The sequence below is a fragment of the Panthera onca genome, chromosome C1 (genome assembly GCF_046562875.1).
Source record: "Panthera onca isolate mPanOnc1 chromosome C1, mPanOnc1 haplotype 2, whole genome shotgun sequence".
Lineage (NCBI taxonomy): Eukaryota > Metazoa > Chordata > Mammalia > Carnivora > Felidae > Panthera > Panthera onca.
Window position 1 is genome coordinate 174,023,186 of NC_138346.1, and position 144,179 is coordinate 174,167,364.

Consider the following 144,179-nt stretch of genomic DNA (forward strand, 5'->3'; position numbering starts at 1 on the left):
TGTTGCATGAAACTACAGATCTCTTTCATCAATGCAAAGATTAAAGGAAGTAATTGATAAAGTGCCTGGAACAATATGAGCACTTAGAGTTCAGGGTATCTTAAATTAGTTCCTCTCCTATAGACCTTATCCACTTCACGTGACAGAAAACCGAGGTCCAAAGAGCTTGGGTAGCTCTGAATCACACATCCTCGGTGTGCTAAAGCCAGGGTTGAGAACTTTTGTCTTTGGCCTCCTAGCCCAGGCTGTTCTCCTAGGCACCAAGTGGGTTGAGACACCTTTCTTCTTTACTTGTGTTAAGGAAGAACCCCTCACACGTACGTTTTGAAACTCAGCTTGCATCTGCTGAGGGCAGGAGTATCTAGAACTAGCTATATTCCGGGGTTTAGTCTCTACCTCCAGGAGTTCCCCTCAGAATTCCTCTTCACTGCTGTGTGCACAGGCCTGGGACTGCCCTTGGAAGGAATGTGAGGAGCAGGTGTGGCTCGCCAAACAGGTCACGGCTTGTGTTGTGAGCCCCGTGGGAGGCTCATCTGGCTTCCTTGTTTCGGTCCCGGGACTTTCTCCACTCCTGTTATTTCCTTAATTGGAGCGATTTGAAAAATCATAGCCTTTTCCCGTGCTCACGTATTTTTGGCTTCACTGTTTTCCAAATAGAATCACCACACGTCAGAGCTGGAAAAAGGATCATTGAATCCGCGACTCCATTTTGCTGATGGAGACATAGAGGCCCAGAGAGGAGAATGGGTTTTCCCAAGTCAGGCACATAGTCGCAGCATTACCCTAGAGCGCCAATACTCGGATTTCTATCTTGTCTAGTGTTTGCTCTGCTTGTCTCCCTAGTTAGTCTCCTGTTTGTTGTTTTCTGGATCATTTCTGTTCTTAAATTGTCGTGTTGTTCTTTAGCTTTTTGGTATCACTTAAATGGGAGAGATACTTTGGTTAGGTGTAAAATGTATGGGATTTGAAGTTACGTGGTCTTTTAGACTCCCATTTTTTCTTGTGTATTTTTTTAAGTTATTTATTTATTTTAGAGAGAGAGAACACATGAAAGGAGCAGAAAGAGGGGGAGAGAGAGAGAGAATCCCAAGCAGGCTCTGCTCTTGAAGCCACAAATCGTGAAATCCTGATCTGAGCCGAAGTTGGATGCTTAACTGACTGAGCCAGCCAGGCGCCTTTGTGAAATAGGTAGAGTCTTATCTAATATGCTTGATTTTATAGATTAGATAGAAGAGGGGCGCCTGGCTGGCTCAGTTGGTGGAGCATTCGACTCTTGACCTCAGGGTCATGAGTTGAAGCTCCACGTTGGGGATAGGTTTACTTAAAAAAAAAAAAAAAAGATTAGAGGACGCCTGGGTAACTCGGTTGAGCACTGACTTCGGCTCAGGTCATGATCTTGCGGTCTGTGAGTTCAAGCCCCGCATCAGGCTCTGTGCTGACAGCTCAGAGCCTGGAGCCTGCTTCGGATTCTATGTCTCTCTCTCTCTCTCTCTCTCTCTCTGCCCCTCCCCCGCTTGCACTCTGTCTCTTGTCTCTCTCTCAAAAATAAATAAACATTAAAAAAATTTAAAGATTAGATAGAAGACATGAAAAATTGAGTATGTATTTGTAAATGATCACTCTTGTTAGAATGACAGCAAGGCCCCCAAGAACCTGGGGAAAAAATAACTAGAAATGGTTAAGCTCTCTCCAACAATGTGAATAGCACTTCCATTGTACTTTCTTAAGGGGATGTCTCTGTCCCTGGACTTCCACTATTAGGGAGCTAGAGCAACCTTGGAAGTCACCTATTTACAAAGGCAGAGCCATGGCCACCTGGTTGGTATATCGGATAAAAGGGCTAGTATCCAAAATCTATAAAGTCACCAAACTCCACACCCGAAAAACAATCCAGTGAAGAAATGGGCAGAAGACATGAATAGACACTTTTATAAAGAAGATATCCAGATGGCCAACAGGCACATGAAAAGATGCTCAATGTCACTCCTCACCAGGGAAATACAGATCAAAACCACACTGAGATACCACCTCACGCTGGTCAGAGTGGCTAAAATGAACAAATCAGGAGACTATAGATGCTGGAAAAGATGTGGAGAAACGGGAACCCTCTTGCACTGCTGGTGGGAATGCAGACTGGTGCAACTGCTCTGGAAAGATGTGGAAGTTCCTCAAAAAATTAAAAATAGATCTACCCTATGACCCAGCAATAGCACTGCTAGGAATTTACCCAAGGGATAAAGGAGTGCTGAGGCATAGGGGCACTTGTACCCCGATGTTCAACATTAGCCAAATTATGGAAAGGGCCTACATGTCCATCAACTGACGAATGGATAAAGAAGATGTGGTTTATACATACAATGGAATACTACTTGGCAATGAGAAAGAATGAAATCTGGCCTTTTGTAGCAACGTGGATGGAACTGGAGAGTGTTATGCTAACTGAAATAAGTCAGGCAGAGAAAGACAGATACCATTTGTTTTCACTCATATGTGGATCCTGAGAAACTTAACAGAAGACCGGGGGGGAGGGGAAAGGGGGAAAAAAGTTACAGAGAGGGAAGGAGGCAAACCATAAGAGACTCTTAAAAACTGAGAACAAACTGAGGGTTGATGGGGGTGGGAGGGAGGGGAAAGTGGGTGATGGGCAGTGAGGAGGACACCTGTTGGGTGCCAATTTGACAATAAATTATATACAAAAAAAAAAAAAGCTGCCCTTGCCAAGTGGCCCACCTGTATTATGATATGAGAAAGAAATAAATGTCTTGCTTTTGAAATTATATTATAGGTCTCTATAATAGTCTTTTATTTTACTTTAACATACTCTTTCGCTAGTTTGAGTGGCTGTATTATTATTCGTGTAACTGATGAAAAAATTAAGACACTGAAGGTGAAATTACTTGCCTGTGGTCATAGATCTAGTAAGTGGCACATCTGGGATTAGAACCGGGCAGATTGGCCCTCAAATCCAGTGTGCTGTACTGCCTCCCAATTTGTAAATTTGCAAGCCAGAGCCTATTAGTTTTTGCTAATTTCCTGTGTTGACACACATTCATTATCTGCTAATTCTCCAGGTCAGAAGTCCTATATAAATCTCAGTAGGCTAAAAATTAAGCTGCCTGTAGGGCTGTGGTCCTTTCTGGGGATGCCAGGGGAAATTTTATCTTCCGTTTATTCAGGTTGTTGGCAGAATTCATTTCCTTTTCTGTTGTAGATCCCAGATCTCTGCTTTCTTACTGGCAGTGTAAAGTAAGGGCTTTCCCCAGTCTGTAGTGGCAATCCACTTTCCCTGGCTCATAGTCCCATCCTTCCTCTTTGCAGCAAGCAATGGCAAGCTGAATTCTCACACTACATCCCTCTGATCATTCTTCCACCATGTCTCATCTCTTTCTGGCCGCTTCTGGGCAAGGTTCCCCATTCACGGGGACTTGTGATTAGACTGGGTCTACCCACATAATGCGAGATTAGATTATCCCATTCTCTAGGTCTCTAACCTTAATCACATCTGCAAAGTCCTTTTTGCCATGTAATGTAACATATTCACAAGTTTGGGGGATTAGGAGTGGGCATCTTTGGTGATGGGGGGCATTATTCTGTCTACCACATAGAAGATGGCCCCCAAATCCATGTGCATAACCAATATACTATCTTGCCTCTGTGGAATCGTAAGGCAGGGTGCATTTTTGTGTTTAGTTACAGAAGAGCTGTTTCTCCCATGGCCCTCTCCTCCATCCTTTTTTGAACAAATCCTTTCCAAGGGGAAAAAGGGATTCTGGGGGAGTTATTTCTATAACCCACACTGGGTTGTCCAGGGTGCCTGGCAACTAATAAGCTCTCGGGAAAGTGTGTCAAATTGAACTGATACCTATGGCTGCCATTTATTAAGCACATAGGACATGGCAAACACTGCCCTACGGTGTTTTCATCCTGATGCTCTCATTTATTTCTCAATAACCCCGTGAACATGAAGTATGTTTTGCTGTTCCTGTTTTACTGATGAGGAAACTAAAGCAAAAAAAAAAAAAAAAAAAAAGACTTTCCAGCAATGACATCGCTGGTAAGGAGTACAGCTAGAGTTCAAATCCAGGGCTCCCCTCCTTAGAGTCTGTGTTTTACCACTACACCCTACCCTATGACACTGCAGGGTAGAGACCCACACTCCATGCCAAGTAGTGAAGACGCTTAGTCCCAGGGACTTAGATAGAATCCCTCCAAGGACGTTTGGGAACAGAATTGATTTCTTTTACAACCAATAGAGAACCCTGGTGGACATCTTCCAGCTGTAATTTCCCTCCTGAAACCATTCTGTCTTTGCTAAATACCACTAGACGTTTCTTGATTGCTTTTTTTTATGACAGTCTTCAGGAAGGAATTGTCGGGAGGGTGGGAGGGGGAGGGGGCTGGGCCCATTCACTTCTAGGGTACACTGAAGGCAGGAGAGCTGCCTCCCCAGGTACCACACAGCCATATGTCCTCGATTTAGGGGGAAACTCACATCCACGCTGTGCAAGGAGGCCAAACCGAGGTGGGTGAGAAGGGAAAGAGAAAAGATACACAGTGATGGTTTGAACACATTAACAGCAGGCAGCTTACCAATGCATGGCATCATATCTCCTTGGAAAAGACAGAGACACCAATCCCTTGGCTGGTTCATGCTAACCCTCAGAAGGCTTGTGCACTCAGGGCTCCCACACTGCATGTGACTCAGTCTCCTTAGTACTACCCACTACTCTCAAATCCCTTGTTAGCTGATGCTCTTTGAGGGAATGTTGATGGGAAGCACATTATTATATGCCATCGAACCACAATGTGATATAGGAGGTATCAACTAGGTCAGCAGGTTTATACTTTATGTCTTGGTTTTCTCTTTTCAGCTAGGTGATCTTAAATGTGGTAGTTCACCTCCCTGAACCTCACATTGGCATCATCAAATGGGTGTGATAATATCTACCGATTCTACCTCACAGAGCTCTTGTCTTCTGATCTTGCCTAAATAAGCTTGACGGAATGGCCAGTTTGCCTGGTTCTGGGTATACCTGCAGTGTAGACACCCTGAGTGACTGTAGGTGGTTATCCTGAAGCAGTCCCAAGTTGGACAACCTGTGTCTTTAAGGATGCTGAGGGTAGATCACTCGTTCATTCCTTCAAGTATTTTTTGTCTTATTTTAAGTCAGATATTGTGCTAATAGGGGGAATATATCATGAATTGAAAGATTTGGTTTCTCTGGTGTTCATTTGTCAGTTGTTTTTTTTTTATCCAACTTACCTGGCATCCCCACAACCTTCTCAAATGGGGGAAGCACCTCATTTTGTGAATCTTAGTGGGAGGCCCGGTGACCCTGTTCCCTGGCTGGTGGGATACGGCATGTGACCAGGCACAGCCATTGAACCTTCCTGCCTTGGACACTGACCTAAAGGACATGAAGGTACATCAGGCCACCTGCTCAATTACTCCCAGCAATGTGTACAGCTGTTCCATGGCTGCCATGTACCACTGGTAGCAGCATCAGTGGGGCGTTTCCATCAGACTGTCTCATTGCTTGACCTTGGCCATGTTCCTACTGTCCAGCAAACCTTAGTTGCTTACCATTTTCTGAATCTGGTTCTCCAGTCTTCCCATTGACTCTGTGAACTTACTCATATCCTCCCAATATTTTTTTTTTCATTAAATTTAGCTAGAATCAGTTTCTTAGCACCTGGCCGGTTAGCTCAGTTGGGTAGAGCATGTTGCTATTAGAATGTCTCTGTTGCTTACAACCAACAATCTGACTGGTAGAGTTCTTGCCCTTGTGGAACTTAAAGGCAAGAGGCAAAGATATTAACTCTACAATCACATAAGTAAGGGCACAACTTAAAAATGAGGTAAGTGTTGTAAAGAAAATGAGCATGTATAGAATTCTGACCTAGTCTTAGCAAGAGTCACATTCTTAAGGAATTGACATTTAATCTGAGATGCAAGGTACAGTAGATGCTATTTGTGAGTGAAGAGAAGCATTTTGGTAGGAAAGAACAGCATGTGCAAGGGTCCTGGGGCACAGGGAGTGTGGTTTAGCACAGGGAGTACCTGAGAGTAGTACGGCATGGCTAGAATATAGATAACAAGGGGAAGGTGGTACTACATGAGGCCGGAGATGTAGGCTGAGGACAGACTATGGAAGGCCTTTCAAGCTTATTAAATATTTTCACCTTTGTGCAAATTAGCAAAGGGCATGCCCTCTGTGCACACATAAAATGGCATCCTTTCTAGTTGAACTAAACCCTGCCATGCAAGGACTGGCATATGGGCTGGTGAGAACGTTTGCATGGAGAAAAAGGGGTCCCCTCCTCCCTAATGACACAACTTCACCCCAGACAAGAGCATAGGGAAATTGTTGAAAAAAATATTTTTCAGGGGATGACATAATCATATTGTGTTCTAAAAAGATCACTGGCTGGAGTACGGAGAACAGACAAAAGGAGAGAGTAGAGGAAAGGAAACAACAGAAGACGAGAAAAAAAGAATCTCAGAGAGATAAAGATAGTTTGGCCTGAGAGCAGGTGTATAGGATGGTGGGAGTGATGGAGAAAAGTGGGTGTTTTGGAGGGATGCTTAGGATACAGAATCAGTAGGACTTGGGAATGGATTCAAATATAGGGGTGGTAAGGAGGAGAGAGGTGTCAAGAATGGTTCCCAGGTTTCTGTCCTTTGTGACTGGTTGGTGGTACCATTTGTTCCCTGTGGCAGAGGACACAGTGAGAACATCTTTGGTGGGAGTGAATTGGTGAGGATCGTTTTCAGACATACTGGGTTCAGCCAGGCGTTGGATATAGATGTCTGGTGTTTTATGGGCTGGAGCTGGGAATTCTGGAAGCACCGGCATATGGGTTTTGAAAGGCACTGGTAGTAGTACTTAAAACCACAAACACGGATGCCGTTGCCTAGAGAAAGGTAAAAGACTGAAAAGGGAAAAGAACTAGCACTGTGCCTCCAAAGACCCCAGCTCTTCAGAGGCAGAAAGAAGAGAATGAGTTGTAGAAGGAAACGAGGAAGGGTCAAAACTAGAAATGGAGACAGAAGGACAAGCCCAGGTTGGCACCAGGAGACAAGGCCATGTCAGAGGTTGGGGGCCACTGACCCGTGGAGGAGGAGGGTGTTGGTAGCAGCAGAGCCCCAGACCGAGAGACTTGAGTGTCTGCCATTTGTGATTATCGTCCATCCACTGCCTGCTGTTTAGGGGCAACCATCTGAGAACAGGGTGGGAGGGCTGGAGTAGGCAGTTCAAGTGACCAATCTGTGAGAGTCCTGTAGGAAGGCAGGTGGCTGAGACGTCTGGGTGCAACTTCTGGCAAAGCTACTTGTCAGTGGGTGAGCTTGGATCTGGGTACTTACACTCCTCATGCCTCAGTTTCCTCACTTGTAAAATGGGGACACTAGTATACCTACCTCCTCAAAGGGTTGGTGAGATAAGTAAATACGCTAGTGCATGTGAGTACTTAAGCTAGTGCCTGCCACACTGTGAGCTCTCATAAATGTTAGCTAATGTTAATAGTTACTTTAAACTTGAATACACAGTGTCCAATGCAAGTTCATGAAAGAGCTGTTTCTTTTTATTTATTCACCTCTGCATTTTCAAATTCTAACACGGTTCCTGGAACATAGCAGGTGCTCAGTACTTAATGCTCAATAATTAATATTGATTAAATGGCTGGATAGATGAGGTACGTATAGATGTTCCCCCAAATGGCTAGTTCTGGCCTTCGACATCAGGGATTAACCATTCAAGGAGGTAAATTTCATATGCTTCTTCCCATATGTCACCACTCAAAATAATATTCAGTCGCAAAAGGAAGAGAAAGAAAGCCACTTAGAACTCCATGAAGGTTTTGTTAGTGAAAAGCAATACGGAATGCATTTGAATAATTGATGAGTGGAACAAATACAAAATAATAAGCAAGGAAAATACAGCACAAAATAATATGCAAAAAGTTAATAGCTTTACTATATAAAGAACTGAGACAAATTGATTAGAAAAACAATGATCTAATCAAGGCCTTAGCTAGGTACCTTTGTGCAAATTAAAAAGGGCTCCCCTCTCTGGGCAGATAAATTAGAAAAAGACACCCCATGTAGTTGGACCCAGTCTTGTAGCGCAGGCTTGCCAAGTACACAAGTAGGCAGGAGCCTTTGTAAGAAGGAAAAAGTGTCCCTCAGTTGAGGGTGCACAGATAGGTAGATGATTGAAGTCAGACTTGATTTTAGCCACTGCACCCTGTTTGTCTTGGTGCAGTTCATACACAGAACAACCTTATGAGATGGTCCTGACTTCAGTAGGAAATGGGCAACGGTCCCGAACAGACAATTCCGGAAGAAGAACTAGAAATGATAATAACCATCTTTTTTTGTTTGTTTGTTTCTTGAGTTTTATATATTTACGTAATCTCTACACCCAACGTGGGGATTTGAACCCAAGACCCTGAGATCAAGAGTCACATGCTCCTCCGACTAAGCCAGCCAGGTGCCCCGATAATAAACATCTTTTAAAAATATATCTAACATCACCAGTAATTACCGCACTTCAAAGCAAAGTGGGATAGAAATTCTTCTCTGTGAAATTGATACAACGGGTCTTATTCAGTGCTGGTGAGGGACGTGTTCATTGTATAACCTTTCTGGAAAACAAGCTGGTAATATCCACCAAGGACCTTAAAAGTGTTTATTTTCTTTGATTTCCTAATTCCATGTCAAGGAATTTATGTTGGGGAGATAAATAGTGATGCACACAAAGGTTCACAGATAAGATCTGTCTCCTACAGCAGAAAACTTATAATAACAAAACGCTGAAAGGAGCCCAAATATCCAACAGCAGGGGGATTGTCATACAGGTCCACAACTCCTCAAGAGAATGTTGCCCAATTCAGAATCTTGGGTTTTTAGGAGAACTTGGTACATGTTATCTAGCCCCCTCAGTAGGGTTTGCGGCAGCATCCTCAACAGAGACAGGTTTCTGCCATGAAACTTATTTATAGTCACACTAATTGGTATAAATAGACCGTAAATAGCCGTAGGCCACTTCAGGTCAGCTTTACTGCCACCTGAGCTGGCACCAAACGTTCAAAACAGCATTTGGTTTTCAGAGCAATTTGGATTTGAAGATAAGGAATTGTGGATCTGTACAAATTATAGTATAACCCTTGAGGACTTTCTAATATGGAGCCGGGGAAGAGTAACAAAATTATATAATGATCCCACTCTGTTTTATTTAATTAAAAAAAATTTTTTTTAATGTGTATTTATTTTTGAGAGAAAGAGAGGGAAACACAGAATCCGAAGCAGGCTCCAGGCTCTGACAGCACAGAGCCCAGTGCGGGGCTGGAACCCACAAACCATGGGATCATGACCTGATCCAAAGTCAGACACTCAAGTCACTGAACCACCCAGGTGCCCCCCACTCCATTTTAAAAAACAAAAATGGAATTTGTTACTTTATATGCACAATTTGCTGTTTTACATCAAAGCTGACCATAACTGCTTTCCTTTTCGTTTTTTCCTTCTTTTTTTTTTTTTTTTTTTTTTAATTTTTATCAGGGTCGGGATCAATCTTTGCTCACTCAGTTTTCTTTGAACAGCCGCTGAGGCAGAAGAAAGGGAAGTCCTCCCTGGCCCCAGGCCTTTAGTGGAAGCCAAGAATGGGCCTTTGGATATGCAAAGGAAGGGCCCTTGCTTGGGGGAGGAGCAAAATAACCTAAATTGCTTTGCATCCAGAAGCGAGAAGGAATTTTTTGGCAGTGGGTGGACGCTGGGGCGGGGGGAGGAGGGTATGGGGGTGGGGGCAGAGAAAGGATCCCTTGGCCAGGGGTTGGAGCCTCTATTAGTTTCCTGGAGCTGCCAGGATTAAGCACAACAAATTTGGTGGCTTCAAATAACAGAAAACAATTATTTCTCATAGCTTTGGAGGCTTGAAGTTCAGAGTCAAGGTGTCAGCAGGGTGGTGTTCTCTCTGAAGGCTCTAGGAAAGCATTCTCTAGCTTGCTGTGGTTGTCAGCAGTCCTCGGTATTCCCTGGCCTGTGGCACCAAAATTGCAACCTCGGCCTCCTTCCCGAGGGGGTCCTTCCCCAATCTCCCTCTTCTTGTAAAACACCAGTCATTGGATTAGGACCCACGCTAATCTAGTGAAACTTCATCTTGACTTGATTACATCTGCAAAGACCCTTTTTCCTAATAAGGTCACGTTCACAGGTTCTAGGTGGACATGATTTTGAGGGGTGGGGGGGGGGGGGGATACTATTTAACCCAGCACATAACCCCTAGTGTGTGACTTGACTGAGAAAAGGGAATTCTAATATTCCATTTTTTGAAAAGGCTATTTCTGCTGAATGAATGAATGATGCATATGGACCTGTGATGTGAATTTCCTCCTTGCCTTTACTGCCAAATTTTCAGTACAAATTGGCCGTGAAAGTGTGCTGTATGGGCAGTGTCATTTGTGTGGAAATCAAGAAGGAAAAGGCATTTCTTTGTTTCTGTGGGATAAAGGACCATGAGAAGTGAAATCAGGAACCCCAGAGGAGCGTAAGGTAAGAGCAGGAGCTTCCTTGGGGGTAAGAGCCAGGATCTGAGCTGGTGTCTGGTTATGGATGCACACAGAAATAAAATGCAAATATTCATTGATGGGGATAATAGAGCTTTCTGTTGTCTCCAGCTATGCTTTTATGTATTTCCTAACTTTTCCACAATGATTATAACTGGTTTTAATAATCAAGGAAAAAATGCAGAAATTATTTAAACGAAGGGCAGTTTGTGGTGCTATATTATTTAGACTTTAATTCAGATCTTCAGAAAATGCTTAAAGAATTGACAAACTGGGTTCTTCCATTATTTCGTCTAATCAGACCACTAAATACTATTAAAGCAATAATTTTTATCCTTCATGAGTATAATTATCCTCTTCTAATTACTCTCTTTGATCAGCCTGGGGAGTTTAAAAATGTATTATTATTATTTCATTAAGAAATCCTAAGTAAAAGCAATTACTAGCTTATATACTAAAAATTAATCAGGACATATTAAACAACTGTCTAGTAGCCACACAGAAATAGTTAGGCTTGGTCATTGTTTATTTTACTATACTTTTCAGAAAACAAATGAATATTCTAAGTTGTGAGTGACTAGACATTAGCCACTGACTATATTTCATGACTGTGTTGCATTAGTGATTTGGGGACAGGAGGATCAATACAAAGGCAATTGCAATAATGTGGGATGATTGTTATGAGAAAGGAGGACGGGGCTATGACAACATCCATTAGGGAAAACTGATGGAATCTGGGGTGGAGGTGGGTATCAGTTTAGGGAAGATCTGCTTGAGGAAGTTCTACTTGAACTGAGACCTGGGGATAAATAGGGATTTGTCAGGTATGAGAACAAAGGGAGGGAAAATGGATCGAGGGAGACAGCAGATGTGCAACACTGGAGTGTATCAGCAAGGACTGTTCCAGTTGCAAGTGTTAACAACTCAAACTAGTGTAAGCAAAAGAAATTTGTTGACTCGTAACTGGAAAGTGAGAAGGGGAGATGTTAGCTTCAGGTATGGCTGGATCCAAGGGCTCAACTAATGTCAGGTTTCTATTTCTCTCTTCATATCTTTATTCTGCTTTTGGGTTGGCTTTGTTTTTTAGGCCAGCTTTGTCCACATCATGGGCAAGATGGCCACCAATAGTTCCAGTCCTATATTCTCCTAATTTAAGGGCCCCAAAGGAAAGTTATCTCCTTTAACTTTCCTTTGGAAATAGAAGTGTTGTAGTTGTTAATTAAGCTGAGGATATTTATTTATAAATAAAGAGAGCATGTGAGTGGGGAAGTGGGGCAGAGGAAGAGAGAGAACCTTTTTTTTTTTATTTTTTTTTTAATGTTTATTATTGAGAGACAGAGAGACACAGAGCACGAGCAGAAGAGGGGCAGAGATAGAGGGAGACACAGAATCCAAAGCAGGCTCCAGGCTCCAGGCTCTAAGCTGTCAGCACAGAGCCCGACGCGGGGCTCGAACTCACAAACTGCAAGATCATGACCTGAGCCGAAGTCAGTTGCTTAACCAACTGAGCAACCGAGGCACCCCGGAAGAGATCTCACGCCCCTGAGATCATTACCTGAGCTAAAATCAAGAGTTGGATGCTTAACCAACTGAGCTACCCAGGCGCCTCTAAGCTGAAGATCTTCTGGACTTAGGGTGGGCCCCCAATTTAATGACCGGTGGGTGTCCTTATAAAAAGAGAGGACGCACAGAAACACAGAGCAGATCATGACATGGAGACAGGGGCAGAGATTGGAGTCATGGATCTACAAGCCAAGGAGCTCACTTGTATGGAAGCATGTTAGTGATTTTGTTCTGGGATTTAGAGTGGGCCAACCTGGGTCTCAGAGCCACCACTTATAGTCTTAGTAGGAATGACATGAGCACAAAATGCTCCTGGTGCACAGAAAAGTGGGACAAGTCACCAGGCCTGGTGCAGATGCATACAAGACTTGCCAGAGTGGGCGACTACTGCCCTGTGTTTTGAAGAATAAATTAGCCAGGTGACAGTAGAAAAGGCATTTGTAGCAGATGCTACTGGTGCCCACTCATACCTACTGGCATGTTGGTGCCTGGCCCATATTTCTGCACATGCTGGTTCAGCTTGCAGCTGTCAGCGTCTGAATCCCCTTGCTGGAGGCTTTTTCTGAGCTTCCAGGAGCACATGAAGGAGGCTGGAAGTGCTAGAGAATTAATCATCCCCAGGACAGCCCTCAACCAATGAGTAGCTGGAGTTAGTGGATAAATAGACCAGCAACTTCATTCCTCTGTTTGGAAACTCTGAGGTGTGTGTTACACGGTCTTCCCACATTCATCAGAGGGACTCTTTCCATCTGCCCCCAGTTGTAACTCGTTTGTTAATGCATCATTTATTGGCTTCCTTTCCTTCCCTGTCTCACTTCTCTGCTCCCCAACTGGTGCTGCCTGGGATCACTTCCCAAATGAATGATTGCATCTGATTCCTTGTCTCAGGGTGTCCTTCTGAAGGAACACCAAATTAGTCTTCCACACAGAAAACATGGCATGTGCAAGAGCCTGGGAACGTAAGTGTGGAAATCTCATGACACATTTAAGTGATTGTCCAAATTATTTGAGAATCTGCTGTCCTGGTCTTTTGGCCTACTGTGTGGACTCACCTGGGGCTTAGAAGTAAGTGGGTACCATGTTGCAATGACTCCTGTTTTATTTTGAGAGTTGTTGGAGTTTAGAATAGCAGGGGATTGTTAGTTTTCCCTGGACTCTCCAGACAAACACAGTGCCAGGCACGCAGTGTGCATTCCGTAAGTGATTTTGAATTAGTGAACTTGTTTATTTTATTGAAATTAGTGTATTAAAAAATTCCAGTGCCTACTGTATAATGCATGTTCAGTAAACGTTTGTTGAACAGAATCTAAGGACATCGGGAAGTCAGACTTTCTTTGAACAGGCGTTGCGCCACCTAGTGGTGAGTTTGAGGAGGAGGGGGGGTACTTTGCAGGCACTGGTCTTGTGCTCTAGAATTTCCGGGACTTTGATTTTAGTAAGGGTTCAAGGTTGTAAGCTGAGATATTTGTAACAGCAAAATGACAGGGACAGCTTAAATGTCGAGGGACAGCGGGGTGATAAATTAAATGATGCAATATCATTTCCATAGAACACCATGCAGTGATTAAAATGGATTAAGGTGATCTATATACATTGGTCAGAACTTTTTCCAAGACCTGTTGTTCAAGTGATAAACTGGAAGGCACAGAGAATACATATAATATGATGTCATCATGTTAAAAAAAACCCAACAACACGAAAATTCATTCTGTATCTTTGGTTGTTCAAGAGGTGGGCTCAGCAACAGATTGGGTGGGGTGACAAGATGGTTTTTAAGTCCCTTCCAGTTCGGAGATTTTATAATCCTAAGGAGTCAAAGTTTATAGTTCCTTTAAAAAATATACTGCTTTGACCCATATAAGAAGACTATAAAACTTTATGGAGGGACATAAAAGAAGACCTGGGTAAATGGAGACACATGTCAAGTTTCCTGGATTGATAGAGTCAACCTTGCAAAAGAATAAAATTCCTCAAAATTAATCTAAGTTTGTTTATTTATTAGAAAAATTTTTAACGTTTATTCATATTTTGAGAGACAGAGCGTAAGTGGGGGAGGGGGAGAGAGAGAGGGAGACACAGAACCTGAAGCAGGCTCCAGGCTCTGAGCTGTCAGCAGAGCCCGACGCGGGGCTTGAACTCACGAACCTTGAGATCATGACCTGAGCGAAGTCAGATGCTCAACCCACTGAGCCACCCAGGTGCCCCTTAATTAATCTAAGTTTAAAAACAGCAATAACAGAATTAAAGTCCCAGTGCATTTTTTTTGGTAGGGAGGACTTGAAAAGTTATTCCAAAAGTCCATCCTGAAGGTCAAATGTATTAGGAAGAGCCAGAAAATATTTGAAAATAAAATCTGTACTGTAAAATTAGAACCACGCACTACTGCCAGAACAGACAGACAAAGGAACAAAAGAGAAAAGCCCAGAAGCAGAGGATTTAGTATATACCAAAAGTGACGCTTCAAGTCAGTCAGGACAAGATGGGTTATTCAGTAAACTGTTGGGACAGCAGTTACCTTGGTGATCCTCCCATGGGCACAGCACCTGCATGTGTCTTTTGTAAAAGCTCCACTGGCCTGATAATTCAGAAAATATTGTAGGTTATATTCTTCTGTCTGATCTTGTACTGAAATGAATTCCTGATGAAGATTTAAGAGAGAACAAACTCAAATACCAGAAGAAAATATTGGTAAACATATAATCTTGGGTTTGAGACAGACGGTAAATAAATCTCAAAGGCAGAAACCACCATGAGAAGACAGAGAGATTTGTTTATACCAAAAATTTTTTAAAGTACATATATCCGCATACACGAATTAACAAAGTTGAAAGACAGATGCCAAGCAGGGGAAATGTTTATTACGCAAACGGCAGACAATTCTTAACTATGTAAAGCACTTTTGTAAGACCATAAGATAATAAGGAATATTTTATAGACAAATGGGTTGAGGGCATGGACAGGAGATTTGCCAAAGAAGAAATCCAAAAAGCATATAAGCATGGAAAAATGTTTACATGGTTAAGAATCAAAGGACTGCACATTAAAAGGACAGCGAGAAACCTTTCATTCTATCCAAGTTTTAAATACTTAAAGTAATTTTAATCTTGACTTCCAAGGGAGTGGCATATCCGAATGTTAACAGTGATTAATTATCTTTGGGTAGTGGGTTAAGGGTACTTTTCTCTTTTTTGTTTCATTTTTCTTGGTATTAATAGTTTTCTTTTGGGGCGCCTGGTTGGTTCAGTTGCTGAAGTGTCCGACTTCGGCTCAGGTCATGATCTCCTGGTTTGTGGGTTCAAGCCCCATGTCAGGCTCTGTGCTGACAGCTCAGAGCCTGGAGCCTGCTTCGGAATCTGTGTCTCCCTCTCTCTGCCCCTACCCCACTTGTGCTCTGGCTCTCTCTCAAAAATATTTAAAAAATGGTTTACTTTTGCAATAAAGGAGTAATAGTTTGTGCTGACTCTTAGAAAAGTGCTCAACTGGAATCTCTGGAAGACTCATCCCAGGGTAGCGAGCAAGGTTGTGTCCAAGCTGTGGCCTTGGAGTTGTTGACCCACATTGTATCATCTAGGCTTCAGCTTCAGGACCTGGGTCCAGGTGGCTGCTGGTTAGACAAGAGGAATGAGGTGAAGGCAGGAAGACCACTCAATGAGCTAGAGCATCACAATTCAGGTGGCAATAACATACCACTGTTTTCAGTGTGGTGTGACCACTGTTTTCAAGCCAAAAAAAAAAAAAAAAAAGGAAAAGAAATTAAAGACATGTCTATTCATGTTCTGTGGGAAGAAAGGCTGGGCTGAGAGAAGAAGAAAGTAAAGTCAGTCAAGCCCATGGATGAAGAAAATGCTGAGCTACTTTTTGTTGGAGTAGAACAGGCAGTTGTCTATATTGCTGCAGTTGTCTATGTTGGGTGACTTCAGACCCAGAACCAGTCATTTCCAACATCTGGAACAGTCATTCCTGGCACATGTTCAAGAAAAATGAAAGGCCACTTCAGTCAAGGAACCACCTGTCCATTACAGCCTACCAAACCTGTGACCCTTCTCAAGTCCTGTGGCCATCTTGTGTGGCTCTCAACATGAACTGAGATCAGTAGAGTTGTGCTATCTGTTGAGCTTCTTTCTGTCTACACCCGGTTCTAACACAAGCCAAGCCTCACAATTCTTCAGAGTTACTCAGTATTCAGCTTCTGGTACTTCCTCTGGGAGGTATAAATGAAAGTCTTTCTGTATCCAAGCAGCTTCCACTTCTGGAGAAAATCCGAGTTACCTTGGGTTGGGTTCCCTGGAAACAGACTCTGAGTCTCTGTGTTCAGGGTTTTTGGGGTGCAGTGGAGGGGTCCTCAGGGACAACACCTATAAGTGAATAAGGGATAGAGGCCTGGGCAGAGGGAGAAGTGGTTCTTCTTACCAATCCTAGGGAGAGCTCTGGAGCTGGGGTGGCCTTATGGGGTTGTCTCAATTGAGGCACAGGGGCCAGGCCTTTATATCTCCTAAATTAATCAGTCACTGCGGCCGCTTGGGTGTCTCAGTCGGTTAACATCCAACTCGTGATTTCGGCTCAGGTCATGATCCCATCCAGGGTGGGATCACACTGGGCTCCACACTGAGTATGGAGCCTGCTTGAGATTCTCTCTCTCTCTCTCTCTCTCTCTCTCTCTCTCTCTCTCTCTCTCACACACACACACACACACACACTCAAATAGGAAAGGAAAAATAAAAAAAATAAAAATAAAAAACATCAGCCACTGAATGCATGCTGTTTCCTGGGGAGAAGGCATATTCTTTGATGAGGCCGGTTATATCAACCTCAGTCAAGGGAAGTCTCCAGGGAGGAAGGCAGCTGAATTGCCCTAGCAGACTGTAGGGGAAAAAAAGAGGTCCTGAGGGAAGTGAGCTTGCTCGAAGGATTTATTGTGTGGAATCAAAAGGTCAGACAGAGGGTTATGCTCCACAGGAGGTCCAAAGGACAGGCCATACTCAATGGCAATGGGAAATGCACTAGTGAGAGAAATACCAGCATCACTAAGAAGTTCAGAGGGGGCTAGGGTAATCTCTAGGGTAATGATAGCATCCTGAAGCGATAGAAGCTAGGTGGTGACTTTAACCACCAGAAGCCTGGAGGCTGTAATTACTATAATAGCTGGCAAGTTAAGAGGGGCTGCATGGGTACTTGGCCCTCAGGTGCTGTGAAGGTATTTAATAGTACAAGGTGTCCATAGGGGAAAAATAGATGGGCAGCTTATAGGGTGCTGCTTGATATCTATAACCAGAAGAAGGCAAGAATGGCAGAAGAGGGGTCTGAGGGTGGTTGCCTTAATTAAAAAGTCATACTTCCTGTACAGTTCTCAGATCTGAGTCAATCTTCAGACCTGGACCACAGAATCCATTGACTGAGAAGAACCCATTCCCTAAGAAGAAGAACCCTGCAACACAGAAACAGATATTACTGCAATGATTACTCTGTGGCCTATGGCCATTTTCACAGCCAACTATATGTTAGGGAAAGAGAAGTACCCAGAAATTTTGCAGAGTCCAGAGGATCTTGTTGCCCAGAAACTCAAAGTGTTATCATGGCCTCTTTTTAAGAGTGGGGACTTATGGGGGTCAGGTAATGAGCACAGGTATGTATAATATCCAGTTTACAATGAGTCCGTGGGAGCATGGACCTATCCACTAGTCTTTCCTCAGTCCCTGAGTGCATAATTGGGAGTATATATTGAGAGCAAGCTCCACATTAGGTCTTTGGCCTTGAGTTCTCATGGTGAGGAAAACCAGGTGAAAGCCACTAAAACTGTCCCTTCCTTATCGAGTTGAGATAATAAATAAGAACCAATATTTCATCCAAGGGGCTAGGATGATGATGGTAGAGATTAATGCCACCATTAAAGACCTAATAGATACAGAGTAGTTGTCCCTGTCATGTCTCCATTTAATTTGCCAGTCTGGCCACTTCAGAAACCAGGAGAATGGTTTATAGACAACTGAAGATGTAATCATGTAGTAGACTTGATTATAGTCATTGTGCCATCTCTGCGATCTGTCATAACACAGTCCAAAAGGATCGGGACCACCTGGACATCCCAGAGAACCTATCTGTTCTATTGATAACAGCCTGCTAATAATATAACCCTATCTGTTCTGTTGATAACAGCATGCTAATCAGGCATGCTGAGCAAGAGATAGCTAGTACATTGGAGACCTTGGAAAGATACACGCACTTCACATAAACCCATGAAGATTCAGAGACCTGTCACTTGAGTTGTTAGGGAACCAGTGGTCAGGGATCTGCCAGGATAGTTCCTTCAAAGTAAAAGGCAAATTATAAAACACAAATAAGCAAGGTGAAAGAAAACATTGCTTATAATCCCGTAAAAGCGACATGTAAAATTGTTCATAGTGTTTATATCTTTTAAGATGTTTTTCATTGTGCAGAGAATATAAATATCACAAACTAATACAGAATCATATCACTATCTGATACCATGTTTATTTGCTTGTTTGCTTGCTTATTGCCTAGATCTCCTCATTGTGATGCAAGCTCCATGAAAGATGCACTTGGTGCTGGATAAATATTTTTTGGTGGCATAAATGAGACATACCATACCCATTGTTTTGTAGCCAGCTCTTTTCAGTTAACTTCTGGGTGCTTCAAGTTATACTTCATTTTTCTTAAACTGTGCCATTCCAGAAAGTCAGGTGAAAGCAAAATCTCACACTCCAAAGACTGCTTCTAGCACTGCAACTTTAAAACCACGAAACCTTAGTCTTTGGGCTCCAGAAACCCTCTAGAATCTCTTTTCTTTTGGCCAGCACTGCCTTAGAATCTTCAGCGGTCACAGCCTTGCCTGGATCATTCTTTAGAGGAGCCAAATCAGGTTCCAAGGACGTGAGTGAAGAAGAGTACCAGGCAAACAGCACAGCCCGCAGCCACGTCCCTCCTCTAGCCACACGGGGGCGTGAGAGCGTCACGGTCCGCTCCCGGTCGGCGGCCCTCGGGAAGGAAGATTATGGGCGGGTGTGTCGACTGCCCGCTGTGGGCGGAGCAAAAGGCGTCAAGGACCGGGCAGAGGGCAGGAAGTAAGGAGGCGGGGCTTCTGGATGGGGTACGCGCTTGCGCAAAGGGCCGGTCTGAAGAGTCGTCTTCGCTTTCGCCACTCCTAGGGTCTGTCCTGTGGGGACGTCTTTGTCCCCCTTTTACGAGTTGGGCCGGACCCAGGGGTGGGGGCAGAGTGCGAGAACTTCGAGGGGCGCCGGGGTGAGGGGCGGAGCCCTGTGAGCACGGGGAAGGGAGTGGGGTGGCGAGGCCTGGGGGGAAGGGACGGAGGGGCGCCGGGTGTGTGTGGGAGAGGGTTGGGGAGAGCCGGGGGACAGGGGTTAGTGGAAAAGGGGTACGGGAGAGTTGTGTCTCATCCCTCCCCTCCCCCCGCTCCCGGCGTGAAGTGCAGGGACCCCAGGGTGCTACTCTGCCGGCCGGGAAGTTGCTAGTTAGCAGGTGGATGTGGTTTCCGAGAAGATACCTCCCTCTCCCCTCATCCTTTCTCTTTAGCAGCTCTTTTTTTAAAGTAGTATTTCTTATTAACACGGACGGCACGGTGTGCCTCACTGCGACACCTTCACCCGTGCAAAACCGCTTCCAACCGCCTACAGCAACTTGAGAGGCAGTCCCTCTCTTTCCTCCTCACTCTTAAAGTAGACAACATAAGTTTTCCTACCTAAACCCTGCAATGAAGAACCCAACATTTCCCGTGTAACCAGTGCAAAGGCGTTTTGATACTTTCTTCATAAACTTGTTTACAAAAAGAGCTTTTTATACTCTTTAAATAATGTCACTTGCCTGTGTAAAGCTGAGCAACAGTTTTATTGTGCCATGCAGTCCTCAATGAGCAATTTTAGTCCGGGGCGACGAAAAGACCTCATTTGGAATTCAGGGATTGATCCACCGTAGGGACCCCAACCAGTACCGTGTATCCCTCGCTGAAATGCAGTGGGTTTATATCCATCATCTCAGCCGTGGTGACGGGGTGCACGCAGTCTGACATTTGGAAGCTTAAGAACCAAGGCTGTTGCCTTCCAATTTTTTTTTTTTTTTTAAGTCTTCCATCATGTGTGTACTTTGCTTGAATGATTATTTTAAAGTACATGTCCTATTTTTGCCAACCTGACGGCTGTTTCCATAGAAACTAGAGAAGAAATAGTCATTTTCAGCAGAGTTGTTAAAACTGTCTTCCAGGCTTCAGCTGTGAGTGCCAGTGAGTGCTGTACTTGCTCATTCTGAGATGGTACTTAAAGAATTAAGGATGTGAAATGGTCTTAGAGGCTAACCATCCAAATTGCTTAATTTTCTCACATCATTACGTTAGTAATCCTTGAAGTTTGCCAGCTATGTTTGCTGACCTGCTCTCGTTCTTTGAAGAGGATAGGCCAGCCCTGAATCTTTCTTAGGCTCTGTGTAGTCTAGCGTTGGCTCTGTGAAATGTATAAATAGGTTTCTTCCCCCAATTTTTTTTTTTTTTTTTTTTTAACCATTTCTCAGGGATAAGCCAGGGATTGCAAAATATCAGGCTCCATTTCTGTTCTAAATGACAGTTTATTGTCAGTGATGTCAATGATAATGTTTTTACTTATGTTCATGTAATGTTTGGGGCTTTTGCTTGTACCTCCTGTGTCAGAATTTTTTTTTTTTTTTGTAATTTCACATAAGTCATGAGAGATGAGCAAGACTTTGCTTGCTATAATCGCAGAGCTAAGCTGTGCAATTGATGCGCATAGATATTAGAGATGAGAGGTTTTCTGAGGGGTGTAAGTAAATTAGTGGGTCTGGAGCTTAGGAATGGGTGAAGGACAGCCGGGGAAGGTGGCTGGAGAAATGGTAGGAGGTGGCATTATGAGAGGCCTGGTCTTTCATATGCAGGAGTTTATTGAAGCCCACGGAAACCATTGGGAATTACAAAAATAGTTGTTAGTTTTGGGGCTTACAAAATAATACACCTTGTAAAAATTTGAACAGCACAGAAATACATGAGATGAAAATCCTTTACAATGACTCAAAATAACCACTATGAATAGTTTGCTATGTATTGCTTTAGATTTATTTGTATTTGTGTATGTTAGCATATTGCAGCATTACTGTTGCTGCAAATTGGGCAGAGATTTTTGTCTCTTTTTTTGTGGTTATCTCCAGCATCCAGAATGGTATGATACGGTATGTAGGACGCGCTCATTAAATATTTAATGAATGAATGACATCATTTAGATGGAAAACTGAATGGGGTCTTGTGTATGTTGGTTTGGTCAAGGTGGTTAATAAGCTTTGTTTTTTTTTTGTTTTTTTTTTTTTAAGTTGGTTGCCAGCATTTTAAAACTGCTAACTTCCACATAAAGTTTGAATTGCTTGCTTTTCTTGAAAGCATTGAACTGTTTGGTAACACTAAGTTCAAATTCCATTACACTTGTTGCATCTTCTTTAGATAGGCATGAATCTGCATTTATGTCAGGATGGCTTTGCCTGGACTCTACAGACTAGCACTGTGGCTAATACAATAGCCACTAGTCACCTATGGCCATTTTGTTTTAGATGAACTAAAATGAACTAAAGGGGTGTCTGGGTGCCTCAGTTCGGTCGAGCATCTGGTTTCAGCTTAGGTCATGATCTCATGGTTCATAGGTTTGAGCCCTGCTTTGGGTTCCTTGTTGTCAACGCAGAGCGTACTTGGGATTCTCTCTCTCTCACTCCCTCTGCCCCGTCCCTGCTCAGGCATGAGCGCGCGCTCTCTCTCTTACAATAAATAAATGAACACTAAAAAATTCTTTTGCTCAGTCACACCAGCCACATTTCAAGTGCTCAGTAGCCATAGGTAGAAGTTAGCACATTGGACAATGAAGACACATTTCTATGACTGCAGAAGTTTCTGTTGTGCAGTGCTGGTTTACACATCTGAGTTTGCCATTCCTGATATACAGAATTTTGGCAAGTAGTATTATTATTTTTAAGATTTGTATATCTTTGTCATTATACAAATCTCCATTTTTAAAAAAAAATGGTTGCCTTATATTTAGCAATGTAAGGCTTATGTGAGTTGTGGGAGTAGGATTCTGTTGTCTGATTTGTAGTTTAGATAGCTTTACTTCTTGTTTTGGGGGGGACGAACTGGAGGGGTAGGAGTTGGTGGTAAAATGGGCAGAGAGATTGGAGGTTATATAGTCATCCACAGCCTAAGGCCACAGAGCCCAGGAAGGGCTAGATTGAGACATTAAGGAGGCAGAATTGACACGACTGATTTAATGTGGATTGAGATCTGTTGTATGTTAAAGTCACTGAAGAGATAATCCACTACTAATCTGGAACTGATTCAGTGTTGAAAATCGGGAATTTGGCTTTGCAAAGTATAGAAGGAACCCTCAGTTGTAATAAACAGCATGTATATTAAAATGTTATTAGCTTATGTATGAAGTGTGTAACTTTTATACCTCGTAACCTCTTAAGTCAGAGGTCATTTATTTATGAGATACTCCTCCTTTTAAAGAGAGGGAATTGTTTTAGGGGTAAAGTAAAAGCTTATGTAGCTCAGTTAAATTTAGGAAGTACAGTGGACTCTTGGGAACTGGGTATGGAGGGTATGAATCTTGCCCCCTCTCTTTCTCTCTTTCTCTCTTTCTCTCCTTCTCTCCTTCTCTCCTTCTCTCCCTCTCTCCTCTCCCTCTCTCCCTGAAGCTTCATGATCTTTTACTTTCTGCACACTGATCGATTCCATCGTCCTTTCTCTTGATCCACTTCTTTTGCAAGGGTTTTTGTTCCCAGTTCTTGTTTGCGTGCTACTTTGTGTAGCACCAATTACAGCCCCAAATTATACATACCCTTGTACTTCTTTGCCTGATACTGCCTCACCAAAAGTCTTGTCAGTGTCAGATGTCCACACTTGGCTCTGTGGCCAGTGGAAGGGGTCTCTGGGGGAGATTGACAGTCTGGGCCTATCCCTTAAATTGAGGCTATAGGATGCCCTTAGAAAGTGGGCATGTGATTGGACAAGTGTTTGAAGCTTATCTCCTATAGTAAAGAATGTGGGTTTGTGTTGTTTTTGTAGTATGACTTCTAGCAAAAGACTTTCTGTTGTTAAACCTTAAGTACACTTCCCCATTTGAAACAATCCTTTAAAAACTTTTTTTTTCTGCATCTACCCAAACAGCATAAAAAACAATAGTTGCTTTGAACTATTGTGCTACTCAGGGAAGTCCTTTCTTTTTTAAAAATTCATAACAGTGCATAACGCTTAATAAGGAACTGTATTTTATTATTCCATAATAGTCTTACTTAGATACATTCCCCCCCCCCCCCCCCCAACTAGATTATGACATCCATGAGGGCAGGGACTGAATTTCATGCTGCATCTGTAACTCACAAGCCAGCTAGCCAATGAAGAAACTTACTGGTTACTCAAATACTAATTTTGAAATGATTTCTAGACTTCAGTTATTTTACTACTTTCAGCTTGGTTTAAAAAAGGAAAAAAAAACTAGAAAGTATCTTGTTAATAACATCAGATTATTATGTATTAAGTGTGGACTCTGATTTAAAATTGGTAGTAATTCCAAAAGGGTTAACTTGGAGTTAATGTTTACTTATCACGCCCTTTATTCACATTTTATGTTATATGCAAGGGTGGAATGTTATATAAAAAATGTTAGTAACTTTTAAATAGTCTAACATGTAGGTAATACTGTTTATTAAAACTGATTTTCTGAAGTTATTTTTCTAGATAATATTGTATTAGTCTAGGTTGAGTTAGATTTACATATTTTCTTCCAACTTTAATTATGAAGATTTTGAAACAGAAGAATTGAAAAAAAAATTAATGAACACGTATATAACCAGGACTTAGATACCATTGTTAATATTTTACTGCATTGGCTTTATGTCCTATGCAAGTGTGTGTGTGTGTGTGTGATACAAGTTGAAAGTAAGTTTTATTCATCATAAAGAGATACCTCCGCAAGTGTCTCAGTTATAAATTATTCACCTGCATAACCACATCATTATAACCTAATAAGCAATACTTACCTAAAATAACCTAAAAGCAAATCTATATGTGAATTCCCCCATTAATCCCAGTTGTCTTCCAAAGCTGATTTTTTTCTTTCAAACTAAGATCTAATCAGAGTTCACACATTGCATTTGTTACCTGTTTTTAGTATCTTTTGAAAAACAGCTTAATTGATTTATAATTGACATAAAATAAATTATGCAGACGTAAGCTATATAGTATAAGTTTTGACCTCTGTGTACACCTGTGAAACCTACATCACAAGCAAAATAGTGAACATATTCATTGCCTCCAAAACTTTATAATCCTTCTCCTGATCCTCTTTACTTTCCCATCCTCAGGCAATCAGTGATCTCTCTGTAAGTAAGTATAATTACTTTGCATTTTTACAGTTTATATTATAGAGCTGGAATCATAGAGTATGCACTTTTTTGGCGGTAGTAAGGTCTGGCTTCTATCACTTGTTGGTATATAGAGATAAAATTTGTTTTGTATGTTGCTTTTGTATCCTGACACCTAACTAAAGTCATTGTAGGAGCTTTTTTTGTAGATTCCTTTGGATTTTTTATAGAGATGATCCTATTGTGTAGGCATAAAGACCACTTCTATATTTCTTGTCTGGATGCCATTTATTTAGTTATGTATGTATTAATTCTATTGTATTGATTAGGAACTCCAGTATAATATTGAATTTAAGTGGTGAGAGTGAACATCTGTGCTTTTCTCCTGATCTTAGGAGGAAAGTATAGTCTTTCACCAATAAATATGCTGTTATAGTTTTCTGTAGATGTCCTAGTTTATGAGAGTTTTTTGTCAGGGTTGGGTGTTGGATTTTATCAAATGCTTTTTCTGTATCTATTGAGATGATCATATGGTGTTTCTTTTTCAGTGCATAGGGTGGATTACATTGATTGCTGAATTTTTCTTTCAACCTTGCATTCCTGGGACACACCTCAACTGGTCATGATGTACTGTCTTTATATATATTGTTGAATTAGATTTTCTAAAATATTAAGAATTTTTTCTGTCTGTGTTGATGAGAGATAGTACTTTATAGTCTTGTAAGTTTTTTTCTGGCTTTAGTATCATGCATGGTAATGCTGGTCTTATGGAATGAAATGCAAATTATTCATTTCTTTTCAATTTCCTGGAAGAGTTTGAATAGAATTATTTTTAATTATTCCTTAACTGTTTGACAGAATTCCCCAGTGAAGCTATTTGGGCCTGGAGCTTTCTTTGTGGGAAGGTTTTTAACTGTAAGTTAAATTAAAATAATAGATATAGGGCTGTTCAGATCAATTTCTTTCTGAGTTAGCTTTGGTAGTTTGTGTTTTTCAGGAAGTTGATCCATTTCATCTAAAATGTGAAGTTTAAGATTTTCTCTTCCATTGGTTTTAAGAAATTTAACTAGGATATGCCTTGGAGTAAGTTTCTTTTGTGTTTACTGTGTGTGTGTGTGTGTGTGTGTGTGTGTGTGTGTGTGTGTTTTAAACTTGTTGGATTTGTTGGTTTACAGTTTTCATCAAATTTGGAAAATGTTGGCCATTCTTTTTTCTTTTTATTGTCTACCTACCATGCATTCCCACTTTTCAGGGACTCCAGTTATACATATGTTAGGCCACTTGAGTTATCCTATACCCTGTTGATGCTCTGTGCATTTTTTCTCTTGGTTTTCTATTTTGGTTTTCTTGGTTTCTATTGATCCGTCAAATTCACAAGTCTTTATTTCATTGTTATAATATCTAATTTGCTGTTAGTCTCATCTAGTGTATTTTTCATGGAAGACACTAGTTTCCTTGTCTAGAAGTTCAATGTAAGTCTTCTAAAAAAACATATTCCATGTCTAACACTCTCAAATTACCTTTAGCTTCTTAAACACATGGAATATAGTTATAATAAGCACTTCAATATCTTTGTCAATGCTGTCATTCATGCTACTTAAGAGTTAGTTTTTATTAGTGTTTTTCTTGATTAAGGTTTACATATCCTGCATCTTTGCTGCCTGGCAATTTTTAATTATAAATTGTACCTTGTTAAGTGGTGGATATTTTTGTATTCTTAACAACTGTTTTTGAGCTTTTTTCTAGAATGTGGTTTAGTTACTTAGAAACAGTTTGATCTTGTTGAGTATTGCCTTTAATCTTTGTTAGGTAGGGCTAGAGTAACTTTTATTCTAGGACTACTGTTTCTCTAATGAGGCAAAACCCTCTGAGTACTCAACCCAGTGTCCCATGAGTTAAAAGGTTTTCTGCTTTGAAGAATGTAAATAGGCCGGATGCTCCATGAGTCCTGCATGTTGCTCCTCTATTCCTGTCAGGTGATTCTTTCCCACCTCCAAGGACTTTCCTCACATGAGTGCCCTGATCAGAACTCAGCTGAATATAGGAGGCAGATTTTTCTGCAGGACACACTCTGGAGTTCTTTTTCTGCACAGTTGTGTCTTCTCTCATACTGTGCTCTGCGAGGTCTAGCTACTATGGCCTACTTGAACTCCCAGCTTCATCTCTCCAATTTAGGGCCACTTGTGGGCTGTGCTAGGTTTGCCCTGTCTGCATAGTGGCCGGGAAACTCTCCAGGCAGGAACTTGGGGCAATTGTAGGACTCAGTTAATTTATTTCCCATCTCTCAGGCATCACTTATTCTTCATTGCCTAATGTCCAGTGTTTTGAAACCATTGTTGTATTTATTCTGTTTTTTCACTTGTTTTCAGTTCCTCTTATTCCATCTTGACCCCAATTAAAAGTGCCAGGATTATATGTGAAAGGATCAAGTTTGTATTTTATTTTATATTTATTTTTTAAATATGTATTTTAAATTTACATCCACATTAGTTAACATATAGTGCAATAATGATTTCAGGAGGAGAATCCAGTGATTCATCCTCTGTGTGTAACACCCAGTGCTCATCCCAGCAAGTGTCCTCCCTAATGCCCCTTGTCCATTTAGCCCATCCCCCCACCCAAAACCCCTCCAGCAACCCTCAGTTCTCTATATTTAAGAGTCTTTTGTATTTTGTCCCCCCTCCCTGTTTTTATATTATTTTTGCTTCCCTTCCCTTATGTTCATCTGTTTTGTATCTTAAATTCCACACGAGTGAAGTCATATGATATTTGTCTTTCTCTGACTGATGTCACTTATTTATTATTATTATTATTTTTTTTTAATGATTTCACTTATAATACAGTCTAGTTCCATCCAATTTGTTGCAAGTGGCAAGATTTCATTCTTTTTGATTGATGAGTAATACTTCATTGTATCTATATACCACATATTTGTTTTTAAATGTTTATTTTTGAGAGAGAGAGAGAGAAACAGAGTGTGACCGGGGGAGGGGCAGAGAGAGGGACACAGAATCTGAAGCAGGCTCCAGGCTCTGAGCTGTCAGCACAGAGCCAAATGGCCCGATGTGGGGCTTGAACTTGTGAACTGCAAGATCATGACCTGAGCTGGAGTCCAATGCTTAACTGACTGAGCCGCCCAGGCACTCCTCTTCTTTATCCATTCATCTGTCGATGGACATTTGGGCTCTTTCCATACTTTGGCCATCGTCAATAGCACTGCTATAAACATTGGGGTGCATGTGCCCCTTCAAATCACCACTCCTGTATCCTTTGGTTAAATACCTAGTAGTGCAATTGCTGGCTCATAGGGTAGTTCTATTTTTAATTTTTTGAGGAACCTCCATACTGTTTTCCAGAGTGGCCACACCAGTTTGCATTCCCCCCAGCAGTGCAAAACGGTTCCTCTTTCTCCACATACTCGCCAATATCTGTTGTTGCCTGACTTGTTAATTTTAACCATTCTTACAGGTGTGAGGTGGTATCTCTTTGTGGTTTTGATTTGTATTTCCCTGATGATGAGTGATGTTGAGCATTTTTTCATGGGTTGGTTGGCCATCTGGATGTTTCTTTGGAGAAGTGTCTATTCAGGTCTTTTGCCCATTTCTTCACTGGATTATTTGGTTTTTGGGTGTTGAGTTTGACAAGCGATTTATAGATTTTGTATAGTAACCCTTTATCTGGTATGTCATTTGCAAATATCTTTTCCCATTCCATCAGTTGCGTTTTAGTTTTGCTGATTATTTCTGTTTCCTATGCTGTGGAGAAGATTTTTATCTTGATGTGGTACCAGTAGTTCATTTTTGTTTTTGTTTCCTTTGCCTTCAGAGACCCGTTAAGGTAGAAGTTGTTGCAGCCGAAGTCAAAGAGATTGCTGCCTGTATTCTCCTCTAGGATTTTGATGGCCTCTTGTTTTATGTTTAGGTCTTTCTTCCATTTTGAGTTTATTTTTGTGTATGGTGTAAGAAAGTGGTCCAGGTTCATTTTTCTGCATGTTGCTGTCCAGTTCTCCCAGCACCATTAGCTAAAGAGACTGTCTTTTTTCCATAGGATATTCTTTCCTGCTTTGTTAAAGATAAGTTGACCGTACGTTTGTGGGTCCATTTCTGAGATCTCTATTCTGTTCCTTTGATCTGAGTGTCTGTTTTTGTGCCATTACCATACTGTCTTGATGATTACAGTGTTGTAATACAGCTTGAAGTTCGGGATGGTGATGCCTCCTTCTTTGGTTTTCTTTTTCAAGATTGCTTTGGCTATTCGGGGGCTTTTCTGGTTGCATACACATTTAGAATTGTTTTTACTAGCTCTGTGAAGAATGCTGGTGTTATTTTGATAGGGATTGTTTTGAATGTGTAGATTGCTTTGTGTACTATTGACATTTTAACAATATTTGTTCTTCCAAACCATGAGCATGGAATGTTTTTCCATTCTTTTGTGTGACTTCTTCAGTTTCTTTCATGAGCTTTGTATAGTTTTCATTGTATAGATCTTTTATCTCTTTGGTTAGGTTTATTCCTAGATATTTTATGACTTTTGGTGCAGTTGTAAATGGGATCGTTTCCTTGATTTCTCGCTTCATTATTGGTGTATAGAAATGCAACCAATTTCCGTGCATTGATTTTATATCCTGCAACTTTGCTGAATTCATGTATCAGTTTTAGCAGTTTTTTGGTGGAGTCTTTAGGTTTTCCACATCGAGTATCGTGTCATCTGTGAAGAGTGAAAGTTTGACTTCTTCTTGCCAATTTTGATGCCTTTTATTTCTTTGTGTTGTCTGATTGCTGAGGTAGGACTTTCAACACTATGTTGAATAACAGTGATGAGAGTGGACATCCTTATCATGTTCCTGACCTTAGGGGGTAAGCTCTCAGTTTTTCCCCACTGAGGGAGATATTAGTGGTGGGTTTTTTTTGTGTTGGCCCTTATGATCTTGAGGTATGATCCTTCAATCCCTACTTTCTTAAGGGTTTTTAATCAAGAAGGGATGCTGTATTTTGTCAAATGCTTTTCTGCATCAAATTTGTATTTTAAAAAATACATTTTAAAACTTAGATCTTACTATTCCATTACATGCTTTTCTGTAATGCCTCCTAGTTACTGCCAATTACTAAAGTTGACTGTTTTTGTTTGTTTGTTTAATCCATTTCTTAATCCCCAGTAATTTAACTGTTAAAATAAAAACAGACTTCCCCCAAGCAAAACTAAAAAATGAAAGAAGAAAAAAAAAACAACCAAGTTTCTAAAGTATATGTTGTAGAGTAAAAAGAAGTGAGCAAAACCTTTTTCTTTTTTTTTTTTTTTAACCTCTTTGGTTTGTATTGCTGAGAGGCATTGCTATAGGGCTGGTGAGTAGAAACCTAAGATAATTCAGTCTGAGATGTGTCAAGGGAAGAACAACTGAACAGCAACAGTTTTATAAATAAGTATTTCCAGAGGTATATATAACTTATTTTTTGTGTTCCAGATAATCCAGGAGAAGAAAGATGAGCTTCATCTATGGACTGCAATCTGCTACTAGAAACTGTGTTTTCTTCCGATTTCATTTGCTGACCAACTGGAGAGTGTGTAACACGCTAGCTGTCACCTCACCAGACTGCCATCAAGTACAAATTACTCATACAGTTAATAAGTATCAGGGTCTGGGAGTACAGCAGTGTGATACGTTGACTTTTCTGCCTAAAAATTTTTATTCTTATAGGACTCTTAATACCAAAAGACCAGGATGCTTCTTGAGCGTGAGCCATAAAGAAATTTGGAAGGTTACCCCAACATGTGGTGCACGGAATGACTCTTTTTCAAGACAACTCCTGATAGAAGAAGTTGCAGGAGCTCCTTTTCTCTCAGTATTGCGTCCCCTAAAGTGTCTTCGCATGAGACAGAGAGACATCAGGAGTTTCCACACTTCTCCTCGGTTTCAAGCTGCTCCGGTTCCTCTCTTGTTGATTATTCTTAAACCAGTGCAGAAACTATTTGCAATCATTGTAGGCAGGTAAAAAGCTTTAAAAAAAAAAAACAAAAAACAAACAAAAAAAACTTAAAAGGTATTTGTAAAACTATACTTTTAAAGAAAACTTGTTAGATTTCCCTCCCATATTTAGCTCAAAATTAAGTTTCCAAACGGTTGGTTCTACCCAGTTTTGTTAGAAATGATTTAATCTTGAAATAATTTACTACATATTATAGTATAAAAATGAGATCTTTAAAAAATTATATAGGACACTTTTTAAACGATCTTCTATTTTGATTACAAGAATGAGAAATGTTGGGTATAGTTTGTAAGAACAATACTTAAAAACATAACTTTTTATTTTACGAAATCTGAGGCAACGGGTCGTGAAACTGGGAGTTCACTTATTTAAGAATAGGCTCATTCCTAGCCAAGTTAATGCTTAATTAGCATCTATTTTTCAGTTCTATTTCCATCACATCTTTGTTATTTTCTTGTGGGTAGTCCTTCATAATAATTATGTTTTCACAGCTAAATAGTACCTTTTATTTAATTTAAACCTCCCCCCATAATTAATCTTGTTTTCTCTTATTTGCTCCATGAAGAACGAAGAAAGGTAAAGTTAAGCATTGTCTCGTCATTCTTACATTTGATGACTGTGAAGGCCTTTCTAGCTCTCTTACTCCCATACTAACCAACCCAGTTTTCTGTGATTTGACACCGGCACCCAGAAAATATACAGTTGTGTTAGCTCTAGTTGTAGGTAACGACTGTCAGAGAAGACCAGAGCTAGAAAACAGTTAAAGCAGTAAACACAGATTTATGCAGAACTTTTGCAGTAGGGGAAGAGAGACCTAAGTATAGAACCAGAGTTAATCTGAATATACCATGGGCAAGTGGGAATTTATAGCTGAGAAGCAGGGTGGGGTTTGGTGGATAGAAAATTACTCAGACGAAGCATCAGGAATAAGTGGGGATTCTCCCTAACCTGACCCCACTAGGCTTCTTGCTAAAGGCAGGTGAGTGTGATCAGACATCATCTGGAGGCTGGAGACTGATGAGGAACTCGATCAGGTATCGAGGGTGATAAGATACGGAGGATGGGGAAATTCTGTTTAACCTGACTTAGCAGGATTCTTGCTAAACCTGGACAATGCAGAGATGAATATGGAAGTCCAGAAGTGAGGCCTAGTTGAAAAAAGTTCAGGGGAGCCTGAGTAGAGTCTGGTGCAAGAGAGGATCTTTGTCATAACTCAGCCCAGGGTCTTAGGCCAATGGCTCTTTCTCATCCTTTTTAATATTATTTTTAACTTTTTGTTGTTGTTTCCATTGTAATCACTTAACATTTTCTTTTAAGCTGTGTTTTCATCATACATTGAAGGCAGATGATAAGTCATATGAAGTTTTAAATGGGAAATAAATATACTTCATGGTCTGGCCTAAGTCTTTTCAGGTTGGGACACTTTGAGGCATCTTAGGAGTGTCACTTAATAAAATTAAAATAACTTGAAGTTATTTTGTAAGATGGATTTTGTCAAGAGAATGATGTATATATCTTAAACTTTTGTTGTGATTTCACAGATGAACCCACTAGGAAAAATTTTGTCTTGTTGTTGAAAACATTGCTTGTCAAAATGTCTGTGATCTCTGATAACCAGCAGGGAGTATTGTTGCCTGGTAGAAATTAGACCTCCATGTGTTAACTACACAGTCTCTCATTTTCTCGTTTACGATGTTTATGCCCTTATTACCTTTCCTTTATTATGTTCTTGAGGGGATAGTGAAGTTTCTGCTGGTGACCAGCGTTTATTTCTAAAATCAATGCTGAGGTAGTTTCCCTTGTACCTTGCTGAAGTACTGGCAGAATGTGCTGGAAGTCTGATGAGCAGGGGGAGTGAATTGTGGTTACAGGTATAGATGATTGTGCTGTAACCCCTCAGATGTTTATTTGAACAGATCATCCCTATCAAGTGGTTAAGTACCCATACTCTAGGATCACATGGTCTTCCTTGCCTGGTTTTCCCTTATCACCTCTGCAACCTTGGACAAGTCCTCGGACAGTTCTCTCTGTCTCAGTTTTATCTTTGGTAACAGGGTTTTTGTGAAGATGAAGTGAGATGACACATGTATAACAATTAGAACAGTAGCTTGCATGTGGTAAACAGTCAATAAATGTTAACTAGTGGTAGTTGTAAAATAGCTACTCATTTAGTGTTCACCTTTAAAATAAGAAGAAACTTTAAATGAGCTTTAGAATTTTTATAACTGGCTACTTTTTCATCATTTAGCTAAGAATTTTATAAATGGGAGAAAACCCATCTATACAGAGAAATATTTCACAAAAATTCAAGTATTTGATGACATAGAATTCTAGTATAAGATTAAGTTTTGTTGATATGTGCTGATACTATTGTCAGAACTTTGAATTTTTCTTTCTGCTCTAGGGGCATAAGGAAATGGTGGCAGGCACTTCCTCCTAACAAGAAGGAACTATTTAAAGAAAGTTTAAGGAAGAATAAATGGAAGTTATTCCTTTGTTTCAGTAGTTTTGGATTGCTCTTTGTAGTGTTTTATTTTACTCACCTGGAGGTGAGTCCTATCACAGGAAGGAATAAGCTACTATTATTGGGGAAAGAACATTTCAAACTTTTATCCGAACTGGAATATGAAGCAGTAAGTAGTGAGAATTGTTTATAATTAGATTGCTTAATATAATACTCAAAGCGGCAAAGTTTCTTAAGTATGAAAGATGCACTACTTTTTTATGTTAGTCTTTGATAGAAAATTCTCATTTTCCCAAAAGGCCTCCAAAGTTTCATACTTAGTATTCCTGCTACCTACATTGCATTTCCTTTCATTCATCCAGCTAATTCCTGCTCATCACATGCCACCTTAAATGTCACTTTCTCAGGAAAGTCTTCCTTGATTATCCAGACTGGGTTAGGCAGGTTTGCTACATTATGCTCTAGTGGGAATCCTTCATACAGACTGAATTATGAATCAGCTCATTTAAAATTGTGTCCAGTGCTTGGCTATATTGGGGTCAGGTCTCCTGCTTTTATTTTCTTTTTGCATACTGTACTTTTCCTTTGAATCACTTATCATGGAGGTAACATAATTGTTATTTGCATAATTATTTCTTTACTGATCTGTCTCCTTTGTTAGACTAAGCTCTTTGGGAACCAAGACCCTGTCTGTTTTTATCATTTTATATTAAGTACTAGCACAATGTAGAAGGTAGTGTTTAGTACATATTTTTTGGATAAGTAGATATGTAATATGAATTTTTGTACCTTGAAAGTAATGTAGAATACGGTAATTTTTTCCAAAACCTCATTTTTGGCAATTATATTTTTTGAATGCAAAATCAAGTTGGAATTCAGAAGCCTTAAGTCTTTTTTTTTTTTTTTTTAATGTTTTTTATTTTTATCAAGAGATTACAAGCAGGGGAGGGGCAGAGAGAGAGGGAGAAAGAGAATCCCAAGCAGGCTCCGTGCTGCTAGCACAGAGCCTGTGGCAGGGCTCAAACTCAGGAAACATGAGATTATGACCTGAGCTGAAATCAAAAGTTGGACGCTTAACTGACTGAGCCACCCAGGAGCCCCAAGAAGCCTTACTTCTTTAGAAAGTACAGTAACTCAGATAGTTAAGCATTTTATACCACTAGTGAGTTTCTTGAGGACAGACCCTTTCTCTAGTTGTGAGCACACACCTAGTATATACTCAATGAGTATTTATTGAATTGATGTCTCATGGTCTCACTTGACCACTTTGGTGAAGTCTTTATGTCTTTTTATTTCAGTTAAGCTTCTGAGTTTGTCAGTGGAAAGTTACCTTAAAAAAGAAATAACAATGTTTTTTCACAAAAAAGATGCATCTTTTCTAGTAGAGCTTTTACAGAGATTGGAGATGTTTCTAGGGTAATCTTGTCTGAAGCAGGTTTGAGGAGAGTGTTCTGGAAAGATTGAGATAGGCCTAGTGTTAAATTTCTGTATCTTCCACCATTTGTCTCACTCAGAAGCTTTAAAAAATAATATATATGTACATAATAATCTTTTTTTTAAGCCTACAAATATAATAACCTGCTTGATACTAAAATTCAAGCACATGTTCCTATAGGGATATGGTAAAGTACTATAATTATATATAATTTTGCTTGTTTTATTTCCTTCATATGGGTTAATAGTTGTTTCAGTTTATTTACATTGGTGACTTGTGCTTTTAAAAAATGGTATTGATATAAAGACTATTGCAGATTCAATTCTACAAAATCATCTGTTTTTAATACATCTAAGGGAAGAAGATGCTCAACTTCTTGATCTATATGTGAACGAAGCTACACATTTTATGGAAATTAATGTGATATTTTCAGAACACCCTTAATTTTCCTATACTTGAAAGGGTTTTTCATGAATATAGCTTCAGAAAGTGTGTTCGTATAGTGGCTAGTCCTACTCTACATGGTGTAGAGAAAATGACATGCATGTTAGTTCTAAAATTTCAGTAATTTCCTATCATTCTGTGTGAATAAAACACTTAAAATTAATGAAATGTCCTTTTTTTTAAAATTTTTTTTAATGTTTATTCATTTTTGAGAGACAGAACAGAATTTGAGCTGGGGAGGGGCAGAGAGAGAGGGAGACAGAATCCAAAGCAAGCTCCAGGCTCCAGGCTCCAAACTGTCAGCATAGAGCCCGACGCGGAGCTCAAACTCACTGACCTCAAGATCATGACCTGAGCTGGAGTTGGATTTCTAACCAACTGAGCCACCCAGGTGTCCCCAAAATGTCCTTTTCTTTTTAGAAGTTTAACTTTTTAAATTAAGTATAGGGTGTTTTTCTAGTCAGTGGGTTATGAAAGTAATTTTCTTTTATATTGTTCTTCCTTATATGAAATCTTTGTTTCCTAGGCAGTATTTTGTTTTCTAAAATATTTAGGAAAGTAGAAATAATATTTAAACATTTTATTTGTTTATAGGCTAATAGAAAAGATGAAAGTTTTATTTCAACCAATTTATATGAAAAATCTTAGTTATTAGAATTTATTCCATTTGTGAGAAAGCACATTGCCTTTGCATGAATAATTCAAATTTAAGAATTGAAGTGTTTTGTATATGTAGATTTTTACATAATTAAAAATTGTTCAACAATAAGTAGCCATTTAACTCTTCATGAAGCAATATAAACATTTTGCTGAGCTAAAACTCTCTTAAAATAAAGATGACTTTTTAATCTTTCAGTGGATGGAAGAGTTTAAAAATGATATGCTAACTGAGAAGGATGCCCGATACCTAATGGTTAAAGAAGTGGTTTATCATTTGATTGAGTGCAATAAAGATATTCCAGGGATCTCTGAGATCAATTGGACTATTCATGTGGTTGATTCCCCAGATATAAATGCCTTTGTGCTTCCAGTAAGTAAATGTTCTCCCATCTAACTTTAAATCGTAAATTTAATATCCTTGTTTTTTTTAAGGTGTTCCAATTACTTACATTATTTTCTTTATGGTGCAGAATGGACAAGTGTTTATCTTCACTGGGCTTTTAAATAGTGTAACTGATATTCATCAACTTTCCTTTCTTCTGGGCCATGAAATAGCACATGCAGTACTTGGGCATGCTGTAAGTACCTAGGATGAATGTTCAGTTGTTGAAATACTGCTTTGAAGTGTGCAAGTTAAATCTTGTAAAACTGAATCTTTTCAGTTTTCTTTTTCTTTAAAAGATGGTATGTTAGTTTTTAGCAGTTGACTTACTCTGTTACCTGAAAAAATATGACTGGCTAATTTTGAGAATTTTTATGGTCTTTAGTATTTGATACCTGAATAATTAGTGTTTCTGTTAAGTACTATTTTTATCAGCTGTCTCTTTTGCTAAAAAGTAATTATTCTCAACCTCTAATTATTTCAAATTAGATTTTAAACTCTCCATAATTATTAACATACTTGTAATCTAGTCTGAAAGTTAACTATATGAAAGTGATATTACTATTTAAGTGGGTAAATCAGTTTTCTTGCTTTTTTATTCATTCTCAGAAGATGGCTTGGAGCATCTCTGAAAATCTCTAGAATGATATGCCATATATAATTAATGCAGAGTAATAATAATGATACCTTGCCATTTTACAGTTTGCTGAGCTTTTAAATACTTACCTTCTCAATTATAATTTTAATACCATCCTCATTAAGTATGTATTTAATATCCCTACATTATGTATGAGGAAACTAATGTTTAAAAAGACTTGGAGTAACATGAGTAATGTGGTCAACTGGCCAACTGGGACTTTAACCCAGGTCTTCTGTTTGCAAATCCAGCCCTGCTTTCTTTTACCACACTTACCTGGGTATTGGCAGCCTTTTTTTTTAATGGATCATAGAATTCAGGTTGATTTACGGTTCTGTGAATACACATCTGTTTGACTTGGTATGAGTACAAAAAGCTAATGTATTTGTTTATTCATATATTTATTTTTATTAAAAATAAGTATATTTTGTCCACATTAACTAGAGAGAGGTGTATTTTCTGTTGAAAACATGAAGGTAAATAGTGAAAGGATTGTGAAATGTTATGTCAGAAATGTAAGTAATATTAACTTTAAATGGAAATGCTAGTGTTATTAATCTCCTTAAAAGTCATTTCAAATTCTGTCTATTCCTTAAAGTACTGATAAGTTGAGGTGGGTCACAGTTGTGCTTTTCTGAAGCACAAACAGTAATTATCTCATTTATTTCTTCTGAATTATAGAAAAATATAAAAAAACATTTTCCTTAAATAGATCTATATAAGAATAAATCTAAGCAATCGAAAAAGATTGTCTTTTAAGAAAAGACTTCATAACTGCAAAATCAGTTTTGGCCAATTTTAGCATTTAAAAGATACTCATATTACATACACCTTTATTTTTCTGGCCTCTAGTTCACTGTCTCATTCAGCATATTGTTGTCATCTCTGTCAGTGCAGAACACTAATTAGATAAGACATAAAAAGAAAATAACAGTCTTAAAAATTGAAAGTAGTTATTAATATTTCTTTGTAGAGGCCTTAGACATCATCAGCACTATATTTTCTCTTTTAGCAGTCTCCATGTTTTCTTCCTTCCACAAATACATATTTAAAAATTTTTTTTAGTTTTCTAAGACTATGTAATGGGTAATTATATTCTTTAATAATTAATAATAAGGATTTTCTCTTTTATAATGACTTCATCATTTGTAGTGTTATTCTTTTCTGCTAAAATAATTCCATAATTGTTTTTCATGACACACAGTTTGTATAATGAAGCAAAGAATGCTTTGTGAGGACAGATTATATTGTTACAAGAAGTGTTCCGTGTGATTGTTTTTAGTTGTCAGCCATGTTTCATACGTTCAAGTAATGATTCCTGTATTATCAGCATTTATTAATCATCTTTAATGGGGAATGTGAACAATCCAGTGCGTTAAACTTGTATTTAGAAATTATTACTTAAAACAACTATTTTAAGTAAAATTGGTTAGTTCTATAAATATAAAACTTTATAGAACTCAATTTCCTAGTGAGAAATACCAGAGTGATAAAATTGCAAACTTGCATAAATGAATCATACTGCATATATTAGGTCATGAAGTCCAGAAGTTTTTTACTAAAAATAAATTTCCAGTCTTTTTCTGAATTTTTCTTAACTATTTCATATGTTAAGCAGTGTTTAGTCTATCCAAAGGTATAAGGTATAAGCATAATGAGCACATTTATTTCCTTTAAAAAAAATTTAACAATAACATTAGAAACTAAAACTTCTGGGTTTGATTCCTTGTCCTTTTACTAATAGCTGTGTGAATTTTGGCAACTCTTTTAGTTTCTCCCATCTTAGTTTCTTGATAAAAGAGGGATAATTGTACCTATTTCACAAGATTATTATGCTTGTTAATATAAGAACTATAGGTTAGTGAACTTCTATTCATATCTGTGAACCTGTCATTGTATCTGAGTGATAGTAAGTGGTTCAGTACATGTTAGTTGAATGAATGTTTATACCTGTAAGCAAGGGATGGAAAGAAAAACACACAGAAGAAAAAGAACATGTGATCTTAGTTGGTGAAGGTAAGTTTAAACATGTAATTATTTAATGTGATTACACATCATGAGCTAGAAAATCTAAGGTTACACTGTCTTAATTTATTAAATGTAATTTTCATTATTTTGATTATTCTCAGGCAGAAAAGGCTAGCTTGGTTCACTTACTGGATTTCCTAGGTATGATTTTGCTCACAATGATTTGGGCTGTTTGTCCTCGAGATAGTTTTGCACTCTTGGGCCAGTGGATACAGTCTAAACTGCAGGAGGTAAGTGTGAGACAATAAGTTGGCTTTTAAAGGTGTGTGGTGAGGATATTTTAAAGGTTACTATAAAGTAACAGATACGAGAGATGTTTTCACGTATCATGAAATATAGCTACTAATTTTTAGTCATATGTTTTCTCATTTTTAGGGGACATTCTTAAAAATGAGCATTCAAATTAGAAAATACTACATCTTTTAAATGATGGAGATAGATGGGTTTCAAGGGCATAGCAATTTTTGGCTAACATAATATTTAGGGGCAGAGTGTTATATAGTTATTGGTCTTAGAGAAAACCCGGTCACAGATCCTTTCTTTCCTTTTGTCACTTTACCTTCAAACTTTTCACTTTTGTCTCTCATAGTGACTGTGGTATACTTTCTGGATGACTCTCCCTTCTTCCAAACGTTTGCATTTTGATGTAGAACTCTTAAAACCTGTAAATTTTTATGGGCACAGAATTAGCTAAAGCTGCTTTACCATCCTCATCCTCTCACTCCCAGTTATACTAAGATTACCTGCACAATAGCGAAAGGATAATCTTACTAGGTGTTTGTTCCCTTTCATTTCTAGTACTTATGTATAATGGTGTTCATGTCATAAAATTTACTGAGGCCCGCATTTTGTTCAAAACACTTCACTACTGAAAGTAGGTCTTGCAGTTTTGATAATTGCTTTGTTAACTATGATTAATTATTTTATTTTACATCTTTCTTCACATGTTTCCTCTTGTCCTGGGAGGTTTGGTTATTCAGGAACAATCTGTTATTTGTTTATTTAATGATTTGTGGAGCACCATCATTGTGCCATCTGGGTACTGTTTAAATCTAATGTGTAAAATTCTTTGAGACAAATTGCTTTTGAAATTGGATAACTAAGTCTTTTATTCAGTGTTACCATATCATTTGGCTGCATTTATATTGAAATAAAGGCTCTTAAAGGGGAAAAAAAAGAATGGTTATTGCTTAGGTTATAGGATTTCATATTTTGTATTTTATTTCCATTATGTGTCGGGAAGTCAAAGGAGTTAATGTAGTGTTTACCCCATTTATCAATACATCACTTTTTTCTGTATTGGAATCTGAAGATTTTGTTATAGGAAATGTAACCTGTGGCTGTTTTTTCTTTAAAATAGTTGATGAAGGGGTGCCTGTGTGCCTCAGTGGGTTGAGCATCGACTCCTGGTCTCAGCTCAGGTCATGATCTCACAGTTCAAAGTTCAAGCTTCAGGTCAGGTTTTGTGCTGATGGCTTGGAGCCTGCCTTGGATTCTGTCTTTCCTTCTCTCTGCCCCACCCCACTTGTGCTCTCTCTGAAAAAAAAAAAAAACAAAAAAACAAAAACTTGATGAATCCTGCTACTTCATATACTAATTAATAATTAAACTAAAAATAAAGTGATTACTTCTCTTTGAACTTTTCTTCCTTAAATCAAGCCCCACCCCCACCCCATGATTTTGGTGATGGGGAAATGTTTCTTTCTCTAGAAAGCCTTGTTCCTTGTGATTGAACAGCAGGAGGGGATGCTGATAGTGAATCATTAAAGAGGGGGAATTGCTGACATTTATTTGCCAGAGAAAGGAAGAGATGAAGGAAGAAGGAGGGGCCTTTACATAACCAACCATTGGGGAGTCCTCTATTTTTGTAATTTTAAAAGATTTAGGTATAATGTAGCAGCTGTCATAGCATGCTACCAGGTATTAATTAGTAATAATTACAATAGCTAATATTTATTGAGTACTTACTATATGTCAGGCATTAGGATAAGCACTATAATTATGTACAGAGGTTAAGAATACAGGCTGTGAACAGATGGACTTGTGTTTGAATTTAGGCTGTTAGACCTAAGTTCTATACTGGGCAGATTACTTCACTAATTATAGGTCCCAGTTTCTTCATCTACAAATGGGCATAATACTGGCTACTCAAAGCACTGTTGTTGGTTTAATGGTACATTTAAAATAGGACCTATTTTTTTTTTTTAAGTTTTTATTCATTTTGAGAGGACAGGGGAGGTGCAGAGCGCAAGAGAGAATCCCAAGCAGATTCCACAGGGTCAGTGAGAATCCCAATGCAGGGCTAGAACCCACGAACCTTGAGATCATGACCTGAGCCAGAATCGAGAGTCGGATTTATGCTTAACTGACTGAGCCATCCAGGCATCCCTAAAGTAGGATCTCTTAATCTAAACACTGTGATATTTTGGACTGGATGATTCTTTGTTGTGAGGAATTGTCCTGTGCGTTGCAGGATGTTCAGTAGCCTCTAAACATCTACTGTAAATATCTGACCTCTACCCACTAGATGCCAGTAGCACTCCCCCTGCCCAGCAGTTGTGATGATCATAAATGTCTCCAAACATTTTTATACGTCCCTGGGGGACAAAATCGCATCCAGTTGAGAACCAGTGATTTAAAGCACTTAGCACGGTACCTAGTACAAAATGAGGACTCAATAAACAGGAGTTATTATCATTTGCTCATTTTATCCTGTCTGCAACTCTAGGAGGTTGGTCCTGTGCTACTCCATTTTACATATGATGCTACTGGGCTTAGATGGGTTAAACAATTAGCTGAGGGTTAACAGTTAATAAGTATCAGCATTTGGACTTAATGTAAGTTTCCATCCTTTAAAAAAAAAAAAAAAAAAGCCAGTGTTTTAAACCAGTTATACTATCAGTAGACTTGATGGACCCCTGCAGACTGCTCATTGAGAGTGAAGACACTATATAATATAGTTCAACAACCTAAAAAGTCATGATCAAGAAGGAAGAAAGTCCTATCTCATGGTTATATACTAGATTGATTATATTATTTCTAGACATCACTGACATGTAGCTACCTCTGTGAAATTGTTTCCCCGATTAATAACTCTGTTCTCAAAAGTCCTGCTTATTGATCCATCTCCTACAAATTTTAGTACTTACTGAAAATTAGAATTTAACTGGAAAGCATCCACATAAATACAAGTAATTAGGGAAGTTAAAGTTACGATATCTATTTGTATTTTTTTATTGAAGTTGGAAGAAAATTTCATTTTCCTAACTAATCAATACTTAAAAAAGAAAGACGGAGTTAAGATAGTTTATCAAAGAAGGAAAATTCTGCTCTCTGGTTAATTTTCTAACTGAAATAAATTCTCTAGTAGTGTCAGTGGTTATTATATAGCCATATTTTTTCAATTTTCTTTTAAAACTGCAAGGTCAGAATGTTCCTTGGCCATAATAAAAGCTTGCGTTAAGAAGCTTTCTTAGGAAATCCTCTCCTTCCTTAAAATTCATGTTATGTCACTTCACTTTTAGGCTTTTTCATAAAAGCAAACATACTCTTTGGATTTCTTTTGGTTAGTGAGAACACGTTCTAATGTACTTCTTTTGCAAAAGCAAAGTAGCATAAGGCAAACTTTTGAAAGAGGGGTATACCTGTATAGTAGTAACTCCTCCCCCAATATTATCCATAGGGCTGAGGGAGGGTGGGATATATTCCCACCAGTGGTTTCCTAAAGCCTCAGATAGTACCATATCCTATTTACAGTATATATTTTTTTCTATACATGCATACCTATGATAAAAGTTTGTAAGTTAAGCACAGTAAGAGATGAATTGTTCTATAAGTAGAACAATTATAATGTACTGTAAAAAAAAGTTACATGAGTGTGGCCTTCTCAGAGTATCTTACTGTACTGTATTCACCATCTTGTGATAATGTGAGATGATAAAATGCCTATGTGGTGAGATAAAGTGATGTGAACAATGTAGGCACTGTGACGTAGTGTTAGGCTGCTATAGACCTCTGACAGTATGTCTGGAGAACCATCTGCTTCCAGATCACAGTTGAGTGGGTATCTCCAACCGTGGAAATTGAAACTGTGGGTAAGGGAGACTACTGTACTCTATAAGATACTATAGACTCTCTAGAAGTCTGTAGGCCTAATTTTTTATGTTTTTAAAATATTAATATCTGATGGAGGAAATAAAGACTGTACTTTATGTTTTATACCATGGTGTTCTTTCTTTCTTTCTTTCTTTTTTTTTTAAATGTTTGTTTATTTATTTAAGAGAGAGAGAGGCAAGCGAGCACAAGGAAAGGGCAGAGCAAGAATCTCAAGCAGGCCCAGCACTGTCAGTACAAAGCCTGAGGCAGGGCTTAAACTCACAAACTGTGAGATCATGACCTGAGCCGAAATCAAGAGTCGGATGCTTACCAGCTGAGCCACCTAGGCGCCCCTACCATGGTGTTCTTTAATTGTCAGTCATCGCGAGCATAAAACCTTTATCCTAGATACTCCATGAAATTAATTTTAAAAATCTCACTTTGTTACTTATTTTGTTGTGAAATGATAAATATCCTTAATGAAACTTCTCTTTCTTACTTCTTCTTAGTATATGTTTGATAGACCATACAGTAGAACTTTGGAGGCTGAAGCTGACAGAATTGGACTACAGCTTGCTGCAAAGGTAAAATGTTTAGTAGTTGAGACTACACAGTGTCCTTCACATAGTAAAAGATAAATACACATGGTCTTAATGAGCTGTGGTATGAAGAGAGAATGAGAGCTGTATGAAATTTTTCATTAATACCTTTTAAATTTGTGCCCTCTGTAAACTGATACACTATCTTTATTTCACTATTCTCCCTTGTTTCACTGATCTAAGAAGGCTTGAGTAAAATAACGTAAGACTATTTTTCCTCCCCTCAGAGAAAGGTTTATGCTATTGTAGCTATGATCCCAGATGAGCAGATTGAATTTTTACCTTTTAAGTAAATGGTAGAGGAGCAGACTTATTACTCTGTGTCTTTGAGATTATTTTTGTTGCAGCCAATGACTTACATTTGCTAGGCACAGAGAGCAGCCCTGGGCCTTTACTATGATTTAGGTTGGCTTTGTTCATGTCTCCTTTACAGGACATTTCATGTCTGGCTCCTATTTTTATCATCTGTGATAACTGATATTATTAGTAGTAGAATTTAATATTAGAAGTAAAACTGCATTTTTAAAGCGGAGTAAAAACAATGCCACTTTGTACATTAAATTCAAATTGTATTTGATCTTTGTTGAGTTTCCAGTAGTTATTAAAAAGTCCTAGGTATAAAAATAAACTACTATATGAACTTCTAGTTAGTTTTATGGATTTAATTTCATAAATGAAGATATTACTATTCACAAAAGAAAAGTAGTTATTTGAATGTTACGTAATAAGACTTAAGTGAATTCTCTGACTACATAGATTAAGAGGTTCCCAAATAGTGGACCACAGATTGGCTATAAAGGTAAGAGTGTTTTGTGTTCTGGTTAAGAAATCTTGGCCTATTTCAATAAATTGTTCCTGTTTTATTTCCAAGAAGCTTATTGTTTTATTAGCTTTTTAAAATATAAAATGAGGAAGAAGTCAAGATAATTTTTTTCCAATGTGGATATCTAATAGCCTCAGGACTGTTTATTGAAGAGTTATCTTTTTCCACTATTCTTGAGTGTCTCTTTGTCGTAATGTGGGAGGCTATATAGGAGTCTATTTCTGGACTCCTTATTGTATTCTCTTGGCCTCTTAATCTGTCTCTGAGCCAATACCGCATTGTCATGTAGCTTTGTAGTAAGACATGATACCTGGTAACTTCTGTCTTCCAGCGTGGTTCTGCAAGATTGATTTGGCTATTCTTAGTCCTTTTCCTTTCCATATACATTTCAGAATCACTTTATCAAATTACATGCCTGTATAAAAATACGCTTGGAATTTTGATGGCAATTGGGTGAATTTGGATATAGTTGACCACTGTCAAAAATACTGAGTCTTCCTGGGAAGCGTGGGTGGCTCAGTTGGTTGAGCATCCCACTCTGGATTTCAGCTCAGGTCATGATCTCAGGGGCATGCGATTGAGTCCCACATCAGGCTCTACACTGACAGAATGGAGCTTACGTGGGATTCTCTCTCTGCTCCTTCCCTGTGCTCTCTCTCTCAAAATAAATAAACACTGAAAAAATAATATTAAATCTTCCAATCCATGAATGATATATTTGTCCATTTATATGGATATTCTTATAATTTTAGTGATGTGTTTAAATGTGTGTGTATGTGTATAGGAATTATACATCTTTTGTTAGATTTATTGCTAAATGTTTGACATTTTAATTGTAAAGTGTTATTTAAAAAATAAACTCCTTCATATATAGAAATGCACTTTATTTTTATAAATGACCTTGTATCTAAAAACCTTGCTAAATCCACTTAATTCTGATAGTGTGTAGATTCTTTTAGATTTTATATATACACGTTTATGCTGCCTGTGAATAATGACAGATTTAGTTCTTCCTTTCCGGTCGGTGTACTTTCTGTTTTTGTTTTTTTGGTTTTTTTACCTTATCGCAATGGCCGGGAACTTTAGTACAATGTTGACGGTGAGCACCTTTGTTTCTTCATCACCATTTTTCACCATTCTGATGTCTAAGTTGTTTTTCTTTTAATCTGACTTTTTAGAAGAGTTTCCCTGCTATTTCTAATATGCTAAGAGATTTTTTAAAGTTATGAATAACAAATTTTATCAAATACATTTTTTATATTGATGATTATATCATTTTTCTCCTTTAATCTCTTAATGTGGCAAACTATATTGATTTTTTTTATGCATTAGGACAACTTTTATTTTTGAAGTAAACCCAATTTTATCAATAATATTGTTCTTCCAATATATTACTGAAGTTGGCTTGCTAATGTTTAGCTTAGAATTTAGAATGTTTGCATCTGTATTCATAAAAGATAATGGCTTGGCCTTTTCTTTTCTTGTAATGTCCTGTCAGGTTTTAGTATCAAGATTATGTTGGCCTCATATAATGAGTTGGGAAGTGGTTTTTTCTTTTCTCTGGAAGAGTTTGTGTAACGTTAGTGATATTTATTTTTTAAATGTTTGGAGATTTTGTGGGTAGAAACCAAACAGATTTATTTTTTTTTAAGTTTATTTATTTTGAGAGAGAGAGAAAGAGAGCAAGTGAGTGGGGAAGGGAAGAGAGAAAGAGGGAGAGAGAATCCCAAGCAGGCTCTGCACTGACTATGTGTAGCCTGACACAGGGCTCGAACTCACAAGTGCGAGATCATGACCTGAGCCAAGATCAAGAGTCAGACGCTTAACCAACTGAGCCACCTAGGTGCCCTGGGCCTACAGGTTTCTTTGTGGGATGGTCTTTAGTTGTAGATTCAGTCTCTTTAATAGATATAGAGCTATTCACATTTTTCTGTTCTGTGTCAGTTTTTATAAGTTTTGTTTTTCTAGGAACTTCTGTTTTGTTTAAATTTTCAACATTATGAAGTTTTCTAATATACATATATATTTGTGTTTTGTATTTTTTATTGAAGTGTAGTTGACACAATATTACATTAGTTTAATGTATACAAGACAGAAGTTCTACAACTCTGTATGTTATGCTCACTGTACGTGTAGCTCCATCTGTCGCCATGCGATGCTGTCACAGTACCATTGACTATATTCTCTGTGGTATACCTTTCATTCTGTGACTTATTCATTCCATAACTGGAAGCCTGTTTCTCCTGCTCCTTCATCTATTTTGCCTGTCCCCTCACCCCTCTCTGCTGCCAGCCATCAGTTTGTTACCTTTACCATATATGTATTTTTTAGAAGTTTATTTATTTTGAGAGAGAGAGAGACAGCATGAGTCAGGGAGGGGCAGAGAGGGAGGTTGAGAGAGAGAATCCCAAACAGGCTCCATGCTGCCAGCATAGAACCCAACGTGGGGCTTGAACTCACTGAACTGTAACATTTTGACCTGAGCCGAAACCAAGAGTCGGACACTTAACCGACTGAGCCACCCAGGTGCCCCCCTCCCTTACTATATTTTTAATGTCTCAAGGATACTGCATTCCACAGATATATTTTATTTATTTTTTTAAAAGTTAACACAGGGGCATCTGGGTGGCTCAGTTGGTTAAGCTTCCAACTTTAGCTCAGGTCATGACCTCACAGTTTGTGAGTTCCAGCCTCCTGCTCAGAGCCCACATTGGACTCTGTGCTGACAGTTCAGAGCCTGAATCCTGCTTTAGATTCTTTGTCTCCCTCTCTGCCCCTCCCCCTCTCACACTCTGTCTCTCTCTCAAAAATAAATAAGCATTAAAAAATTTTTTTAAGTTAATACAGTTTTTAAATATATTTTTAAAATGTTTGTTTTTGAGAGAGAGACCTGACAGCACAGAGCCCGACGAGGAGCTCAAACTCATGAGGCTGGAACCCACAAACCATGAGGTCATGACCTGAGTGGAAATCAGACACTTAACTGCCTGAGCCACCCAGGCACCCCAAAAGTTAATATATTTTTATTTCAGGAGTTTCACATGTTGTGATTCCTCCCACTGCCAACCACCTTGGTTCTTCCAAAGTTTAAGTCGTAATTTTTAAGTCAGCCCTTTTTTTAAAAAGAAGTTTTGCTCAGTCCATAGTTCTTTTAGTTGAGTTTCTTTGATCTCCACTTGAATATGGACATGTTGTAAAAATTCTCCAGCTGTAATATTTGGGATCCAGTTTCTTCAAGCAATTTTCCTTAGGGCCAATGCTTAGGATCTGAGTAAATAGATCTGCCTAGTTCTCAATTTCAGACACCCTCTAAACATGAATAAGTTCAAACCATATTTACTGTTAAACTGTCACACCCTAGAATAGTACAGATTGTTGGAATGTGCCAATACCTAAGATTAAAATAATTTGACTGTTAACAGATCTGTTTCATAGTTTCCACAGATAACACACGTTTCAGGATGTATATTTTCTGTCATTGCCTTGTAGTTCATTAATCTTACTTTCAGCTGTGTCCATTGTGCCATAAACTCATCTTTGACTTTTACAGCTTACTGTATTTTTCCTTCTAGAATTTCCATTTGATTCTCTTTTATAAATTTCAGTTCGCTGGTGAAATTCTGTTTTGTCATAATTTTCTTCATATTTTCTTGAATATGTTTATCATAATTTTTTTAAACCTTCATGTTTGTTAACCATTATTTTTATTAACTTTCGGTCTGTTTCTTTTGTCTGTTTTTTGCCTTTGGTCTTGTTTCTTGGTATGCTTGCCCATTTTTTATCAAATTCTGAACATTTCATATAAACAGTACTTTTGGCTCTGAATGATAATTTCTTCCATCATTGAGGATTCTGCCTTTAGTCTGGAGAACAACTAGAATAAAGCAGATTCCTTCAGTCAGTCACAGCCTGAGCTGAGTCTTCTTAAATTTCAATTTGCTTCTACTTCACCTTCATTCATAAGGATATTGCTGTCGGGAAGTCTACTGAAGGAATGGAGGATTGACTAAGTTCCTTCTCTGTAGTGGTTTTTGAACTTCAGTTTTTGTTCTGCCAGCACCATGAGGATGTTGAAATCTCAGTTTTCATCCACTTTTTGTTTTAAAAAGTGCCCTATGCAGCTTTAGAATTGATAGGCGCCTTGGTGAACTGGCATCTGGTGTTGTCTTTGCCTTCCTGTCTTTCAGATCTTGACTTCTCAAATTTGGCTGCCTCATCAAGCCTGACTTGTAAATTTTGACCTTTAGTCCTGCTGGATAGCCATAAGCACTCCTTAGTCACCTCTTTCTGCTTGGATTTCTTTTGAGTTCTGCTAGTTTTCTTAGCCTCTGGCCCTTCACTCCTTAGAATTTAACAGATTTTGCTGAAAACAAGAGCAACACACGGATAAGACTCCTCTCCTTGAGCTTTCCTTCTTCCTAGGAGTTTGGCTTTTCTAGTATTGGCTAACTCGGTAACTCTCCAATACCTTGGAACAAATATTATTTATATTTTATCCAGATTTTCTTTTTTTTGTTGTTGAAGTAAAATTGGCATGCAGTATCCTATTAGTTTCAGGTGTATATAATATTGATTCAATATTTTTATACATTACAAAATAATCCCCATGGTAAGTATAGTTACCATCTGTTGCCAGTTATTACAGTATTACTATATTTCCTATGCTAAGCATGATATCCCCATGATTTATTTATTGTATAACTGAAAGTTTTTACCTCTTAGTCCCTTTCACCTGATAGATTTTCTAATTGTGTTTGATAGGAACATTGGTCTGCTATCTCCATCACTGCTAGAAGAGGAAGTCTCTTAGTCTTTTTAATAGCGATTCAGTATTCTATAATGTCACTAATTCATTTAATCATGTATCTATTAATGAGTTTTGGGGTTATTTCCAGAGTTTTTCGTTATTGTTTAAATTGCAAATAATACTGCATTTGGCATCCTTATATACATATCCTTATGTTCCTTGTGCTTTTCCGGTATTGCCTTTTTATTTTTAAAAGATACTCCCAGGGGTGCCTGGATGGCTCAGTTGGTTAAGTGTCTGACTCCTGATTTTGACTGAGGTCATGATCTCACAGTTGTGAGATTCAGGCCGATAGGCCTCTGTCTGCATGGGTCATGGATGCTGCTTAATTTTCTCTCTCCCTCTTCCTCTGCCCATCCCCAACTCACACTCTCCCTCTCTCTTGAAGAAAAAAAAAAAAAGATAACTCCCAGTTATTACAGAATGTTGTAGCAAATCTTAACCAGTGACATATCAGAATGCCTTTTTTTTTTTTTACGTGCATATCAGCACTGTTTCTAGTATCTTTCATTTTTGTTAATTTGGACAAAAAATGGAATCTCATAGCTTTTAATTAAAAATTTGCATTTTCTTGCCTAGTAGTAAAGTTGAGGATGTTTCCTTTTTATTGGGTATTTTATTTCTTGTTTTGAAGATTGCCTTTTTTTTAAATGTTTTTCTCAGTAGATTTTAAGAATACATATTCTAGGCCCCACACTTGGAAATTCTCGGTCAGTAGCTAGATGATGAGACCCTGAATCTAAATGTGTTTAGAAACTGCCAAGTGATTCTGCTGTCTAGGCAGGTATGGGAATTACTACTTTGAGTGATCAAATGCCAGTTTTGTGTTTTTGGGCGACTTGGTAAGTTAAATTTTCTGTTTTATTTAAGAAAGAAGAATGGAATTAGGTTAGTAAATATTGATATTCTTTTGATTATTTATAATATGGAAGCCATACATTTTTTATCCAGTGCATCTGGATAGAGAAAACTATCATTTCATTTTCTAAAGCACATCTAAATATTGTGTTGTGGAGTAGATGACCTTTTGCCAGTTGTGATATTATATTTAGTTCAAAGGAGAAAACGATATTGCTACAGATGTTAAGTCATGAATACATAGTGATACAGGTAATATCTTTGTTATGGAGCAGCACTTAGGATATAAAAACACCATCTCTGAGTATAAGTATTTTTTTCCTATCAAAAGGGAGAAACCTCAAAATTAAATAGTTTAAGAACCTCAAATATTATATTTATACTACATTTTAAATGTATATATTTAAATATATTTTTATATATTAAATATAATATATACTATTAAATATAATTAAATATATACTATTAAATATAAATTTATATAGTATATTAAATATACTATATAAATATATAAAAAACTATTAAATATAAATATATACTATTAAATATAATATATTAAATATATTTAAATATAAATATATACTACATTTATATGTCACATTTATTCTGTGACATCACCTGTTTAGATAATAACACCATTATCTGCCATTTCATAATACTTTTTTTTTTTTTCCAATGTTTATTTTTGAGAGAGGGAGAGAGCATGACTGGGGGAGGGTCAGAGAGAGAGGGAGACACAGAATCTGAAGCAGCCTCAGGCTCTGAGCTGTCAGCACAGACCCCAACGTGGAGCTTGAACACAGGAACCGTGAGATCATGACCTGAGCCGAAGTCGGACATTTAACCGATTGAGCCACCCAGGAGCCCCAATACTTAACATATTCTAATAACTGAGCTTAAATTTTGTGTATTGTCTAACCTAATCCCATAGTAACTCCATGAAGTAGTTATTATTATCATTATCTCCGTTTTATTGATAAATGAACTGAAGCTCAGACAGGTTAAGTTACTTTCTTATAGGTGCAAAATGGTAAAATCATGATTCAAACCCACGTGTGTATGTTTTCAAAGCCCATGCTCCAGTTTTGTTTTTGATCTTACCCCTTTATCACAATTATATATCACAATATAAACTTGTCTATCCCCATGTTGTCATATACCATGCTTACTTTTCTACCTTTATCTTGTTCTTTCTCTTAGTAGCATTTGACACTATGAATCATGCTTCCCTTTGAAAATATGTGTATATTTGCATGTGTAGCCACACATTTCGTTATAGTATAGAAGGTCATTTAGTATTGTAAACTCATAATGGGAAATAACAGCCCTTACTGCCCATCTGCCTTATACCCCAGAAATAAAGTCACCTTAACTTCTTTAGTTATTTACCTCTATATTTCCATATAATATGTTTATTTTGTAACTTCATGACTCATTAGGTTTAGACATAAGATTTCTTGTTATGGAAGATTTAATCTTTCATAACCTAACTAATGCTTTTATGTGTTTATGTGTTATCTCTGTTCCTCCTTCGTTAAGTATCATTCAATTTTTTTTCTCCATATTCTAATAGGATTTTCTCTTTTCTTATGGTGGACTTTCGAGTATTCTTTACACATTTTGGATACAGTCACTTGTTGATATGTGATTTGAAAATAGTTCTTCCTCATTTGTGGCTCATCTTTTCTAAAGTTTTTTTTTTTAATGTTTATTCATTTTTGACAGAGAGAGAGAGAGAGAGAGAGACAGAGCATGAGTGAGGGAGGGGCAGAGAGACAGGAAGACACAGAATCCGAAGCAGGCTCTAGGCTCTGAGCTGTCAGCACAGAGCCCGACGTGGGGCTCGAACTTACAGAGTGCGAGATCATGACCTGAGCTGAAGTCAGATGCTCAACCGACTGAGCCACCCAGGCACCCCGTGGCTCATCTTTTCTTAACAAACTTTGTTTTTGTTTTTTGTTGTTGTTATTGTTTGTTTTTTGCAGAGCAAACATTTTTAATTGTGATGAAAACTAGTTTAAGGAACCCAAGGAAACTCTGCCAATTTCTGGGATGACCTTCCTTCTGATGCTTTAACCCATAAATTCCAACTACTCTTGCAGCCCTAAACTCTTGTCTTTAACTCCATAGCTGAGCCAAACTTACCATGTTCTCTGCTTGGGTTCTACCCCCTTACATTGTGGTCAGGAAACTGCCCCCAGGCCAAGAGAGCAGGAGCAAGTCTGGGGATCACAGTACATAGTATTTCTCTTTATGTCAGGAATCAGTCTTGCGGCGCTTGGGTGGCTCAGTCGGTTAAGCGTCCGACTTCAGCTCAGGTCATGATCTCATGGTTTGTAAGTTTGAGCCCTGTGTCAGGCTCTGTGCTGACAGCTCAGTGCCTGGAGCCTGCTTCATATTCCATGTCTCCCCCACTCGCACTCTGTCTCTCTCTCAAAAATAAATAAACATTAAAAAATAAAAAATAAATAAAAGAATCACAGTCCTATCTTGCCTCTTGTCCAGTACCTAAAAATGTTTGCCTTATGTAATCTGTAAGGCAAATGTCCAGCTTTATGGTTATTTATAGTGGGAGGACGAATCCAGTACCAGTTACTCTCATGGATGGAAGTGTATATCCCCAAATTTGTAATTCATGATTGTCCATCCATATTTTATAAGAAGGCACTAAGAAACTTTTCAGAAGCTCTGTGTACATAGTTTGGGATAGTGGACTTCACTATAAGATGATAGGGCAGTGAGCTAGCTCTTTCTTTGGGAACTTTCACCTGGAATATATATAGGCTCTTTTTCTTGGCTTTTCAAGTGTCTTTGCAGAAGAATCTTGTAAAGCTGGCTGTCATTGTTTAAGGGTTAGAAAGGGAGAGGGTGGTGGGGTTATTCCATTCATTGTGGAGTCTCTTGTTTAATTCTCTATTTGAACCTTATACTTCTACCTTTTTTTCTTGAGTACCAAATACTGAACCTTTCTGGAATCCCCGTGATGTGAAGGTATCAATCATCTGCCAAAGAAGAAATGTAATATAGTGATAATTAGTGAGCTCAGGAACTTGACTGCCCAAGTTTGAGATCTGCTTTGCTAGCTGTAGAGTACTAGCTGTGTGATCTTGGGTGAGTTTTTTATCCTTTCTAAACCTCAGTTTTACTCATCTATAGGATAGGAACAGTAATAGGACCTACATTATAGAAGTAATACAATTAAAGTCCTAAGAGCACTAGTCGTCTAATCATTTATATTTAAATATATGCCTATGTTTCGACTATACTCAGAAAAATTAAAACCAAAATACGGGGGGCCTGGGTGGCTCAGTTGGTTAAACATCTGACTTCAGCTCAGGTCATGATACATGGTTCATGGATTCAAGTCCCATGTAGGATTCTGTGCAGACAGCTCAGAGCTTGGAGCCTGCTTCCAATTCTGTGTCTCCCTCTCTCTCTGCCCCTCCCCCACTCATGTTCTGTCTTTCTCTCTCTCTCAAAAATAAATATATGTTAAAAGTAAAAAAAAAAATTAAAAAGAAATCTACCTGTTATTTACTCTATTACACAAGTATCTCAAACCTAATATAGTCATTGTATCCCTAATTTTCCCTCACATCTACTTCTAGTCTTCCTTCTATACCACCTTCTATTCAGTTGCTTTTGGAAAAAATTTCAAGTCCTCCTTAGTACTTCCTTCTTCTTTATCATTCACATGGAATCTTTCATCACGTGTCAGTAGTTATGCCTATAAAATATATCTCAATATGTTTCTGTCTCCATCATTAGCATTTTACCCAAAATCTATCCCAGTCTCATGACAGCTTTCACTGACTCCAAATCGTATTCCCTTCCACTTTGCCATAAATAAGAATTAGGTCTAGTTAGCTAGGATATTCACTTTCTCAAGGTGAGACTTAAGTGGACACTGGCCAGCATTTGCCACCAGATTTTTCAGATTCTGGGTTGACCAACCCCCTACTATTGATTGGCACATTCTTTTTCATATTTGTTAATACATGCTAATCATCTTCTAGGATGTAGGGTTACATAATACCTTGATGAAGGTCAGAATTTGAATTAAAAAAAAAGACATTCAAGGGGCGCCTGGGTGGCGCAGTCGGTTAAGCGTCCGACTTCAGCCAGGTCACGATCTCACGGTCCGTGAGTTCGAGCCCCGCGTCAGGCTCTGGGCTGACGGCTCGGAGCCTGGAGCCTGTTTCCGATTCTGTGTCTCCCTCTCTCTCTGCCCCTCCCCCGTTCATGCTCTGTCTCTCTCTGTCCCAAAAATAAATAAAAAACGTTGAAAAAAAAAATTAAAAAAAAAAAAAAAAAAAAAAAAAGACATTCAATAAATGACTTTTATGCCTTAAAGTATAATGATAGAGATACACAGGATCCCCTGAAAGAGTAGAGTAGAGATGTCACATTAGTGAGGGATGAGAACTTGGCCTAGAGATTAGACTGAGGAGATATTTACAGCAGACATCTGAAAGCTAAGTAGTAATTATCCTGATGAAGATGCTAATGGGGGTGCTTTTGGCATGGTGGACAGCATGTTCAAAGGCAAAAGAAAGGATTGCTTAGTCCAGGAGTTAAAAATTCAGTATGGCTAAAATGTAGATAGAGTTCAAGAGCACCAATGTCAATAGATAAAACTGAAAGGTAGAGCCTTCTTTGTTAGCAATTTTCAGGATTTTATATCTTATCCAGCATAGTGGTTGGGATCTTGGACTCTAGAGTCAGACTGACATGTATTTGAACTCTTACTTTCTTTGCGTAATTGTAGACAAATCACTTAATCTTTTTGAGACCCGTTTTTAGTCTGAAAAATGGGAATCACGACAGTATCTACCAAAAAGGGTTATTTTGCATGTCCTATTCTTGATTCTTATTTGTGGCTTATAGCCTTTCTTTGAACATTGATGAATCAGACTTTCTTGACTTCTTGCCACTTAATATTCAAATCACAGAACATAATTATCTTATTCCTAATTCTGTCCTTATTAGGTGACCTTCTGATTATAATGTGGCTTCCTTCGTACCATGCCTAAAAGAGAGAGAACATGATGGCTTGAGGACACAAATGCTCTGTGCCCTTGGTAGTTTTGGCAGTTAGAGTTATTGCAGCAAATTAATAAGGTGATATTCTGCTTTTCTATCAATCTTGTGAACTTGGTTAATGGGAACTGTTCCTGTGAGATGGATCTATTGGTCATGTGCTGTCCCATTAGATTTATGTGATTTCAAGGCCAAGGGCTAAACAGACTATGGAAAATTCATTAAAATCAAGTTACTCAGGAGGCCTCTTTGAAAATAGGCCGCTTGTCTCCCCTTTTTTATTGCTTTGTTATTGGGTGTGAGCTTATTTTGTATATTTACATTTCTATGGTTTTAATTTTTCATTTATAAGACATTAAATTTATCATTAAATAAATTATCAAAAAGGCTAATACAGGGTTGGTAAAAATTGGTTGAACTAAGGTGTGACTTAATCACAGAATAATAACAAGATGTTGTTTACTAGCTGACAGTCAAATTAAGTCTTTGATTTTGTGTGTGTAGATTTATTTGTCACTGTAGAGGTAATTTGACACTTGACACTCATTTACAGAAATGACTGATTTCACTAACAGCTAAATCATTTTTATTTTTAGTATCTGTTTCTTAAATATGAAAAAGGAAACATTTTCTTTTAGTGGTTGTAATGCAGGAGCGAGCAGCCTTTTAGTAGACCACTGTATAGGGTTGTTTTGATGGTCACAGTGATTAGAATAGTAAAGATTACTGGTGTTTAATGGGCATGCAGGAGTGAGAGATGGCAGGGAGGTATCTTAAATACCCTATAATGGCCTGGAGAGCCCTCCATAGGGAAGAATTGTCTAGCCCCCAAAGTTTCTAACTGCTCCTGTTGAGAGATGTTGCCAGATGAGTTCTTCAAGTAATATGGATAACTATGCACATAGCACCATCTAGTGACAGAAATAGGTAATAAATAAAATCTACTTTAAATTCTAAACTTTCTGTAAAATAATAGGTTAAAATCATAGACTTTTGTAGCCGGAAGGAAAGTTGGAGATTATCTAACCTTACCCTGTTACAGATAGGAAAATTAGGTCCAAAGAGGTAAAGCGGTTTGTCCTGTAACATACACCTAGTTAGGAAGAGCCCATGCTAGAATCCAGGTCTCAGAATTTTCCAGGTTAGTAATCTGAGCCTTTGTCATAGCAAACTGACTATTTTTGTTCTATTTGGGTTGATACCTTAGATGATTTGTGTGAGAAATCACACGAAGATTTTAAGATGATTTGCTTAGTGATTTGTGTGAGAATAAAAACCAGTAAATGAGAACATCTCATTGACTAGTGTGTTATAAATGTCAATTTTCATAAAGTATACATACATCATGCTTTACATCTTATTTTGAGCCTCATTGTGTTACCTAAAGAAACAAGACAGGCTTTTGTGTATTCATTTAATTTTTTACTTGCAGTGATTTTAGCTTTCAATGTTGAGTCTTATGATAAAACTTTATCTAGGATAGGGAAAATATGTACATGAAAGTTTATTAAAACCTTATTGTATTGATTGAGGAACTGACATGTCAGCAGTCAAAAGGTGCAAAAAACTTTAAAATGAACTGAATTACAAAATGTTGGAAATCTTTCTGTTTCTCTTAGGGCATATAACATAGTTTTAATAAGTCAATGTTTTTTTCTTATTGTTGTTTGTTTTTGTTTTTAATGAGAGGAATTGGCAGATATTGAGAATGGTTTAGCTGAAACCATTGGAAAAGAGCACTTTTTAATTATTGACTAGAAAATGTTGAGACAAGAACTGGGTTCCAGATTAAAGTGAGCTTTAGAGAGTGATGTCATCAGAAGTAATGGGAAAATGAATGTATGAAAGAGACCGAAATGAACCAGTTTCCTGGTAGTTGATGCTGACATTGATGACAGTTGTACTGAGAACGCTGATGATATTGACAACAATGGCGGTAATGTTAATTAACGTCTCTGTGCTGGGCACTGTTCTGAGTGTTTGCATGTGTTAATAACTCTTTAACACATGAGGTATAGGTGCTATTATCATCCTCATCTTACAGATGGAACCAAGGGATAGAGAAATTAAGTAACTTGCCAAAGGTCTCACAGATAGCGAGATTTTTCTCTTCGAGGATGAAGGTACGTTTGTTTCTGAAATGGAACTTTTTATAATATTTTAATGCACTAGGAACAATTTTGGCTTTCTGTAGCATTGCTCCTAAGATGACCATTTCGATATTTGTTTTGGTGCCTTTAAGTCTTACTTTAAAATAGCCTCAGTGTATTCTTCTACCTCTGAGGAGTCCACCCACCCTTTTGTCACAGTCCTTTGTAATATTATCTCACATGACTGTTTTACCTACCACGTGTCTGTGTGAAATACGGATGAGGATGCCAGAGGGACTGGGACAAGTGTATGGTGTTAATGGCATTCTGAAAAATGACTCAGAACTGCTAATGTCAGACTTCACTTCTTAGGATTATGGCTGGCAAGAGTTTTATTGCAGAGTCTAGGTGAATAGAGAGCAAATTTTAGAGACACTTTCATCATCACATTTCTAATGAAAGCTTTGGCTACAGGTAGGATATACTAGGTCTAGGTTTATACATTTTTTCTGGCATTGAACATTGGGAAATGTTCAAATGTAAGAATAGAGTACTATTGTACTCTTAGGAATATCATATCCCACTGAGTTTCTAATTGAATAGTAACAAATTTGTTGTCAATTAATATGTCCCTTAATGCATATTCGTGCATATTGGTATTATAGGCTGAATTAAACTAAATCCTTGTTTAGTTATAAATTTGTAATACCATCACTTATGACCAAACCTAACATCCTGCAATATTAGTTGCTCACCAGGGGAAAGTAAGAGTAGAAATAGTACCCACTGTGTTCTGGGTTCTGGGCTCTGGACTAAATATCTTACAAAAGTTATCACATTTAATCCTAATGATCCACTGCTTTAATTTCATTTTTACAGATGTATCTGAGACACCTGGAGACTAAGTTATTGGTCCAAGGTCACAAACTTTTTAACCAGTCTACTTGTGTTATGTTACTTTCAGCAAATTGTTTGACCTCTGTGGGCCTTGGTTTCTTCATCTGATCTGTAAAATGAGTGTAATAGTACTTACCTCATAAATTTGTTATGATGATTCAGTGAGTTAATATTTGTTATATGCTTAGAACAGTACTTGGCATATAGTGCCATGTAAGTTATTATTAGTCAAAATAAATAAGTGCTTGTTTTAAAAGTGTTTATTTTTGAGAGAGAGAGAGAGAGCGAGCACATGTGCATGTGCAGCCAGGGGAGGGGAAGAGAGAGGGAGTCAGAGGATCTGAAGTGGGCTCTGCGCTGACAGCAGAGAGCCTGATGCAAGGCTAGAACTCACAGACCGTGAAATCATGACCTGAGCCAAAGTTGGACGTTCAACCGACTGAGCCACCCAGGTGCCCCATAAATAAGTGATATTTTGAACCCGGTCTTTCTGTTTCTAAAACCTGTACTCTTCTCATTATGCCAGTATAATGCCTCAAAAATTATTCCAGGACTAATATATTTCACTGAAATATTTTATATATTTCACTGAAGTATTTTCTTATTTCCCTGGTCAACTGTGACCATTACTGGTTTTAAGAGTTTTACTTGTCTAGAAATTATCCCATCTTTCTTAATATACTTCCAGACACTTGGTAAACACAGGTTCCTTACTTTGTCATAGTTTTTATTGAGGCAAGTGAATTAGATTTGTGATGGGCTGAATATTTTTAAAATATTTGTTTCGATCTATGATTGTCACTTTTTCTCTTTTTTTCTTGTGGCGAGAACATTTAACCTCAGATCTACCCTCTTAACAGATTTTTTTTTTTAATATATGAAATTTATTGTCAAATTGGTTTCCATACAACACCCAGTGCTCATCCCAAAAGGTGCCCTCCTCCATACCCATCACCCAACCTCCCCTCCCTCCCACCCCCCATCAACCCTCAGTTTGTTCTCAGTTTTTAACAGTCTCTTATGCTTTGGCTCCCTCCCACTCCAACCACTTTTTTTTTTTTTTCCTTCCCCTCCCCCATGGGTTTATGTTAAGTTTCTCAGGATCCACATAAGAGTGAAACCATATGGTATCTGTCTTTCTCTGTATGGCTTATTTCACTTAGCATCACACTCTCCAGTTCCATCCACGTTGCTACAAAAGGCCATATTTCATTCCTTCTCATTGCCACGTAGTACTCCACTGTGTATATAAACCACAATTTCTTTATCCATTCATCGGTTGTTGGACATTTAGGCTCTTTCCATAATTTGGCTATTGTTGAGAGTGCTGCTATAAACATTGGGGTACAAGTGCCCCTATGCATCAGTACTCCTGTATCCCTTGGATAAATTCCTAGCAGTGCTATTGCTGGGTCATAGGGTAGGTCTATTTTTAATTTTCTGAGGAACCTCCACACTGCTTTCCAGAGCGGCTTCACCAATTTGCATTCCCACCAACAATGCAGCCTCTTAACAGATTTTTAAGTGTATAGCATAGTACTGGTAACTATAGACTCAATGTTGTACAGCATATCTCTAGAATTTATTCATCTTGCATAACTGAAACTTTCTACCTTTTGAATAGCAACATCCCATTTCTTCCTGTCTCTTGCCCGTGGTGACCACAATCTACCCTCTGCTTCTGTGAGGTTGACTATTTAAATACCTCACCTAAGTGGAATCATGCAGTATTTGTCCTTTTGTGAGTAGGTGTATTTCACTTAGTGTAATGTACTTAAGGTTCATCCATGTTGTTGCATATGGTAGGATTTCCTTCTTTTTAAATTAAAAAAAAAACTTTTTTTTTGGGAGAGAGAGAGAGCACACGAGTGGGGGAGGAGTGGAGGGGGGCGGGAGAGAGAGAGAGAGAGAGAGAGAGAGAGAAAGAAAATCCCAAGCAGGCTCCACCTTCCACACTCATTTCTTTCGTATAAATACCCATAAGTGGGATTGCTAGATCATATAATAGTTCTTTTAATTTTTGTTTTTAGGAACCTAAATACTGTTTTCTGTAGTGGCTGCACTATTTTACATTCTCACTGACAGTGTACTAGGGTTCTACTTTCTCTGTGTTCTCACCAACACTTACGCTTTTTATGTTTTTAATCATAATCATCCTGACAGATGTGGTGATCTCTCATTATGGTTTTGATTTGCATTACCCTGATGGCTAGTGATATTAAGCATTTTTAAGTATACCTATTGGCCATTTGTATGTTGTTTTTGAAGAAATGTCCATTCTGGTGTTTTGCCCAATTTTAATACTGTTATTTGTTTTTTTACTATTGAGTTGTAGGAGTTCCTTGTATTTAAATATTAACCCCTTATCAACTGTATGGTCTGCAAATATTTTTTCTCATTCTGTAGGTTGTCTTTTCATTCTGTTAATTATTTCTTTTACTGTGCGGAAACTTTTTAGTTTTATGTGGTCCCATGTGTCAGTTTTTGCTTTTGTTGCTTGTGCTTTGGGTGTCTTATCCAATAAATCATTGCCAAGATCACTATCATGAAGCTTTTCCTCCTATGTTTTCTTTGAGGAGTTTCACAAGTTTCAAATTTTGTGTTTAAGGTTTTAATTAATTTTGATTTTATTTTTGTGGTGTAAAGTGAGGGTCCAATTTAATTGTTTTACATGTGGATATCCAGTTTTCCCAATGCCATCTGATAAAGATACTATACTTTTCCCATTGTATATTTTTGGCACTTTTGTCAAAGATCACTTGACTACATGAGTTTATTTCTGAACTTTCTTTCTGTTCATTTGGTGTGTATGTCTGTCTTTATGACAGTATTGTTTTAATTATTGTAGCTTTGTAGTACATCTTGAAATTAGGAAGTATGATGCCTCCGCCTTTCTTCTTAAGATTTTTTTGCCTTTTTGGGGTCTTTTGTGGTTTTGTGTGAATTTTGGGATTGCCGTATTCTATTCTGTTTTAGAGAGAGGGAGCACAAGCAGGGTAGAGGGAGGGAGGGAGGGAGAGAGAGAGAATATTTAAGCAGAGCCCGACACAGGGCTTGGAATTCTGTCCCATGACTGTGGGATCATAACCTCAGCCAAAATCAAGAGTCAGACATTCAACTGACTGAGCCACCCAGGCACCCCTAGGATTGTTTTTTCTATTCCTATAAAAAAAGCCATCGATATTTTGATAGATATCATATTGAATCTGTAGATGGCTTTGGATATCATGGGCATTTCAACATTGTCTTCCAATCCATGAACACAGGTATCTTTCTATTTATTTGTATCTTCTTTATTACTTTGATTAATGTTTTGTGGTTTTTAGTATACAAGTCTTGGACCTTCTTAGTTAAATTTATTCTTAAGTATTTTATTGTTTTTGATGCTAAGTGGGATTCTTTTTTTTTTTTTTTAATTAATTTATTTATTTTGAGAGAGAGCAAGCAGGGCAGGGCAGAGAGAGAGAGAATCCCAAGCAGGTTCCGTGTTGTCAGCATAGAGCCTGACATGGGACTCAATCTCACAAACCATGAGATCATAACCTGAGCTGAAATCAAGAGTTGGATGCTTAACCGACTGAGCCACGCAGGTGCCACAGGATTATTTCTTAATTTTCTTTTCAGACAGTTTGTTGTTAGTATATAGAAACACAACTGAATTTTATATGTTGATTTTTGTAATTTGGTGAATTCACTTATTCTAGCAGTTTTCTTTTGTGGCATCTTTAGTGTTTTCGACATAGAAGATCATGCCATCTGCAAACAGGTAACTTCTTTTTTTCTGATTTGTATACCTTTTTTTATTTTTCTTTCTGCATAATTGCTCTTGCCAGGAGTTCTGGTACTATGTTGAATATAAGTAACAAGAATTTTTAAAAAATTTTTAAATGTTTATTTATTTATTTTGAGAGAGAGCTTGAGTGGGGAAGGGGCAAAGAGAGAGGGGGAGAGAGAGAGAACCCAAGCAGGTTCCACACTGTCATTGGAGAGCCCGATGTGGGTTTCAAACCCACAAACTGTGAGATCATGACCTAAGTTGAAATCAAGGGTTGGACACCCAACTGACTAAGCCACTCAGGTGCCCCAAGAGTGTTCTTGATCTTGGAGGAAAAGCTTTCAATTTTTCACCATTGAATATGATGGTTGCTGGGGTTTCTTCATATATGACTTTTATTATGTTAAAGTAATTGCCTTCTATTCCTAGTTTGTTGACTTTTTTTTTTTAATGCAAGGGTGTTGAAGTTTGTCAGATACTTTTTCTGCATCTGTTGACATTATCATGTAATTTTTATCCTTCATTTTGTTAATGTAGTATATTACATTAATTGATTTTTGTATGTTGAATCATCTTTGTATCCCAAAAATAAATCTTACTTGGTCATAGTGTATGATTTTTTTTTCAGGCTAGTACAATTTATTTTTAAAATTAAAAAAAATTAAAGTATACTTGACATATTAATTTCAAGGATACATCATAGTGATTCAACAATTATATACATTACACAGTGCTCACCATGATACGTGTAATTACAGTCTGTCACCATACAAAGTTATTACAATCTTATTAACTATATTCCCTATGCTGTACTTTTCATCCCTGTGACTTATTTATTTTATAACTGGAATTTTATACCTATTTACCTATTTCTCCTATTCCTTTACCACCCCCCCCCCCCCCCCCCCCCCACTGGCAATGAGTTCTGTGAGTCCGTTTCTGGTTTTTTGTTGTTGCTTGTTCATCTGTTTTGTTTTGTAGATTCCATATTAAGTAAAATCATGGTATTTGTGATTCTCTCTCTGACTTATTTCGCTTAGCATAATAACCTCTGAGTCCATCCATGTTGCCATGAGTGGCAAGATTTCATTTTTTTTAATTGTTGAGTAATATTCCACTGTATATATATATACCACATCTTCTTTATTCATTTATTTATTTATTTATTTATTTTTTCAACTTTTTTTTATTTATTTTTGGGACAGAGAGAGACAGAGCATGAACCGGGGAGGGGCAGAGAGAGAGGGAGACACAGAATCGGAAGCAGGCTCCAGGCTCCGAGCCATCAGCCCAGAGCCTGACGCGGGGCTCGAACTCACGGACTGCGAGATCGTGACCTGGCTGAAGTCGGACGCTTAACCGACTGCGCCACCCAGGCGCCCCTTTATTCATTTATTAATGGACATTTAGGTTGTTTCCATATCTTGTCTGTTGTGAATTAGTGTTTTCATTTTTTCTTTTTTTTTTTTTTTTTTTTTAATTTTTTTTTATTTTATTTTTTGGGACAGAGAGAGAGCATGAACGGGGGAGGGGCAGAGAGAGAGGGAGACACAGAATCAGAAACAGGCTCCAGGCTCCGAGCCATCAGCCCAGAGCCTGACGCGGGGCTCGAACTCACAGACCGCGAGATCGTGACCTGGCTGAAGTCGGACACTTAACCGACTGCGCCACCCAGGCGCCCCATCATTTTTTCTTTTCTGAGTAAATCTCCAGAAGTGAAATTTCTGTGTCATATGGTATTTCTGTTTTTAATTTTTTGAGGAAACTCCATACTGTTTTCCACAGTGGCTGCACCAGTTTGCATTCCCACCAACAATGCAGAAGGGTTTCCTTTTCCTCACATCTTTCCCAACACCTGTTGTTTCTTACCTTTTTGATACTACCCATCTGACTGGTGTGAGGTGATATCTCATAGTGGTTTTGATTTACATTTCCCTGATGATTAGTGATGTTGAACATCTTTTCATGTGTCTGTTGACCATTTGCATGCCTTCTTTGGAAAAATACCTATTCAGGTTCTCTGCTCATTTTTTGATTGGATATTTTTTTTGGTATTGCATTGTATGAGTTTTTTTATTTTGGATATTATCCACTTATCAGTTGTATCGTTTGAAAATATCTTCTTCATTCAGTAGGTTACCTTTTTATTTTGTTGATGGTTTCCTATACCATTTACAGTTTGAGGTCATCTCAGTTTTTTTTTGCTTTTGTTTTCCTTGAAGGAGACATATCCAGAAAAGTATTCCTAAGGTTGATGTTCAGGAGATTACTGTCTGTGTTTTCTTGTAGGAGTTTTATCAATTCAAGTCTTATATTTAGGTTTTAATCCATTTTGAGTTCCTTTTTGGATATGTAGTAATATAGTAGTACAGTTTCATTCTTTCCCAAGTAGCAGTCCAGTTTTCTCAGCATCATTCGTTGAAGAGACTCTCTTTTCCCCACTCTGTATTCTTGCCTCCTTTGTTATAGATTAATTGACCATGTAAGTATGGGTTTATTTCTGGGCTCGCTGTTCTGGGTCATTGATTTCTGTGTCTACTCTTGTGTCATTACCATACTGTTTGATTACTATAGTTTTGTACTATAGTTTGAAATCTGGGATTGTAATACTTCCAGCTTTGTTCTTTCTCAAGATTGCTTCAGCTAACTTTCTTGTCTGAAGTGGTTCCATACAAATTTTTGGATTATTTGTTGTAGTTCTGTGAGAAATGGTATTTTGACAGGGATTGTATTGAATCTGTAGATTGCTTTGGGTAGTTATGGGCATTTTAACAATACTAATTACTCCAGTCTATGAACATGGACTATCTTTCCTTTTATTTGTGTTGTCTTTATTTCCTTTAATCAATTTCTTACCATTTTCAGAATACAGGTCATTCTCCTCTTTGGTTAAATTTAATGCTAGGTATTTTATTCTTTTTAATGCAGTTGTGAAGGGGATTGTCTTCTTAATTTCTCTTTCTGCTGTTTCGTTAGTAGTGTATATGAAGGCAATAGATTTCTGTATATTAATTTTGTATCTTGCAACTTTATATGAGTTTGTTTTTTTTTTTAATTTATTTTATTTTTAAAAATTTTTTTATTAACGTTTATTTATTTTTGAGACAGAGAGAGACAGAGGATGAACGGGGGAGGGTCAGAGAGAGGGAGACACAGAATCTGAAACAGGCTCCAGGCTCTGAGCTGTCAGCACAGAGCCCGACTCGGGGCTCGAACTCACTGACCGCGAGATCATGACCTGAGCAGAAGTTGGCCGCCCAACCGACTGAGCCACCCAGGCGCCCCTATGAGTTTGTTTATTAGTCCTAGTAGTTTTTTGGTAGAATCTTTAGGGTCTTCTGTGTATAGTTTCTTGTCATCTCCTACGTTGTTTAATTGGTTGGCATGTAATTTTCCATAGTGGTCTCTTATAATCCTTGGTATTTCTGTGGTGTTGGTTTTAACTTCTTTCATTTTGATTTCATTTATTTGACGCTGTTTCCTTTTTTTTTTTTTTTTTATTATTATTCTGGCTAAAGGATTTCCGATTTTATCTTTTCAAAGAACCAGCTCCTAGATTCCATTTATATCTGCTGCGATCTTTATTATTTCCTTTCTTATACTAACTTTGGGCTTGCTTTGTTCTTTTTGTAGTCTCTTTAGATGTAAATTTGGATTATTTATTTGCTGTTTTTCTCGTTTCTTGACGTAGGCTCGTATCACTATAAACTTCTTAGAACTGATTTTGCTGTCACCCAAAGATATTGAACTGTTTTATTTTCATTTTCATTTGTCTTCAGATATTTTTAAATTTTCTCTTTAGTTTCCTCACTGACCCATTGGTTGTATTGTAGTATGTTATTTAGCCTCCGTTTTTTGTTTTTTTTTTTAGTATTTTTCTTGTAATTTATAATTTCATACTGTTGTGGTTGGGAAGATGCTTAATTTCAATCTTCTTAAATTTATTGAGGTGTATATTGTAATATAGCATGTGATCTATGTTGGAGAATGTTCCATGTGCACCTAAAAGAATGTGTATTCAGCTGTTTTGGGATGGAATGTTCTGTATATATCTGTTAGGTCCATCTGGTCTAAGGTGTCATTAGAGTCACTGTTTCTTTATTGATTTTCTGTCTGGATGATCTATCCATTGATGTAAGTTGGGTGTTAATGTCCCCTGAATAATCAGTTCATAGCCTTGCAGAGTTTACCTTGCACATAACTGTTTGCTCTTCTCTTACTGCTTTTAAGATTCTCTCTTTATCTTTAATTTTTGCCATTTTAATTATTATTTGTCTTGGTGTGGACCCCCTTGTGTTCATCTTGTTTGGAGCTCTCTTAGTTTCCTATAACTGGATGTCAGTTTCCTTCTCTAGCTTAGAGATGTTTTCAGCTATTATTTCTTCAAATAAATGTTCTGCCTCTTTCTCTCTATCCTCCTTCTGGGACGCCTATAATGCAAATGTTAATGTGCTTAATGTTGTCCCAGAGGTCCCTTAACCTATATCCTTGTTATAAAATTTTCTGTTTATTTTTTATTTTTAAAAATTTTAAGTTGAGTACAGTTGATGCATAATGTTATATTAGTTTTAGGTGTACAACATAGCAATTCGATATGTCTACATGTTATGCCATACTCACCACAAGTGTAGCTACCATCTGTCATACAATACGTTTAAGTAGCATTGACTATATTTCCTGTGCTGTGGCTTTTATTCCTGTGACTTATTTATTGCATAACTGGAAGCTTATATCTCCCATTCTCCTTCACCCATTTTGTTCATCCCCCCACCCTCTTTTCTCCATCAACCATCAGTTTGTTCACTGTAGTTATAGATCTGATTCTGCTTTTTGTTTATTTTATTCATTTGTTTTTAGATTCCACATTAAATGAAATTATATGCTTTTTCTCTTTCTCAATCTGACTTTTTTCACTTAGCAATTTTTTTCACTCTGGTTCTCTACATGTTGTCACAAATAGCAAAATCTTATCCTTTCTTATGGCTGTGTAATAATTGCATTGTATGTATGTGTGTATATATATCGCATCTTCTTTGTCCATTCATCTATCAATGAACATTTGGGCTGCTTTTATATTTTGTTCATTGTAAATAACGCTGCAGCAAACACTGGGGTGCATGTATCTTTTCAAATTAATGTTGTGTTTTCTTTGCATAAATAGCCAGTAATAGAATTATTAGATCATATGGTTTTTCTGTTTTTAATTTTTTGAGAAACTTTTATACTGTTTTTCACAGTGGCTGCAACAGTTTGCATTCCCACCAATAGTGTGTGAGGGTTGCTTTTACTCCATGTCCTCACCAATGCTTGTTATTTCTTGATTTGTGATTTTAGCTTTACTTATAGGTGTAAGGTGATATCTCATTTTGGTTTTGATTTGCATTTTCCTGATAATTAGTGATGTTAGCACTTTTTCATGTGTCTTTTGACCATTTGTATGCCTTTGGACAAAGATCTATTCAGGTCTTCTGCCTGTTTTTTAATTGGGTTATTTAAGGGGTTTGTTTGTTTGTTTTGTTTTGTTTTTGGTGTGGAGGTATTTAAGAAGTTCTTTGTGTATTCTGGATAGTAACCCTTTATCAGATATATCATTTGCAAATATCTTTTCCCATTCAGTAGGTTGACTTTTTGTTTTGTTGATGGTTTTCTTCTCTGTACAAAAGCTCTCTATTTTACTGTAGTCCTAAGAGTTTATTTTCGCTTTTGTTTCTCTTGGTTTAGGAGACCTATCTAGAAAAATATTTCTATGGCCAATGTTAAAGAAATTACTGCCTGTGTTCTCTTCTAGGATTTTTATGTTTTCAGGTCTCACGTTTAGGTCTTTAATCCATTTTATTTTTGTGTATGGTTTTAGAAAGTGGTCTAGTTTCATTCTTTTCTATGTACCTGTCCAGTTTTCTCAGCACCATTTATTGAAGAGACTGCCTTTTCCCCATTGTATAATTTCTCCTCCTTTGTCATAGATTAATTTACCGTATAAGTATGGGTTTATTTCTGGGCTTTCTATACCATTGATCTATATGCCTATTTCTGTTCCATTGATCTATATGCCTATTTTTGTGTCACAATTTCATTTTTAAATTATTTTTTCTATTTTTTTTGTTTATTTCTTTGTTTGTTTTTGTTGTTCAGTTTCGTTGCTCTTCATTACCCAGTCTTCTAGATTGCTGATCTGTTCTTCTGAATTCTCTAATCTGCTTTTGATTCCCTCTAGTGTATTTTACATTTCAGTTATTGTATGGTCAGCACTGACTGGCTCTTTTTTATATTTTCTATTTCTTTATTGAAGCTCTCACTGAAGTTTATCCACTTTTCTCTCAAGTCTGGTGAATATGAACATTACATTGAACTCTTCATCAGATAGATTACTTACCTCCATTTCATTTAGTTCTTTTCCTAGGGTTTGTCTTGTTCTTTTGTTTGGAACACAGTCCTCTGTCTTCTCGTTTTGTCTAACTCTCTGTGTTTGTTCCTGTGTATTAGGTCAGATATGTCTCTTGGTCTTGAAAGTAGTGGCCTATGTCAAAGGTGTCATGTAGTGCCCAGTAGCACAGTCCCTCCTGGTCACCAGAACCAGGTGCTCTAGGGGTATTCCCTGTGTGGGCTTGAATGCATTTTCCTGTTGTGGCTTGGTTGTGAGTACTGAGGGTGTGTTGGTGGCCGGAGCTGGCCTTTAGCCTTCCCATCAACGGCAAGTGGCTGAAACTACTGTGGGCACGCTGGTTGACATGGCTTGCCCCTCGTGCAGCTGGCTGAGGATTGGTGGCAGTCACTTTGGGTATGTTGGTAGATGGGGCCAGCCCTCAGCCTCGTTGTCTGTGATGACCTCCTGTGACTGCTGTAGGTGCACTGGTGGGCAGGGCTTGTCACCTGGCTGAGAAACCTGACTGTAGGTACTATAGCCATGCTAGGGGGTGGGATTTATTGCTCCCCTCTCCTGGACAGCAGTCACTTCAAAGGGGCACTGCTCCTGGCCTGGCTGCTTACCATGTGTGGCAGGGCGGTTGCTGCTTTGGAGTGCCTGCTGGGGTAGGTTTGTAGAGGAATGCTGAAATGGGGCAGATGGTGCCAGCACAGTGATGGAGAGTGTCAGAACTGGCTCCCACAGCATCCAACCAATGAGGCTAAAGGAGGACAAGAAGAATGGAGCCTGTCATCACTTCTGTTCCCAGAGAAATCTGCAGATTCCTACCGCTCTGGCATATATCCTAAAATTAGACACTAAATCACCTTCATGTAGAACACAGATGCTTTTCAAATTGGTGCTTCTGTGCTGGGTCTCTGACTGAGTAATACAGGGCCCTGGCTTTTTAAGCACAGAGACTTGGTTCCCTATTGCCTTCTGGCTCCCCTGGAATTTAGCCCCTTTGATTTTCAAAGCCACGTGTTATGGGGATTTGCCTTCTTGGTTCAGGTCCTCAGGGTTGGAAGTGCCAAATGTTGGGCCTGATCCCCTACCTCTTTCACACCTGTTACTATTTCTTCTCTTTACTGATTGCTATGCCATAAGTTTGGTTTCCTACTGTGTCTGTGCCCCTCCTACCCTTCTTGTTGTGACCTTCCCTTTATGTCTTCAGTTGTGGAAGATCTGTTCTGTCAGTCTTCAGGTCATTTACACTGTGAGTTGCCCAGCATGTAGTTCTTGCCTTGATACATCCATGGGAGGAGATAATCTTAGGATCCTCCTACTCTGCTATTTCTCCTCACTCCCCCTGTTCTACAGTTCTTTCAGTAAGCTCTTGAGTTCGGTTTGCTAGTATTTTATTGAGGGGTTTTGCATCTGTGTTTATCAGGACATTTGGTCTGCAGTTTTCTTAATATTTCTTAATGTCTGGCTTTGGTATCAAGATATTGCTGACCTTGCAAAATGATTGGAAGTGCTTCCTCCTTGTCAACTTTTATGTATGATTTTGACAAGGATTGGTGTCAGTTCTTCTTTAGATGTGTGGTAGAATTAATTTGTGAAGCCCACCTGGTTCTGGACGTTTCTTTTCTGTTAGATGATTGAATCTTCTTGCTTGTTTTAGGTTTGGTTAGATTTTCTGTTTCTTAATGATTTGGTCTGAGTAGGTTTTATGTTTCCAGGATTTATCCATTTCTTCTAGATTATGCAGTTTGGGGGCATGTAACTGTAGTTTTCTCTTAGCATCTTGTTTATTTCTGTGACTTTAGTTGTAATGTCTCCTCTTTCATTTCTGACTATTTGAGTCTTTTTTTTTTTAGTTCTAGCTAAAAGTTTGTTAATTCAGTTATCTTTTCAAAAGGTTAGCTGTTATTCATTGATTTTTTTTCTATTGGCTTTACTTTTCTCTATTTTGTTTATTTCTCCTATAATCTTTATTATTTACTTCCTTCTGCTAACTTTGTACTTACTTTCTTCTTCTTTTTACAGTTCCTTGAGGTATAAAGTTGGGTTGTTTATTTGGGATTTTTTTAATGTAGATGTTTATTGCTATAAACTCCCCTATTACTGCATTGTGTAAGTTTTAATATGCTGTATTTTTGTTTTTGTTTGTTGCAAAAATATTTTGTAATTTACCTTTTCATTTTTAATTTTACCCATTGGTTGTTCAGGAGTGTGTCATTTAATTTGCACATATTTGTGAATATTCAGTTTTCCTTCAGCTGTTGAATTCTACTTTCATTTCATTGTGGCTGGAAAAGATACTCTTTGTGACCTAACATGTGATCTGTCCTGAAGAATGTTCCATGTATGCTTGAGAAGATGAGTATCTGCTTATGTTAATGTATATATGTATTAGATCAATTTGGTCGATAGTGTTAAAGTCCACTGTTTCCATCTTGATTTTTCTATCTGAATGTTCTGTGCATTACTTAAAGTAGCTTCTAGCATTCTCCCACTGCTATCGTATTGCTGTCTGTTTCTCCCTTCAGTTCTATCAATGTTTATCTATTTAGATGCTCTGATGTTGGGTGCATATATATTTATAATTATTATAGTGTCCATGTTTATTGATCCTTTTGTCATTATATAATGGCCCTTTTCTCTTGTGACAATTTTTGTTTTTAAGTCTATTTTGTCTGATTTAAATATAGCCACCTCCACTGTCTTTTGGTTACTAATTGCATAGTATATTTTTTTCCTAGTCCTTCACTTTAAACCTGTATGTGTCCTTGTATCTTTTTATTTTATTTTTTATTTTTTAAAATTTATATCCAAATTAGTTAGCATAGAGTGCAACAATGATTTCAGGAGTAGATTCCTTACCCATTAGCCCATCCCCCCTCCCACAACCCCTCTAGTAACCCTCAGTTTGTTCTCCATATTTATGAGTCTCTTCTGTTTTGTCCTCTTCCCTGTTTTTATATTTTCGTTTCCCTTCCCACCTGTTTTGTTTCTTAATGTCCTCATATGAGTGAAGTCATATCATTTTTGTCTTTCTCTGACTAATTTTACTTAGCATAATACCCTCCACTTCCATCCACACAATTGCAAATGGCAAGATTTCATTCTTTTTGATTGCCGAGTAATACTCCATTGTATATATATTCCACATCTTCTTTATCCATTCATCCATTGATGGACATTTGGGCTCTTTCCATATTTTGGCTATTGTTGATAGTGCTGCTATAAACACGGGGAGCATGTATCCCTTTGAAACAGCACACCTGTATCCCGTGGATAAATGCCTAGTAGTGCAATTGCTGGGTTGTAGGGTAGTTCTATTTTTAGTTTTTTGAGGAATCTCCATTGTGTCCTTATATCTTAAATGAGTCTCTGGTAGACTGCATTTGGTTAGATCTATTTTTTAATTCTCTCAGACATTATTTTTTGAGTGAGGAGTTTCATGCATTTACATTTAAAGTTATTACTGATAGGGAAAGAACTTACTATTGCTATTTTAATTGTTTTCTCTTTGTCTTAATAGTTCTTTACTCCTTTTGTCACTGTGGTTTGCTGATATTTGTATTGATATTCTTTGATTCCTGTCCTTTTCTTTTGTGTATCTTATATAGGTACTCTGTGGTTAACGTGGGACTTACATAAAATGTTTTATAGTTAAAATAGTCTATTTTAAGCTGATAAGAGTTACATACAAAAACCCTATGCTTTTACTTTTCCTCCCCCCACCACACCTTATGTTATTGATTTCGCAATTACATATTTGTATATTGTATATGCATTAACATATTCTTGTTATTTTCTTTTGTTTTTTATCTAATAATTTATTATTTTTTATAATTTACATCCAAGTTAGTTAGCCCATGGTGCAACAATGATTTCAAGAGTACATTCCTTAAGCCTTAGCCCATAGCCCCTCCCTCAACTCCTCCAGCAATTCTGTTTGTTCTCTATATTTAAGAGTCTCTTATGTTTTGTCTCCCTCCCTGTTTTTATATTATTTTTGCTTCCCTTCCCTTATGTTTATCTGTTTTGTATTTTAAAGTCCTATAGGAGTGAAGTCATATGATATTTGTCTTTCTCTGACTAATTTCGCTTAGCATAATACACTCGAGATACATCCACGTAGTTGCAAATGGCAAGATTTCATTCTTTTTGATTGCCGAGTAATACTATATTGTATGTACATACATATGTATGTATATACATACATATGTATGTATATACATACATATACATATGTGTACATATACATACATACATACATCTTTATTGATTCATCTGTCGTTGGACATGTGGACTTTTTCCATACTTTGGCTATTGTCGATAGCGCTGCTATAAACATTGGGGTGCATGTGCCCCCTTCGAAACAACACACCTGTATCCCTTGGATAAATATCTAGGAGTGCAATATCTGGGTTGTAAGGTAGTTCTATTTTTAGTTTTTTGAGGAACCTCCATACTTTTTTCCAGAGTAGCCGCACCAGTTTGCATTCCCACCAGCAGTGCAAAAGAGATCCTCTTTCTCCCCATCCTCACCAACATCTGTCGTTGCCTGAGTTGTTAATGTTAGCATTCTTACAGGTGTGGGGTGGTATCTCAATGTGGTTTTGATTTGTATTTCCCTGATGATGAGTGATGTTGAGCATTTTTTCATGTGTCGGTCGGCCATCTGGATGTCTTCTTTGGAGAAGTGTCTATTCATGTCTTTTGCCCATTTCTTCACTGGGTTAGTTTTTTGGGTGTTGAGGTTGATAAGTGCCTTATAGATTTTGGATACTAACCCTTTATCTGATAGGTCATTTGCAAATATCTTCTCCCATTCCATCAGTTGCCTTTTAGTTTTGCTGATTGTTTCCTTCACTGTGCAGAAGCTTTTAATTTTGATGAGGTCCCAATAATTCATTTTTGCTTTGGTTTCCCTTGCCTCTGGAGACATGTTGAGTAAAGAGTTGCTGTGGCCGAGGTCAAAGAGGTTTTTCCTGCTTTCCCCTCTAGGATTTTGATGGCTTCTTGTCTTGTATTTAGGTCTTTCATCCATTTTGAGTTTATTTTTGTGTATGGTGTAAGAAAGTGGTCCAGGTTCATTTTTCTGCATGTCGCTATCCAGTTTTCCCAGCACCACTTGCTGAAGAGACTGTCTTTATTCCATTGGATATTCTTTCCTGCTTTGTCAAAGATTAGTTGGCCATACGTTTGTGGGTCCACTTCTGGGTTCTCTATTCTGTTCCATTGATCTGAGTGTCTGTTTCTGTGCCAGTACCATACTTTCTTGATGATTGCAGCTTTGTAATACATCTTGACGTCTGGGATTGTGATGCCACCAGCTTGGTTTTTCTTATTCAAGATTGCTTTGGTTATTCAGGGTCTTTTGTTTTAGCTCTGTGAAGAATGCTGGTGTTATTTTGATAGGTATTGCATTGAATATGTAGATTGCTTTGGGTAATGTTGACATTTTAACAGTATTTGTTCTTCCTATCTAGGAGCATGGAATATTTTTTTTTTGTCTTCTTCAATTTCTTTCATAAGCTTTCTGTAGTTTTCAGTATATAGATTTCTCACCTCTTTGGTTAGGTTTATTCCTAGGTATTTTATGATTTTTGGTGCAATTGTATGGGATTGGCTCCTTGATTTCTCTTTCTATGACTTTATTATTGGTGTATAGGAATGTAACCGATTTCTGTGCATTAATTTTATATCCTGCGAATTTGCTGAATTCATGGATCAGTTCTAACAGTTTTTTGGTGGAATCTTTTGGGTTTTCCATATAGAGTATCATGTCATCTGTGAAGAGTGAAAGTTTTACTTCCTCCTGGCTGATTTGGATGCCTTTTATTCCTTTGTGTTGTCTGATTGCTGAGGCTAAGACTTCCAATACTATGTTGGATAACAATCGAGAGTAGACATCCCTATCTTGTTCCTGACCTTAGGGGGAAAGCTCTCAGTTTTTCCCCATTGAGGATGGTATTAGCATTGGGTCTTACATATATGGCTTTTATGATCTTGAGGTATGCTCCTTCTATCCCTACTTTCTTGAGTGTTTTTATCAAGAAAGGAGGCTGTATTTTGTCACATGCTTTCTCTGCATCTATTGAGAGGATCCTGTGGTTCTTGTCCTTTCTTTAATCGATGTGATGTATCACATTGATTGTTTTGCAGATATTGAACCAGTCCTGCATCCCAAGTATAAATCCCACTTAGTTGTGGTGAATAATTCTTGTAATGTATTGTTAGATATGGTTGGCTAGTGTCTTGTTGAGGATTTTTGCGTCCACGTTCATCAGAGAAATTCATTTGTAGTTCTCCTTTTTAGTGGGGTCTTTGTTTTTGGAATCCAGGTAATGCTGGCTTCACAGAAAGAGTTTGGAAGTTTCCCTTCCATTTGTATTTTTTGGAAAACCTTCAAGAGAATAGGTGATAACTCTTCTTTAAATGTTTGGTAGCATTCCCCTGGAAAGCCATCTGGCCCTGGACTCTTGTTTTTTGGGAGATTTTTGATTACTAATTTGATTTCATTACTGGTTATGGGTCTGTCCAAATTATCTATTTCCTCCTGTTTCAGTTTTGGTAGTTAATATGTTTCTAGGAATTTGTCCATTTCTTCCAGATTGCCCATTTTATTGATGTCTAATTGTTCATAATATATTCTTATTGTTTGTATTTCTGCTGTGTTTGTTGTGATCTCTCCTCTTTCATTCTTGATTGTATTTATTTGTGTCCTTTTTTCTTTTTTGATCACACTGGCTAGGGGTTTATCAGTGTTTTTAATTCTTTCAAAGAACCAGCTCCTGGTTTCATTGATCTGTTATGTTTTTTGTTGTTGTTGTTGTTGTTGTTGTTTTGATTTGTGGTGTTTTTGTTTTTGTTTTTGTTTTTGTTTTTTTTTTTTGGTTTCGATAGTATTGATTTCTGCTCTAATCTTTATTACTTCCTGTCTTCTGCAGGTTTTGGGTTTTATTTGCTGTTCTTTTCCCAGCTCTTTGAGGTGTAAGGCTCGGTTGTGTATCTGAGACCTTTCTTCCTTATTTAGGAAGGCCTGGATTGCTATATACTTTCCTCTTATTACTGCCTTAGCTGTATCCCAGAGGTTTTGGCTGTGGTGTTATCATTTTCATTGGCTTCCGTGTACTTTTTAATTTCCTCTTTAACTTTTTGGTTAGCCCATTCATTCTCTAGTAGGATGGTCTTTAGTCTCCAAATATTTGTTATCTTTCCAAATTTTTTCTTCTGGTTGATTTCATGTTTCATAGCATTGTGGTCTGAAAATATGCACGGTATGATCACAATCTTTTTGTACTTGTTGAGGGCTGATTTGTGTCCTAGTATGTGATCTCTTCTGGAGAATATTCCATGTGCACTGCCGAAGAATGTGTATTCTGCTGCTTTAGGATGAAATGTTCTGAATATATCTGTTACGTGCATCCGGTCCTGTGTGTCATTCAAAGCCATTGTTTTCTTGTTGACTTTTTGTTTAGATGATCTGTCCATTTCTGTAAGTGGGGTATTGAAGTCCCCTACTATTATGGTATTATTATCAACGGATTTATTTATGTTTGTGATTAATTGATTTATATATTTGGGTGCCACCACATTTGGAGCATAAATGTTTACAATTGTTGGGTCTTCTTGGCGGATAGACCCCTTAATTATGATATAATGCCCTTTTTCATCTCTTGTTACAGTCTTTATTTTAAAATCTAGATTTCTGATACAAGTGTGGGTACTACGGCTTTCTTTTGTTGACCATTAGCATGATAGATGGTTCTCCACCCCCTTACTTTCAATCTGAAGTTGCCTTTAAGTCTAAAGTGGGTGTCTTGTAAACAGCGTATAGATGGAACTTGTTTTCTTATCCATTCCATTACCCTTTGTCTTTTGATTGGAGCATTTAGTCCATTGACGTTTAGAGTGAGTACTGAAAGGTATGAATTTATTGCCATTATGTTGCCTATAGAGTTGGAGTTTCTGGTGGTGTTCTCTGGTCTTTTCTAATCTGTTTTGCTTTTGGACTGTGTTTTTTTTGTTTTGTTTTGTTGTTTTTGTTTTTTCCATCTTTTCTCCCCTCAGAGAGCCCCCCCCTTAAAATTTCTTGCAGGGCTGGTTTAGTGGTCACAAACTCCTTTAATTTTTGTTTGTCTAGGAAACTTTTCATCTCTCCTTCTATTTTGAATGACAGCCTTGCTGGATAAAGAATTCTTGGCTGAATATTTTTCCAATTCAGCACATTGAATATATCCTGCCACTCCTTTCTGGCCTGCCAAGTTTCTGTGGATAGGTCTGCTGCAAACCTGATCTGTCTTCCCTTGTAGGTTAGGGACTTTTTTTCCCTTGCTACTTTCATGATTCTTTCCTTGCCTCAGTATTTTGTGAATTTGATTATGATATGCCTTGTTGATGGTCGGTTTTTGTTGAATCTAATGGGAGTCCTCTTTTCTTCCTGGATTTTGATATCTGTGTCTTTCCCCTGGTTGGATAAGTTTTCCACTTTGATTTGCTGACATAAGTTTTCTACCCCTTTTCCCCTCTTCTCATTTTCTGGGACCTCTATGATTCTGATATCCTTTTTCATGAGTCACTGAGTTCTCTAATTTCTATATCATGCTCTTTTGCCTTAGTCTCCCTCTTTTTTTCTGCCTCATTTTTCTCCATAAGTTTCCTCTGTATTGCTGATTTGCTGCTCTGCCTGATCCATCCTTGCCCCTGTGGTATCCATTTGAGATTGAAGCTCATTTATAGCCTTTTTTATTTCATCCTCAGTAGCTTTACTTCTTTTATCTCTGCAGAAAGGGATTCTAATCTTATCTCAACCCTAGCTAGTATTCTTATTATTGTGACTCTAAATTCTGGTTCAGACATCTTGTTTGTATCTGTATTCATTACGTCCCTGGCTGTCATTTCTTCCTTTTCTTTGTTTTGTGGTAAATTCCTTTGTTTTGTCATTTTGAAGGAGAAAAAGGAATTAATAAAGTAAAAAAGAAAAAAAAAACCCTTAAAATTAAAAAATTAAAAACGTTCAAAGAAATCAAATAAAGGATGCTAGATCCTCAGTGTCTTTTGGTCTGGTTGTTGAAAGAAGCTGGACAGATTAGAGAAAAAAGGGAAAGATAAGAAAAGATAACAAAGACAAAAGAAAAAGAAAGGAAAAAGGAAAACGTTTGAAAATTTGAAAAATGAATACAATAAAATAAAATGAAATGATGAAAGTAAAATAGAATTTTAAAAATTTATGAAAAAGTAAAAAATATAGTAGAAAAAAATGAAAGAAAAATCTTTTTAATAATAATGGAAAATAAAAATAAAGTCTTTCTTTCTGTATTCAAAAATGAGAAAAGAGAAAAAAATTGAATAAAAGGACCAGCAAAGAGAATTAAGAATGATACAACTGGTTTCCCGTAGAAGTCAAGCTACAAAGCAGTTTATAGTCTGTAAGCTAAGCAGGTTGAGAGTCTTGTGTTTGTCAAGAGCACTGTTGGCCCAGTTGGGCGGGGTTTAGTGTAATGGCTCAGTTCTCCACTAGATGGTGCTGCTTAGCTTACTGGGGTGGATTGCTGTGGTGTGTTTAGGCATGTATGTGCATGCATGGGAGGGGTGAAAATGGTGTCACCCTGCTACCCAGTCTCTAGTATCAGAACTCTGTGCTCTCCACAACTGGCAGTCAAGCACCCCTCCTTAGTCTCTGGCTTGTGTCCCCTCCCCACTTCTACACTGTCTGTGACTAAGCTGTCAGGCTGCCAGGTAGCACCTCCATCCTGAGTTTTATCTCAGATGTGGCTGTGTTTCCCAACACCTCACTTCTGAGGGACTGTGGCTTTGACCCACTCAGATCCTCTGGCGGAGGGTCTCACTGAGCAATGGCTGGGTGTGGACCGCCCCCAGGAATGTTTGCAAGACTGTGCTGCTGCTGATGCCCAGAGACTGTCCCTGGGTGCCAGCCTGCCTCAGAAAATGTTTGCATGATCTTTTAGCAGCAGTGTTTCAGGGTTTATGGAAAATCACAACACTCATCTGGCTTCAGGCTTCGCTCTTAACATCCTTGTTCCAACACCAGTGAATGTGGTTGTTCTTCGGGGTCTGCTGGTACCTTTGCCTGTGGGGTGGCTGCACAGCCTCTACCAAATGTCCCCAGCAGGGGAACTGCCACTCCCCATGTGTCCCATGGACCCCTTGGACCTTGGTCTCTGCTCTTGGGGATTCATCCTTCCCACCAGAACACTGCCAGGTATCCAGCTGCAGAGTTTCGGACTGTGCTCCCCCTCTATATAGAGTCTTAATGGAATTTAAACCCTCTACTTTCTCCTTTCTCCCTTTTTTGTTCAGTCCCTGTGGCTGTTTCCACTTTTCCACTTTTTCTCCAGCTCCTTTTGCTGGGGGGTGCTTTTCCCATACTCTCCCCCCCCCCCCATCTCTGTCCTCTCTCTGCAAGTAAAAACAGCTCCCTGCCCTCTGTGGCTTCTCTCTCCTCTGGTTCACCTCTCCGTGCTGTGTACCTGCCTAGTTCTGTGGTTCAGGTTGTGCAAATTGTTGTGTTAATCCTCAGGTCAGTTTTCTAGGTGTGCAAGATGGTTTAGTGTTGATCTGGCTGCATTTCATGGAGTAGAGACGCAAAAAATCTTCCATGTTGTTCTGCCATCTTGGCATGATGGATTAGATTTTAAAACCTTTCTTTTATGAAAACAAAATACTAATTTGTGTGGAAGATTTTTGCCCTCAATACGTGTTCTTAATATGTGTCATACTGACAATAATGGGTTATCTTTGGGAGTGAGTGTACTGTCAATGTTATACATGGAGAGAGAGGGTGGGCATTCTCTTCTGGGCTTCTCTAATACTATATTTTATGAGCTTTTTAAAAAGTAATGAGTATATTATTCTTTTATTAAAATACTGATAGAAAATTTTTTTTCATTCTTATGCCTTTTTCTTTGTTTCTTGCTACTTTTTTTTTGCTTTTTTTAAGTTTTTAATTCCAGTTTACATACAGTGTTATATTGGTTTGAAGTGTATAATACAGTGATTCAACACTTTGATACAACACCTGGTGCTCATCACAAGTGCATTCCTTCATCCCCATCACCTGTTTAACCCATCCCTCCACTTTCTCCCCTCTAGTATGAGTGTGTCTTATATAATTAAGAATCGGTTTCTTGTTTTGTGTCAAGTTTTTTCCTTTGCTTGTTTGTTTTGTTTCTTTTTTTTTTTTTTCAGTGTTTGTTTATTTATTTTGAGGGATCACAAGTGAGAGACGGGCAGAGAGAGAATCCCAAGCAGGCTCCACGCTGTCAGCACAGAGCTTGACCTGGGGCTTGAACCCACAAACTGTGAGGTCATGACCTGAGTTGAAATCAAGAGTTGGACAGTTAACTGACTGAGCCACCCAGGCGCCCCTTTTTTGTTTCTTAAATTCCACATAAGAGTGAAATCATATGGTATTCATCTTCCTCTGGCTGACTTACTACACTTAGCATTATGTCTTCAAGTTCCATCCATGTAATTGCAAATTGCAATATTTCATTCTTTTTCATGACTGAATAATGTTTCTTTGTATATATATGCCACATCTTCTTTATCCATTCATCAATTGATGGACACATGAGCTGCTTCCACATTTTGGCTATTGTAAATAATGCTGCTGTAAACACAGGGGTGCAAATATCCTTTCGAATTCATGCTCTTGTATCTTTTGGGTAAATACCCAATGGTGCATTGCTGGATCATAAACTAGTTCTATTTGTAACTTTCTGAGGAGTCTCCATACTGTTTCTCACTGTGACACCTGTTTGCAGTCCCACTAACAGTGCACCAGTGTTCCTTGTTCTCCACATCTTCACCAACACCTGTTGTTTCTTATGTTTTTGATTTTAGCCATTCTGACAGGTGTGAAGTGATATCTTGTGTTTTGACTTGTATTTCCCTGATGATAAGTGACGATAGGCATCTTTTCATGTTCTGTTGGCTATCTGGATGTCTTCTTTGGAAAAATCTCTCTTCATGTCTTCTGCCCATTTTTTCAATTGGTTTATTTGTTTTTTGGATGTTGAGTTTTTATATTTTGGATACCAGTCCTTGATCAGATATATCATTTGCAAATAATGGTAGAAAATGTCTTTAAAATGTAATGACATAAAGATAAATTTTTAAAAATGTTCTCATAACTAAGTTCATTTTTTTCTGTCATTAATTCTTGTTCTAGGCTTGTGTGGACGTCAGAGCCAGTTCAGTGTTTTGGCAGCAGATGGAATTTGCAGATAGCCTCCAGGGTCATCCCAAGTTGCCAGAATGGTTATCCACACACCCTTCTCATGGAAATCGAGCTGAGTACTTGGATAGACTCATACCTCAGGTGAGCTAAGACTATATAAGGCAAGACTTTATTTTTACTGTATCACTTATTTTTAATGTTGTTACTTCTTATGTTTAGAAAAAGAGAATTCTAGTCTAGCCTATCAATTATTTTGATTACTGTAATCATGGGTTATCAGCTTTCAAAAGACTTGACTGAAAAGTAAAATCCTGTTTGTCCACAAGTCTTGGGGAATAAATTGGAGTAGGGTTGACTTTTCTTGTTGGTGGATGGTTTAACCTTTTTAGTATCATACCTTTTAAACTTAACTGATTTGGCTAAAGTCTAAAACTCAAGGCATATTTTTTTTTCAACATATTGATCCTAATTTAGTATCTTCTTGGTGATTTAACCTTTGTTAAAAAGCTTGTTAAAAATACCCATTAATGACTTGTACAAAATTTTTAGGTCAGTTGGTTATCTTGATATTGATGCTAGAATTTGTTTTCTTAGAAAAAAAATCTCGTTGTATTAGTTTCTTTTTAGTTATTTATTTGTTTATAAAGGTAGAGTAAAGTATGTGCTGTGTAGTGTTTTGGTTTTTTTGTTTGTTTGTTTTTGGGTAGAACTCCTGAATGGATCAAGTTGAAGCAGCTTTCCCTCAAGTAGTTTTTACTATCTTCTGAAAATCTTTTGACTTAACATCATTCAAAATGTGTTCTTTAGTTATCACATCAATGCAGAATGCATGTCAGACATCTCTAAGCCAGGCTACATCTCTTTTCTGTTTCACTTGCATTAAATTTGCTGGTTGGTTGTAAAAGCGGAATATTCTTTAGAATTTAAGAATTGGTATTGGGCTGTTTGCTAAAGGATAACAACAGATCCAGGTGTATTATAAAAGTATCTTTCAGTATAACTTCAAATTCAACTTAAGAAATATTGAGTACATATTATAAGAAAGAAATGATGCTAGTAGGTACAGGGGATACAATAGAAGTAAGATAAGGTTCTTGATACTTTCATGCTAAGTACAAATTGATTCTTAATACAACAGGGAATATGACCTCTCATAAGAAAAGTTGAAATGTAGTGGTATGCAATTTGAAGGAATAGTAGCCTGCATCTAGTTTAAGATAAGAAACAATCCCAAGATTCATTCATTAATTTATGTGATCAGTATTTGTTGATACTCCTTACTAATCTCCTATTCTGTGTTCTATTGCTGGGAATGAGCAAGGACAAAACAAAACAGGCTTTGCTTTCTTGGAGCTAGCATTTTACTTAGGTAATGCAAATAATAAACAAACGTATGTGTGGTATGTCAAGTGGTGATAAGCACGATGGGAAATATAAAGCATGTCAAAGGTAATAGAGAGGGCTGGGCAGTGGAGAAAGTCTGCTAGTCTCTGTTCGTGTTAAGAAGGGCCTCACTGAATAGAACCTGGAAAGAAGCCAGGGAGCCAATCTTATGTATATTTGGAGGGAGTCTTTTAAGCTGTGGAAGCAGCAAGTACACAGGACCTAAAGTGAGAGCATGTTGGGTGTGTTCATGGAATAGCAAGGAAGACATTGGGGCTGAATGGAATAAGGAAAGGTGGGAGAATGTTTGAAACTTAAGGGGAACAGACCATGGAAGGTCATCTAAATCACTGTAAGGACTTGACTTTTATGTCAAGTGATGGGGGAAAGCTAGTAGAGGGTTTTCAGCAGAGTTGACCTGACTCCTGTGTTTTACAGTGATCACTGGGGCTCCTGTGTGGAGAGTGGACTGTAGTGGGGCAAGGGCAGAATCAGAGAGACTAGTAGGCTCTTGCAATAATCCTAGTAAGACGTTATGGAGGTGGAATAGAGAAAGAGAAGTGGTGAGATTTTGGATATATCTTGAAAGGAATAATGAGAGAATTTGTTGACAGTTTGGGCATACTTTGTACCTTTCATGAGTACTGGGGGATAGCCAGACCTTTCTAAATATACTTCGTTTATACTCCTAATTTGAAGAAAAAAATTTTGAGAAAGAAACATAAGTGAAATTTACTTGATATAATGTATAATAATCCTTCATCTTAAAATAGGGCAACATAGAACTGGGATCGTATGTGTTTCATTAGTAATTTATGAGTGCTGAAGGTCACTGGCTCTGAGAATCTTCTTGGTCCTCCCCGAGACCCGGGACCTTGTACCACCTTGGGAGGTTTAGCCTATCTCTAAAGTCATAATAACCACATGGTTTTCTTTCAGAATTTCTTTTCTTTGCATATTTGCTCAGTGAAATTCTAAAAGTATATGGTTTGCGTAAAGTGAATAATGACTTCTAGCCAACTTTCATCTGAAGCCTGCCCTAAAGTCTGTAAGAAATATGCATTAGAGAAGTCTTTAAAATAATAATGAATTGATTAGTAAGTATGAGGAAAAGTGATTGGAGAAGCAAATGTTATTTGGCAACCAGTGATGAAAAACACTGGGAGATTTTTTTCTTCTAAAAATAAACTATCCTAGTTTAGAAACTTAATTTGAAAACCTCATATAATTTCTTATATTTTCCCCCCAAGTGATTAAATTCAATTTGAAAGTAATAAAACTCTACTACAATATTGGGAATAATTCAGTGGTTGAAGTGAAACTGATAGTACAAGAGTATATTGTTAATTAGAATACTTAGTCATAATTCAGAGATTGGAATTCCCTAACATTGTAAGTCTAATTTCTGTAATGAAAGAAAGCAGTTCCTCAGGCAGTATATAGAATTATGTGAATCTATAGACTACTACTAATAAAGACTACTTTTTGTTGTCGTTGGTTTTTTGTTTTTTGTTGTTTTTTTGTTTTGTTTTGTTTTTTACTTAAGTGAGTGCAGTGTTATATTCTATCTAAAGCTTCTGTCTTTGACATTGCTGACAGTAACCCTGAAGTGATACACATCTCAAAGATAGTTGGGAATACCGCGCCATAGGACAGAGAAATCTAGGCAAGAGATGAGGATTTCAGAGCTACTTGAAAATGTTATAGTTGAAGCAGAATGGATGAGTTCACTTAGGAAGTAAGCAGAGAAAAAGATGCTGGACAGAGTTAACTGTATAAGGTAGTTTCCCTATTTAATTAGTAGGATAAAGATTGAGCTTCTGGTAAATCAGATTTATAAGAGGAGAAAAGATCAGGAAAATCAGGAAAGTAAGATGATTTGGTTCTATGAGAACCCAAATCTTGATAATTTTTATTTTCTAAAAAAATTTAGCTTATTAAAGATTATATATTTCTTATTGGATTCCTTGAATATCATCAAAGAAATGTATTATTTTCTACCATAGCATATCAACATTTATTTTAAAATCTGTATTTTGTGCATTCAACAAATATTTATTGATTACATGTTATGTCAGACCATAGATGTTATGAACATAATAGACAAAAAACCTTGCCCTAATGAAGCTTATTATGCAGTAAAGGGAGACAGACAATAAATAGCATTAATTAATAATGTATAGAATAAATTACTGATACATTTCATATTAGTAATGACTGTTGATGAGGAAAATACAAGAAGAACAATGTATTAGCTTGGGCTGCCACAACCAGAGATTGGGTGGCTTAAGCAACAGAAATTAATTTCTTCACAGTTCCGAGGGCTAGAAGACCAAGATCAAGGTTCTGGCTTAAGCAACAGCAATTAATTTTTTCGTAATTCTGAAGGCCAGAAATCCAATAATTTTCTTGCAGATTCGGTTTCTGGTAAGGTCTTTTTGGTTTGCAGATGGCTGCCTTCTAGAACATTGTGTCCTTACGTGGGGGGAGATAGCGTGTTGATGTCTCTTTCTTTTCTTGTAAGGGCATGTTAATCCCTTCATGAGGGCTCCCCCCTCATGACCTCATCTAAACTTAATTACCTCCCAAAACCCCATCTCTAAATACTGTCATAACATTAGAGGTTAGGGGTTCAATGTAAGAATATGGGAGAGGGGGAACAATTCAGTCCATAGCAGATAGATAATGTGTGAGCACAGGTGGTAGAGGTGTTGGAATAGCTCTTTGAAATGGGGCCAGTCCGAGAAGGTTTCACTGAGAAGATGGTATTTGAATGAAGAATTGAAATAAATGAAAGAATGAGCCATGTGGCTTCCTAGGACAACAGCTTTCCAGGCAGAAGAAATAGTAAGTACAAGGCCCTAGGGCAGGAGTGAGCCTGGTGTATACGAGAGACTACAGGGAAACCAGTGTGGCTGGATGGGGAAGCAAGGGAGAACGTGGGGTTTGTAGTCAACGTAAGGACTTTGGATTTTGCTCACAGATGGGCCACCAGTGGAAAATTTTGGGCAGGGGACTAGAAAAGTAATAGGATTGACTTATGTTTGGAAAGAATGTGATCTATAGCTCCTACAAAGCACTAAAATCGTATAATTTTGAAGTACTTTAGTATATTGTTTAGAAAATAGACTAGTTATTTGTTTTGTTGTTTTGCTTTTAAATCAAGAAAATGCCCCCAAGTTAGAAAAAATATATGCCCTTGCTATTCTTTTAATGTGTATAAAGCATGTAGAAATGCCTATTAAATATAATTCACTAGCATTTAAAAAGGATAAATATAGGGTTATAGTATTAATAATATTTGTAGTTAATAAGATGATATGCTATAATTTTATTTACTTGAAATAATCAGTTAAATTTAGGAAACAAATACTCCACGTATTTTGGTTACCATAACAACTTGGGTGAAAAATTGAAGAACAGATGTTACATCAACCTGTTGATGTTTAGTGGTATGACAGTTTTAAAATTCTACTTACACTGTTCAGATTTTAAATTTATGTATAACATAAGTTGTCCTTGAAAGAGATAACGTTATTTAACTTTCTTCCTATAAAGACTGTTATAAAATATGGATGAATAGATGTGAATAAGGGAAATTGTAAGATAACCCAGGGTAGAAATTTACCTGAAAGATTTATTTTATAACCAAAAGCATTTAGACTGAATTTTTTATTTTCTGTTTCTCTCACCATCTTACTCTCTGCCATCCTTTTCTTGGTTAGGGGGAAGAGGTGGAGAATGATAGAATATAAAGGAAAAACATTTCAATGGCCTTGTTGTTTGGGGTTATATTATTATAATAATTTTGAATAAGATTTATTTTTTAATGTTTCTTAGAGCTTTCAATGTCAGCCTTATTTTTAAACTGTTTTTTAAATCTTGATGTTCAAATTTACCACATTCAGTTTTTATAGCTACTAGCAGGCTATAAATGCATTCATTTTAATCTCATTTTATCTTGAATTCTTTAAACTTTCAGGAAGCTGGGAGTTGAACTCCTGTAAATCTCTCTTATGCATTTATAATTGGACAAAGTAAATGCCTAAATCGTTAATATTACACATCTCACGAGTTAGGAAATATGAGTGTTTAACACTGAAGTGAAATGTCGTTGTTGGCCAGTGTACACAAGCATACACTGTTCACCTTACAGAATTTCATTTTGTCTGACATGGAGAGTGTGGAGGAAAAGGCAAATATCATAGCAGCTGCTGTAATTGAATTGGCCTCTGAATCATATAAAGCCAGGAAGCCTGACAGTAACATTGTCTAAAACCTTAAAAAAATATTATGGTGCATGTGATGTGTATCTACTTGAGGCTGAAGTGAATGGGCTATTAGAAAAAAAAATGCTTTTAGAGGAAAGAAAAGTATGATATCTTTAGAAAACATTAAAAAATTGGAGGTGGTTTTTTTTTCCTCTTGAAATGACTTGGTTTCTACTTTCAAAGGAAGCTTTTAACCTAATTATAAAGCTTCTGTGGCCAATAGTTTTATTCTCCTGTTTTTTTTCTTTTTTTAAAACCTAATTATTATAGTTTTATTTTTTATGAGTAATTGATAACTGTTTTCCTTGACATATACAGCCCAGAAGAGTCCTGATGTGCACTAGCAGTTGCATAAATACTTCAGTTGTTACTGGGAATAAAATACAGCCATTTCATAATATATCATTCTCACGTCAGGAGTGTTTGGTTATAAATTTATTTGAAAACTTTTTCTTACCTTTCTAGAAGAAAATTGACCTGTGCCAAGTTGGCCTTAAATTTAATTGTTTGTATTTATTAAAATTTTAGTTGTTTATAATTAATTTTTAGACCCCTTAAAAAACTAATCCGACTCCAATTTTCATTGCAGTTTATGAAAGAAAATGAATTAGAGGGAAAAAATTTTTTTTAAGGTAAAATCATGACTTACGCAAATATAAGATGAACAATATCTGAGATTTTCTTTAACTTATTATTACTGAAAGAGCCAGTAATAGGTTACAGGGAGCTTACAGGAGAATTTAAGAACCATAAGAATATAGACAAGTAGGAATGCTGAAATGACTTTACAAATAAATGCAAAATTGATCTGTTATGAGGCAATAATCAATTGCATTCCACCAGATGGTTCACTTACATTTCTGTGGATAAGTATTTGCATTGTTAATAGTTTTCTACTACTTACAGAGTTGTAAAACAACTCTAGGGCCATGAAAGGCAGAGGTGACGCTGAAGGATGCACTTGAGAGGATACCCCGATGATCTTTTTTGCCCATTTCCAAGTCTTTCACATTTTTTTCGGTTTTTATTTTCTGTTGTCATCCGTTTGTCTTTCAAGTAAAGATAATAAATCAAATCATCCTGTCAGGCTTATATATACATGGAAGGATTTGTTATTTTTAAGTAGTCACATAGCCATCATCTTTGTTGTATTTATTTTCTGTCTCTTTTTTTTTTTTTTTTTTTTTACTGCTTATTTATTCTTGAGAGAGAGAGACAGAGTGTGAGTGGGGAGGGGCAGAGAGAGATGGGACACAGAATCTGAAGCAAGCTCCAGACTCTGAGCTGTCAGCACAGAACCTGACATGGGGCTCGAACTCATGGACCGTGAGATCATGACCTAAGCTGAATTTAGACCTTTAACTGACTGAGCCACCCAGGTACCCCATTTTTGTTTGTTTTTAAACATGCCATTGACTTGCTCAACAAATCTAGCCCCACAGTCTATATTTATTGATTGTTTTGTTTTGTTTTTGGTGAGATTGTCTAACCTAACTTGTGTTAAAAAACAAAATTCAGCTGAGTAAATTTAAAGATTAAATTAGCTTTCTTCAGTGATTAATGAATTGGGCAGTATCCCATGTAGCAATGGAAAGGAGCTCCAAAGAGCTGAATGAAATAGCGACTTCTGTAGGCAGAAGGGCACAGGGAAAGAGGGGTTACCTCATCCTTCTTTGGGGGACAGAAGGGGACTGTCTGGCAGATTACCTCACTAAGTGCTGACCAGGAAAATCCAGATTTACTGGTTTAAAATTCTGTTTCTGGAAGAGGTTGAAACTGCAGTTAGATTAGTAGTTAAAGTCTTGGTTTGATGATGTGGGGCTTATCAGAGGTGACTCTATTTTGGGCCTATTCATTCTTTTTTTTTAACACTTGTTTCTCTATATACCTATAGACAGAAGTTAAGTTTTGACAAGAATATTTTATAGGCAGTGAAGCTATGCTTTTCATATTAGGATTCCCTTAATCTGGCTGCTCCACATTAGTGATGCCACATTTGATCAGGGATTTGAATGGTGGTGGCCTGACCCTTGCTTTGTCAACATGGTTTTCTCTCGTAAGGCCAGTACGTGATTGTGGAGTAATGCTTTTAGGACTCTGTAGCCAGGTTTTCATCAACCTGAGAAGTTTCTTGATTGAGGGGACTATCATTGTCCGCTGTCTTAAAAGGCTTACCTGTATGTGCGTCTTCAGGAGGAATCTATATAGAACAATGAAGAAGGAGCTCAGACCAACCAAATCAAATCTAATGGAATAAAAGATGTTGCAGCCACATTTTTCTCACATGAAGAGTAGATTTAAGAGGTAGTTAAGAGAGGTTTTTAAAACATCACAATGATGATGAGTACATAATAGTTGGAAAGAAAGATGATCATAGGTAATTGTATTTAAAAGACATTTAGCGTCTGAGTGTCCTTAACTAATAACACCAAAAAGACCCTCATCTAAACTAAATCTAAAATAACAATCACAAAAAGCCTCTGAAATGCCCATGAAATGCCCATTTTCTTCCAGTAGGATAAACTTCAAAGAGTAGAAAAATCTGAAAAAAACAAAAAACAAAAACCCCAAGTCTCAGGTATAATTTAAAAGCTTTACTGCATTGGAGAAGACAGGCTAGGTGCCCCCTGAAGCTGGCATGAGAAGGCTGATTTAACTACATTGAAAGTGACAGAAGAAGAAAGAATGATTTTACAAACGTAAGATACATCCGTTCCAGAAAATTGCTAAACTTGTGAATACAGCAGACAAGCTCTAAAAGTTTCAGTGGAGGCTGGAAAGAGCAGAATTGATGCCCCAGAGCAAAGACTTATTGATGCTGGAGATAAAGAAACATAGCACAACCAAACTAAAACACCCACATCTAAAAAAAATATCTGAAAAATGGAAGAATACTGAAAAGACACAAGTCAGGCTGCATATAACAGTGGTAAAGTCCAGAACCTTCACTTACGCCTTAGTTTCTTTGACTGTGATTTCTGTATCACATGGTTGATTTAGATAACACTTCTCTCAGAGTGGGTTTTTAGAAGAATCCCAAAGCATTATGGCTGAGAAACCCTGAAATGATGTTGCCTAGGTATATAAATCTATCAAGTGTTTAATCTTCATTGCAAAGACAGGATTTTACAAGCTGCCATATATAAAGAGAAAATTTAAAGACACATATGAGTAAGAATGACTTTAAATTTTTCCTTTTAGACTTTGGAGAAGTATAAGAGTTTGGGGGAAAAGAGATAAAACAACGAACAATGGAGGTAATACACTCGAGTATGCTATCTAGCCAAACCAGCTTTTCTTTCTTTTGAAATAGAAGAAACTTTAATACATGGAACACATAAAACAATATGCCACGAAGTATTCAGCAGCAGTTCTCTTTCCAGAATCTACTGACGATCAAGAATTAGATAGAGTGTGTAGTTTAGTTTGTTTATCTATGACTGTGATTATAGCTTCCACCCTACTATTCTTAGAAGACTACAGATCAAGTAAGGAATTAGCAAAGAATTGAGTTGAAAATATGAAAAATAAGATTCAACTGACATAAAAAACGAAATGCTAGGAAAAAGATGTATTTTTTCATAAAATACAAATACATAAAATATAAAACTTTCATAAAAATATTAGTCGTTAACGGGCAGAAACGTGTATACTTAATATAAAAATGTTATGGTTCAAATTATCAGAACATAGTACATTAAAATTAATATAACAAAAATTAAAATATGGGCAACTACATGAAAATTAAAATTGTTGTATATATAGGACAATAAAGAAATACATAAACAGTGAGAACATGCCTTAAAAAAATTTTGTAGTGGTTGTAGTTATATTTTCATGGATTGAGTGTCAAACATATATGTCAAAAAAATTATCAATTTAAATGTCTGTGTTAGTAACAGAGAAAAAGAGAAAGGAAATTGAGAAATACAGTGTGCTCCAGACAGGGAAAATAAAATTAAGTAGAAATAAACAAAATTTTAATAGTTAATTGTTTTAGAAATTGTGTCAAAGTGGGAATTATTGAATCAGACAGACAAAGAGTAAAATATAAATAGGATCAGTAGAAAAGCTACAATAATTAAAATGCAGGAAAACCAAAATACTTGAGAGCATGTTATTTTTAGGTAGAAGGTGTTAATTAATGGCTCAGGTCAAGATCAGAAATAATTAAAATGTGTGCATGCATAAGCATACGTGTAAGAGAGAGAACTGCCTATGTGGGTACATCTAGAAGTAGAAATTGTAACGAGAATGTACCCCCTCAAATTAATTCTCGGGGAAAGAGGTAAGGTATAATTAAATCAAATAAATAAAAACGACTGTATTAGAAATCCATAGTCATAACAAATTAGCAAAGAAAAGAGCACCTAGCTAGGCCTGGTGGGGATTTACTTTGAAGAATTTTTTGAAAGTTTGAAGAACCGTTATTCAACGAATAATTAACTCTAGCTTCAAAAAAGGGACATTGTTAATTATTCATTTTATGAACATTTTGTTTTCACAAATTGATTAAAAAAAATACCTTTAAAAGAATTTATGGACTGGGCATGAACCAACAAACAATACAGTGCCAAGTAACAATAATTATTTCCTCGGAGCAAGCAAATTATCCTCAGATACGTGGGTAGCATATGAAAGCAATGCTGTTAACACAGGAGAGAATTCAGGAATCCTTTTTGATCCCTCTCTTTCCTCTTTCTCTGTGTCCTCCCACAAGAAGATTCTGTGACTTAGCCTTTTCCATCCCTGCTGCTACCGCCCTAGTAAAGTCACCAGCATCCCCCGCTCCCCCAATTCACTGCAGCCAGCTCATGTTTAATCCTCCTGCTCCATTTTCACCTCAACCCCGACAGCCTGTTTTCAGTATAGCAGCCAGAACGATCTTTTCAATGTCATTTCCCTGCATAAAACCTTTCAATGACATCTCTTGAATTTAGAATGAAAATCCAAATTCCTTACTCAGTCTTTGAGTCAGGTGATTGGGCCACTGCTTCCTTCTCCAGTGTTTTCATGTTTCCCTCTCCCCCAGGTTTTCCTTGATTCCACTGATTACACACTGTGCTTGTTTCCTCCTCACAGCTTCTCTACTCAATCTTCTTGCCTGAAATATTCTTCCCTCAGCTCTTTACACAAACGTCATCTCCCCTGGGAGGCTTTGTTCGATTCCCCCCATCTCAAATAGCCCTTCTTCCATGCAGCTGGTCTCTAAGAAAGTTCACGGTTTTGTTTCTTCATGTACACAACGAAAGTGATCTTGTTTACTTGTTTATTGTCTTGTCTCCTCCCCTACAACGTAAGGCCCTTGTTCGCTGTTGTATCCATAGAGCCTGTGACAGTCCCTGAGATGCTTAATGAATATTTGTTAAATGATTGCATGCTAGGTCATAATAGGAAAGATAGGTTAAATAATACTGGGTTAAAAATAGAAAAATTGGGCAGTACAGTTGAGTAGTAGTTACATTCCCTCATGGAAATTTAGCATGTAGGAAACTAATAGTTGATAATGGGAAAAGGATGCTTAAGGGAAGTACAATAAAAATAGCAGTGGTCTTGGGAGCTTTGGGTTTTAATTCGGATCTACCACCCACCTAACTTTGCAGAAGTTACCTAATCTAACCTTCAGGTTCTTCATCTGTAAAATTGTGATAATAATATCTCCTGTTTTATGTACATACTTAAGTATTTGTGTCGTAAGGTCCTGCCTTTTCCCCTCTTTCCTTGCCTCTCTCTCTTTTAAGACATTTCAATGACAAATACTCTACATCGGGCCCAAGATTTTAAAAGTGGTTCATATCAGGGGCGCCTGGGTGGCACAGTCGGTTGAGCGTCCGACTTCGGCTCAGGTCATGATCTCACGGTGTGTGAGTTCGAGCCCTGTGTTGGGCTCTGTGCTGACAGCTCGGGGCCTGGAGCCTGGTTCAGATTCTGTGTCTCCCTCTCTCTCTGCTCCTCCCCTGCTCACACTCTGTCTCTCTCTCTCTCTCTCGGAAATAAATATTAAAAGTGGTTCATATCATAACGCCAATTTAGATAAGTAAAATACCTGGTACAGGACAAGGCACATAGAAAATGAACAGTATATGTTAGTTTCTTTCATGCCTAGTGGGAATCCTTAGGTTGGCTATTTCCATATTTAACTCCAAATCTTCCTTGGGATTCTTAGAAGTGTGTATTTTTGTTATTAGAATACATTCCTGCTTTCTCTTAGACTCTCAATTCTTAAAGAGTGTTTTCCCTATGACATTTATTATAATGATTTATTCATAGCTTGTGTTTTACAGGTGTTTGTTTAAAATTCACCATGTATTTATTAAGTACGTGTTATGTAGAGTACATACAGTTAAATGCAGAAAACGAAGTAAAGGCAACAGAAAGGCATATTCTTGTTGTATTGTGGGAAAATATTGCTGACTTTTAAGGAGATGAAGCTATATTTAATAAGATAGATTTGAATTTATAAAAATAAAAGATGTTGACACCCTGAAATGTAATAAAATAAACGTGGAAAGGACAGTAGAAAATAAAAATTTTACCAACATATGTGATAAAATCTTACTGTGCAAAATAGATGAAGATTTGATAGAAATGTCTATGGTCTAATAGGATTTTGCTTGCTCGATAGTTGGAGGAGAGGATTCACACATGTAGAAATATTCATAGAATACCTTTATGAAGAATATATAGTTTTTCTAGCAATTAAACGTAGGTCGGACATCTCAAAAGTACGTTTATTCAGTAAAAGATTTACTCAAGAAACAATGTGGTGCAAAAAATTTAGTACAAAAGCATGTAGTGTAAGAGGATTAAAAACAAAACAACAGAAGTAGATTCTCATCCCTTTTTTTCCCCTAAGTCTTCTTACTTTTGTGCCTCTTCCCAAATTTTTTTTTAAATTAGACTATTTTTAAGAACAGTTTTAGGTTCACAGCAAAATTTCATGGAAGGTACAGGAGAGATTCCCCATATACCCCTTGCCTTTGCTCAGTCTCCCCCACTATCAAAGTCCTGTGCCAGAGTGGTACATTTATTACAGAAGGTGAACCTACACTGACCCATCTTTATGACCCAGAGTCCATAGTTTATATTAGGGTTCACTCTTAGTGTACATTCTGTGGGTTTTGACAAATGTATAGTGACTTGTATTCACCAGTACAGTATGACATAGAGTAGTTTCATTGCCCCACAAATATTCTGCCAATTCGTCCCTCTCTCCTTGCTCAGCCCTAACAACCATGGATCTTTTTAGTGTCTTCATTGTTTGCCTTTTCCAAAATGTTATGTATATAGTCAGAATCATATGCTATGTAGCCTTTTTAGATAGATTTTTTTTCACTTAATATGCATTTAACGTTCCTTCATGTGTTCTCATGGCTTGATAGATCATTTCTCCTTAGTGCTTAATAATATTCCACTGTCTGGATGTAACACAGATTACTTATCCTTTCACCTACTGAAGGGCATTTGGCTGCTCCAAGGTTTGCCAATTATGAATAAAGCTGCTATAAACATTTGCCTAGCAATTTTTTGTTCCTTGCCAGTCACTTAACCTCTTTGGGGTTTAGATTTCCTCAATCTGTAAACTGCAGCTGATGATTTCTGAGGTTTCTAATTTTGGAATTATATGGTTATTACCTAGTTAAAAATCATAAAATCTTATGTTATACTGATTATGAATAACTTAGTTAATAGGCCTGTATGCTGAAGACATTATAAGTTGGTAAAGCCTTTCTGATAGAAAGCAGTCTGGTCCTGTATAAACTAAAAGTATACTCTGTTCACATCATTCTTTTGGCAGGTATACTTCAAGTAAACCCAAATGGAAGTTATAACATTTTTTTTAAGCAAAGATTTTCATAGGGTCATTTATTAACAAGTGAAACAAAATGAAACTATGGAAACAATTCAAATGCCCAGTGATGGGGAAATGCAAAGTAAATTGTGTGAGGGCAGGGATCATGACTATGTATCCTGACTGATGTGTACCTAGCAGATCATTCAGTGTGGTGTTCTAAATATTGGCCATTTAAAACTATGTAAAAATACTGAATAAAAGAACTTAGGGGAGAGAGAAAAGCTTTTACCGAATATAAAAGATTAGATGGCATTCTGCTTTTCCCTTTGCTGCTTTGCATCTCTCATTGCTAAACTCAGCTTTACCAGCTGTTACTTGCTAGGCTCCATACTTGCCCCTTTACTGACACCAGTGAAGGTCTCAGGCATGTGATGTAGCAACCATAACATAGCGGCTTCTCACTTGGAAAAGGACATCAGCATGGCTGTAAAGGAGTTAAAGCAAGAGTGGACTGTGTGTCCCCATTTTGCCAGGGCAGGCTCAGTTTGTGCCTGATGTCTCAGTGTTTTAATAGCATCTTACACTCTCAAAGGTGTTCTGCTTTGGGCAGTAGGTCACCATTTTGCTGAGGGTCTGACTTTCTGTTTATTTCAGTGCTATAGTTGTGAAACGTTTTCTTGATTTTTCAGTTAAGTTTAATGAACATTTTTTTAATGCTCAGTAGATGATTGTGAGATACAAAGAAAATTCAGACGAGGCCCCTGTCACCACAGAATTTCACTTCAATGCTTTTTCCTCTTTAGTTTATTTTGGTAAACCATAGCCTCCTTCAGAATCAGAAGTGTTCCTAGATCTAAGCTCCTGCCCTGGCATTACCCATTTAGAAGACCTTTTTCTGGTTTTCCTCTGGTTGCATGCCCTTCTCTCCTTTGGAACTTAAAGGAATATTCCCATCTAAGAACCTATGCCCCTACCATGTGGCACTGTGGGTATTTGGGATAATGGAATTCCTTGCCCAAACACTTTTGAGCCTGCTTCTGGGCCTGTGTGGATCTCTTCCCTTGGACACATGCACACAAAGCCCCTCATAGTGCCCAGGAAGCCAGGGATAGGAGAAGGGAGTGGACAGCAGGCCAGTGACAGGAAGTGGGTAGGTTCCCTGCAACCTTACACATTCCAAAATTCAAGAATTCTAGTTTTGTACCTGCCTTCAGGGTCATTTTGAATGTGTATTTCTCAAAGTGGGAGAATAGAACATGTTTTCTACAGTAGTTTATTAGCTTGACTTACTGCTTTTAGATATTTAAACATATGATATCTGAGTGTTTCTATTCTTGCCATGGACCCCACAAATAGCAGAGGCAGCCCCACTCATAGTAAAACCTAAAACCCTATGACCAGTGAGAGCCTACATAATCTGCTCTTGCCCATGCCCTGCTCTGCTCCAGCTGTGCTAGCTTCCTCACTGTTCTAGAACAGTCCAGGCACACTCCCATCTCTGGTCCTTGCATCCCTGCTGCTGGTACTTGGAATGCTCTTTTTCCAGGTACCCACATACCTCTTCCCTCTTGTCCTTCAGCCTTCAGGTCTTCTCCCCAGCTACCCCTCCTCCTCTCTGCCCCCATCAGTATTTAACAGTGAGACCTTGGTAGGCTAATCTTTCTAAAATTTTACTATCCCCACAAACATTGATTGTTTCCTTCCAGCTTTACTTACATCCCTTAACATCCATCACTATAAAAAAGTTAGAAGTGGGGTGCCTGGGTGGCTCAGTTGGTTAAGTGTCTGACTTCAACTTAGGTCATGATCTCTTGGTTCCTGGGTTCGAGCCCCACATCGGGCTCTGTGCTGACAGCTCAGAGCATGGAACCTGCTTTGGATTCTGTGTGTGTCTCTCTCTGTCTCTCTCTCTGCACCTCCAGCCCCTGCTCACGCTGTGTCTCTCTTTCTCTCAAAAATAAATTAACATGAAAAAAAAATTAAAGTTGTAAGTAATAAGAAACTAAACTAGCTCCCTCCCCTAAATATCTTTCTTTTAACCCCCATTAGATATAAAATGTTTTTGCTTTAAAAATTCACTATTTTAGGGGCACCTGGATGGCTTAGTCGGTTAAGCGTCCGACTTCTGTTCAGGTCATTATCTCACGGTTCGTGGGTTTGAGCCTGGTGTCGGGCTCTGTTCTGACAGCTCAGAGCCTGGAGCCTGCTTCGGATTCTGTGTCTCCCTCTCTCTCTGCCCCTCCCCTGCTCGTGTTCTCTCTCTCTCTCTCTCAAAAAATAAACATTAAAAAAATTTTTTTTTAATTCACTATTTTAGTTTTTATGTCTTAAAGTCCTTTATGAAACCACTGTAAAGAATCACATAGATCTTCAAGTCTAGTTATTTAAAGCTCCAATCCCCCTACCTGCCCTCAGTTTTAAGGGTAGCCATTTCCAGCTCTTAAATAATTCTTTTGGTATTTCCCACCACGTCTACCATCACATAGTCATATTGCTACTTCCTAACTTTCCAGTTTTAAGCATTTCCAATTTACTTTTCCCCGTAGAGGATGAGAACAAAGGGCTCCCTTATCACTGATACACCTGTGCATGCACCCACATGTATCCAGCTCTCCCTCTTCCAGTTGTTTGTTTGTGATTTGGGGTAGATCAAGATTCATTGTTTTTAAAACTGTAAACACCAGTCACAGCTGAACCATGTCATCATTCTGTGATTACTTTTCCTGTAGCATTTTGTTTTTCCGGGAATTAAAAATTGTCATGATTTTGATCTGCTTAATCTTGTAGGTTATTAGCATCAATGTTCCCTCAGACTGTTCTAGTTACATGTACCTTCCTTCAATATGTTCATATTTCTATATCCTCTTGTTTTCCTTTCTTTGAGAAAGTCTTGGAGTCTTCAGATCTTTTTAAATCTGAATGGTTTTCTCACAGTCAGCTCTAGTGTGACTGAAATCATAGAGATACCTTATCCCTAATAGGACATCAGACAGTCACTGCAGATATTTTTTTCAAATATATTATTGTATAAACAAATAATAAAAATGTAACTATTTACCAGGAATGTCTCTATGGTCCTCTTTCACATGTTGTAATTAAGATACTTTTGGGGCGCCTGGGTGGCGCAGTCGGTTAAGCGTCTGACTTCGGCCAGGTCACGATCTCACGGTCCGTGAGTTCGAGCCCCACGTCAGGCTCTGGGCTGATGGCTCGGAGCCTGGAGCCTGTTTCCGATTCTGTGTCTCCCTCTCTCTCTGTCCCTCCCCCGTTCATGCTCTGTCTCTCTCTGTCCCACAAATAAATAAAAAAAAAAAAAAAAAAAAAAAAAAAAAAAGATACTTTTTATTCCAAAAATATAGAATGTATTCTTATATTTCATTGTTTTGCATAGAGCATAGTAGGAATTACTGGAATAATTTATATATATATTTATATGTATATATAAATTTATATATGTGTGTGTATATATATATGTGTGTGTGTATACACATATATACACAGAGTATTGTATTCTTCATTTGTAGGCCCTTAAAATTAGAGAGATATGTAATTGCCCACCACTTTCTGGACCAGACCCTCGATTACTGTTCAAACTCAGCATGAAGCATTTTCTTGAAGAATCGGAAAAAGAAGACCTAAATATCACTGCTAAGAAACAGAAAATGGATACTCCTACCATTCAAAATCAGAAGCAAATACCCTTAACATATATAGTTGAGAAAAGAACTGGCAGTTGAATTAAAATTTATGAGACATGGGATATATGAAGAATGCAGCAATTCTTACCATTTTTATGTTCCTTTTAAAAAAATGATGTTTGAAATACAAAAATTGTATATTCAGGGTCAAATCATGTATATTACAGGTATTACCTAACTTCTTCTACTAGGTATTTTCATGAAATATTGATGTATTTTAATCTATTTTAAAATATCTTCAATGAAGAAAATGTCACAGAATAAATTTGTATTATGTTTTACTCTGTCTCATACTTGGTTTTGATTTGGAGGCAGACCTCTAGTGGATGAGAAGTCAGAATGTGCAGTAATTCTTGTTGTAGAGAGAGTTCCACCTGAACCTAAACTGGAGCTCAAAGTCTGGGTGGTTATGGTGAACTGGGAAACTGACCATCAGTCTGAAGCACTGTTTACAGAAGTTGATTTGCACTTGGATAGGATTATGTGGAACAGGGGACCTTGGGATAGAGAACTTACTGGTCTTCTCTTATGGACTCCGAAGGGAAAAAGGACTGTCTAGGCAGAAGCTGAAGAAGCTGTTTTCATAGGAGGCAAAAGGAGTGCTCTTTGTGGTCCAAGTGACAATGAGAAACACAACAAGGAGGTAGGGTCATTTCCTTGCAGACACAGTGTGCTGCTAATGTTGTGAAGTCCTAACAAAGTTGTGTCATCTTGGCTCCTTCACGACATTACAATTTGGGAGTCTTGGGGGTTCTCAGAGAAGGCAACCACCCTGTTGTCATCGAGGGTACCACCAAAGGTGTGGGAGAAGGTGCCACCCACAAATTGACCTCCGTGGGCAACAGACATCAGTAAAAGGTTGGAAGGAGGTGGGAGAAGAAGCTCTAGGCACAGCCCGAGCGGTACTCAGAAATTACTGTATATTCTGGAAATCTGGAAATAGGGTTCTAAAGTGTATTATTATGTGTATAAAATTATTTGTACTCCCAAACTGATGCAGTCTAGTGATGTTGAGGTTCTCTTCCTGGTAGGGACATTTTTCTAAAGACACATTACATTAAATGGTTTCTTAGAGAATTGTAGGGGAAATAAACGATCTTTTATTGACTGCTATGAGCTGGACCCGTTTATTCCAAAACCCCATGAAGTAGGTTGTAGTGGCCTCATTTTACAATGAGCAGCAGGCTTGGAGAGGTTATGTGGTACACCCAGGGACTCTCACCTAGAAAGAACAGAGCTACATCTGTCTGGCTGCAGATCAGTCTGTCTCCACAGCTCTCAGATATCTAAAACTATGCTATCAGAGGGAACAAATGCCATCCTCGGTTGTGTCTTAGCGTGCTCATATAGGGCTTCAGTATAGGTAAAAATCTCCTAATTATAAAATCAGGATCACCTACCTGCAGGATGACTTTCTAGGCACTCCTCTCACACCTTTCCATCAAGAAATGTACACTAAGAGGCAGGGGGTGAGGCAATTTAGGACAGTGGAGCCTCTCCCCGCTGCCTCTGAAAGCCCGTGACTTCGCATTTGGGATGTGTCCTGACACCTCTCCTTAGACAAGATATGTACCTAGTTATGAGGAGAATTTCAGGGGCTGCTGCTTATATTTTCCAAGGCTTACTACAGATGAGTGGGAAGGACTTTCTTGATCTGCACACAAGATAACATTTGTAAGGAGGAGGTTCAGATAAACTGTTGTAGTCATTGCAGTCCTGTCTGAGGCATTCCATAACGTGTAAAGACGTTTGGAGAATGTCACCTAGAGGTAAACAGTAAGACACGCCGTCAGATTTTCCTGTATATTTCCTGAGAAAATAGTGTCGTGGAGGCCCTAGTCGATTTTTCCTTCCATCCCGTTATCACATCTAATTGTACTGTTCGGACTTCCTAGGAAACATATATAAGTTGACATGTCGGAAGGAACAGAGAAAGTATCAAGAGAATTCCTTTATAGTGCCTGTGAAAAAGACATTTTTTTAACCCATGGGGTCAAAATACAAAAGAAATGTTACATTTCGGTTCAGGGTTTTAGGAGAAATTAAATAGTTGGATGTAATATGTGTACATATGCTCTAAGTTCTATGTGGAAAAGACCTCTAAGCTCTGCATTTAGTTGCATACCATACTGACAGGGCTTTTCATGTGCCTATAGGATTTAGGTGCCATTGGTTAGTTTCTCAGTTGTTAGGAGCATGATGCCAGTAAATACAAGGCACAAATTCAATCTAAACTCCCCTGTAATCTGGGTCATTTCCTCTAAAACTAAATTCAAAAAGAATATGTGTATTTACTGCTATGTCTCTGGTAACTAATGGTTTTTGACATAGGTATCCAATTGGTATTTTACTCATGATGTACACTTCACATCACCGGGGCAAAGGATGATGACAAAAATAAAAAAGGAGAAACAGTTATATGTTATGAAATCTCTGCCTCTTTGTAGCCATAGGACCCTGGACAAGTCACTTCAAGTCTCTAACCCTCATTTTTCTTTTCATTTGTAAAATGGGGATAAGAAATCCTACCTTGTAGGGGTGCCTGGGTGGCTCAGTCAGTTAAGCATCCGACTTTGGCTCAGGTCATGATCCCACGGTTCGTGGGGTCAAGCCCTTTGTCAAGCTTTGTGCTGACAGCTCAGAGCCTGGAGCCTGCTTCGGATTCTGTGTCTCCCTCTCTCTGCCCCTTGCCTGCATACACTCTGCCTCTCTCTCTCTCTCAGAAATAAAGGAACACTTAAAAAAAATTATATAAGAACAAAAATTGTCGTGAGGTTGACATGATGCTTAAGGAAGGTGATGTACTGAAAGCACTTAGCATAATGTGTAGAGCGCCAAACATAACACAAATAGCCACAATTTATTGAGGGCTTACTTTGTACCACGCACCATGCTAAGCATTCTTCAAGCACTGATGAACTTCACTGCAGCCCTGTGTGTGATAGGTATTATTTTACCCCCCATTGTAGATCAGGATAGTGAAGTTGAGAGGGTTAATGAAACTTGCTCAATGTTATATGGTGTATTTCTTAAGATTATTTTACTTGCAAGAACAGGGAAAAAAAAAAACAACTCAAAATTTATTGCCTCACCTAACAAAAAAGCCCAGAAGTGCACTAGCTTTGGACATGATTTAGTCCAGAGTATTGAGATACCGTCAGAGCAGTGGCTTTTTCTCTGTGATTTTTCTCAGCTCTGGTTTCACTCTTCCCTGCTGATGTCAAGATGGCTGCGAGCAGCTGCCAAGGTTACCTTGCAACTATTGAAACAAAACCTTCAATACTAACTGCAATCTCTAAAGAGCAACCCAGAAACAGTAACCACCACAGGGGACGGGTGATCCCGATAGGCTGGAGCTGAGGATGGTTACAGTCGGCACCCTACAAACAGAGTGGCTCACATACAACCACAGCGCCTGTTCAGTAACTGGAATAAAAACCTGTTCCGTTTCTCCTCTTTCAGCAGGCAAAGAAACAAGATAATTCTTTGTAGATTTGGTTCAGAAATGATAATCTAAGCAAAAACAATGTTGCCTAAGTTTTGTTTCTGTTGATAGTAAATTTGCATTAGTGTATTTGCTTTATCATCCGTAAGATATTTTTTTTCTGTTGCTCCTATCCTCAAAACCAGCCCATGTGATTGGAAGGACAAGTGGTGTTATTTACTCATAAAGAAGAAGACTAAAGCTTGGAGGACCTACATTTTTCTATCTGGAAACCAAAGCTCAAAGATACTAAGCAACTGTGTGCCCAGCACTACTCCGCTCATAGTTGCAGAACTGAGTTTCAAACCCTCATCTGCTGACTCCAAAGTCTGTGCTCTCCAGCTAGTTACTGCTACTCCAGGTGGCAAATCTCAGAAAGGAAGTGGTGAAGAGTGTTCATTTCCTTCACCCCTCCCTTGGGAACCCCCCTTTCTCTTAAATGCATTCATTTTAATACTCTATGACAGGTGGTAAAAATATTTAAGTACATTCATATATGGGAGGGCTAAAATTCTTATTAATCATCTTATAATGTGGTTTTTTGTTGTTTATTTTCAGAGAGCGAGAGAGAGAGTAGGGGAGAGGGACAGAAAGGGAGAGAGAGAACCCAAGCAAGATCTGAACCACCAGCACAGAGCCTGACACGGGGCTCGAACTCATGAACCATGAGATCATGACCTGAGCCCAAATCAAGCGTCAGAAGCTTGACCGACTGAGCCACTCAGGTGCTCCTTACGTTGTTTTTATTTGGACCTAGAGAGTTCCTTAATCTGTGGTGAGAAATATCTCTCACTTCATTACTGGAAGGAACCCTGTCAGTATATACCCCTTTACATCAACCCCTCACTTCTATCCGAGAACCAATAGCCTTTAGAGGTAGGCCAGTGACTCCCAGCCTTTTAGTCAAGGACCCCTTTTATATGATCTGACTGTGTGCATGGACTTTTACAGCACACAGTTCTGTCTTGAAGGAGTGGAGGGTATAGACTTGTGACTAGGGTTTCTTGCTGTGCTGGCTGTTTAGGAGTTGAGTTAGTTGGGTGTGGGGCATAAGTCACAGTGTGATCCTGCTTGCATGTCTCAGAATTTTTGTGATATCATCAAACACCAATCAGGACCTCTGATCATCATGTGATTCCTGCTATTATCAAAATTCTAGCCAAGAGAAAAATTTGTGATTTTAATTAGTCTGGGTGGCCTAATTATGTGAGAGAAAATATAAAATTTTTAGTTAGGCTCTCTGAAATATTAAGCATAGCTAAAAGATTCCCAGTGCCATCTTTGTGGACCATAAGGGGCCTGGGACCTCATCCTGGGCCACACGGGTCTGAAGTCAGATTGCCGTCTTCTTCTCTTCAGAATATAAAAGAAAGTAAAATTAACATGTATTAATTTTGACCAGTATATTTTTGTAGGTTAGGGATGATGGATGGTCTACTTAAGTGTTCTGTTGTTCTATATTTAAAGATATTTTTTAAAAGCAATTATTGTTTTTCTACACAGACAAGTTGAATTTGATTTTTTTTTCTACAACTCTTCTTCTGATGTTATAGTAGCCTTGAGAGATCGAGGACAACATGACTAGTCTTATTTTGGGGGGAGCAACATGGGATTGTAACATCTGCCCTGATTACTTCCCAGGATTATTACGGGTTTTGAATATAGTTAACATGTATATGCTTTTTACAGCATCCAAACAGCTATACCCCTGCTGATTCTTATATTCTAGCATTGTCTTAGTCTGGGCTGTAAGATTATTAGTTAAGAGAGGTCATTTCCAAAAGGATGGCCATTGCCTGATCGAGTACAACACAGAATTGAAGATGATCTATTCTTTTTTTTTTTTTTAATTTTTTAATGTTTATTTTTGAGAGAGAGAGAGAGACAGAGTACAAGCAGGGGAGGGGCAGAGAGCGAGGGAGACACAGAATCCGAAGCAGGCTCCAGGCTCTGAGCTGTCAGCACACAGCCCGACGCGGGGCTCGAACCCACGAACTGTGAGATCATGACCTGAGCCACCCAGGCACCCCGAGAGGTGCCTCTTGAATCAGTATGAGAATAGAATAGTAGAAAAAAAAAAAATAGAATAGTGACTAGCATCGCCTTTCAGCGTTGTCTGGGCAAGCTCCTCACAGTGTGAGTCTCCCAGTTCTGTCCAGCAGGCTAACGTTCTGGTTAGGCTTTCCCTTAAGAGCCCACGCGCTGCAGTCCAAGCTGGATTTGATGCCAGCTCATTCTGCATAGGTGAGTGTCCTCTGTAAAAGCTCGATTTTCTTCCCCTGGAAAATGGACATAGGAACGGTTAGGGCTTCGTGATGGGTATGAGGCCCAAATATATGCCCAGGGCTCAGGATGCCAGCATGGAGGAGGTATGTGCATCAAGAGTGTATGACAGCAGTTCGTGGGTTCAAGCCCCACGTTGGGCTCTGTGCTGACGGTGTGGAGCCTGCTTGCAATTCTCTCTCTTTCTCCCCCTCTCTCTCTACTCCTTCCCTGCTCTCTCTTTCTCTCAACCCCCCCCCCACCAAAAAAACAAAAAACAACACAGAACAAAAAAGAATGCATGTCAGGACCACCTATGAGGCCACCCCTCTGTCCCTTGGTCCCCTTGGCCCACCGAACTCACCTGCAGCCAGGGTGGAGAGTTTCCAGTCCTGTTCTCACCCTGCTGCCTCCTTTTCTGCCTAACGGTTTTTCTGGCACCACATGAACCACATGATTTCACTGATCCACAAGCAGGGGCACCTCAGAAGGGCACCCCTGGTGTCCCATATCCAGGGGATCAATGCCCGTGAGTAAATTAACATAGGGCTTGTTCCACAGTTTGTCAGCAGGTCCCCTGTGGGACTGGGTCCCCACTGCCCAGAGCTTTAACCCCCTCATTAATGCGTACTCTGTAGGCTTCCCTCCCTTCCCTCTCTCTTCATCCACTTCTTCACATGTGCTTCCCTGAGATCACTGCCAGATAAATGACCCGGTGCCCACCTACCCTACCGTAGTACCTGCCTCAGTGCCTGCTGTGAGGGGAAACCAAACTGTGAAGTCCACTGTCAAACTTGTCATTATTGAATCTCCATAACAACCCCCCGTAACAGATGAAGACACTCACATTCCGAGGGGTGAAGTAACTGGCCCAGGATTACATCGCAAATAGTTCTAAGAATCCTTAACTGAGGATTGTTTGGAGGAAGTCGTAGGTCAACTCTCAGACATAAATGGGCCTCGTAAACGGTAGCACTGGGTGTGAGTTGCTTATTGTCCCTTCAGAGTGCTACCTCTTCTAATGATGGTGACACGGAGAGCGATCCTCAGATGCCCAGAATAGCCATAAAACATGCCCAAGTTACAATAGCTAATCATCCCTCCTTCAGGCCACACAGTCAATTCCCACAGCAACCTCTCAGTTTGAACCTATTATCTGTGATTCATGGGCTTCGAATCTGGAGTGACCCTAATAGCCACCCATGCAATGGGAGTTTTGACTTGGAAATCATAGTCCAGGCATAAAGGGGTATTTACACGCAAGTGACAGCTCGTCTGGGAGCAGGAGAAGTTTATTTAACAGCCAGAACAGATTGCAGAGTTACTGCTCAATGGCCTGGTCCAGAACACGGAAATCTGTCAGGAGTCCAAATGGGAAGGAAACACAGCTTGGGAGGACAAGCCCGTCTTGGGGAGGCCTGCTCACCAGCACTCAAACTTAATCTGCAGAGGACATTCAGGTCGGACTCTTCAGGAGACGTGGTCATCAGGGCTCAGCAAGATGAAGGTTCTGACAGTAAGATCAGTAGCTACAGCAATAATAAGAGTACCATTCACTACTGAGACCTCTGACAAATCAGGACCCACAAGCCCTTGACATATTTGATTCCTGCAACTATTCTTTGAGGGGGATGTAACTGTCCCACTGTCCATATGAATGAAGAAATCAGAGCCCAGGGAGCCTCAGTGACCTGATGCAGACATCACGGTTTGGACTATGTAGGCCTTCCAAGCTTTTGGGCCCCAGATTCGTGCCACCTGGAGGTGTTAGGTGTCTTCTATTTCTGCTTTGCAAGTACTGTGTTAAGACATGATGCTTGCTGCTGCTGTGGCCTTCTAATGAACCTGAGAATCATGAAGATATGAACCAAGAACTCTAATATCACCCTGTCATTGAGCCAACACTGGCATTGCTTCCCTTGAAACTTTTTTGTGAAGTGAGATTATTAAATGTCTTTATTGTTTATGCTATTAATTGAGTATTGTCTTCCTTGCACCCGAAAGAATTCCTGCTGATAAAATATTCTATTTTCCATTTTATGAGCTAAAGAATACATTTTATGGGTTAAATAACAGTGTCACAGAGCTAGTAAGTGAAACAGCTGTGCTTTAAGCCAGGTCTGCCTGAGCCTAAGCTTTTCACTGCTACTATTCTGCCTGGAGCCGAGTCCGAGGTCCAGGTAATTACATTCCAGGGCAATATGTTGGCCCCGTCAAATAAGAACTCTCCACTGGGTAGGTATCTCTCTGTCACTGGAAATGTTCAAGTGAAGATGACTAAGGGTTGTTGGGGAAGAGGGTAAGGATCTGAGCAGACAAAGTGAGGAAGATGAACGCCAAGTAAGAGGCAGGTGCTCCATAAATGTATTCTGGAACAGAACCAAAGGGACCCAAAGACCAGGTTAAAAAGAAGTTGCAGCCTTGGCTGACCAGCTTTTCAATCTCGGAAAGTGTCTCAGGCATTTTTTCAAGGAATGCTCAAGGAATGAGCATGGTGATTCGGCTCCTGGATTACTGAGGCCCACGGTGTGGTGACCGATAAAGCTCAGGTCTGGGTCTATATCAGAGTCCTAACTCTGACATTTCTTAGCTGTGAACCTCATCTTCCTCCTTTGTCCAATGGGAAAAATGGACTTGGTGTACCTCACAGGGCCACTGTGAGGATTAAAGGAGATTATTGTACACTTCCACAAACATTTTCTGAGGACCTACTTTGTGCCTAGCCTTCTGTTGAATCCTGATGTCTGTGTAAGCTGTGAAGAACTTTCCAAATTTAAAATATTAAGTAGTAGTCTTTATTTTTAAAAATTATACAACTTCTGTCTCCTTCCTACCCCAGCAAGGGAGCAAAAAAGGATCTCATTCATCTGTTTTGAAATAAATTGAGCTCTCATCCAGGAAAATAGAAGAAATGGCTCCAACAGACAGAGTTTCCAGCGAGACAAATCCCCCAATGGCCTCTCTCTGCCACCGCTCAATAATGGTGTTTGCTATAAATCAGAGAGCTTCTTTATCAAGTGCCTGGGAAACGCTTGGGACCGATTTAGCCCTAGAGTGAGATTAATCACAAATGCTGCTTTAGAAAGAGTGATGGGTATGACTAAGAAGGTCCAGTAGACATCATTTTGATTCACCTTGATTGCCATAGATAGCTGGAGTTTGCAGAACTAGGGCTCTAAGTTTTTAAATGTTTCTCAGTTTGGGAAAAAATAACTGCATCCAAAAATAGATGTCTATATCCCTAACAATAACCTAGTGGAACAGAGGAACAAACTCATGGTTTTCAAAACACCGACTATGTGTATCAAACATTGTGCTTATACCATCTCTTTTAGTCTCCATAACAATTCTGTGAGATGGGTCTGGTTATCCTCACTCTAAGGATGAGAAAAGTGAGACCTATCACTGTGAAATGACTTGGATAAATGATCAGGTGGTAGAGAGGAGAAGAAAATGCAGTTCTGGTTGACTCTAGAACCATAACACAGAGCCTCTTGGAGACTTGACTGTAGATCCCTCACAGCTGAGCTCCATAGAGTCACCAAGAAATGAATGGAAGTGGCGTACCAAGACTGCTGGCTCCAATAGCAATGCTTGAAAGAGTACTTTAGGACCCATCTTTTTTTTTTAATTTTTTTTTTTTTCAACGTTTTTTTATTTTTGGGACAGAGAGAGACAGAGCATGAACAGGGGAGGGGCAGAGAGAGAGGGAGACACAGAATCGGAAACAGGCTCCAGGCTCCGAGCCATCAGCCCTGAGCCTGACGCGGGGCTCGAACTCACGGACCGCGAGATCGTGACCTGGCTGAAGTCGGACGCTTAACCGACTGCGCCACCCAGGCGCCCCTAGGACCCATCTTTAATGACACTTTCTATGATGGCCTTCTCAACCATCTCACTTTGTTTTCAAAAGTAGAGGACGAGTGAATGAATGAAAGTCTGCCAGGCACGGTAATAATCTACCTCCTCTTTGCCCATGACTACATATTCTGATCACAGTATGATGGTCATGGAGGGTTTGGCACCACTCAGACCACCTTCTTCAAGAGAACCTACTGTGGGGAACATGGGTGACCAATCCTCCACATCTCCAGATCCACTGTGATGCTTAACTCAGACTGCCCTCAGCCTGTGACTGAGCACAGCAGGAGTACCAGGATTGGGTTGGGCCATTCCTGCCTCACATGAGGGACTTATAATGGATCTTTTTTGCTTAGGGACTTCCTGTTGGCCTTACTGAGACTCTTAGAACTGTACTACAGTCAGAAGCTCTTCTGACTCTACTTTCACTATTTGCAGATGACATAATATTCTAAGTAGAAAACCCAAAAGACCCCACCAAATAATGGCTAAAACTAATACGTGAATTTTAGTAAAGTCACAGGATACAAAATCAACTTGCAGAAGTCTATTGCATTTCTATACACCAATAATGAAGCAACAGAAAAAGAAATCGTGGAATTGATCCCATTTGCAATTGCACCAAAACCAGTAAGAAACCTAGGAATAAGCCTAACTAAAGAGGTAAAAGATGGATACTCTGAAAACGATAGAACACTTATGAAAGAAATTGAAGATGACACAAAGAAATGGAAAAGTATTCCATGCTCATGGATTGGAAGAACAAACATTGTTGAAATGTCTTTACTACTCAAAGCAATATACATATTTAGTGCAATCCCTATCAAAATACCACTAGCATTTTTCACAGAGCTGGAGCAAATAATCCTAAAAATTTTATGGGACCAGAAGGGATCCCACATAGCCAAAGCAATCCTGAAGAAGAAAAAAACTGGAGGCATCATGATTCCAGATTTCAAACTATATTACAAAGCTGTAGTCATCATGACAGTGTGATACTGGCACAAAGACAGACACATAGATCAGTGGAACAGAATAGAAAACCCAGAAATGGACCCACGACTATATGGTCAACTAATCTTAGACAAAACAGAAAAGAATATCCAATGGAAAAAAGACAGTCTCTTAAACTAATGGTGTTGGGAAAACTAGACAGTGACATGCAGAAGAATGAAACTGGACCACTTTCTTACACCATACACAAAAATAAATTCAAAATGGATGAAACACCTAAATGTAAGACAGGAAACATCAAAATCCTAGAGGAGAATACAGGCAGCAACTTCTTTGACCTTGGCCACAGCAACTTCTTACTAGACATGTCACTGAAGGCAAGGGAAACAAAAGCAAACATGAACTATTGATACTTCATCAAGATAAAAATCTTCTGCACAACAAAGGAAACAGTCAACAAAACTAAAATGTAGCCTAAAGAATGAGAAAAGATATTTCAAACAACATATCTGATAAAGGGTTTGTATCCAAAATCTATAAATAACTTATCAAACTCAACACCCAAAAAACAAATAACCCAATCAAGAAATGGGCAAAAGACATGAATAGACACTTTTCCAAAGAAGACATCCAGATGGCTAACAGGCACATGAAAAGATGCTCAACATGAGTCATCGTCAGGGAAATACAAATCAAAACCACAATGAGATACCACCTCACACCTGTCAGAATGGCTAAAATTAACAATACAAGCAACAACAGTTATTGGCAAGGATGCAGAGAAGGGGGAACACTCTTGCATTGGTGGTGGGAATGAAAACTGGTGCAGTCACTCTGGAGAACAGTATGGAGGTTCCTCAGGAAACTAATAATAGAACTACCCTACAATCCAGCAATTGCAGTGTTAGGTATTTACCCAAAGGATACAAAAATACAGATTTGAAGGGGTACATGCACTCTAATGTTTATAGCAGCATTATCAACAATAGTGAAACTATGGAGGGAGCCCAAATGTCCACTGACTGATGAATGGATAAAAAACATGTGGTACACACACACACACACACACACACACATACACACAAACACACACACAATGGAATATTACTCGGTGATCAAAAAGAATGAAATCTTGCCATTTGCAATGATGTGGATGGAGCTAGAATGTATTATGCTAAGCAAAACAAGTCAATCAGAGAAAGAAAAACACCATATGATTTCGCTCATATCTGGAATTTAAGAAGCAAAACACATGAACATATGGGAAAGGGTAGTAAGAGAAGAGAGAAATAAACCACAAAAGACTCTTAATAATAGAGAACAGAGTATGGGTTGACAGAGGGAGGAGGGTGAGAGATGGGCTAGATGGGTGATGGCTATTAAGGAGGGCACTTGTGATGAGCCCTGGACTTTGTACGTATGTGATGAACCCCTGAATTCTCCTGAAACCAATACTGCACTGTATGTTAACTAAAATTTAAATTAAAAAAAAAAGAAATTCTTCTGATTCAATCCTCTTTCTCCCCACTCCCCTTGCACATGTGTGAGACCTGTATCATGGTCTGCAGACTCTCCCTGCCTATTCCTGCCCACCACACCCCTTATCATTCACAAGTTTCTCCAATAACTCTCTTGCACATCTAATCCTATCTTGGTGTCTGCTTCTTGGAGAACTCTGAGGGACAGACTTAGTGATTCTATTTTCCAAACCCAGTGTCTACTGCCAAGAAAGCAGATCAATATGGTGATATTGTCATGGAATGGAATATGATAAAGCAGTGGCAAATGGATGAATTAGAGATACAGGTATCAACATGGAGACATCTCAAAATATAATGTTGAGCAAAAGCAAAAAAGGTGCAGAGTGATACATACAGTATGTACTGTTTATATAAAGTTTTCAAATGTATAAAATAAATGGCCCCTAAGGGCAACCTCATTTGAAAAAAGGCAAAAGTGTGGAAATGAATACCTGGAGGGCAAAAAAGGGGGGGGGGATGCATCATTTGTACATGCATACATATGTAATAAAAGTATAAAAACATACCAGGAAATGATAAGCACCAAATTCAGAAGAGAGGTTACCACTGGGGATAGAAAGGAAGGAGAATGCAGTCAGGTTTTTTTTTTTTTTTTTTTTTTTTAAAGACAAAGCATTTTTTTTTTTAATTTTTTTTTCAACGTTTTTTATTTATTTTTGGGACAGAGAGAGACAGAGCATGAACAGGGGAGGGGCAGAGAGAGAGGGAGACACAGAATCGGAAACAGGCTCCAGGCTCCAAGCCATCAGCCCAGAGCCTGATGCGGGGCTTGAACTCACAGACCGCGAGATCGTGACCTGGCTGAAGTCGGACGCTTAACCGACTGCGCCACCCAGGCGCCCCAGTCAGGTTTTTATTTTAAGCTGGATAGTTGGTACATGGTTGTGCATTGTACTTATGCTTTTTATATGCCTGAAGTATTCCATTAAAAATATATATTAAACCATACCCAACAAATTGCCTCTTTTGAAAAAAAATATTAAATTGATTTGGAATTGGGTTCAGTGGAAAATCTTGGATCTGTTTTGTCACATGCCAGCAGCTGGGCCTTAGTCTATTGTGGCTATTCCTGCCCTGAGTAGCAATTACTTACTTTGGTCCTTGTTTTTACTCTCTCCCTCTCCCAGACCCTTACTGGACCATGAGCTCTAAGAAAGACAACTCTCAACAATTTGTTTCTGAATCCCCAGTGGCTATGACAGTAGCAGGAGAGCAATATGTGTATATTATGACTTTAATAACCAGAAGATGATTGGGGCGCCTCGGTGGCTCAGTCAGTTGAGCCTCCGACTTCGGCTCAGGTCATGATCTCATGGTCTGTGAATTCGAGCCCCATGTTGGGCTCTGTGCCAACAGCTCGGAGCCTGGAGCCTGCTTCGGATTCTGTGTCTCCCTCTCTCTCTGACCCTCCCCCTTCATGGTCTGTCTGTCTCTGTCTCAAAAATTAATTAACATTAAAAAAATAAAAAAATAATCAGAAGATGAGAAACTGGGGATTGTGAAGACAGAAGGCAGGTAGAGCAGAAGGCAGAGCATAAATAACTAATTTTTTCAACATAGGTAGGAAGGCTTCTGCCTTTGGGCACCACTGCATGTGGGAGTCAGGTCTGTAGTGAGGTATGCGAGGGACCAGGTTGGAGGGTCTGACATATTTGAGTTCCTACTACTGTACTCCAGCCAACTTATTAAGGGCTTCATGTGTTTCATTTCCAATCTTCCCCCACTTGGAGAGTTGGGCATTTATCACCCCACTTGGAGAGCTGGGCATTATCACCCTTTTTTACAGATAAAGAAACTGAGGCTCAGCAAAGTCAAGAACTGCCAGACCATCCAACTGCTAACTAGCAGAGCCAGGCTCACCCAGAAGTCTTTGTGGTCTCAATTGTCCACCATGGGACTCTGTATCCAGGTAACGTGTCCTCTCCTGGACAACGGTGAGCCTTGCTCATCCCACTGTTCAGCTCCTTCCTCTTCCGGGAGCCTGCCTGACCAAGCCCACATCTACCACATTTGCTTCATACTTTATAGTTTATTGGGTGATTTTATATACATTACTTCCAGTAATTCTCACAACAATTTAGTGATGGTGGTGTTATTATCTCATCTTATAGATGAGAACTAAAACTCAAGAGAGGTTAAATAACTTTCCCAAGACCACACAGCTAGTAAAAGGCAGAGTTCAGACTTGAACACAAATCTAGAAAGTAGAATTCCTATGCTTGCTTTCTGTTGCTTATATTTCTCTCTGCATTGCATGTTTCATTCTTCCATTTAGAATATAAGAACCTCAAGCACAGGGGGCCATGATCCCACTTCATTGTAGTCCCTCCCAAACACCTCATATACACATTAGGTGCTTTCTAAATGCAGTCTGAGTAAAAGCCAGTGTGCTTAAGATGCAATTCTATATGTCAAACTCTGGAAAAGCCCTGTGCAAATACAGACTCCGTGTGTGTAAGACAGCACTCAAAACTGATGCCTTCTCTGCATACACATGGTACAGCGGGTGTGACACCTTTAAGGAAACAGCTCTGTTTGAAAAAACGAAAACCAACTCTCCTGTCTGTGCCTGCCGGCGGCTGTGGATCTCTTAGCCAGATGCTCTGCTTCCCTATTTCTGCACTGTGTTCTTCCCTGTTCTCTCCTCCCCACAGCCCAGGTTCTGCATCTCCTCCCACTTAGTATCCCCACTTCCTTGACCCCTCCAGCTGTGACCTCAGCTTCTCTCTTCTAAAATTGCCTCTTCCTAGCTTTGGGGCATTCACCCAGTGTCTCTCAGAGCCAGCTCCACAGACATCTTATGGGCAGCCCCACCGTCTGCCCCGTCTCAGATTCCTAGGGACTACTGAGACACATGGCAAGTGCATGTACGGACTCATCTGTATCTGTGAAGCCAGGGACTTACACAGATGGATCCACCTGGCCGCACAGATCCATGTCTGCTGGGCCAAGAGCAAAGACAGAGACATGCATTTTTGCCTTTTGGGGCAAAGGGCACAGGTACAATCCCACTCATGTTTTGTATACAACAAGGCATGCCCAGATGCACAGGTCCATGTACACACAGACTCACGTGACTGTATGCATTTGAGACTGAGTCTGTGGTGCACAAACCTCTCAGAATGTGGCTACCGATGTATGCATACACAGTGCTATGTGCACTTACGTGGAACACACATGCACGGAAGGGCAAGGAAGGCAGACTTAGCCTCCTCCTTCCCAAGGAAGATTCCATCACAGCATGGAAGACACAGGTTCACACCTTCTCCTTGGGGCCAGCTCTGCCTTTGTCAGGTTGTCTGGCCCTAGGAACAGAGCTGGAACTTTTGGCCTGGGAGTCCCCAGGTGCCCACACACTGGCCTGTCACCTCCGCATTCAGCCACTCCTCTCACCAGGCACTCTCGGCTCTCAGCAGGGAAGGCGCTAAGGCTTGAGGTAATTAAATCTCTCTGCGCTTCAGCAATATTGATCTATACAGGGACACACTCTGACTCCAAAAGAAACAAAGCTTTTAATTTCCCAGCTGGAATATGCTGTTCTTACACTTGTTTCATGTGTGAGTCATAAGAGTAAAAATTACAGCACATACTCTCACCTTTGGAGCCTGCCGTAGCTTGTAAGGCACTTTTGTACCATTTCACTTGCATCTCACAATAAGCCTATGGGAAAGATAGTATATGAATCGGTCCATTTTATAGATGAGGACAGTGAGGCTAAAACAGCAGCAATAGCCGTCACTGGCTTCCTACTATCTGTCAGGCCCTGTTCTAAGTACTTTGCATGTTTTAACTTTTAAAAATTCTTACAACTACGAGGTAGGTCTGTGTTCATCCCTATTTTACAGACGAGGAAACTGAAATACAATAAGGTCACATAAACAGCCTGAGGTCACATACTTGGTAAGCAGTCTGGCTTCATCGAATGCTATATGCAGTTAAAGGGACTTGGCACAGGGTATTTGTCTTTTGCATAAAAATCTAAAGCAATGACTCACCATGCTCTGACCACCAATGACCATATATATGATTTTCATATATCACTGACTCCACCCTTAAAAGATTTTACTTATTACGAACGCTGTATTCATTAAGAAATAGCCTGTCTTGCACAGAGCCTGCTTGGGATTCCCTCTCATCCTCTCTCTCTGCCCCTTCCCCACTCACACTGTCTCTGTGTCTCTCAAAACAAATACATAAACTTAAAGAAATAGCTTGTCTTATAGCCATTACTATGAGACTTTTGAAGTTTTGAAAATAGCTTGGGGAACACCGAACCTCCAAAATATTGCTACTGATTGAGATACGTGGTGATCAAAGGGATCCAGGCTGGAGACATTTGAGATATGGAAGAGAATTTAGTTAAAGTACTTCCTAAGACTGACCTGGGTTCAAATCCTGGCTCTGTCATTTACCCCTTTTAATTTTTTTTTTTTTTAACGTTTATTTATTTTTGAGACAGAGAGAGACACAGCATGAACGGGGTAGGGGCAGAGAGAGAGGGAGACACAGAATCGGAAGCAGGCTCCAGGCTCCGAGCCATCAGCCCAGAGCCCGACGCAGGGCTCGAACTCGCGGACCACCAGATCGTGACCTGAGCTGAAGTCGGACGCTTAACTGACTGAGCCACCCAGGCGCCCCCATTTACCCCCTTTTTAAAAGGCGTCGTTGGGCAAGTAACATACCTGTCTGAGTCTTGGTTCACTTTCCTGCCGTGAGAGATGGAAACAATAGCACCCATAACTGTAGCATCAAGGGCACAGTGGAGTGATCATGGATGCCCCACAACACCGCTGAGGGAGGAAAGAAATATTTGTAATCGTCAGAAACAAGATACAGCCAGCAGAAGTGTATGAAATCAGTTACGTGAATTGTGAACTATATGTCAAAGTTCTATTTGTCCTGAGACAGGGTGGAAATCAGCACATTTCTCATCAAGATAGAAAATAAGAACAGAGAAAAAACAGGAGCTCTTTGGAATAACTCAGCTGCAGAAAGACTTTATTCTCATCATGGGCATTCTGTTGGGACATCCACAGGACCACCATTGTTCATCTCAATGCTTGCTTGCCTCTGTGTCCCTTGATGTGCACCTTCTGACTCTTTTAGCTATTTAGTTAATGAGAGTTGGTTGTGGTTTTGTCCTTAGTTATTGTGCTTATGTGAAAACAACTTTAGAACACATCTGCCTTTCTCCTTGCCAATCCCTGAGTGTCTCTGGCTTTCTAAAGCCTTCATCTCTGATGTGTCTCCATCCTTGCTCTCTCCTTTCTCACCGATCTTGCATTTTCTTACTTAGAATTGTTTCAAGAGAATCAGTGCAAGTCTCAACCACATTAGGAAAAACAGCTGGTTTCCAGATAAATCCTTGTGGATCCTGAGCCTCTACTGACCTTGGAAATTTTGAGCATCCAATACCAATGTATGCGTATTTCTTTGTTTACGATTGTATGGTTTCTTCTCTACTAGTATTTTATGCATAAAACATACACAAATACACAAATAGCGATTTTTAAGATGGGGATTTTTAAAAAGTGTGAGATAAAAATAAACAGTAATTTAAAAATAATTTATTAATGAGACAAAAATGCTTGCTCTCACTAAAATAGTATGTTTTTGAAAATCTTGGTTTCTGAGCTAGTTATTCAAAGATCTAGTCTGACATTCAATTTATACCGGAGATTGAATTTAATAATTGTCTTAGCTGTAAGAGACTACCGACAACTGCTTTCATCACAGAAAATGTCAGCAAATTGCAAACTCTTGACTTTTTGAAAAATAATTGTATATCTCATCTTTATTTTATACAACTTTTTAAAGTATTTAGCTCTGGGATAACTAGTGAACTTCTATGTGGTATAGAAGATTTTCATTATCTTCACCCAACTCTAGTATTTCAGATAATATAATCTGTAAATCCACTTAACTGTACATATGCCAGCTAAAATAAATCATGAAATATTGAAAACCAAAAACTGAATGAGGATTTCAGAGGTAGCCCTTCTACATTTTAAGACACTTACAGTTTCCTTAAGATCCCTCACAAAGAGTAGGTAACAAAGAGAACATCAGAGCATCAGTGTCCATCTGTATATTACACATTAGTAAACCTTAATATTTACTTACTTTAAATTTGAATATATAAATATTTTTCCCTAAAGCTTCCATGAATCATTCTGCATGCCGTCTGGGTAGGTCAACCTCATTTTGGAGATCACTTGGCTAGACAACAATGAGATTCAGGACTATGGACAGCTGATAGGATCATTGTGAGAAATAAATAAATGGCATAGTAAACGTTCAATGAATATTAATTCCTTCCTTCCCTTTCTCTGTTACTCAACCTGAGGCTAAATAAAAGAAAGAAGATGTATTCAGGGAAGATATTCTGGCCAGAAATTAAACAATGCAACTTTGGAAGTATTTCTGAGTAGGTCTTTCTGGTGCTTCCCTCCCCTTAGGAGGAAGGCTTTATGCACAATAAGTTCATACTCTTTGATAACACAGATGATGTGCCCTTTCTATCCTGCCCCACATATGTACATATATGCTGTTGATATTTCTCACTGGTGCCAGTTTCTTCATCTGATAAGGTCAGGCCTTTTGGTACCCTCCTAGATCTGACTGAAGCTCCTGGATGGTAACATGGCGTTTATATGTGTAGACTTTATGCCTTTAACTCTGGTTGATCCATCCATGCATTCTGCCTGAAGGGAGCTCAGGACACTCAGTCCAGTTCATACTTGTGGTAGTTTTCATATATGTCCACAAATTCATTGATACTTCTCTTTTTTTTTTTTTAAATTTTTTTTTTTTCAACGTTTTTTATTTATTTTTGGGACAGAGAGAGACAGAGCATGAACGGGGGAGGGGCAGAGAGAGATGGAGACACAGAATCGGAAACAGGCTCCAGGCTCTGAGCCATCAGCCCAGAGCCCGATGCGGGGCTCGAACCCACAGACCGCGAGATCGTGACCTGGCTGAAGTCGGACGCTTAACCGACTGCGCCACCCAGGCGCCCCGATACTTCTCTTTTTAAAATGTAGAGTTTAGTTCATCTCTTGGTCCAGTGTGGGCTGGATCTAGTGACTTGATTTAATACGATAGAATATGGCAGGAGTTATGGTATGTCATTTGTAAGATTGGATTATAAAAAAACTGATCCTCTCTCATTTGCTATCTCTCCCTTTTGGGTAATTTCCATGGGGAAAGTTAGCTTCCATGCCTTAAGAACCCTCAGAAAGCCTATGTACAGGACTGAGTGATGAATACCCAACATGACCAACCAACAGCCAGAGAGAAACCAAAGCCTCCTGCCAACAGTCTTGTAACTAAGTCCTCCTGCCCCAGTCAAACCTTTAGCTAACACAGCCCTGCCAATATCTTCATCTGATATTGGCTCTTACAGCAGCCTTGTAAGAGATTCTGAGCCAGAGCCACCCAGCTAAACTGCTTCCAGATTCATGACCCTCAGAAACAAGGAGATAATAATATTTGTTGTTTTAAGGCACTAAGTTTTGGGGTAATTTGTTATGCAGAAAAAGTTAATAATAAAACGTCCAAAATCCTGGGCCCACTTTCCTTGTTCCTCACTGATTTTATTTATTTATTTATTTTTTAATGTTTATTTATTTTTTGAGAGAGAGAGACAGAGCATGAGCAGGGGAGGGGCAGAGAGAGAGGGAGACACAGAATCCGAAGCAGGCTCCAGGCTCTGAGCTGTCAGCACAGAGCCCGACGTGGGGCTTGAACCCATGAACTGTGAGATCATGACCCGAGCCGAAGTTGGATGCTTAACTGACTGAGCCACCCAGGCGCCCCTTATCCTCACTGATTTTAATGTTTGCTTTCTTGAGTTTTCGAAAACAAGTGAGTTCTGAGTTTATTTTGTGTTTTTCATCCTAAACCACTATTGTTTGCTCTCTTATTTAGAGCTCAGTTTCTCCATCCAAAACGACAACAATGGCTACTGAATATTGAGCATTCATCCCATTCTAAGGATGTGCACACCTGCATTATCCTGCCACCAATCTACCAGAATATGAAGTGGCTATATCATTATCCCCATGTGATGAATAAACCCAAGGCTCAGAGAGATTAAAAAAACTGGCCCACGTTAGTATTTAAACATTAATAGGTCACACTGTAAGCCATATACTTTAAATTACTTTGCCTTTCTGGGGCACCTGGGTGGCTCAGTCAGTTAAGCATCCGACTTCAGCTCAGGTCATGATCTCATGGTTCGTGAGTTCAGCTGTGCTGACAGCTCAGAGCCTGGAGCCTGCTTTGGATTCTGTGTCTCCCTCTCTCTCTGCCCCTCCCCTGATCATGCTCTGTCTCTCTTTTTATCAAAAATAAATAAACATGAAAAAAAATTTTTTTTAATTACTTTACGTTTCTACCTGGAACTTTGATCCTGGTTCCTTTCACTTACTTGTAGGTTTTAGAATAGGACAGTGCCTGGCTCCACAACTGACCAGGTGATCACTGTTTCCTCCTTTCTAAAATGAAGGAAGGCGCTCCTAAGTGGCTCAGTCAGTTGAGTGTCTGACATGTGATTTAGGCTCGGGCCGTGATCTCATGGTTGTGCGATCAAGCCCCATGTTGGGCTCTGCATTGACAGTGTGGAGCCTGCTTGGGATTCTTTTTCTTTCTCTCTCATTCTGACACACACTCTCTCTCTCTCTAAATAAAGATAAACACTACAGTATAAGTATATTCCATATATTGCTTGGAATATATTTAGACTAAAAAAATGATAAAAAAACGGAAACAACATCACCTCAGAAAGTTCTATGAGGATTAGATGCAAGAATATAGACATAGTGTCCACATGTCCCGCTAAACCAGTGCCGTCCAATAGAACTTTCTGTGATAATGGAAGTGTTTCTTGTCTATCCGTTTTGCTTGCTGCTAGCCACAGGTATCTACTGAGCACTTGAAATATGGCTAGTAGAAAAGAGGAAACAAATTTTTCATTGTAGTTAATTTAGTCAGTTTAAATTTAAGTAGCCACCTATGGCTAGTGGCCACCATAATGGACTGCACAGGACCAAATGTAAGCTATAGGAAGGCAGGGACCATGCCTCTTTGCCTCACTGTAGCATATTCAGCCCGTATCACGGTACCTGACACAAAAAAGGCACCTGTAGTTAATTGGTGAATTAAAGAATGGATGTACAAATGAGTGATTAGTCCACTGTGGGCATTCGATAAATGGTGTCTACCAGCTGGGCAGAACATCGATGTTTAGCAGACCCCTCCTGCCCGTGTTCTTCTCGCCTTCTCTCCCCTCATCAACAGCAGCCAATTATGCTCTCCTGCAGAAATGTCACTGGAGCCAGGAATTGGACAGAGACCAGATTTCAGGTGACCAGGGGGACAGAGGGAGAGAAGCCCCCTACATCTCTAATGGGCCACAGAGGACAGGAAGCCCTCTCCTCATCCCTCCAAGGCTGACTAGAAAGTTTGCCTGTAACAGAGATGGTTAAATTAATGATGAGGCTCAGTGACAGGGAGGCCAGAGCAACCCCCTAAATGTCACCTTCGTTATTTTTCAAGCCAACACGATGAACTGCCTTCCTAGTCAGCTTCCATGTTGTTACTGTTCTGCCTCAGGGTGGAGGGATTTTTTCCCCTAATCCCTACAACATGAGCTGTGTAAGTTCAGCAAGGGCAGGAGACAAGATGGCACAGGCCGCTTAATAAGGGGTTTGGCTGTCACTGAGCAGGAGCTGTTGTGCAGACATGAAAAGGTGGTGGGGTGAGAGTGGCCTGCTGGGGCTCCCTTCCTGGTTACCTCGCTGTAATGCAGCATCTGTCTTTCCAGTCCTGGGAACAAGAAAGCGCCGTCTGACACTCTGACCCAGTACTGGTTTTTTTTTTTTTTTTTCTTCCTTGCTGCTTCTTCTCTAGATCAATATTCTAGTCTACAACAGAATGAGGCATGGCTGGGAGCAGTGAGTTCTGGGCTGAGGGTCCAGAGATACAGGTGGTCTGGACTCTAACACTACTGGTGTGGCTGACCTTTGGAAATTCACTTTCCACCTCCAAACCTCAATCATCTACTTTGCAAAACGAGAGGGGATTGCATGTGGCAATCCCGAAAACCTCTTTCAGCACCAAGCTTGCATAGTGGCTAAAAGTATGGACTTTGAAGTTACATAAGCTACAGTTTGAGCCCGGGCTCTGCTCCTTCTTAGCTGTTACTTAGCCTCTCTGAGACAATAATAATAGAGGCTCATAGGGATGCTGTAAAGATTCCATGAGGTAATGAATTACAGGGGTCTCAACCCTGGCTGCACATTAGAATCACCTGGGGTGCTTTAAAAATATAGCAGTGCTGGGGTGCCTGGGTGGCTCAGTCGGTTAAGCGGCCGACTTCGGCTCAGGTCATGATCTCGCGGTCTGTGAGTTCGAGCCCCGCGTCGGGCTCTGTGCTGACAGCTCAGAGCCTGGAGCCTGTTTCGGATTCTGTGTCTCCCTCTCTCTGACCCTCCCCCGTTCATGCTCTGTCTCTCTCTGTCTCAAAAATAAGTAAACATTAAAAAAAAAAATTAAAAAAAAATACAGCAGTGCTTACAGCCTCCCCCCCTTCCCCCCCCCCCCCCCCCCCTTCCAGAGATACTGACTTGATTGTCGTGAGGTCGGAGTGCTGGGATTTAACACATAAGCTTCTCAGGTGCTTCTGAATCATACAGTCTAATGGGGGGTTTCATACATAGCAGGAACTTCGTATTTGGTGATTCAGTGGATATTTTTAAGATCACTTGCGTCACCATCTTTCTCCAAAACTGGATGCCTGACCCTAAATTACACATGCCAAAAACCAGCCCTAGGCTTGTGAAATACAAATCCCCACTGATTCCTCCTTCTCCCATCCTCCCTCCCTCTTACCTAGTCCTCAGACTCCTCCATTCGCACTGCCTGCACCTCTCTGGGCCATCATTAGTGCACTTCTGGATTCTTTACTAGCCCGTTAAATTATCTCCCACTCCCAACATTCATTCTCAGATGCATCAGGTAAATGATATGATTATGAGCATAGACTCTGGAGCCACCCTGGGTGCTAATCCCAACTGAGATATTTACTAGCTGTGTGGCCTTGGATGATTTTTTTTTTTTTTTTAACCTCTCTGGGCTCAGTTCCCTTGTCTGATTACCGGGGACCCAAAGATCCCAGTCTTTGTTTGAAATCAGTTTTTCTCCTCTGTGTGACCCTTTTACAGTGTTACCCTGCATTAGGAGAAGGAAAGGAAACTGAGCAATAGAAATATTAAACAATAGTGGAATGTTTTCCACACCTATATCATTTCATCGCCCCAGATGCCCATGGGTAGACATGCACATTTCACGGACAACAAATGCAAGGCACAGAAAAGTTAATGAACCTGCCCAAAGTCATGTAGTGAGTAGAGCCAGTGCCAGGGTCCTGCCCAAGACTGTCTAACTCCAGAATCCATGCTGTGGGCTTCTGATGTAAGAAGAAGGGCCATCCCTTTGGGGACATTTCTTTGCTTTGACTGACCTCACAACTCTGGGAGGGTTGCCTGTGGCATGGAGCAGGGAGGAAGGACACCCTCACCCTCACCTGCTTGTTTAACCACAGTTTCTGAATCAACTCTCTATTGGATGACAGTTATCAAATTAGGGGATATATCGGTCTTTTTTTTTTTTTTTTTTTTTTGAGGAAGGACAGTTAGGAGGCAATAGACTGCTTCAGTAACCAGCCTGAGATTTCCCAGCAAACTCATGAAGAATTAAATACAATAGCATTCATTCCTTCTTTTGCGTATCACTTTTGAATATTACTTTGTAGTGATAGTGAGGTGGTAGGAAAGGCGAGGAATTTGAGTTTTACAGAATAGATGACTATTTGAAGGCAGGAAGAGTGTGTGACAAAACATTACCTTTCCCCCCAAAAGAGGATGGTCCTTTATTGTCACAAACTGTGTCTAGAGGGTTGTTGTGTCAGGGAGTAGGCAGAATGGAGTCTCAGAAAGGTCTGTGCTAGCAATGACAAGGCAGTGGCCTCTCTGTCAACACCTGGGTGAGGAGGGAGGGTCCTAGAGGTAGTGGGGAGGAGCAGGCTGACCCTCTGAAAGCAGGGAAGTGTGCCCCTCAAACTCTGATTCCCTCTCCTTTTCCTGCCCTGGTGCCTGCTTGCCCTTCACAGATCCGCCCTCCCATGCCCTTCTCTGGCCTGGCCCTTCATCTGTCAGCAAAGCTGTTCTGTGTTGCTTTGGTTGCCTTTGCTCAAGGTGAACTTTGAGTCTGGGTCAGCGACTCCTCCGGGCCTCCTTTGGCACCAGCAGGCCCCCTGGCCTCACCCTCTCTGAACCCTCCTCTAATCTTAAAGGTATTTCTGGTCACCAGTCAGACAGCTGGATGAGGTGTCTTAGTACTGAGGCTCAGAGCTTGCTCTAAACTGCACTCGTCCCTATAGCTGGATGCATGGTTTGACTTTGTCCCCGAGGGAGTGTTGTATATCAATAGCTCCCCATTGCTGTGAATGAAATCAAGTGGCATTTTTTTCAAAGTGCCTGCCCTTGCTACAGCCCCTGGAAGGAGAAGCTCATAGCCCATTTAACCCTTCCTAGCCCACTTAATCCTTCACCCGGTTGTTTACTGAGCCAGACAGAGGTGGGCACGTAACCCCAGCCCAGAATTATGTGGCAGACTCAAAATGTTGGGCCCAGCCAATTGATTTATTTCCCCAAAGTATGGAATTGGAAATGTAAAGAGACTGCTCCCAGTACATAGTAGGCCCTGGAGTGGGAAGGTCTTGTGGACTCACAGCTAGAGGATTGAGGGGACACACACGAGCTGGTATGCAAGCTGAAGAAAGCAGGAAGGGTCTAGAGAATGGGACAGACTCACTGAGAAAAGCAGAGATCTGCAGGCCCGGTGAGCTAGAGGTCGCAAATTAGGCTCTGCTGAATTTCCTCTCTGGTTCTGTGAGACCCCTGAGAAGCCCTAGGCTAAACGCCTTTGACCCTGGCTGGCTCCAGTGGGTTTCTCTTCCATCCAGTCACGAGTCTTGATGGAAACAGGGCATGAGGGCAGCTGCCACAATGACATGCAGCCCCTAGAGAGCCAGCTGGGGGAATTGAGCATAGATTCCCACCAGCATATTAGAGGCTGGCTCCGAGGCGACTTATTGCACCGGGTCTCCCTAAAGTCTCTGCAGCACGCTTCAGGATGCAAAAGGACAGGAACCTTGAGAGGTGGGATTCCAGGTAATTAGTGAGAAGGCCTATAGATTTAGATAGCCTGAGAGGAGGGAAAAAGTCCCTTCAGAGAGGGTACAGTGGGAGCAAATATATGCATATATTTATTATTGTTATACAAATTTACAAACAAACTTCCTTTTTCTGGGTTTACAGTTCTGGTAGTTTTAATATATGTGTAGATTTATGTAACCATCCTCATAAGAAGAACACAGAGCAGCTCATGCCCCCAGAAACTCCCTCATGTCCCTGGTGGTCAGGCCTTCCTACCACTTCTAACCCCAGTGCTCTCTGTCGCTGCAGTTTTGCCTTTTTCTGAATGTCGTATAAATGGAGTCTTACAGCATTCAGCCTTTAGAGACTGTCCTCTTTCACTCAGCATGATTGTGATAGAGCACCCCCCCCCCCCCCGCCCCAAGGAAGGTGGTGAAAACCTCACAAGAGAAGACAACCTGGCTGTGTGTGCATGCGTGACCTTCCTCACGACTCTGTAACATAGACCGCCCAACCAGACTGTATGTTACCATATATGGGAGACAAAGGAGCAAAAATTGTACAAAAGGCAACCCCCCCCCCCCCTGCACTCAGCGCTCAGCCTTTTGGGGTCTTAGCCCGCTGAGCATGTGTGGGCACGAATAAAACTGCTTCCTGGAAAGAAAAGCCTTGGCGTCAGGACTCTCTGTGTGTGCCCGGCTGCTACATTACGCCTCTGACATTCATCCCTGTTGTGTGTTTTTAATTGTTGAATAGTATCCCAATGTTTGGATGTACTGTAATTTGTTTATCCTTTCCATGTGGTTTCCTGTTTTGGGTAATCATGAATAGAGTTACTATAACATTTACATGCAAGTTTTTGTATGAAAATGTTTTTAGTTTTTCGTGGTAAATACCTAGGAGTGGAACTCCTGGGTTATGTGGTAATTGTAAATTTAACTTTATAAGAAACTGCAGACTGCCTTGCAGAGTGGCTGTACCCTTCTGCATTTTGACCAGCAATCAATGAAAAGTCCACTTGCTCCATATCCTTGTCAGCACTTGGTTTTGTCATTTATTTTTAAGAAAAATTTAGCCATTTGCTATGGTCTGTATGTTTATGTCAACAGTAAGAAAAATAAAAATCAAAAGATAGTGGGGCCTAGGTAGCCCAGTTGGTTGAGCATCCAATTCTTTAAAAGATTTTTCTTTTAATGTTTATTTATTTTTGAGAGAGAGAGCATGAACAGGGCAGGGGCAGAGAGAGAGGGAGACACAGAATCTCAAGAAGGCTCCAGGCTCTGAGCTGTCAGCACGGTGCCCGACATGGGGCTTGAACTCACGGATCTGTGAGATCATGACCTGAACAGAAGTCAGAAGCATCCGATTCTTGATTTCAGCTCAGGTCATGATCCTAGGGTCGTGGGACAGAGCCCCACATTGAGGTCTGCACTGAGAGTGGAGCTCGCTTGGGATTCTCTTTCTGTCTCCCTCCACCCCTCCCCTGCTCACACTCTCTTTAAAATAAAATAAAAAAAAATTAAAAAGTTAAAACAAACAAAAAAATGAAAGAGAAATTAAATCTGGAAGAAAATATTTGCAACTCACTTATCCCAAAAGGACTTGTATTCCGAATATATAAAGAAGTCTTCTCAATACAGGTCCTTTTTGGATATGAGAAATTATGTTTTTTATTGTCTCTCTTATCATAATTATATTTCTGGTAAATTTTCTCATCCATGTTTCTACTTTGATAGGAATCTAGCCCCTTTAGCTTTCTTATGACTAGTATTTGTACAGTGTGTCTTTTTTCATATTTTTATTAAAAAGTACTTTTTATCTTGGAATAATTTTAGATATTCAGAGATTTCTCATATAACTTTCACTTAGCTTCCTAGTGTTAACTTCTCACTACACCATGGTACATTTGTCAAAACTAAGAAATTAACACTAGTAAATACTATTAACCAAATTACGGACTTTATTTGGATCCACCAGTTCCTTCACTAGTGTCTTTTTTCTGTGATATCCAATTCAGGATCCTATATGCATTCAGTCATTGTGTCTTTTTGTTCTCTCATGTGTACGGTTTTCCCAGGCTTTCCTGGTTTTTCCTGACCTCAATAAGTACTGGTCAGGTCCTTTGTAAAATGTTTCTCAATTTGACTTTGCCTAATGTTTTCTTTTTCTTTTTCTTTTTTTTTTAATTTCTAATGTTTATTTATTTATTTTTGAGAGAGAGACAGAGACAGAGACAGAGAGAAACAGAGCACAAGCAGGGGAGGGGCAGAGAAAGCAGAAGACACAGAGTCCAGGGCAAGCTCCAGGCTCCAGCTGTTAGCACAGAACCCAAAGCAGAGCTCAAACCCATGAGCCACGAGATCAGGACCAAAGCCAAAGTCAGATGCTCAACTGACTGGGCCACCCAGATGCTGCCTGATGTTTTCTGATGATAGACTAGGGTTGAACAGGTGAAGGTCCTTCTTATTGTATTGTATCAAGGGTACAGGACTTCCACCTCTTACCATTGCCCTTGTTAGACTTCATCACTTGGTTATGGTATTGTCTGCCAAATTTCTCCAATGTCCAGTTACTTTTTATCCCCCCTTCTATACTCTGTTCTCCAGAAACGAGTACTAAATCCAGCCCACCCTTGAAGGGAGAGGAATTAAGCTCTGCCTCCTGCAGTGGGAAACCACTCTTTGAACCAGACTTAGAAGGAGCTTCTTCTACGTTCATCAAATACACAGTTCTAGATTTTAGACCGCCTTTTAGTCTGGACAGAGAAATACTGGAGGAAAAATCAACAAGAAATTCAGCACTAGTTTGTGTTACTTGAAGGTGTATTTCCTTTGCAGATTTGCCTACTACCATTTACTTTGTAGAGTCCTCAGAGAGCTACCCCATGCTTTCTTTCTAGTGTTTTAGTTGCTGTCAATAGGGATGGGGCAGAGTGAGGGCACACACTCCATCTTGACTAGAACAAGAAACCACTCATTCATTTTTTATTCACTGATTTCTTCAGTCACTGCATTCACTTACCCTCATTTGTCAATTCTTTCATTCATTATTACTTCTTTGCTTGTAAAGAATATGTATTTCAATCAATACACCTGCTTTGAGAACTTATTTATTTACTTTTTAAGTCTAAATCCAAGTTAGTTAGCATATAGTGCAACAATGATTTCAGGAGTAGATTCCTTAGTGCCCCTTACCCATTTAGCCCATCCCTCTCCCATAACCCCTCCAGTAACCCTGAGTTTGTTCTGCATATTTATGAGTCTCTTCTGTTTTGTCCCCCTCCCTGTTTTTATATTATTTTTGCTTCCTTCCCTTATGTTCATCTCTTTTGTCTCTTAAAGTCCTCATACGAGTGAAATCATATGATTTTCGTCTTTCTCTGACTAATTTCACTTAGCATAATACCCTCCACTTCCATCCACATAGTTGCAAGTGGCAAGATTTCATTCTTTTTGATTGCCGAGTAATACTCCATTGTATATATGTACCACATCTTCTTTATCCATTCATCCATCGATGGACATTTGGGCTCTTTCCATACTTTGGCTATAGTCCATAGTGCTGCTATAAACATTGGGATGCATGTGCCCCTTCGAAACAGCATACCTGTATCCCTTGGATAAATACCTAGTAGTGCAATTGCTGGGTTGTAGGGTAGTTCTATTTTTAACTTTTTGAGGAACCTCCATACTGTTTTCCAGAGTGGCTGCACCAGTTTGCATTCCCATCAGCAGTGCAAAAGAGATCCTCTTTCTCCTCATCCTTGCCAACATTTGTCATTATTGTGTTGGCTGTGATCTCTCCTCTTTCATTTCTTGATTTTATTTTTTGGGGTCCTTTCCTTTTTCTTTTTGATCAAACTGGCTAGTGGTTTATCAATTTTGTTAATTCTTTCGAAGAACCAGCTTCTGGTTTCATTGATCTGTTCTACTGTTTTTTGGTTTCGATAGCATTAATTTCTGCTCTAATCTTTATTATTTCCTGTCTTCTGCTGGTTTTGGGTTTATTTGCTGTTCTTTTTCCAGCTCTTTAAGGTGTAAGGTTAGATTGTGTATCTGAGACCTTTCTTCCTTCTTTAGGAAGGCCTGGATTGCTATATCCTTCCCTCTTATTACTGCCTTTGCTGGGTCCCAGAGGTTTTGGGCTGTGGTGTTATCATTTTCATTGGCTTCCATGTACTTTTTTTTTCTATGTACTTTTTAATTTCCTTTTTAACTTCTTGGTTAGCCCATTCACTTTTTAGTAGGATGTTCTTTAGACTCCAAGTATTTGTTACCTTTCCAAATATTTTCTTGTGGTTGATTTTGAGTTTCATAGTGTTGTGGTCTGAAAATATGCATGGTATGATCTTGATCCTTTTGTACTTGTTGAGGGTTGTATTTGTGTCTGAATATATCTGTTAAGTCCATCTGGTCCAGTGTGTTACTCAAAACCATTGTTTTCCTTGTTGACTTGTTGATTAGATGATCTGCCCTTTGCTGTAAGTGCAGTGTTGAAATCCCCTACTGTTATGGTATCAATGAGTTTCTTTATGCTTGTGATTGATCTATATATTTGGCTGCTCTCACATTTGGAGCACAAATGTTTACAATTGTTAGGTCTTCTTGGTGGATAGACCTCTTAATTATGATATAATGCCTTTCTTCATCTCTTGTTACAGTCTTTATTTTAAAGTCTAGACTGTCTGATATAAGTATGGCTACTCTGGCTTTCTTTTGTCAACAATTAGCATGATAGATGGTTCTTCATCCCCTAACTTTCAATCTGAAGGTGTCTTTAGGTCTAAAGTGAGTCTCTTGTAAACAGCATATAGATGGATCTTGTTTTCTTATCCATTCTTTTATCCTATGTTTTTTGATGGGAGATTTAATCCTTTGATGTTTAGAGCAAGTACTGAAAGATATGAATTTATTGCCATTATGTTGCTTGTAGAATTGGGGTTTCTGGTGGTGTTTTCTGGTCCTTTCTAGTCTTTGTTGCTTTTGGTCTTTATTTATTTATTTGCTTTTTCGTCTTTTCTCCCCACAGAGAGTCCCCCTGAAAATTTCTTGCAGGGCTGGTTTAGCGGTCACGAACTCCTTTAATTTTTGTTTGTCTGGGAAACTTTTCATCTCTCCTTCTATTTTGAATGACAGCCTTGCTGGATAAAGAAATCTTGGCTGCTTATTTTTCCAATTCAGCACATTGAACATATCCTGCCATTCCTTTCTGGCCTGCCAAGTTTCTGTGGATAGGTCTGCTGCAAACCTGATCTATCCTCCCTTGTAGGTTAAGGACTTTTTTTTCCCTTGCTGCTTTCATGATTCTTTCCTTGCCTCAATGAATTTGACTATGATATGCCTTGTTGATGGTCGGTTTCTGTTGAATCTAATGGGAGTCCTCTGTGCTTCTTGGATTTTGATATGTTTCTCCCCAGGTTAAGAAAGTTTTCTGCTATGGTTTGGTCACATAACACTTCTACCCCTTTTTCTCTTTCTTCATCTTCTGGGACCTCTATGATTCTGATGTTGTTCCTTTTTAATGAGTCACTGATTTCTCTAATTCTTAAATCGTGCTCCTTTGCCTTAGTCTCCTTCTTTTTTCTTCTTTATTATTCTCCATAAGTTTGTCCTCTGTATCGCTGATTTGTTGCTCTGCCTCATCCATGCTTGCCACCATGGCACCCATTTGAGGTTGCAGTTCTGTTATAGCATTTTTTTATTTCATCCTGACTAGCTTTTACTTCTTTTATCTCCCCAGAAGGGAATTTCATCTATTTTCAACTCCAGCTAGTATTCTTGTTATCATGATTCTAAATTCTGGTTCAGACATCTTGCTTGTATCTGTGTTGGTTAAGTCTCTGGCTGTCGTTTCTTCCTGCCCTCCTTTTGGGGTGAATTCCTTCATTTCATCATTTTGAAAGAAGGAATTAATGAGGTAAAAAAATTAAAATTAAAAAAAATAAAATTAAAAAATGAATAATAAAAAATTAAAAACAACACATACACATGCACAAAAATCAAATAAATGATGCTAGATCCTAGGTGTGTTTTGGTCTGGGTGTTGAAAGATCTTGATAGATTAGAGAAACAAGGGGGGGGGAAGGAAATCACTTGAAAATTTGAAAAAATGAATACACTGAAATACAATAAAATGAAATGATGGAAGTAAAATAGAATTTGAAAAATTTACAAAAAAGTAAAAAATATAGTTAAAATTTTTAAAAATATTTTTAATAAAAATTGAAAATATAGATTTTTTCCTTTCTGTATTCAAGAAAAAGAAAACAGACAAAAAGAGAGAAAGAAAAGAAAATTGAATAGGTGGACCAGTGAACAGACTGAAATACGATTGAAATTACTTCGTTTTCCCCTATAAGTCAAACTATGAAGCACTTTATACTTTGTAAACTAAGCAGGTTGAGAGACTTGTGTTCCTGAAGAGTGAAGTTGGCCCAGTTAGGTGGGGCTTAATGCAATGGCTCTATTCTCCACTAGATGGCGCTGCTTAGCTTACTCGAGTGGATTAATGTGGGGCTTGTAGGTGCATATGTTCATGCGCCGGAGCGGTGAAATGGCGTCACCCAGCTACCCAGTCTCTAATATCAGAACTCTGTTCTCCCCATCAGCAGTCTCGCACCTGTCCTTTGTCTCCGGTTTCCAACCACTGCCCGCTTTTACACTGTCCGTGACCAAGTCCCAGGTGGCACCTCCCTCCTGAGTTTTAGCTCAGATGCGACTGTGTTTCCCAACCCCTTCTGAGGGACTCCGGCTTTGACCCATTCTCCCCCTCTGTGGAGGGTCTCACTGAGCAATGACTGGGTACTGGCCACACCCAGGAATGTTCGTGGGCCCGTGCTGCTGCCGACGTCCAGAGACTGCAGCTGGGTGCCAGCCCGCCCCAGGAAAAGTTCACGTGATTGTGTAGCAGAAGCATTTCAGGGATTGTGGAAAAATCACAACTTACATCTGGCACTAGGCTTCACCCTTAATGACTTTGTCCCAGCACCAGCAAATGTGGTTGTTCTCCCCAGTCCACTGGGGCCTTTGCCTGGGGGAGTCCTCCCAGCAGGGGAACCGCCTCTCCCTGGGTGGCCCAAAGACCTCAGGACTTCACTCTGCTCCTGGGGATTCACCCTTCCCACCAGAGCACCACCACTGGGGATTCACCACCCACCAGAGCCAGGTATCTAGCTGCGGAGTTTCAGACTCTGTGCTTCCCCTGTTTATAGATCATAATGGAATTTAAACCCTCTCCTTTCTCCTTTCTCCCTTTTTAGTTCAGTCCCTGTGGCTGTTTCCACTTCTCCACTTTCTCTCTAGTTGCTTTTGGGAGGTGTTTTTCCCGTATTCTACCCCCATTCCCTCCTCCCCCCTCCCCCACCCCACTCCATCTCTGTCCTCTCTCTGCACACAAAAACAGCTCCCTGTCCTCCACAGTTTCTCTCTCCCTGAGTTCACCTCTCTGTGCTGTGTACCTGCTGAGTTCTGTGGTTCAGGTTGTGCAGATTGTTGTGTTAATCCTCAAATCAGTTTTCTAGGTGTGCAGAATGGTTTAGTGTTGATCTGGCTGTATTTCATGGACATGAGATACAAAAAAACCTGCCATGCTGTTCTACCATCCTGGCTTCTCCCCCCCGAGCACTTATCCTACTCAAGTGCTATGCAAGTCACTGCAGATACAGATATGAAAAAGATATACTTTCTGTCTGAAAATAATCTTGGGCTACAGAGAAAGCAGATTATCAAATAAATATAAATATAGTGGGATGTGTTGTGGAAGTAACCAACTGCCTTAAGTGAGGGTATCTATAAGAAGGCAATCCTGGCTTTAGGAAGTTGTCTTTTTTGGAGACACATGAATGTGAGGTCTGTAGATATTTCACTTTGAAAGGACAGCATGAACTAAAGCATGAGATTGGGAGATGAAGGTATGTTTGAAGAAGTGGAGTCTCTTGTCTTTGACCTTGGTATTCTAGGATTTCAGGACAGGTGTGACTGAAAATAATCCTAGGATGGAACACAAGGACTCCTTCAAGATAACCTCTTAGTTTAGAAAACTGGTGTTTGATGGTCTCTTCTATCTAAATTTTACTCATCCTAGTGGGTTCCATCTGCTTGATCTTCTATCACTTGAAAAAAATGTAGGCTTTGCTCCAAGGAGCCTGGCCAGTCTGTCACAGGGCTCACATGACATCTGTAAAGGGTTGGAAGGCAGCAGAGCCTGCCTCTGCAGCTGTATCTGGAAAATGGGGATGGGGGTGGGGGAGTAACCTGATTCCCACTGATGTTCATTTTCAGGAGGAGACAAGTCCTGAGATTTACCATTCATCTTCAATGGCCTTCCATCTCCTTCTTTATTCTTGGATCCCAACCCCTGGGGACTCAGAGTCCCCCGCCCTCCTTCATCCTCTGATATATATCTATATCTATATCTATATCTATATCTATATCTATATCTATATAGATAGATAGATAGATATAGATAGATCCTATATCTTGTTTTTTATCTACATTTGATCATTCAGTCAGCCAGTCATTTATTCATTCATGCATGCATGGATACATCTAAGTGTATTCTACTCATACTTTGTGCCAGACCTTGGTTTGACTACCCCTTTCCTATGAAAGTCTTGCTTGGTCTTCTACACTATTCCTATTCTTTTCCTACTTTTCTAGCCATCCCTTCTGTTTGTTGTGATAGATTCTCTTTTTTTCTCTTTTCTATTAAGTATGGATGATTCACCTTTGAACTGTTCCTATGATCTCCCCTGCTACCTCCTCCCCTAGCCCTCTTGCCCTCACAGCTGAGGCAGCTGTTCAGTCTAGCACTGAGATGGGGAATTACATGGGGTTCTACTCAGGTACTTAACTTGGCTGCCAGTGCCTCAATTCTAATAACTGTGACTTTGCCTCATTTCTGAGACCCTAGTTATAGTAATTTCTTCTCTTCATGTTTCCTGTCCCCAAGTTTCTCCCATTAAAGTGGGTTGCACCTTTCTTTTCCCAGCCTCTTTTCCCTTCCCATAATTGGGGCTCCTTGACCTGCAGACACAATACCAGGACCAGCCCCATATCTTAAGCCCAGCAGCAAACCTCCCACCCTCCCTGCTCTGGGTCTGGTCTAGTCCTCACTGCATGCTTTAAGATGGAGAAAAAAAAACAAAATAAAACATGAATTTGGGATCAGATTTATCTGTGCTCCAATATAAAATATTTTGAGAGAAGTTATTTAACTCTTTGATATCAATTTTCTAATTGTAAAATTGGTTGTAGGAGAAATTCCTGTCTTCTCATTTGCTAATGAATCCTGTTTTTGTTTAGATGTTAAGCAATCACAAACTTCTAGGGAGGGTGTTAAAACCTCCAGTGGGTTAATGTTGGTCGAAGCTGATTGGGGTAATTCCTTTCCACTTGCCAGCAGTTGTTTTAGGAAAGGGGATGGGATAAAATTCTGGCCATTGAGGCATGAGGGGGATGTCTGCTGGGGGCTTTGGGAAAGGATTTATTCAAAGGAAAAGGAGCCCCAGGGAAAGAAACACTCATGTTGTCTCTCATATGATGCCTGGAGTTGAGACAGCCATTGTAAGAGGCTGCACGGTGTCGACCAAAAGGACAAATCCACATCCTGAGGAGGATGGCAGGACATAAAGATAGGAAAGCCTAGTTCTAGAGGACATTGATAAGCTACTTCACTGAGCAACCCAGAAATTGTGATTCCTTCAGTCTACATGTTATTCAAGATAAATTACTTTTTGCTTTCCATTTCCTTTTGTTGCTACTCACAGCCAAAATTATCCTGATATGTGGTATTGTAACTCCTGTCTTGCAGGGTTTAAATGAGAAACTTTTTGCTCACCCTTTAGATCTCAACCCAAATGTCACCTCCTCAAGAAGGCCTTCCCTAATTGCCTGCAGTAGGTCATGTCATCCTGTCATACATTAGTCACTAGCACCATGTATGTTTCTTTCCTTTTCTTCATGGTTCTTGTCCCAGTTTGTTAACCTGATTATTTGTACTCTCTTTGACTGATCTATAGGCTCTGTGAAGGCAGAGGCCGTGTTCCTTTTGTTGACCATTGTATTTCCCGTGGCTAGCATACTGCCCAATGTATGATCAATCCTCAATAAATATTTGTTTAAGGAAAGAATAAATTAATACATGAACATGTATAGAGCTGAACTGACATATAGTAGGAAATTCTACATTCATGCCCTTTCTGAGACTGAAAATTTGACCATCTCTCCTTATTTTTCATTTTAACAAATAACTTTGTACACAGTCGCTGGTTGCTGTATTTCAAAACAGTTTATTTATTTTTTGGTTTATTTTTATTTATTTATTTTGAGAGAGAGAGAGAGCTTGTGTATGAGTGAGCAGGGGAGGGACAGAGAGAGAGGGAAAGAGAAAATCTTAAGCAGGAGAATGTTAATCTCCATGCTCAGCACAGAGCCTGATGTGGGGCTTGATCCCACAACCCTGGGGTCATGACCTGAACCAGAAACCAAGAGTCGATGGTCAACTGACTGAGCCACCCAGGTGCCCCCAAAATAGTTCTAAATGTACTTTGAAATACACCATTATTTCATCCCCCTCAGGAGCAGGTGCTATTCGTCCCCATCTCCCCCATCTTCTGTCTTGTCTTTTGCAGGATCTAGGAGACTGATCAGTCATTACTTGTGAATCATGACCAGGGAGGTTGTGTAGGAATCTGGCTACCTTGCATTCAACACCCAGCTCTTAGCGAAGGAAATAAGGGCAGTTTTGTCACCAACACTGTCCTAAAGGGATATCCAAAGAGTTGCCTTCCATTGTCCAGTAGGATCATGGGGCTTGTGATTGGAGGGGGATATGGAGGCTTTGGGAAAAACAAGCTGGAACAGCTTTGTTATCCCTCACGAGTATTTTGGGGAAACAAGCCAGTATGGCATAGTGATTTATTTTTGTGAAACATTAGCTTGCATTGTAGGGTGAAGGTATGGGAGTTTGAAGCGTCCCAGCTTGCAGTGAGAGAGGCGGGTCTTATCTTCAGCTTTCTCCTCCCCATTAGCAAGGAACAGCAATGGCGTCAATGACAACAATAATAACTGCAGCCTCAGAGGAGACTGGAAATGGATTTGGCAGCAAATATACATGCTTATTTAGTCCGGCATTTCTCAAAAGATGTTCTGCAGAACATAAATCCCCCAAATGCTCTTTGCTAAAAGGGTTCATGGTGAAACTATTTGGAAAACATAGTATGCACTTCACTAAGTAAAGATAAAGGTCCCTGAAAAATAAGAAAACCTGATTGATTTTGTTTAATCCAGAATTCTGGTGCTTATTTTATCCAGGAAACCATTATTTTTTGTAACTAATTTTAATAACTCCTGGAAGGAAGACATTTTGGGAAATGCCAATCTGAGCAAGGGTGGTTACTAAATATTCTTATATAATATTTACTGAGCAATTAATTATTTCATTAATTAATTAATTTATTCATGTAATCTTTCATTTATTTGAGAAAGACCTATTGAGAGACCATTCTGCATAATGTTGTGGGCTAGGAGCAAAGGGTGCAGATTTGATCGATGCCTGCCTAAAGCTATAGTCCGGTGGATGAGACAAAATTAAATAACAAATTTCCCAATTGATTGCTTAATTACAGCTGTGATGAGTGCTACAGAAGAGGAGCACAGGATGCATATAAATTTTCGTAACAGGATAAGGGACGTAGTTTGTGGGGCCCTCAGGGAAACTGTGGACCAACCATTCTGGTTTGCCTGGGACTGGGGGTGTCCTGTGTGTGACTGGTGGCTTTAACTGCCGAAAGTGGGACAGTCTCAGGCAAATCAGGATGGTTGGTCTCCCCAGCAGGATGTGATTTCTGAAGTGCCATCGGAGCCTCTGTTATAGAACTCTCATAAGGTGGAGACCTGTTTCCCGGGGTCGCTTCAGCCCCTGGGCCTGACCTTCCCTATCTGGATAAAGGGGTTGTGGCTGTTCTGCCCCCTAATGGGGATAGGAGTGGAGTGGTTACAATGGAAGGCCTTTGCCATACATCCCGGGCTTCCTAGACACCAGGGGTGACTCTGCCTTTCAGGGGAACTGTAATTCATCACTACCTGGAGGAAAGTGCCTCTTCCTCTGGGAGACATTTTTCTGAGAACATCACTAGCCACACACCCAGGTTTCGAAATCCAGCAGCAAGAGGCTTTGCTCACAGGTGCGAGAACAGGAGCTCATGTGCAAGATCACTATGGGAGACGTGAATCACGGAGGGGGAGACCATCAGGATGCTGCAGGAAAGTACTTCACCCGGGTCTAAGAGGGGCTTGAGCCCAACCGCATCTTCCTGCTGGCAGGACCCTGGGCGGGGCGGGCTTGAGGGTGCGTGCCTGGTCATGCAGCCCAAAAGACTTGCACGTGTGCACTTTGGGTGACTCATTCCCTGCTGGGGCTTCAGTGTCTTCATTTATAAAACAGAAATAATGACGTTTATCTCAACCAGCTGTTGGGAGTGCAACAACAACAATATCACCAGCGTGTAATGAACTTGCCATGCACGTGGGGCGCTATGTCTTTACATATGCATTTAATCCCCACAAGTAGACTTGATTATTATCTTCCATGTTACAGATGTAAAAGGTGGGCTTAGACAGGTTGAGAGACTTGTGAAAGGTAGGATGACCAACTGTCCTGGTTTGCCTGGGTCTGTTCCGTTTTCACCACACCAAGTCCCATCTCTGGAAACTCTCAGCCCCCTGGGCAATGTGGAATGGTTGTCTTGATAGACAGCCACACAATTAATAAGTATGGAACTTGTAAATATTTCAGGAAGAGGATTGTTAAAACTGTTACAAATTATAGCAGCACTTACCGATATAATTATTGTTTTTATATAATCATATAATAATCATTATATCAACTTCCATCTCAATATAAACCAAGTGCTTCTAGACTTTTTTTCCTTTAATTTAATTTATTTTTTTAATTTTCATCATGATAAGTGTATTCTTTAATCCCCAGCCCCTATTTCCCCACTCCCTCACCCACCTCCCCTCTGGTAACCATCAGTTTGTTCTTCGTAGTTAAGAGTCTATTTCTTGGTGTGTCTTTTTTTTTTCCTTTTGCTGGTTTGTTTTGTTTCTTAAATTCCACATATGAGTGAGATTATATGGTATTTGTCTTTCTCTGACTGACTTATTTCCCTTAGCATTATACTTTCTAGATCCATCCATGTTGTTACAAATGGCAAGATTTTATTCTTTTGATGGCTGCATAATATTCCATTGTACATATGTACCACACCTCCTTTACGTATTCATCTATCAGTGGACACTTGGACTGCTTCCATAGTTTGGCTATTGTAAATAATGCTGCTATAAACAGGGGTGCATATATCCCTTTGAATTAGTGTTTTTGTATTTTTTGGGTAAATACTAAGTAATGCAATTTTTGGATCATAGGATAGTTCTATTTTTAATTTTTTGAGGAACCTCTATACTGTTTTCCACAGTAGCTGTACCAGTTTGCATTTTTACCAGCAGAGCATGAGGGTTCCTTTTTCTCCACATTGTCGCCAACACTTGTTTTTTGTGTTTCTGATTTTAGCTATTCTGACAGGTGTGAAGTGACATCTCATTGTAGTTTTGATTTGCATTTCCCTGATGATGAATGATGGTTGAGCATCTTTTCATGTGTCTTTTGACCGTGTGTATGTCTTCTTTTGAGAAATGTCTGTTCGTGTCTTCTGCCCATTTTTAATTGGATTATTTGCTTTTTGGGTATTGAGTTATATCAATTCTTTCTATGTTTTGGATACTAGTCCTTTGTCAGATATGTCATTTGCAAATATCTTCTCTCATTCAGTAGGTACGTTGCTTTTTAGTTTTGTTTCCTTTGTTGTGCAAAAACTTTTTACTTTGTTGTAGACCCAATAGTTTATATTTGCTTTTATTTCCCTTGCTTCAGGAGACATATCTGGAAAATGTTGCTATGGCTGATGTCAGACAGATTATTGCTTGTGCTCTCCTCAAGGATTTTTATGGTTTCCAGTCTCAAATTTAGGTTTCTAATCCATTTTGAGTTTATTTTTGTGTATGGTGAAAGAAAGTGGTCCAGTTTCATTCTTTTGCAGGTAGCTGTCTAGTTTTCCCAACACCATTTCTTGAAAAGACTATCTCTTTCCCATTGTATATTCGCTTATTCAATTACTGATATAATAATTTTTGTATTTTATATAATCATATAATTATTATGTCAAATTCCATCTCAGTATAAACCAGGTCCTTCTAGACATTTAAGAAGACCCTTTTCCTTTTATATTAATAATACTCACCAGACATTAGTGCTACTTACCAGTACTTGTGGTTTTCTTTCTTCTGGATCCAGAACCTTTGATGATAAACATGACAAATGACTTGTTTTGACCAATGGAATGTGACTGGAAGTGATACGCATCACTTCAGGGTAGAGACATACAAGGATTGGTATGCAGTTCTCCATGTTCCTTGCAATGGATGCTGGTAGGGCCTTTCTCAGGTCCCTTTTGCTGGCTGGGCACTTACCCTGCAGCTGCTGTGACAGCTGGGGTGCTAATAGCTCACAGCTGTCTCTATCTCACAGGGCTAAGAGCACAAAATGTGAAGCCAGACCCTTGGTCAAGCCCAACTCTGCCATGAATGATTGGGTGGCCCTGGATGAATTACTTAACCTCTCTGGGTCTTAGTTTCCCCATCTTTAAAAGGGATAATCTCTACCTCATACTGTTGAAGTAAGGATTAAATGAGTAATGCGTGTAAAACTCTTGTAACAGTTTGGCACATGGGTAAGTGCCTGGCTGGCTATTTTTATTTCGCTTGCTTTACTCTGACTCTATTGGAGTATGACAGTGTATTATCAAGGATGCTAATGCTGTCACAAAAGAGTAACAGATGAGAAAACAAAGTCACTTCACAGGTTTTTCAGTGTTCCAGGGGGCTTTAATGCCAGAGTTGGGTTAAAAACTAATACAGAGGAATGATAGCAATACTAAGTCAGCACTTACTATTTGCCTGGCATTGCATTATCTTACTTAATTTTCCCAGAACATCTGGAAATTACAATAATCCTGATTTCACGGGTGTGGAAATAGAGGCAGGAGAGGTGAAATACAGTTTCACAATGAGTAAATGGTAGCAGAGTCAGAAGAAAATAGAAATGAGATATTTGGGGATGAAATATTATTTAGCAATGAAAATGACAACTATGATTACTCTGGGTCAACAATGAAAAAATGGTGGTTATTCATTTTGTTTTAAGCAGAGGAAATGTTTGTTCATTTATTTACACAAGTTTTTTATACAACATCCACTAGACTATATATACCTTGCCTTTTAAAAAAATAAACTTTTTAAAAAAATTTTTAACATATCTTTGCAGAAAAGTTGCAAAGATTATACAGGGAGTTCCCATACACCTTCATCTAGCTTTCCGTAATGTTAACATCTTACATTACCATGGTATGTTGGTCAAAACTATTGGTACATTACTGTTAACTAAACTCCAGGCTTTTTTTTTTTCTTCAGACCTCACCAGTTTCTTCGCTAGAGTTCTTTGTGTATGCTAGGATTCAATCCAGGGTTTACTGAATTTTAGGTGAAGAAAAGCCTTGCCAATGATGGAAAAGCTTGTTTACTAATGGAATAAGGGTTTGGTATTAGGGCAGTGGGAATTATAAATGATTTTTCTTCTGTGGTCAAAACTGTCACACTCTTGTTACATTATATGGGAAGAGTTATTACAGGCGGGCTCTTGTACCATGGACGTTTGGTACTGTCCACTGCAAATCACGTTGTGGACTAGAAAAGTCCTTAAACTATCTACTGGCCCCACGGAATAAGAGAGAAGCATGTATGCACATGTTGGGGGAGCTAGGTGATAGGGAAACTGAACCACCACCATTGTTACAAGGAGGAGGGTACAGAAAGAGGGAGGGGCTGGACGCATTTAAATTTTGCCCTGTGGTTTCCATAATGCAATGGCTGGTCAATCTAGGAGAGTGACTTCAAAAGTTTTTTGTCTTTTGTTTGTTTAAAGTTATTTATTTACTTTGACAGAGGGAGGGAGAAAGAGAGAGTGAGAGAACACACCTGCACGTGGGGGAGGGGAAAAGAGAGGGGGTGAGAAACTCAAGCAGGGTCATCAGTGGAGAGCCTGACGTGGGGTTCAAACCCATGAACTGTGAGATCATAGTCTGAACCAAAACCAAGAGATGGACACTTAACCAACTGAGCCAACCAGGCACCTCTGTTTGTTTTATTAATTTGAGCTTCTGTCATTCTTTGAACAAAGATTTATTAATTATCTATAATGTGGCAGGCCCTCTGTTGGCTGCCTTACCTACACTCTATATCCCTATAATCCTCAAAACAAGATGTCCTTGTTTTTGTGATGTCCATTTTAAAGATCAAAAGGGTGAAGTCAGAGAGGCTAAGTGACTTGCCCAAGGACACAGTTTGTCAGTGGTAGAATTAGAACCCAGGTCTGTGTGACACGATTGTTCTTTTGTGTCCCCAAATTGGACTCCTTTGACATCCTCTCAGAAGAAGACTCTTTGGAGTTTGGCATCAGAGGGGGACCCTTTATTCTGCTGAGCATTTGGCTAAGGGGACTGAAGGGCTACTGGGGAAGGGAGATGGAAGCTTCGGGAGGTTTAGTAGGGTTGTGTGCATATATGTTGCCAGTGGGGTTGCTGGGGGTAAACCATTGCCGGACTCAGAGATTATAACCTCTCCTTCCTCTTTTCCTCAATTGTGCAATCACTAGGATTCTCTTGGTTCAAACTAGCATTTGTATCAAAGCAAATGAGCAGGGCCCAGTCAGTCTCCAGATCCATCCGGGGTTCCCTTGGGACTGGCCAAGTTGAGTTTCTTGGGCCAGATGCCCGGGAAACCTCCAACTTGGCTTTGGGGGGTACACAGAATCAAAATAAACAAAGTGGAATAAAAAAGCTGGAGGCACCCCAGCATGCCCTATTTACAAACTGCTTTAGTTCCTTCTGGTTGTATTTGATTTTCTCCTTCACTGAGAAATGGGGCAACATCAGAATGACTTATGTGACAAAGAGAGGACTCCCGACCATCCTTCAGCCTCCCTCGCCTCCTCGGTCCCTTTTGTGTGACAGGATGCCCTCAATTACTCCCTCTGGGGGGGGGGTCCCAGTCAGAAGGAGATGGAGAGCCAACCATCTGTTACTGACTCCAGTGAGCAATTTAATTTTCTCTTGTTCCCAACAAGGAGGATTTTGTAAGTACATAAATTACCATCAGTCCTGGTTAATCAGGAGCTTGCTGTCTGAAGGGGCGGAGATGTTCAAGCTGGAGACACCCACTGACCTGGGCTTACCGAGAGGGCAGACACCCTGAACCTTGGTAGAAAAGCCACACGAAAGAAGGAAAGAATGTCAGACATGGAAACTTCCTTAGAGATCATCCAATCTGACACCTCCTTTTATAAAGGAGGACATCAGGGCCAGAGAGGGGAAATGATCTGTCTAGCTAGGCAGGGCACAATTAGGCTTGAACTAAGGGGCCCTAATTCCTAAACCCTGTCTTTTCAACAGAACACAAGGTAAAATGAATGACCTGACTACTTGCCTTTGGGTTTAATCTCTAAAGGTGTGACCAAAGGACGGTAATCATGACAATGACAGCCACCACAGGAGCTACACTTGGCGTGACCCACAATGTAGGAGAGACAGTTTAATGCAGAGTTAGTAGAATGGGCTCTGGAGCCAGATTGGCCGAGTCAAACCCCAGTTTTGTCATTTAATAGCTGTGTGATCTTGGGCAAGTCACATAACCTATAGCAGACATTGTTAGTTTTGAGGCCTATCCCTTCACATCCCCTTTCCAGCCCAACTTTCCCTGTCTGGCATCTGCATCTTTATTGGACAGCTATCCTTGGGCCCCTAGAATCCACTCTGTCAAGATACCTTGCAGGTCCAGAATCTTCTGGGGGAAGTCTTTGACCAATGACTGACAGATGTGGGGAGATAAATGCCCCAGCTTCCTTACCTCCTGGTCAGGATAGTTCCCGGGCATGTTTTGCACCATTTCCCTGAGTTCCCTGCAGGATCAAGCTCTATTTACCCATTATAGTAGCTGGCTTAATAATGGGTATGTTATTGCTGCCTTTCTTTTCCTCACTGGTACTATGTCCTTTGCATCTCTTCATCAACTGTTTGCGTTCAAACCTTTGCCTCAGGATCTGCATCTGGTTTGTTAATCCAAACTAAGACAGTGCCTCAGCTTTCTCATCTACAAAATGGTGTCCGTGATAGTTTCTATATCAAAGAGTAGTTGTTAGGGTTAAATGGGCTAAAATGGCAAAGAACAGTGCCTGACCCAGAGTGAAACTACAAGAAATTAGCTATGTAGCTGACCAATACTTACCTCATTATTTACCTCATTAATTCCATACTGTACACATAATTACTACCATTATACAAATATGATAATCCAAGCTCAGAGAGGTTGTGATTTTTCCCAAAGTCATGAAGCTTGATAAGGAATAATGTCAAGATCCAAATGCAAATCCATCTTTGAAGTTCCTTCCATTTTTACCTCTGCCAAGAGGTTTTCCCTGATACTCCCAATCTGGGTCAAGGTCAAGGATCCTTCCTCCTGTGCTCCTACTGTCTTAGTCACAGTAATTGTCCCAGTGTATTAAAATGGCCCACTTGTGGGGCACCTGGGGGCCTCAGTTGGTTAAGCATACACCTCTTGGTTTCGGCTCAGGTCATGTTCTCATGGTTCATTGGATCACACCCCACTGTCAGTGCAGAGTCTGCTTGGGATATTCTCTCTCTCTCTCTCTCTCTCTCTCTCTCTCTCTCTCTCTGCCCCTCCCTGCCCCCCTCTCTCTCTTTCTCAAAATAAATAAATAAACATTTAAAAATAAAATAAAATAAAACTAAATTAAATTAAATTAAATGGTCCACTTGCTTGTCAGACTTTCCCTCCAGGTTTCTAGCTCTGTGAATGCCAGGACCTTCCCTCAGGCACTTCTGTGGGCTCAGCATGTAGCCTGGTGCCCTGCACAGAGTAGGCTTCAAGTGAGTGCTGAATAAATAAGCGTGCAACCTGCAACCAGAGGAAGCCATGAGCAAGGTGGGGAGATGGGGCCCAGAGTGAACTCTAGGGTGTAAGTCTGCGTATGGGTCTCACAGTCTTCAGATTTCAACGGGAAGCATCTTGGAAGTCTTCCCAGGAAATACTCTTCTCTTCCCATTCCTGCTGCAGACAGGATTTGTAAATGCGGTTAATGGGCCTCACGGGGGTTCCAAAATTTCATCAAGGCAGCTAGCCCTTCTTAAAATCTTGTCAGGGAGACAAGGATCTCACATGTTACCACATAGAGATAAGTGAGCATCCGATCCCAGTAATTGTTCCATTGTGAGGGAACGCTGGAGTGCAGAGCTTTCAAGGACTGTTAAGCATGAAAAAGAGAAGGCAGGAGACGAACTATGGATTGGCCTGACTGGAAAGATGCTTACTAGAGAGGGAGGACACCAAGATGAGGCCAGAAGTGCAGGGATCTTATAATGATGGTGATCACTGATAATCACACCCACCTCTTTTGATGCCTGCCCTATATGTTGGCTTCAGCATATTGTTTATGAATCTAAGTTCTGGAGTCAATATTGCTTGAGTTTGAATCCTCTATCACTTACTAGCTGTGTGATCTTGGGCGGCTTATTTAGTCTCTCTATCCCTCAGTTGTCTTATTTGTAAAAAAGGGATAACACATGCCTTCCTCACAGGACTGTCATAAATAACATAGCACGTGATGCACTTGGGACAGTGGCTTACCACATAGTAAGCCAGTAGGCAATTGCTAGGCACTGAATAAGACTTTAAGGAGTAACAGGTGGACAGTTTTTGTTCTCAGGAAGCTCGGAATCTAGAGTTGAGTTCGCTAAACTGTTTTTGATTACTTGCCTGTGTGTAGTGACATGTTTGAGCAGGTTCCCCTAATAACTATTCATTTGTTGGAGGGAGCTGAATGATAAAAATAGGAAGAGAATGCTCGGGGAGCATAGAGAAACAGCATGTAGTTTAGTGCTGGGTAGGGATGGTGACTGGTGGGGGTCAGGGAAGGCTTCCTGAAGGAGTCAATACTTGAAGTGAGTCTCATGGGATACATCAGAGTTATCTGAGTAGAAAGGCAGGAGAGGACTTCCCATGAAAAGGAATAACCTGGGTCAACACTGACAAATGGGGTTTCAAAGATCTGCTTGAAGAATTTTGAAAAGTTTGCATCAACAGCACTGTGTGGGAGAGTAGGAAAGGATTCCTCTGCTACTTAAAATCCCTCAGTGGTATCCCATGGCTCTTAGGTTATAGACCAGGACCCTATAAATGACCCATTAAAGTCCCATGCCCTGTCCCCTACCCCCTCTCAATGCCACCTTCTCCCACCCTCTCCTACCTTACTTGCTTGAGCCACACTGCCTGGCTTAGTTGGGCTCTTCCTAAAACTAGCGCTGAACCACAGAATCAGGTGCAAATGGTTTGTTCTCTGAGTGTTTCCAGGGGAAACCCATAAGGAAGCGGAAGAAGCCAAGTAAGAGTGTGATTTCAGGTGCAGTTCCAGACTGTTCCTGATCCCACAGGAAGCTTGGGAGTAATTTATACCTCAGATGTTTTCCTGCTTTGATTCGTCCACAACAACCAGTTGTTGGCGCTGGGCACCTGAGGGGGGCATAAACTCCCAGGCACTGCTGGCTCTCTGTACAGGTGAGGTGTCTCCAGCTTCCGAAGGCCACAGGTGTAAGGTAAGTGGCTAGCGACAAATCACACAGGAACAGAAGGGATCCCAGAGCATGAGGGCAGGTGGGGAGCCCAACAGTGTCCATTACACTGGCCTACTTTTGGTAGCCTGGAGGGTCTTGGCTCTCTCGCCTACTTAATCTGGCTAACTTCTCATCCTGTAGACCACAGCTAAATGCCACTCTTGCGGGAGGCAGTCTGACCTCTATGCATCCTACATTTTTCTTCCTAGAACTTCAAAACAAGTTGTCATCAATTACGTATGTAATTAGTTCCTATGCGTTAGGCAAAACTTGGTCAATTGCAAATGACAGAAAACAAAGTCAAACTAGGTAGTGGACGCAAAAAACAGGGGAGTGATGTCCGCAGCTGGACAGGGGTGAGGTGTGACGGGAGAATGCAAGCACAGACACTGCCTGCAGCCCTGGGGCCTCCGGGCTTGCACGTGTGATCTCCACACAGCCAGGCTCTTCTCATTTCTAAACTCTGCTCTTTTCTGCTGGGCCTCCTTCTGTTATTGCAAATGTGGAGGGAATGCGGTAACCAGAATCTCCAGGTTCACATCCTCACAACTGCTGCAAAACTGCAAAACACACCAACCTACCCTCGGGCAGCGCATGCCCACCCCTAGAACTATCACCGCAGAGTAACTGGGGTTAGGACACTGTGACTGGCCAGGCCTCGGTCATGTGCTTGCCCAGCGCTATAGACAGCAGGGCTCTGCCCTGATAGCATCCCACCCCAGGCACATGACTGAAGGGGACTGTGCTACTCCCCAAAGGAAATGTGGGGGAGCGGCTGGGGGAACAATGTCTGTCATTTTTGATGGCATATTTCCACAAATA

The 144,179-nt window shown here is 39.3% G+C and overlaps 1 protein-coding gene across 4 annotated transcripts; it reads left to right on the plus strand.

The window, feature by feature from the left end:
• The first annotated feature begins 19,211 nt into the window (after positions 1–19,211).
• On the plus strand, positions 19,212–100,815 carry OMA1 (OMA1 zinc metallopeptidase). Of its 4 annotated transcripts, none has more exons than XM_078451861.2 (9): positions 19,212–19,293; positions 29,972–30,496; positions 32,899–33,127; positions 35,694–35,867; positions 35,968–36,075; positions 38,646–38,774; positions 43,149–43,223; positions 80,083–80,232; positions 100,432–100,815. In XM_078451861.2, the coding sequence occupies exons 2-9, from the start codon at positions 29,991–29,993 to the stop codon at positions 100,522–100,524; spliced, it is 1,464 nt and encodes a 487-aa protein (XP_078307987.1). In that variant the 5' UTR covers positions 19,212–19,293; positions 29,972–29,990; the 3' UTR covers positions 100,525–100,815. The 4 variants fall into 4 exon arrangements, with proteins under 4 accessions (XP_078307987.1, XP_060480580.1, XP_060480581.1 ...); XM_060624597.3 differs by lacking the exon at positions 100,432–100,815 and adding an exon at positions 97,065–97,519; XM_060624598.3 differs by lacking the exons at positions 19,212–19,293; positions 100,432–100,815 and adding exons at positions 19,304–19,386; positions 97,065–97,519.
• Positions 100,816–144,179: the final 43,364 nt, after the last annotated feature.

Coding starts and splice junctions, on each gene's coding strand:
- OMA1 (XM_060624597.3), top strand. CDS start 29,991: ATGAGCTTCATCTATGGACTGCAATCTGCTACTAGAAACTGTGTTTTC. Junction 33,128..35,693: donor CCGAACTGGAATATGAAGCA/GTAAGTAGTGAG, acceptor TTAATCTTTCAG/TGGATGGAAGAGTTTAAAAA. Junction 35,868..35,967: donor TAAATGCCTTTGTGCTTCCA/GTAAGTAAATGT, acceptor TTTATGGTGCAG/AATGGACAAGTGTTTATCTT.